At 33.8% G+C, this 144179-nt stretch overlaps 1 pseudogene; it reads right to left on the bottom strand.

Annotated features, from left to right (window-relative positions):
• Positions 1-76810: 76810 nt before the first annotated feature.
• Positions 76811-77900, bottom strand: LOC113251132 (cyclin-dependent kinase 2-like; annotated as a pseudogene).
• Between the last annotated feature and the right edge of the window lie 66279 nt (positions 77901-144179).

The raw sequence follows: 144179 nt of genomic DNA on the forward strand, positions 1-144179 counted from the left end.
TCGTTAAGCATCTGCCTTCGGCTCAGGGCCTGATCCCAGGGTCCTGGTATCGAGCCCCACATCGGGCTCTCTGCTCCGCTGGGAGCCTGCTTCTTCCTCTCCTACTCCCTCTGCTTGTGTTCCCTCTCTCGTTGGCTGCCTCTCTCTCTGTCAAATAAATAAAATCTTAAAAAGAAAAGAAAATACACCTAAAAATCCAAAAAAGGATAAATATCCATTGCTTTGATGGAGCTTTCTAGCTTCAAGTCAGTTTACAACATTAGAAAAAGTAATCTATGCTAGATCTTTCTGAATTAAAACCACTAGAACTGCAGTAATGAGTTTAAAAGATACTAGAAATTGCTTGATTTTAACCTTAAGACTTTTTTCCACATTCTCTGACTTAATAGCAGTGACTTATCTTTTTAAATGCTGGGGGAGGGGAGCAGGGAGAAAAAAAGAAAAGAATCATACAGGTTTAGAGCTCTGATGGGTTATCTGGTCCAACTGCATTCTTTTAGACAACCAAGTAACTATCATCCACTTTGTGCGAGGGTATACAATAAGCTAACGGAGAAGTGGATCTAAAGCCAAACAGAACATCTTCAGTTTCAGCATAATCAATGTGTTCATATGCCTCAGCTACCATGGGAGCAGTGTTAATTCAAGGAAGATAGCAATTTTGTTCAGTGGATGTTTATTCCACTTTCCTACTTTCAGAAGTCAAATGAACAATGTCATAGAGCAAAATGGTGAATTGTGTAAATATTTTGGATACTGCTATATATATATATATATATATATATATATATATATATATAATATTTGCCTTTCTTCAATCATTCACTTGTTTCTGAGGAAATTTGATGAAAAAAATTATCTTACTTTTTAAAATATTAAAATCAAGTAGAAAATAATGATTTAGCAGTAACTACTTTCACATAATCCTTCACTTTTACCCCTTCTTTCTTTTGTTTTCTTCTGCAAAATAACTGCTTTTTTTTAAGTTTTTATTTAAATTCCAGTTAGTTAACATAGTGTGATACTAATTTCAAGTGTACAATATAGTGATTCAACAATTCCATAAAACAGCCAGTGCTCATCACAAGTGGCCTCCTTAACGAACGCCTCTTTCCAAGTCTCCTTTTCTTATACTTTTCTCATGTATCTCTCTCTCGTCTCCCTATTTTTTTTTTTTTCTGCTACAACCTCTTTCTATTTATTGACTTGTCTCTTCCTTTCTTTTCAGTGTTTTTTCATACAGTGAGGGGGTGGGGATGCGAAAGCTGAAACTACTTATTTTTTACAAGTCTAAGCTGTAGAAAGAGAAATAAAGAGGAAGGGAAATTTAAGTTCAGTTGGTTTCTGTAATCTGATTGAGTGGCACAACTTTTAATGATAACTTATTTTATTGAAAAATACTTACTTTTTGAATGTGTTTCTTAGCAAAGTGTCCCTAGTAAAGTGTCCCCTATCAATAGTCATTCTTCAATTTGTAAAAATGAATTAAAAGACTGCAGAGCATAGAACGGGTTTAAAATACTGACCCTTACATCTTGGATGCTAAAGATGATCTCATTTCTGCAAATCTGTCAAAATCAGAAGAAATATTAAGACTCTTTTCAAGTGTAAGCATATATATATATATATATATATATATGTGTGTGTGTATATGTTTTTTTTAATTTGGATCTCACAACTCCATTCTCTGTTTCTGTGTCTCATTAATTTTCTTCCCTTTTAGTCACACACTAATAAAAACAACTTCTTGGTCTTGGCCTCTCAATATTAGCTGTTTAATATGTTTGCTAGTAAGTCTGAAGTCTGATTTTGACCATTATTGTCTACATTTTAGGACTCAGAGAAGTTTACCAGAGGATTTGAAGTCAAAGCTGTTAACTGAAGGGAAATTTCCACTATTTAGTTAACATAAACAGAATTAGAAATATAGGAAGAAGGGCAAGTGTGTGGAAAAAGAGACAGCTGATGACAGAGGACATGGGAACAAACCAGAAAAGAGAGTGTGAAGTACGAATTGGAAAAAAAATGAAAGTCATTCTGGCCATAAAATTGTTGGATGCTACATTAAGTAGATTAAATTTATTTTTAGAACAAGGAAGCATTGTTGAAGATTTTTAAGCATGGGAGTCTTTAAAAATATTTATTTAGAATGGTGTTGGGAAAATTGGACAGCCACATGCGGAAGAATGAAACTGGACCATTTCCTTACACCATACACAAAAATAGACTAAAAATGGATGAATGACCTAAATGTGAGACAGGAATCCATCAAAATCCTTGAGGAGAACACAGGCAGCAACCTCTTCAACCTCAGCCACAGCAACTTCTTGCTAGACACATGTCCAAAGGCAAGGGAAACAAAGGCAAAAATGAACCATTGGGACTTCATCAAGATAAAAAGCTTTTGTACAGCAAAGGAAACAGTCGACAAAACCAAAAGACAACCGACAGAATGGGCGAAGATATTTGCAAATGACATATCAGATAAAGGGCTAGTATCAAAAATGTATAAAGAACTTATCAACCTCAACACCCAAAAAACAAATAATCCAATTAAGAAATGGGTAGAAGATGTTTCTCCAAAGAAGACATCCAAATGGCCAACAGACCCATGAAAAAGTGCTTAACATCACTGGACATCAGGGAAGCCAAATCAAAACCACAGTGAGATACCAACACACATCAGTCAGAATGGCTAAAATTAACAAGTCAGGAAATGACAGATGTTGACGAGGATGCAGAGAAAGGAGAACCCTCTTATACTGTTGGTGGGAATGCAAGCTGGTACAGCCACTCAGGAAAACAGTATGGAGGTTCCTCAAAAAGTTGAAAATAGAGCTACCCTATGACCCAGCAATTGCACTAATGGGTATTTACCCCCAAGATACAAACGTGGTGATCTGAAGGGACACCTGCACCCCAATGTTTATAGCAGCAGTGTCCGCAATAGCCAAACTATGGAAAAAGCCCAGATGCCGACCGACAGATGACTGGATAAAGAAGATGTGGTACACACACACACACACACACACACACACACACACACACACACCATAGAATATCATGCAGCCATCAAAAATGAAATCTTGCCATTTGAAATGTTCGGGATGGAACTAGAGGGTATTATGCTAACTGAAAGAAGTCAATCAGAGAAAGACAATTATCATATGATCTCACTGATATGTGGAATTTAAGAAACAAAACAGAGGATTATAGGGGAAGAGAGAAAAAAGATAAAACAAGACAAAATCAGAGAGGGAGACAAACCATAAGAGACTCTTAATCATAGGAAACAAACTGAGGATTGCTGGAGAGAAAGGAGATGGAAGGATGGGGTAACTGGGTGATGGACATTAAGGAGGGAATGTGATGTAATGATCACTGGGTATTATATAAGACTGATGAATCACAGACCTGTACCTCTGAAACCAATAACACATTATATGTTAATTAATTGAATTAAAATAAAAATTTAAAAAACCAAATATAACCCTAGTTGTGTTGCCATAGGAGTTAAGAATGCCAGCAACATGGAGAACTCAGAAAAATAATAACGTTGATAAACTTAGTGGACAAGGTCAGGAGATATAAACTGCATAGATTGGGCCAAGTGATTAATCCCAAGTGTCAATGATGAAAATGGGTTGACCTGTGGTTATCCCAAAGATTTCTAGCTGATAACAGTATCTAGATAGTGTCTTAATTTACCAAAAGAAATAAAACAAAAGGAGCTGATATCATGGGGGAAAATTGTGGAGGCAGTTTAGATTTTTTTTTTTTTTTTCAAAGTTGCCTAATAGAGGACAGCCCCTTTTTAAATCTATTTCAAGGACAAAATTAAGAAAAATGATGTTATTGTTGTTCTTGTTGGTTTGGTTTTTTGTCCCAGCCTGACTTATACTCAAGTTAAGTCTATATGCTATCTTATGAGATAGCAGGTATGTAAAAGAACATATCAAATACACATAATTATAAGAAACTATTTAGAAGTCGTAATTGACTAATTGGAACACGTTTTATCCATTTTTACTATTTGACATTTGGTATATATCCACAAGAAATATTATTGCTTTCGTTTTAATAAAATGTTAACTATATTAAAATATGAGATTGTATTCATCAAATTTGAAGTTACATATTTAATTTTATTTCATATTTCAAATTGAGATAGAAAAAAATAGCTAGTTTAAAATAGCAAAGGCTTCTAATGTCATAGATAGAATTAAAATGCAAATGATCATCCCTATATACCATTGTTTAAACTTCAACTGTCTTATTAAAATCATCATTATATTTTCCATTGAGTACTTCAAAGGAATTTTAAAATGAGTGGCTGTAATTAAAGAAGACAGACAAAATTTATAGAGAAAAAGCTGCATTTTAGTTTCAAAGAGTCACTGATGATTAAACGTTTAAAAATATTTATATATGTGCATACACACATATACATATATATGCATTATAAATAATGATATTCATAGAGATACTTTTACATATGGGCACTGAGGAGATCAAGGTGAGCATTAAGGCCTGTAACAACAGGAGCATAATAACTTTGCACAAAAGAGTCTTGATAATGCAGAGCCTGGTTTATCAGAAAAATAATCTTTCTTTTAAATATGTATGAAGCTGTAAGCAGACAATTTTCTATAATTTATCTCCCTACTGCATGCTATCATTACATCTTCCTGGATAAAGAGATCATAATGAATTATGTAAATTCTTGATTGTGTTATCAAGCACTCTTGTACCTTGATAATCATTGCTTGATTCTTTGCAATTTGGAAATAATGACCTCCAGAATGCTCACAGCCCATTTGTAATCTGTTCCAGGAATCAATACAAAGATTGCTTTATATGATTAAGAGTATCCTCCAATTAAAAGCATGACAACAATACGTTCAGAAGCAAAAATAACTCATTGTGTTTTGTACAAATTACTTTTTGAAAGAATGAACATTTTTTGAAATAAATTTGAATATAACAAACTGCCTAACATTATCTGAATTAGCCATACCATTATTTTTATTGATCTTGGTAAAGAACAAGCATTATTTAAACACATCATATATGCAATGAAGTTATAGAACGTGTACTCCTATTCTATCAACTAAAAATCAATCTATACAAAATATAATACATCAGAGCACGATAGGTGAAACTTCATAAATTATACAAACTTCCTTGAAAGCATATACTTTCTCTTCTTTATGTTTATGTTTGGCTATTACAATCATACTTTGACAGTTATGACTTTCATTCTTTCACTTTTTTGTAATAAACACATCACTAAATCCATTAATATTCTCTCCATATTTCTTTAAATACAACGTTTCTGAAAACCTGTAAAGCTCCTATTGAGTGCTACCACCACATTGTACTTACATTAATTAATACTCTTGGTAGCTACTTTAAAATAACAATCAAAAAAATAAAAAATAAAATAACAAACCATGCTCCAAATGAAACAAAAGCTCAATTTTCTCCTAAACCTCCATTGTATCACCTGTCATTTTATTTTATTTTTTTTTCATCTGTCATTTTAAACTAATACAATGAATGTATTACCCTCTAAATTTTCTTGAATTGAAAAGCAAATCACAATTTTCCATATAGGCAAATATAGTATTGCAAAGCTTATACAAAATATATTAAGTACCTATAATTAAAATTCTCAAATTGTTATATATATTTTTCTTATAAATAAAGTTGATCTTAAAGTAATTTGAAACAAATTTTAAAAAAAAGATCGAAGACTGTAAGCCTTTGTGATTTAAAAGTTATTGGAAATAGGGAAACAAAAGCAAAAATGAACTATTAGACTTCATCAAGGTAAAAAGCTTTGGCACAGCAAAGGAAATAATAAACAAAACAAAAAGGCAACCTTTGCGATGGGAGAAGATATTTAGAAATGACATGTCTGATAAAGGGTTATCCAAAATTCATAAAGAACTTATCAAAGTCAACACCCCCAAAACAAATAATCTGGTTAAGAAATTGGTAGAAGACATGAATAGACATTTTTCCAAAGAAGACATACAGATGGCCAACAGACACATGAGAAGATGCTCAACATCTCTCATCATCAGGGAAATGTAAATCAAAACCACGATGAGATACCACCTCACACCTGTCAGAATGGCTAAAATCAACAACACGGTAAACAACAGAAATTGGCGAGGGTGTGGAAAAAGGGGAATCCTTTTGCACTGTTGGTGGGAATGCAAACTGGCGCAGCCACTCTGGACAACAGTATGGAGCTTCCTCAAAAAGTTAAAAAAGAGAAGTACCCTATGACTCTGCAATTGCACTACTAGGTATTTAACCAAAGGATACAGAAATATTGATGGAAAGGGGTACATGCACCCTGATGTTTGTAGTAGCATTATCAATAACAACCAAATTGTGGAGAGAGCCCAGATGTCCATCAACTGATGAAAGGATAAAGAAAAGTGGTATACATATACACAATAGAATATTATACAGCCATTTGCAATGACATAGATGGAGCTAGAAAATATTATGCTAAGCAAAATAAGTCAAAGAAAGGCAAATACCATATGATTTCACTGATATATACAATTTAAGAGCAAATGAACATGGGGGGAAAAGAGGCAACTATAAGAGACTTAACTACAGAGAACAAACTGAGGGTTGCTGGAGGGAAGGTGGAAGGGGGGATGGGTTAAATGAGTGATAAATATTAAGGAGGGCCCTTGTGATGAGCAGTGGGTGTTGTATGTAGGTGATAAATCACTAAATTCTATACCTGAAACTAATAGTGTATGTTAACTATACATACATACATACATACATACATACATACATACAACATAAAATAAAAGTCATTTGAACTAAATAAGAAAAGGTTAAAAAAAAAACCTCATATTGAAACTTTTTAGACAATGTGTAATAAAGGCTCAAAGCTTAACTTGTTCATTCACTTGAATTTGGTCTGTTACCTGAACTTCATTTTCATTTTAAAGGTCACAAAATAAGGTTTATTAGTAGATAAATATGAAGGATCTATGAAAAACAGAAAAATCAAAGTGAAAGAGAAAGAATGAGAGGTTGACTGAGGGACAGAGGACACAGGCAATTAAAAAGATTAAGCGAGGACAAGTAATAGCATTGCAATAGTGGTCTATGTTGTAAATAAGAAAATGTGTAAATGAAAGCGTAGGCTGTGTTTGACATAACAAACAATACCAAAATATTTGTGTCTCCTACATTTGTTAGACTCACAAGTTCTGATAGCATTTCTGTAGACTTAGTACAATTTTCTATGTAGAAAATTTTTACTTTTACTTTTTTCCTGGTGACTTATTTATTTTTCTAGGTTTTTTACACTGGCTACAACCACAAAATAAGTAGTAAGAGTCAACATCCTTGGCTTGTTCCTCATCTTAGGGAGAAAGCACTCAGTCTTTTACCATTAAGGAAGATGTTATCTGTAGGTAGGTTTTACATAGATGTCTTTTTTGAGATAGAGGAGATCCCCTTTTACTCAGAAGTTGCTAAGAGTTTTTAGAGAGAATGGATTTTTTGATTTTAGCAAATTTTTTTTCTACATCCATTGAGATGCTCATTTTTTTTTTCATTATAGTAAAATGAATTGTATGAAAGAGAGAATGAGAGAGAGAGAGAGAGAGAGAGGGAACCAAGAAAGGGCACTTAACTATAGATAACAGAGATGGTTGTCGGAGGGGAGCTGGACGGGGGATGCGTGAAATAGGTGAAGGGGATTAGAAGTGCACTTGTCTTGATGAGGACTGAGTAATGCATGGAACTGCTGAATCACTATATTGTACACCTGAAACTAATACAGCACTGTACGTTAACTATACTGAAAATAAAATAAAATACCTCCCCAAAGCAAACAAACAAAACCTTATTTGTATTAAAAACAAAATTAACATGTCTGGGTTCATTCCAAATTTAAATTCAATCTTTATAAATTAAGAATTTGGCACCTTCCATTTCTGAGCATCTCTTTTGGAAAAATTGCCTTATTTCCTATGGCTTCCTTCCCAGATCTTGTCAGCTTAGATTGCATCTTTCTCTCGTGTCAGATAACTTTGCATATCTACTTCCTAGCTTCTAAAATTCTCATGACACCTCTTCTGCTACCTTCTACTAACCTATTTGTCTTTGTGTGTTCTTGACCTTTCATTCCAACTGGTTACTACAGTAACTTTCTCTGATGGAAAAGATAAATGCCTATATCTAACCCACTATAATTTAACTGTTTATCTGCCTCAGACTTTTACCTGACTTTTAAGGACCAAATGCATAAACAAATTATTCATTGTCAGTTATATAGGCAATATTCTTGGATCATTTCATAACTGAGGCCTTATTGAAAATAGGAATCAAAATTATTATAGAGACAAAGAAAAAGTGAATTGAAATAAAACACTCAGTTAAGCAGAACAATCTGTTCTGTTTTCTTAGATTCTGTATTTGTATATTTGGTATTCATTAATAACAAGGCCAAACTAACAACCAAAGCATTGGGCATCTCCCCTGATAACCAGAGCCCCTAATCTGAAACACCCTCCTACCTAACTCTCATATTCCAAGCCAATGTTTCTCCTGCTCTAAATCACCCAGGATCATCTACTAGACCACTAGAGAACAACTCTATAGCCCAGAGCCCACACACATTATTCAAACTACCAGTCCTAACCTGTTTCTCATGCCCTCCTTTGAGATTCCTACAGAAACTTGAATAAAAACTCTAGCTTAAGCTTCACCTCACTTCTCCTTTCTACTTCTTGCCCAAACCTCATGGTTCCCCATGTGTCCCTGCATGGCATAATGTGCTCCCTTCTCTTGAGAAATGTAAGAAAAATCTCTTTTCAAAGGCTTAACCCTCTCCATGTCATTGCTCATCACCTCTATAAATTAATATCTCAGGGATACAATTACTACACTGTTGTAACAAAATTGTCGGTGAGTATTCTATTTCAAACAACAAGTTTTCAAAAACTGGGGACTTCAATAAAACAAAATTTGTATATACTTGTTCTCATCCATATGAAAGAAAAAATAATACAAAGACCTTGAAATCAAGTATTGCTCCATAAAATATAATGCAGAACCATTTGTCAATATCTAATATAGAAACGTGGTTTAGAATAAAGGTGTTAAAACTCTAAAATATCAGTGCTTCCAGTGATTTTTATAACCTCAGTAGAAATTAGTTGAAGTAACTGATATGCTATATAATGAAGAAATATTTGCATACATTTTGGAAATCTTTCTGCTTATCTCTTCCTAAATGCAAATATATTCAATATATAAACTTTTAAATACATACATATAATTATTTCATTCTTTAAAAACCTTCTTCCCTTCACCATTTTCCCTCCTTTTATCTTCTTTTATTTATATAGATTTCTTGAATGTTACTTGTTGAATGATATCACTGGTGACTTCTAGAGTACTGGTTTGCCCTGATTTATTTATTTATTTATTTACTTATGTTTTTGATATTTTATCTTTTCTTGATAATTTTTATAAGCCTGAACTTCTTATTAAAAAGTAAATTAATTATATTAACACAAACAAAAAAAGACAAATATCTTCTACAAGGTAGTCTTTGGATTTGGAAACAAGAGAGTAATGGAAATAAAAATGAGTTTAGTACATTTACAAAATAATATGGAAGATGAATAATTAAATGGGATGACATTAACCATTAATGTAAGAGTTTTTCACAGACAAATAAATATCATCAGGATTCATCATGATGACTTAGTAACAGATATGCCCTTAACTCCATGTTAACTGCTGAATTTCTTTTGCACTAGAGTTAAGGCAAGTCTAAGAACTTGGCTGCATGCCCACAATTAATGCCCAGAGATTTGGAGCAATATTTATTATGGCTGACGTTCATGTGGTAGAGAGATTACTAACAAGCCCAGCCCCATCAAAAGATACCCTGTTAGGAAGCACAGAATGAGTTTAACATTATTTATCTTGACCTCACCCCATCTTTTCTCTCCCTCTCCAATTCTAGGCTCTCCTACTTGGAAACATATGACTGACCTTCTATGTAAAACTTAAATTCTAATGCAAGAAATCTATACCACTTCACCTCCCTGTGACTAACACTCACAAAGCTCAGACAGTGTTGTTCTATATAGACATTCTCCAAAAACAAAGTAGAAGCATATTTGTGTGACCAAAGGTGTACATTTTTGCAGAAAAAAAATTCTCATCAAAAAAGAAGCTCTGACAATTTGAATAACTGCAATCTTATACCATGTTTTCTTCATTTTTTTACATTTCCCAATGTGCAAAGGACATTACTTAATATTGCTGATTATGGAACTTTTTTTACTAATCCATGAGACACAAGCATTTGTGGAATTTATTTGCTGGATATGTGTAATTTTATGCATATTCATGAAATCATAAATACAAAGTATCTTTCATAGAATAGCTGGGTCCTTTAAGATACATTCTCATATTTCATTTTTGAAGAAGACTTGTAATTGCTCATTAAAGCATAAGTACATAGAATGAGTCTTCAGTAATTCCTGGAGAATCCAATCAGTTACCAGTTACTTTGAATAGCCTGAAGTCTCTTATTTCTGATCCCATAGTCTGGCGTTATATAAATATCTTGCCCAAAGGACAATACAAAACCCACTGCATAAGCCTGATCATTCTAATTGGGATATTGGACTAAAAGCTAAATCATGTGGTATTTTCCAAATGTTCACACTTAAAGTCTCTAGTATGGATATCTTATTTATTGTGGCTCTCATTCATGATTTGGAAAACAAAAGTGACTTTAAAGAAATATATTTTACTTTTGGGGCGCCTGGGTGGCTTAGTCGTTAAGCATCTGCCTTTGGCTCAGGGCATGATCCCAGGGTCCTGGGATCAAGCCCCGGATCGGGTCCCTGCTCTGCTGGGAGCCTGCTTCTTCCTCTCCCACTCCCCCTGCTTGGGTTCCCTCTCTTGCTGTGTCTCTCTCTGTCCAATAAATAAATAAAATCTTAAAAAAAAAAAAGAAATATATTTTACTTTAAATTAAAACAAGAAACAATTGCTGAGTGATTTCACAGGGAAGACATCTGAGAGAAAGGCTATAATGATGAAGTCCTAGAAAAACAAAGGTAGAAAAACAAAGTTCTAGGAAAGAGACTTATGCTGTGACAGTTTTTAAGCCGCATACAAGTGGAGCAAGGTTTCAAATATGGAAGCATGAATCTCAACAGGAGCCCCTAGAGAATTCTCTGTATAACAGAAACATCGAGGAGAAAATTGAGCATAGTTGGCAGAGCAGTGCTTAGAAAGTGGCAGTTTTTTGGAGGAGTAGGCTGAAAGCTTTGAAGATATTTTATTAGTAAATGAGAAAGAGAGAATTTAAAAGATGCAAGAAACTGCAACAGTGAGAGAAAGAAATGGAAAGATTAAAAGTTTTGTTAAGAAAAGAAAATTCAGTTTTCCATGGGCAGAGGTCCAGTGTGACAGCTACATTTGTCAAAAATTGTAAGTTGGGTATGACATGTTCCATTATCCATTCCCCTTGTCCTGGTTATTTATTTATTTTTTTTAAATTGCTTCATTTACCTCCTCTCTTTCATGAATTTCTGGCATGTGGTCAATACCATTTGGAAATAACTGCTGCTGCTGAATTTCATTTAGAGAAGGTGACAACACACATCTATGACTATGACATTGAACCTACTAAATATAAAAGTAAAAGAGCATATTAACAAATGCCATCACCTACCTGGTGAAGACTGGCACAGGGTATATTGAGAATATCTGAAAACAAAATGTATTTTAAACCTGCAAATACAGAGGCCCTACAGGAAATTATATTTTATTTAGATGATAAGTTAGTCACTTTAAGTAAATAGTGATAAACACCATAAGTATTTTATGAATTTATAATTTTAGTTATTAATTCCTTAAGCTTTCATGCCACTATAGATTCTCTGATTTGTCAAATTATTTTAGAGTCCATTAGAATCATGCATTAACAAGTGGGGACAATGAGTAATTTACTTTTATTGATTTATGTCAGAGACTAAGTGCCATTATTTTGATGTCCATGGTGAAATAAAGCACTGGGAATCAACAAAACTTAATTCTTTTTCTGAGGTTTTAAATAATTGCTCATTGTGAATAAAATATACATGTACTTCAAATATCTCATGACTATCATGTAGAAGGAATGAATCATAGCCCCTGCCTCATGCATTAAGCTTTAGACACTCTTGCTAGGTAACTTTGTATATCTAAAGCCAATTTAAACCTTCTGTAGCCCAGGCTCATTGAACAATGGAATTTAGTGCTTTGTAATAAACTGGATTTTGAAAAGAAGAGAAAATTTGTATTATATGTGTATACAAAAGAAACAAACACGGAGTGATAATCACTTCCTTGCTTTCTGCTTCTTGACACACACCTTTGTAGTAGAAGATTCTCATAGATCAGGAATTCCCCTTCACAGGAGAGATATGACTTATACTGAAAGAGTTGTTTATTAAAAGCCTTTTATTGACCATCTCAGCTGTGCAAAACCCGATCCACCTTAATTAGATAGAGTCTAAGAAGTTTGTTTCTAATTGCATACTAATGTAATCAATGTAAAGCCCACCATAGCAGTCCATACCTATCTCTAGGTTCAGAATACCATACCTTCCTTTTCTCAGATTTTATTTTTATTTTTTTTTATTAATAATGATTTTTTATTATATTATGTTAGTCACCATACAGTACATCCCCGGTTTTCGATGTAAGGCTCGATGATTCATTAGTTGTGTATAACACCCAGTGCACCATGCAATATGTGCCCTCCTTACTACCCATCACCGGTCTATCCCATTCCCCCACCCCTCTCCCCTCTGTAGCCCTCAGTTTGTTTCTCATAGTCCATAGTCTCTCATGTTTCATTCCCCCTTCTGATTACCCCCCCTTTCTTTATCCCTTTCTTCCCCTACTGATTCAGATTTTAGCTATTTAATGTTAAAATAGCTTAGGAGAAGAAAGGAAGGATGAATATGATGGCTGTCATTGTCAAATTCCCTGCTTATATTCCAGGTAGAAAGAAAATCCTAATAATGATTTACTTAACTGCTTCCTATCACTTAATAACATATAATTAATAAAATATTACATAGTCTGATTTAATCTTCCTAAAATTTTAGTTAATCTTGTCAGGTCTGAAAGGAAATAGATGATACAATAAAATTTATTTAAAGATAATTTAATGAATTTGCTATTTGTCACGGTAGATGTAGAGTGGAACTAGAATGGATAGTGAAACCCCCGGGGACTAGCAATAACTAGAAGCTATTAGCCTACTTAACTTTGTAGGATAGAGACTACTTTTATCTGAGGTTAGTAAGAGTTACAGCCATGGAAATGGGGCCACCCAAATGTCACTATGGTCATAGAAAATGCAGCCATTGACAAAACAGTGGCCTAGCATGGACTGAACAGATGGAATATATACTAAGCTGTCTCTCTCACCCTACCTTTTGGCCAAAACTACAACCAATGAATAAAACATCTCACGGTCAGCTTTCTACAGCACAGAGGAGTCAAAAAAAGGCTGAAAATTAGTCTTCTAGAGCAAACTGAGTAAAGTCATCACCGGGATATACTAAAGTTAAAACATAGTCCATATCTAAATACACATATTTAAACTATTTTAGTTAAAATTTACTTCTCAGGGGAGCCTGGGTGGCTCAGTCGTTGAGTGTCTGCCTTTGGTTCAGGCCGTGATCCCAGGGTCCTGGGATCATGCCCCACATCAGGCTCCCTGCTCTGCTGGGAGCCTGCTTCTTCCTCTCCCACTCCCCCTGCTTGTGTTTCCTCTCTTGTTGACTGTTTCTCTGTCAAATAAATAAATAAAATCTTTTTAAAAAATTTACTTCTCAAGATTAAATTATTGCATAGAGAATTTTAAGAAGTATGCAATTTGATGTTCAAACAATTTAAGGATTTAATTTCAGTAACCAGTTGTCTAACATCAGAATAAGACAAACAGACTCATTGCTACCTCACAATCCACCTCAGATTCTATTCCTGTAAAGAGAATGGACAATGGTATATATTCCTGAATTTACTGTAGGAACTCTATGTGGTCATTAAGCAAAAGATTCAGTAAAGAAATGATATGGAATTTAAAATATGTGTTATCTAACATTGAGGTAGCCCTACTGCAAATTTACTTTAGGCAATATGTCAGACCAAATGCACCGGGGGAAGGGGGAAATCTCTTACTGCAAAATGACTGAGGCCTGATGAAACATAATAACTTCATGAAGTTAGATGACTCTGTATCTGAGAAGAACGGGCAGTAAGTAAGAAGATAATGTGGTTCTCTTGAAGGATGTAGGAAGTAGAAACAAGGAATGGTAAACACACACACACACACACACACACACACACACACTCCTCATATTCTATATTCAGAAGAAATACCCTTGAAGGATAAAGAAGAGATAAAGACTTTTCAGACAAACAGAAACTGAGGGAATTTATCATTCATGACACTGCCCTTCAGAAAATGTTAGAAGTTCTTCAGGGAGAAGTAAAGTGATATGAATCAAAAACTGGAGGGTCCATAAAGAAAGAATACTGGAGAAGGAATACATAGGTAAAATAAAATTAGTTTTTGAATTTTTAGGATAAAAACTATTTAAATGATAAATTGGGTATATGTAGCATATAGCTAAGTGAAATGAACGGCAGCAGTGCCATAAAAAACAGGAGAGATGAATTGGGAATACTTTTCAATACGGGCCCTACACTATGTAAGAAACAATAGAGTGTTGCTTGAAGGTACTCTTAATTAAAAACTGATAGACAAATTCTAGAACAACCACTTAAAAAAATACTGGAGGATGGGTTAATGTGAGTGGACATGATGTTTGCTAATCAAAGTTAGGCTCCTTCTTGCTAATAGAAACTGGGAGATAGGGGTGTTATTTTTCTTGATGATTCTTTAATGATAGTTACATTTCAAAGGATGGCACCCTGTCCCTCAAGAAATACATTTCTGGGTTAGAAAACTGGCAAGGGCTAGGAGAGATTTTACATTTCAAAGGAGGCAGAAAAAATAATATACACTTGCAAGTTTTCTAAAGGAAATCCTCTGAGAAATGGGAGTTCAGAGGCCAAAAGTCAAGAAGAAACTTACCCATTGTTTAATCAAACTGAGGGAAACAAATATTCAGGCCATCTCGGAAAAACTTATTCAGACGCATGAGAATTTGGGAGTTGATTGAGATTTATTTGCCAAGGAAACAAGGGACCAGAAAGATATGGCACTTTTCCTTGCCTTACTTGTACATTTTACCATGACTTGTTTCAGTCAGACGAGGCAGGTTGAAGTTAGGGGCTCAATATGAGGCCTGATATTTGTGAAGACATTTAAGATTTCTTTTGCCATCATGTGTAATCTTATGAAAGCTGTGGATTATATTTTGGTCAAGAAACTGAGAAGAGACCTAGTGGAAGGCCATCTGGGTATCTCAAAAGTCCACCATTGTGGATAAAGTATAAACCTGTGTCCATTGCCTATCAGCCTCAGGTGGTTGTGCCTTGACTTTCTTAGAATGTCTCATAATAGCTAGTTAAATAAGCATCGTTTTAGATATGGCATACCACGCCTGCGTTTTGCTGCTTAATAAATTATTTCATCTATAAGCTATTTAAAAAGAGCACAGATTCTTATTAAACCTATACAAATAACCATGTTACTATGGAAATAAGAATACTCAACAAGAGGTTCCTGAATTCTGGAGGGGTCAGGCAGGAAGAAAAAAAAATGTTTCACCTCTACTTACAAAAGCATAGTCTACTACTGTTATGAGTTGTGGACAGTTCAAGAGAAAAGAGAGAGGTGCCACCTTAGATTGAGAAAATAAAATGTTAAGACATCAATAATATTTTTCAAAAAGCTGCAATCATCCTCCATCAGTTCATTCTTCTGCATATCCTGATTCAATCCATTAATATGTTCTCAAAATTAGTTAAGTAATGAGATAAGAAGCTATACCCAGAACTACCTGGCATATTCCTTTTCCACAGGACTCTTCTTTGTTGAAGATGCACCCTGGCACGTAGCTGATTTACAAACATTTTCAGGAAACCATCAGTATAAGACAAAACAAAAACAAAACAAACAAACAAAAGCCTATCTGGAAATACATAACAAAGACTTAAAATAGCTATAATTAAATTATGATTAATGATTTTTAAAAGTAAATAATCTGATGAGAATACATGACAAGAATAATGCAACTGAAAAGGAAATTTCTTTTTTTCTGTGCCATGCAAGAAAGTCAATCTAAACAAGTTCGGACAAAATATCTATAAAAATGATATTTTCATTTTCAAAGAAGATTGGATATTATGTCTAATAATGAAAATGGATAAACATAATCCTTACAGAGAAAAAAAATTCTTAAATGTAAAATATAGTAATCCTGACAACACTATACCAAGAATATATGATATAGATAGAATATCTCAAGAATATATCATTAACGAGTAGAAAGATTGAGTATGCCCGAAGTAGGTCTTACACAGATAACTGAATATTAATAAAACTTCATAGGTAAGTGGGATGAATTGAGATAAGGTTAATATTTAAAAAGTAACTGCCTTTATAACTGATACTATAACGTTGTTATCTAACATAAGGCAAGGCAGACCAGGATCCTGATAAATAGAAACATGTCATTGAAAATGAGGAATTGACGTAACTCTAGGAATTTCCCATATGCATACAATTCCCGAAGCATTTATGCTAATAACATTTTACTCATATACACTTAACCTAAGAAAGGCTGAGCAACAGATCTGAATTCATGATGCTTCTCAAGAAACCTATCAATAGTAACTTGTCAAATAAAACGAATTATTTTTAGCATCTTTCTTTTTTAAAAGTGAAAAAAAACTAATCCTTTGTGATGTTTCTGGAGCCCTCTGGGAAATTGTAAAAACAGTTTTTTTTTTCCAAAAGGTATCATTTAGGATGTTATTTTTAAAAGGCAAAATATTAATATTTGTCAGGAGACTTGAACATTAGGTTAATAAGATTCTGGCTTATTAAGAAAAAATACTTGATGATCTATTCAACTAGAGAGACAAAAAATATATATTAAAAGCCAATATAGCAGGTAACATGATTGTAACTCCTTCAAAAGTGTGATCAAGAACATGGTCAAGTCAATGTAAACACGGAAGACTAAAGGATAGTCTGATAGGACATGGAATCTTTGTCTTTAATGCAGATTACTAGGAAGGTAAAGAAAACCCTTTTGTAACCATTTATTAAAAGCAGACCAATAGCCCAAGACAGTTTTTAAAATTTTAACAGAAAAAAAATAAAATTCTAACGTTTTATTAGGATAATATTTGATACTAAAGTTCTTTTTGGCAATCTTATAAATAAACTCACCAAATCCTAACCAGCTTTGACCAGGAAAAATAAAATTCCATCTCCATGAATTTTCTACAACTTTATATATCCACTCACATTTTGTCTGGTACTTTCCTCTCATTCTGGAACAACCAATCATTTCTCTTTAGGACAAAACTACTAACTATTCCTTAGGAAATTCACACCCTGTTTACTTTGCATATAAAGTGTTTCTCTCTATAAGAAACAACAGGTGCTGGTAAGGATATGGAGAAAGGGGAAACTTCTTCCACTGTTGGTGGGAATGAAAACTGGTGCAGCCGAAGTTAAAAATAGAATGACCTAGCAATTGAACTACTAGGGATTTACCCAAAGGATACAAAAATACCAATTCAAAGGGATACATGTACCGCAATGTTTATAGCAAATTATCTACAACAGCCACATTATGGCAACAGCCTAAATGTCCATTTACTAATGAATGGATAAAGAAAGTGGTGTGTGTATACACACACACACACACACACACACACACACACACACACAGAGGAATATTACTTGGTCCTAAAAAAGAATGAAATCTCGCCCTTTGCGATGCCATAGATGGAGCTAGAGAGTATTATGCTAGGCAAAATAAGTCAGTAAGAGAAAGCCAGACACCATATCGTTTCACTCCTATGTGGAATTTTAGAAACAAAACAAGCAACAGGAAAAAAAAGGGGGGGGGAGAGAGAGGCAAACCAAGAAACAGATTCTTAAGTATAGAGAACAAACCTATGGTTACCAGAGGGGAGGTGGGTGGGGACATGAGTTAAACAGGTGATGGGTATTAAAAAGTGCACTTCTTGTGATAAGCACTGGGTGTTGTATGGAGATGTTGAATCACTATATTGTACACCTGAAACTAATAATACACTGTATGTTAACTAACTGGAATTTAAATAAAAACCTTAAAAGATGCCCCAAAACAAAAGATTAAGTGTAATGTGGTATCCTAGATAGGATCCTGGAGGAGAAAAAGACATTAGGTAAAAACTAAGGAAATTTGAATAAAGTAGGGACTTTAGTTGATAATAACATATCAATATATATTCATTAATTGCAGCAAATTTGCCATACCAATGCAAAATTTTAGTAATAGAGGAAATTGTGTATAGAGTTGGAAGGTGTATAGAAGGAACTTTAATTTTTCATAAATTTAAAACTGTTCAAAAGTGAAAGTTGTTATTAATGAAAATAATATAATAATAACAATAGTAAAAAAAAAAAAAAAAACAACCCACAAAATGTTTCTCTCCGCCACTAATAAGCCCATTCACATATATTGGTTATTACTTAACCATAGTAACTTTTCTTTCAGAGAGAAAACGAAGGGATGGATCTTTGTGAACTGTCATATATTTTGTCAGCATTTTGAAGCAGATTAGAAGAGCTTATGAATATACATTTCACAGGTTTTGGTGTGAAATATGTGTCCTTATATTACAACTGCTTTAAGTGCCAAAATTGAACAAGGACATAAACAGACCTAAATGTATGTACGCTGTAAAAACAAGAGGCAAAAGTATATCATTTTAAAAAATATGACAAAATTTGCAAACAGATGGTGCTTACATGTAATTATATATTTCATTTTTATAAATGAATTTATAATTTAATAAAGGAATATTCAAAGCAATAATTTTTCTTTGTAAATTTAGCATCATGTTTTTAAATTCAGTTAATGTAAGTTTCCAGAGGCAATTAGGGTGTAAATTGTGTTTAATACTTTGGTTTATGGGCTTTTTCTTCCTTTTCTTTAAGCAATGATATTTTTGCAAAGCCACATATAATTGCCACACACTATAAGCCAAATTTTTGAAAATGACTTCAGTATGAAAGAAAAAACAACAATTAACGACCAACTGCTTCATGTTATCTTATCTACAAGATTTCTGTTTCTATATTAAAAAAAAAACATAAGAACCCTGCAAAATCTGTAAATATATTATAATTTTACCACTTTTTAAAACAAGCCTATGCCTTTGTTTCTTTTTTTTTTTAAAGAGAATTTCACAAATTTATATTGTCAATAAAGTACAAATGAATCTCAAAGGAAATATTAGAATTAATTTTTGCAAGTTTACAGCTGAGATATTCACAAGCCATAGCTAATAGCCTATCTTGGGAATAATTACTGGTAATGGGTATCCAAGGGAAATTATTGCCTGCTGCTGTGAATTAGGAGTGCCACAGGTGGCGTTCATCAATTGGAATTGGTTGGAGGCGAGTAGCAGTCTGAGCCAAGACTCCTTAAGCTTGATTTGTGGAACCATTGTTTCTGGATGCTTCAAACACAAATTGATTACTTATAACAATGACCTACAATTTTTTTTCAAGCAAAGCAAAATGGTGTATGTATAAAACAAAACACAGATTTAGCATCATGTCTTTAATGTGTAACAGTGAAATGCCTTCATGGTGGGAAGAAATGCAGTTTAAAGCAGATTTTTTTCTCTTTCTTTCTATCCTTCTTTCTTTCTTTCTAAAGATTATTTATTTATTTGAGAGAGAGAGCGAGAGAGTGAGAGCATGAGTGTGGGGGGGGGGGACCAAAGGGAGAGGGAGAAGCAGACTCCCTGCTGAGCAGGGAGCCAGATGTGGGGCTGGATCCCAGCACCCTGAGATCATGACCTGAGCTGAAGGCAGATGCTTAACCAACTGAGCCACCTCATCGCCTGTAAGGCAGATTTCTGAGTAAATATAAACTTTACTAAATTCAGGTTAACAATGGATAGTACAAGTTGCTTTGGTTTATTTTTGCATGAACTTAAAATAATTATTAGCAAATTGCATTAATTAGTTATTTTATGGTATATGTTTCTAGACATTTCAGGTGTCCAGTGAATATATAAACAGCACAATTAATTCCATTACTGTAGTTATTTATCATACTATTTTATGGAAATTTATGATATATCACCAGGAAATTGCCTTCATGTGTTCTGTAGCTCAAAATAAATAAGCACATGGATGCTGTTTAGTTGGTTCTTCTTTATAACATAAAAATAACTGAATTTAATCTGAATAAATGTAGTTTATTTAAAAATAGATAACAGACATTTGAATAATGTCAAGTTATTTGGGTGATTATTTCAAATATTCCTCAATTCATTTTTTCCTATAGTTCCATGATTATAAAAGTCCTTGAGAGAAAATATTTTAGACAAATAACAGGTCATTCTCCTAATTAAATCAAATTTAAAAATGCCAACTACATTATGACTATGACTGCTAATTTTACTTTAAATATAAATTTGAATTACAGGACACATGTAAATACACATACTTTATGAGAACTCAAAAATAAATTGAAATACTAGCAGACTAAAAAAACAAACAAAACAAAACAGAAAGTGGAAGGTCCAATTGGGATAAGATGTTGATTCCTATTTACCTCTGCCATTATAACCAGTCAAACATGTCACGTTAATGTAAAACTAATTAAATTTTGTTTTGAGGTCTAAGAAACTTGTGGACTGCTTTCCAAAACCAACCAAGTAAATTGTGAAAGGAAACTATCTCAAACTAGGATATAAAATAAAAGAGAAAAAATGAGAATGTTAAAGCAAATTCAGAGAGCTAAGCAAAAGTTTAAAATAGAGTAGGAAAATTGTTAAAATCCCACAAGCTCAAGAAAATTGTTTTGCATGCTATTTGCTAAGGTTGATTCATGAGTCATCTATATGGTCTAGTTGCAAGCTGGAAAAATTAAAATACCATTCTTGCCATTCCAATAGTTTGCTTTAAAAAAAGCAGACAGTTTGAAATTTATCTGAATTGTATGAAGTCAAATAGATATAATTAAAACAAAATGCACTAAGATATTCCTGTAAGAAAAGAAACCAACTTATTGAGACAATATATTCTCATAGGGTGGTTAATACAGTCTCTCAGAAGTGCTTAAAGTACTACCACAGCTATAACATGATTTAGTCAACAGTAGTGAATGATCTTGAATTAGGAAGTAGAAACTTCCAGAAAGCTCTGATTATAGAAAGTGGAATTTACTCACAGCAACCCTGGGGTCTAATGGTGGTGCTCCCATGAAATAATTATAGTGCTTCCATAACAATAAATTATAAAAGAATATTAGACAATTTTAGATAAACACTAATTTTTCAGTTAGAGTTGAGTCAGGAAAGAAACCTCTCTGGATATTTAAAGGAGACAAAATTTAATGCATTGGTTATTGATGTGGTGGTTGAGAATCTGAATTAATGTTTGTGAATCAATCCAGTCTAGTAGTAATATGCTTATTCTATTCCTAGGGTAGAGGGACAAATGGAAGATGCAGTGTTACAGGAACCCAGAGGCCAGAGTCACTTGCAGAACCTGGATCATGACAGGCCTATCTGGCAGGAACTGTGCTATACACTGAATGTTTGCGCCTCCCATCCCTCCTCATATGTTGAAGCCTAATCCCCAATATGGTAGTATCTGGAAGTGGGGCATTGGGAGATTATTAGGTCATGAGAGTGGAGCCCTCATGAATGGGATTAGTGCCTTTACAAAAGAGAACTCAGTGCCACAGGTGGTGTTCATCAATTGGAATTGGTCGGAGGCGAGTAGCAGCTTGGCTACTTTGGCTTTTTTTGTGAGAACACAATGAGAAAATAGCCATCTATGAACCAGGAAGTGGGCTCTCACTAGACACTGATTCTGCTGGTACCTTGATTTCAGACTTGCCAGGCTTCAGAACCGTGAGAAGTAACTGCTGTTGAAGTCATCCAGTCTATAGTATTTTTGTTATAGAGGACCCAACAAAAACAAACCACAACCACAGAACTACATAGCCCCTGCTAGAGATGCAACCAAAGGTAAAGAAGGAGGAAATTAATGCACTCCACCTTCTTCACACCCCTTCCCAACTTCCCACACTTACCTCCCATTGATCAAATGCTGCTGGATGCCCACTGAAATGGGAGGCGATTCATGCTGAGATACAGTGCAGAGCAGGAGGACAAAACTACTACTGAGGGAATAGAGGAAAAGTCCCAGAAGAGATATAAGAAACACACAATATATGGAAAGGTGGAGAGAAATTTTAGACAAGGTAGTAAGGGAAAGCCTTTCTGTGTAAAAGAGATGAAGGTGATTCTTTTGTGGTTTTCCAAATTTTGCTTAATTATTCTTTCATTGTTGGATTGGTTCAAGGTTCTGTTCTCAGAAACTGAACGGCAGATGAACCAAATTTTAGTTTGTTTCATCAATTCCTTCCTGACAGAATAACTGGGTCAATATTTTAAGGATCTTCACATATATTTCATGAAAGCATTTCCAAAAGGTGATTAATCAATTCAAATTCCAATAATAATGTAAAAATTTTTCAAATGTCTAAACCTTAAGTGACATGGTATTTTCATCACTGATTTAAATATATACAATTGAGAGTCAAACCCCACTCTAGGAATACAAAATATACATAGATAGTATTCCTGTAAAGAATTGAAGACACTAGAAAAATCAAAGAAATATTGAGAAAACTGGAAGCTCTACCTGTTTCAAGGTTCTAGAATAAGTTGTAGATATGATATTTATCCAGTTCTGAAGATACAATTCTCCGTAAATAAAAATGTCAAGGAGCAGTCCTCTATAAAATGACATTCCCAAGCTTTAGCTCTGAATTACTTCTAAAATCCACTATAGTATAGGAGAACTCTTTGGGATAGGGTACAGAAGAATTCTCTAGAGTCAAAGAACAATGCTACTCAAACTTACCCACTATTTCAATAAAGAGACAATTAATAGAATGTTATTAGTAATTTCCATTAAGCCTAATAGTTTTGAATTCTTTCTTATTAGAGGTAGGTGAAGGTTTTGGTGAGAAACACATTTCTTTCCTTCAGTAGTGACAGTTTTTTGATTTGCTGGCTCCTGCAGATATAACCAATAACCACAGTTGACCTTTATCTCAATGTATAGCTCACTGTTCATCCATAGTGAAATGTACCATGTTGGTAATCATTTTCTTTTGAAATCATTTTAGCTTGTCAAAAGGGCAGGTTTTATAAAGCAGGAACAAATCCCCTTAGGAATACTTAGAGGCTGTATAGACTGTCTTTCATACTATTCAACCTTTTACTTACAAAGGGCTCTTTTAAACTCCAAGTCTCACGCCAACTGCATCAAAGAAAGTCTGAAACAATGCCTTCTGTCAGTCACTTCCTTGCAATGGTTGAAGGGACCCCCTATTATGAGCTGCATGTTTGAAAATAAACCTGCAGAGAGAATGTGACTTATGTAGGTCCCAAAAAGGAACTTCCTAATAAATTGAAATTTGTATCATTTGGGTGACATTTATGCCCAAATTGGTGAAGCCACATGATATATTTATTAATAGGGAAAAAAATATGGTAAAAATCCAAAGGACATTTATTGCTCCAATTTTCTAATTCAAAACTCTTTTTGTCTTAACCTTAAATAATCCATGTAAGTCTGTAGTTCCATTTGCATTTCTTGGTTACCACCTCAAACCTTTTCTATTCTACAAATTTGAGATTTTTTTATCCTATTTTATGTAGATACAAAGTTTATTCTGTCTGTAAAAATAAAGGCAATTACTTGTGGGGGGGAATCTCACTATTAGGAAAGAAAGTGATGGTAGATAAAACTCTCTTTGGGTTAGGGAAAGCTACTAGATACTGTCTCTTTTAAATTGATAAAGCACAGCAAAAAAAAAAAAAAAAAAAAGAGAGAGATGGAAATATAAAAGCCATCCCTCAGATATTGTGTTCTTCCTCGTGTTCACCTAGAACAACACCAATTTTACTTGTTTTAATTAACTTACTTGTCAGATTAAGGAGAGTCTGAAGTACCTCCAAGCTATGATTGAGGATTCTTTCTTGTACCTAGCAGGATCATGACTGAGATGGACTTTCAGTTGGAAGCAGATTAATATGTACAAATCAAGTTATGAAGTCAGAATGATTAAGGCAAGTGTGGGGAGTGGAGTCAGGGGGACAGTTTAGGATAGAATACAAAAGGATTATGACATGGGCAAAGCAGAAAGTGACCTATGTGAACTTTTAGACTTGAGCCCAATGACTGAGATCAGATTTAGCTCAATAGTTTGTGTGAATTACAACCATTAAAAGCTTTGCAGTGAGGTATACAATGTGTTGCTAGGGATCCATAAATGTGACATATGAACAGATCAGAATTATTATATTTGGAAATTTGACTAAACTTTTTGAAAAGAACTTTTGAAATTACTATAGCCAGAAACAGAAAACTGCTTTACGATTAATGTATGGAATCAGACCATTTTAATGGAGTTTATAAGTCAATAGTAGCTTTGTTTGAGGTGAAGTACAATCACCCAAGGCTAGAGTTTGTCCATAAAGATCATATAAGATTAAGGCACTTAATCTATCTATCTCTACAACTGACTACAGTCAACATAGAAAAGAGAAAAACCTACATAGAAAAGAAAAAATCTAATATCTTTCAACAACTGCTATATAAAAAGTATATGTAAAAGCATAGTTGCCAAGACCCTAACCCTATTTTGATCAGGCATTCTCAAAGAACATTTGAGCACCCAGTAGTTTATTCCCTCTATATTCATCCAATATAGGTCAAATTGCAACAGAACACTAGAAATTATTTTCTGAGCTTTCTAACCAATCCCACTCAGATGTGGCACTACATTAATCCAGATTATACTGGATTTTATTTTTAATTCATCATGCTTAAATGAACCATCACTGTCATATTTCAAAATATTTAGATGTAATCAGCAAACTTATTTATATGTAGATGTTTTAGTTGTGAATAAATTATCCTGATGGAAAAAATATAAATCCTATGTATATGATACTAATTATATTTCTGCATAGTAATTATTCGTTTATTTTTTTTTCATTCATATATTTATAAATTCATTCCAAAATATTTATTAGGCAGCTATAACATTACAAACACTCTCCATAAGCTAGTACAAAAGAGAAATTGTCCTTGACTCCTATGGAATTTATGTATAAAGTGCATAACACAGACAAAAATGGATGTGTACAAAAAGCACTTTTTGAAACAGCTGTATTAAAAAATGCACTTTCATGCAAGTGACAATGGAAAATATTCTCTCAAAAATATCTATCCATTGTTCCTAAAATGTCTTGGCTTTGGGTAAATTACCCATGAATATGCTGTTCTGAGTAATATGTCCAAAGAAGCTGAGATCATATCCATTCAATTTCACCATGCACTATTAAATTAAGGGAAATATCAGTAGGACTACAAGAAATAGGATGAGGCCACCCTACAATATGAACTCCAACTTTATGCCTCATGTAGAGTTGCTAAATTTAGCAAATAAAAATACAGTATATCCAGCTAATTTGAATTTGACATAAACAGTTGTGTAATATAAGTATGTCCCACACATTACATAGGGAACACCTATGTGAAAAATATTATTTATTGTTTATCTGATATTCAAAATTTAAATGAGTGTCCTGTATTTTATCTAGCTAGCTTACCCTCCAGCATCTCCAAACTAAACCAGCTGAACAAATCACATACCATCTGGATCTACTTTAGAAATCCAAGTGGCCTTTTTTTTTTTTTTAATTTAAGGTTTTGTATTGATCTTTACCTTGGTCCAAGGCATTAATCCAGATACAGAAGGATATATTAGCAATGCATGGGCTTTCCTTGGGCCACAAAGAAATCTAGGGAAATCCTACCATCCATTACAATCACTGAACAGAGAACTGAGATTAACCTGAATGACTTCCATGGTCAAGGTGAGATCATTAATCACTTCAGCCAAAGAAAGGAACACATTTCTTACCACATTTTTTTTTTTTAACAGAAATCACTCCCATGGTAGGAATAACTGCCAGCAGAATGCACATTAAAAAAAAAAAAAAAAAAAGTCAGTTATCTTTCTAGGAAGCTTCCTAGAGTAACTAAAAGCAGTACCACTTTGAAGCGATCTCCATATTTATCTGATATTCTACTGTATTGTTTTTTTCAACACTTAAGGTCTCTTACGACCACTCCTAAGGTGAAAGTTATCACGTTTTGAGGAAGGAGAGAAGTTTGCCTGTTTCCATATAAGAAATATGGGCCCAGCAGTATTCATGCTACCTCGGAAATGAGAGAGTCAGTCTCAATTTTGAGAACCCCCGAAGTGTTAACTAATCATTCAGGGATCACAGATCATCCAAAGCAAACTTCTAGAAAGATGGTAGGCTTTAGGGTTCCCAGTTTAGTTTTAATAATTGAGTCTAGTTCTTGGTTTTAAAAGGAATGTACAACCCATCTTGTTTTTCCATGTACTCAGGCAGGTGATATTTGTTTGCCCAAGGGGTGATATACAGAAGATGTATTTGACAAATGTTTGGGTAGAGGAGTAAGAACTGGAGCCATCATTTTTTCTTTCTAAATGTCTTCTTGGGAAGATCAGGGGAACAGTGATCAAGTGCTGATCAGAGCTGTCTGGCAAACGATAGGAAACTTAGTGCCATTTAAATTTAAGGTTCAGGAAGCATATTGGAGAAATTGTTCCAGTATATTTTCCTTAATGAGGAAGAGGCAACACTGAAATGCAAAGAACACAATGGTCTCTCTCCCCTATAGCTCCCAGGCTCTGAGGGATTGTTTTCCCACTGACAAGATTGTTGTTCTCACTCTATAATCATGAAATTGATTTGTCTCATTCAAATAGCTAAAACTTTACCTTTTCCCCCAATCATCCCCTACTTGCATCTAGACCTTTAGTTTGGATGGATCAATTGCAATTATTTGGAAGGGCATTTTTATAAAACTATAGAGATCCATCATGGCCAGCGTAGGAGAAGGATATGGTAAGAAGTACATTCAAACAAAATGTTTATGTCCTAAATCCATGTCAATCCAATAAAACAATCAAGGGGCAGAATCAGAATCATGTTTGGATCTTCTAAGTCCCTTTTTGGCCAGGCTACCACCAGTAAGATGCAGCACCCAGGCAAGTTTGGGGTTAGTGTTAAGGGAAAGATAAATTATGCCTTGGCTGACCATGGTGAAATCCCAAATTTTCAAAATTGGTTTACATAACTCATCTACTCTTATTCTGATAATTATCTAGGAAGACGCCTAGAAATTATTTATTTCTGTGCACATCTAAATTAAATGACTAAACAGCATTATTTGGATGTGTAGACAATGAAAGAAATAAAAGAGTCCAAATCAGAAATCTTTTTAGTTGACTTGAGATTGTGAAAGCATGACAGAGTCTTTGAAAACCATGACTACCAGTCCATTGTTGAGTAGCTTTTGCAATGACAGACATAGCCTTGTGAGACTGAAAATCGCAGTGATTGCTGAAAACATATGACTCATTAGTTTCAAGAGCTATAATGATGTGTTGGAGTTGGCTGGCCAGACTAGAACCATAACATTATAACTTAAAAATGGGTCTACATCAGGGGAAGATGGCAGAGTAGGAAGGTCCTAAGATTACCCTGTCCCAGGAATACAACTAGATAACATCCACATCAGTGTAAATAACCTAGAAAATGACCCCAAAACTGGCAGAACAGACTCTCCACAGATAAATATAGAGAAGAGGGTAGAAAGATAAGACACAGTTGGGGGTTAAGCAGACATGTGGGAATGTGTTCAGGAGGGATACAACGGGTAACAAACAGACCCTCACACCAAGCACTCCAGGCACAGGGAATCCACACAGGGAGTGAATCCACATAACACTTGATTTTGAGAAGCAGAGGGGCTTAATGTCATGAGTTCTTACAATTAGTGGGTCTTGACACCTGGCATTTTAAAAGTCAGTGAGCTCTGCTCTGGAAGAACCAAGAGGGTGATAAGAAACTGAGTCCCTGCCGTTAAGGAGACAGTACAACAAACAGCCCATGATGGAGTTACAGCATGGAGGCAGCAGTTTGAAAATATCTGGGATGTACTGGAGAGAGATTTTTTTACTAATCTCAGAGTCTGTCCTGGAGGGGCAGGAATCTTTGAAGACTTCTGCAATGACAAAAATGCTGGTGTGCACCATTTCTCTTCCCTACTCCCCCCACCCCCCCACCTAAACACAGTAACACCTGCTGGAACCAACACAACATGAGCTCCCTAATTTGCCAACAGTGCACCTCATCCCTGTTTTCTCCTGTGGACATAACTCCTCCATCCAGGTCTCAGCTCCAGCTCTCCTTCAGTAGCAGATCTGAATGGACTTTGCTGGCACCATGTGTCCCACCCCTGCATTCTCCTGCAGACTGACTCCCTCCAGTACTGCTACAGGAGTTCTCTAATGCAGCTGCCCTCTCACAGCAGACCTGTATAAACCCTGCTAATGCTACCCGTGTGTTCTCTTGCAGACCTGCCCCCTCTAATACGCCTTCACTAGAGCCCATACAAAGCAGTGCTGCAAGCCTTGCAATGTGAAAACTACTCCAACAGGGACCACAACCAGTCTAAAGTAACTCCTGCCCCAGGGAGAGGGGAAGATAATTACAAACACTAGTGGTAGACACATGGTCTTTCTGCAGGCTCCATCCACCAATAAAAGCTTCTCAGGGGACAACACAGGGAAAGTGCCCTATAGTTCTGTGTTACTGCATCTCTGGCAAATACCTGGTGTGATTCAACTCAAGCAAAAAGTGGCCCCAGACTGGCCCATTAACAACACAGGGACCAATCCCTGAAGACAACAGGCAAAGAGAATCATTGCTGATGACTGGACTGAAAACAAAAGCAGCTCAGCCACATCAATAGGGTGCACACAACACAGATAGAAGACAACCCTAAAGCACTAAGTTCTGATGAACAGGGGACACTGCACTGCAGGGCACTACAGGACCACTTCTTCATAAGGCCACTACATTCAAGAGCAGGAGTAGCTGACTTTTCTAACATTTAGAATAGACACAGAGAGTTAGACAATGTGAGAAGACAGAGGAATATGTCCCAAATGAAAGAACAGAACAAAATCCCAAGAGAGCTAAATGAAATGGAGATAAGTAATATGCCTCATAGAGAAGTTAAAGTAATAGTCATAAAGATATAGACTTGACTTGAGAAAAGAGTGTAGGACCTCAGTTGAGACCCTTAACAAGGATATAGCAAACATAAAAAAGAACCAATCAGAATGCCTGGGTGGTTCAGTCAGTTAAGCATTTGTCTCTGGCTTAGGTCATGATCGAGTCCCACATCGGGCTCCCTGCTCAGCGAGAGTCTGCTTCTCCCTCTGCCTCTGCTCTCTCTCTTTTCCTCTTTCTCACTCTGTTCTCTCTCTCTCTCTCAAATAAATAAATAAGACCACGAGCAAGAGAAAAAAGGAACAGAGATGAACTAAAAAAAAAAAAATCATAAAACAAACTATCAATAATTTCTTTCTTTCTTTCTTTCTTTCTTTCTTTCTTTCTTTCTTTCTTTCCTTCTTTCTTTTTAAGTAGTCTCCATATCCAGTGTGGAGAGAGCATGAGCAAGGGGGAGGGGCAGAAGCAGTCTCCCCACTGAGCAGGGAGCCTGAAATGGGGCTTGATCTCAGGACCCTGAGATCATGACCAGAGCCAAACACAGATGCTTAACCAACTCAGCCACCCATGCATCCTGTAAGAGGGAATTTGATAGCAATTGCAGATCTACTTCAGGAAAGAAGAAAAATCTCAAATAAACAACCTAACCTGACACCTAAAAGAACTAGTAGGGGCACCTGAGTGGCTCGGTCATTAAGCGTCTGCCTTCAGCTCAGGGCATGGTCCCAGAGTCCTGGGATTGAGCCCCATATCAGGCTCCCTGCTCTGCTGGGAGCCTGCTTCTTCCTCTCTCACTCCCCCTGTTTGTGTTCCCTCTCTCGCTGGTTGTCTCTCTCTGTCAATTAAATAAATTTTAAAAATTAAAAAAAAAAAAAGAACTAGTAAACAAGAACAAACAAAACCCCAAACCAGTAGAAGAAATAAAGACTCTAGAAGAAATTAAAAAAAAAAAAAAAAAAAAAAGGAAACAAACAAAAAGAGCAATAGAATAGATCAACAAAACTAGGAGTTGGTTCTTTGAAAAGATCTACAAAATTGATAAACCTTTACCCAGATTCATCAAAAGCGAGAGAGACAGAGAACTCAAAAAAAAACAAAAAACAAAAAACAAAAAACAAAAAACAAAATCTGAAACGAAAGAGAGAAATTACAACAACCCCACAAAAATACAAAGGATTATGAGAATACTATGAGAAATCATATGCCAAAAATTCGGACAATCTAGAAGAAATGCATAGATTCCTCAAAACATAATCTCCCAAAACTCAAGCAGAAAGAAATGGAATTATTTTAATTAATTAATTTATTTTTTAGAGAGAGAAGGAGAGGAAGTGGTAGGAGAGGCAGAGGGAAAGGGAGAGACTCTTGAGCACACTTCCCACTGAACACAGAGCCTGATGTGACCCTGAGATCAGACCTGAGCGGAAATCAAGAGTCAGACACCCAACCAACTGAGCCATTCAGGTGCCCAGGAAGCAAGAGAAAATTTAAACAGAGTGTTTACCAGCAATGAAATTGTATCAGTAATCCAAAATGTCCCAAAAAAACAAAAGTCCAGAGGCTTCACAGGTAAATTCTACCAAACATTTAAAGAAGGATTAATACCTCTTCTTCTCAAAATTTTCCAAAAAGTAGAAGAAAAAGGAAATCTTCCAAATTCATTCTATGAGGTCAGCTTTACTCCGATACCAAAACCCGGTAAAGACACTACAAAAAAGTGAACTACATATCTCTGATAAACATGGATGCAAAAATCCTCAATAAAATATTAGCAAGTTGAATTTGACAATATATTAAAAAAATCATTCATCATGATCAAGTGGGACGCAAGTGTGGTTCAACATTCACAAATCAATTAACAGGATACATCACACCAACAAGAGAAAGGATAAAAACCATATGATCATTTCAATAGATGCAGAGAAAGCATTTGACAAAATATGACATCCATTCATGATAAAAATCCTCTCAAAGTAGGCTTAGAAGAAACATATTTCAACATAATAAAGGCCATATATGAAAAACCGACAGCTAACATCATACTCAATGATGCAAAACTGAGAAATTTTTTCCTTAAATCAGGAACATGACAAGGATGTCTACTCTCACTACTTTAATTCAATATAGTACTGGAAGTCCTAGCCACAGGAGTTAAACAGGAAAAATAAACAAAAGGTATACAAATTGGTAAAGAAGTAAAACTTTCACTATTTGCAGATGTCATGATACCTTACATAAAAAGACTCCACCAAAAAACTACTAGAACTGACAAATGAATTTAGTAAAGTCACAGGATGCCCAGGAAATAGTAGTGTTTCCATATAGTAACAACAAATTCACAGAAAGTGAAATTAAAAAAAAAAAATCATTTACAATTGCACCCAAAATAATAAAATACCTGGAAATAAACTTAACCAAAGAGGTGAAAGATCTGTACTCTACATTGATAAAAGAAAGTGAAGATGACACAGACAAATGGAGATATTCAATGCTCTTGGATTGGAAGAACAAACATTATTAAAATATTTTAATATTTTAATTTTGATCCTCCATCAAAATACAAACGGCATTTTTTCACAGAAGTAGAACAAATAATCCTAAAATTTGTATAGAACCACAAAAGACCCTGAATTGCCAAAGCAATCTTGAAAAAGAAAAAAACTGGAGGTGTTACAATCCAGGATTTCAAGATACACTACAAAGCAGTAGTAATTAAAACAGTATGGTACTGGCACAAAAACAGAAACATAGATCAATGTGAGAGACTGGGAAGCCAAGAAATATACCCACAATTATATATGGTCAATTAATCTTCAACACAGAAGTCAAGAATATGGAATGGGAAAAAGTCTCTTCAACAAATGGTGTTGGGAAAACTGGACAGCTATATGCAAAAGAATGATACTAAATAACTTCTTTACACCATACACAAAAGCAAACTCAAAATAACTTAAGGACCTAAATATGAGACCTGAAATAATAAAAATCCTAGAAGAGGGCATAGGCAGAGAAACAAAAGCAAAAAATAAACTATTGGGAGTACATCAAAATAAAAAGCTTCTGCACAGCAATGGAAACAATCAGCAACACTAAAAGACAACAGACTGAATAGAAGATATTTGCAAATGACATATCCAATAAAGTGTTAGTATCCAAAATATATAAAGAACTTATAAAACAAACAAAACAAACAAACAAAACAAAAAGACAATCCTACCAAAAAATGAGAAGGTTTGAAGATACGTTTCTCCAAAGAATGTATACCGACGGCCAACAGACATATGAAAAGATGCTCAACCTCACTCATTATTAGGGAAATGCAAATTAAAACCACAATGAAATATCACTTCATGCCTGTCAGAATGGTTGAAATAAAAAACACAAGACACAACAAGTGTTGGCAAGGATGTGGAGAAAAAGGAATTCTCATTCACCTTTGGTGGGAATGCCAATAGATGCAGCCACTGTGGAAAACGACACGGAGATTTCTCAAAAAATTAAAAAATAGAATTACTCTGTGATCCAGTAATTCCACTACTGGGAATTTACCCAAAGAATATGACAACACTAATTCAAAAAGATATATGCACCCATATGTTCACTGTGGCATTATTTACAATATTCAAATTAAGGAAGTGGCTTAAGTGTCCATCAATAGCTGAATGGATAAAGAAGTGTATATGTATAATTAAATATTACTCAACCATAAAAAAGAAAGAAATTTTGCCATTTGCAACAATATGGATGGATCTACAGAGTATAATGTTAAATAAAGTAAGTCAGTCAGAGAAAGACAAATATGGTGTGATTTCACTCATATGTAGAATTTAAGAAACAAAACAAATGAACAAAGAAAAAATGAGATAAACTAAAAACCAGATACTTAACGATAAAGAACAAACTGACGGTTACCAGAGCGGAGGAGGTAGGAGAATGGGTGAAATAGGTGAAAGGGATTAGCAGTGCACTTGTCTTAATGAGCACTAAGTAACATATGGAATTGTTGAATCACTTTATTTTACACCTGAAACTAACATAACACTGCATGTTAACTATACTGGAATTAAAATAAAACAATGACAACAAATGTGTCTACATCAATGATCTTCAAGAAGGGGTTGAGTTCTGATGAAGTTTATCTGCCATGAGTGGACAGAGGTCCTATTCCATACAATACGGCCTCCTGAATTTGTCTATACTTCCGAAAATTGGTAACCCACAGGAAAATGAGGAATTATTCAATGTTATCTAAATAATTCTTATAGTCAGCCCTCCACCCTGAAAAACTTAAGAAATATTTAACCAGATATAAAATTAAATATTATCATAACAATGTAGCAGCAAATGTGCCAGATTAAGTTGGAGTATTCAAACAAGTCAACTTCTGGCAGGAGCTCCAATTCTTGAATGCAATGGTAGATCCTTCATCAAAAATAGTCTTGTGTGTGTGTGTGTGTGCCCAATTTATGATTGTGGATCCGTTTCTATGTGTCATAAAATGGTGGATCGAAATAGTAATGTAGTCATCTAAGTAAAATAGGTTCAATCCTTAGCTTCTGACCAATGCGATAATAGAGAACGGGCTCTTGTTTTGGGATGGATAAGAGTAACACAGATGGTTATATTAGCAGCCACAACTTGTTTCTAGTTTGTGGTCCCAAACACAAGTAACTTGAATCTGCCAGGCAATCTGTAGCTTCCCAAGAGGCAGACCAAACAGTTAAGAAAGTATCTACAGGCCAAAAGTCAGTAAAAATATAACTAGTTTTTCAAGGGGGTAATTTTTAGAGCTATGAAAATGTTTTTGAGTTCTGCCCACCATGGAGAGCGATCATACTCATTTTATTCTCCATAGAACTGGCCCTGAGGTTAAATATCCACAGCAGCCTAGTGGACAAAATCAGGTTTCAATTTAAGCAAACTAGCAGTGCATCAGAGAGGCATTTAAGGAACTTCTGTGAATCAAGGGATCCTTTGATGAAACAGCTTTGCTCCCTGTAGTATAAAATTTTCCCCAAAGGGATAGCCATTTTTTTTTCATGTGAAGCCAATGCTACTGGGCTGTTCACTGTTCTACCAAATCAACTTTTGATGATTTCTGTCTATGGAAAAGTTTATATGAGGCAACAAGATAACTGACATGATTGTTTCAGTTTCAAGAGTCCCTTGACTGAACAGCTATAACATATTGCTCTCTCACGGGGGTTGTGGGTTTTGTGCCCTTTGGGTGACTTGGGATTGGATCACACAGTAATTTGAGGACACCACCTTATTCTGGGCCATTTGCTGCCACATTGTCATGACCACCTTTGTTAAATTTTCACTCGGTCATAATACACAAGGAATGTAAATTTTTAGGGTGAAGGGCTGACCTTAAGAATTATTTAGATTCTTTTGGATCAGTTTCTCATTCTCTTATGGGTCTCATTTTTGTCAGAAGTATAGACACAGTGCTTCGTCAGTGATTTCACACAAGTGTTTTTCTATCACAGGAAACTGTCCCTGAGAGGATCAAAGCTCTCTAGCAAGGACCCATTAAGATAGTCTGAGATTTTTTTTTTTACTGTCACTTCCAAATGCATCCAAATTTGGAATTTTAGACGGTAGAAAGCTTTGAACCAGAAAATGTCCCTGATGTTGCTATTTTTCTTTGTGATTTCACGCCATGTTAATCAAAATTTATTCTCACTTAATAAATAGAAAACAATTCAGCCTATGTTAAAAAAAGAAAAAAGTGATCTTCTAGGATATTAAACAAATTACAAAAATGATTTTCATTTTAGTAAAGCAGGACTCAGCTGAATCTTTAATGCACCTTAATCTGTAACTCCCACTTCTGGTTTTAAATTATGAATGCAGAAATCCTGACACACAAGCATAGATCAAGTGTCCCTCTACTTTTCTCAGAAATAAAAAGAGAGACAGAGAGGAAACATAGATGCCAGGCAAGCACCCCTTTACTTAATCAAGGATCCTTAAAGAAAGGCAGAAGAAATACTCTACACTGGGTGTTATATGCAAGTAATGAATCATGGAACATTGCATCAAGAACTGGGGATGTACTGTATGGTGACTAATATAACAAAATAAATATCATTAAAAAAAAGTAAAAAAAAAAAAGAAGAAATACTCCATTAGTGTCTATTACATTAACAGTAGTCTAATGTAGAGCAAATTAGAAAAAGAAGAAAAGCAAAAAATCTATATGATCAGAAGTATAATATGAAATAAACAGACAGGTACTTTTGAAGTAAGGGTTTCAGTTATCTCTCAGCTATTCCAAAAAAGACAGATTGTTTTAAAAGTGATATGTATTAGTAAAAGAAATATGTCTGCAAACTATATTCAAAGACCAGTATAGGTGATTAAATGACTATATATCCATGATCTTAGGATGCCCTCATGCTGCCACTGAACCAACTGCAATGTCTACATTTCTATTTCAGAAAAGAATATCCCAAATTTATGAACAAAGAACCAATTCACTTAAAATTATTTTGTGTCTTCATTGATGAATTTTATCTTTATTTTTAAAATTTCAATATATGTATCAGTATTCTTCTATGTCTACATAGACCTACAATAAGCATTGTTCTTCTTAACATTGGCCAAAATATTAATAAGTATTATACAAATATACTGTTATAATCCTTGTAAGAGACAACCAAATTGAATATTGATTCTGGGACTATACTACCTAAGTACAAATTGTTTTTCCTTCTTTTGCTAATATGTTTCTTTAGACAATATATTTTATCTCTTTGTGTCTGAGTTTCTTCATCTATAAACTAGGATAATAATGGTACCTATCTTAAAAGTGTATATTAGGTATTGATTTTGTTTCTTTAAAAGTTCATTATAAAGTAATTATTTTATTTCCTGAAGAACTTTGTCTAGTTTGTAATTATTAGAAATGGAATCAATTTTCTCCAACTGTGTGCATATCAGTAACTCTTTTTATTCTTTTTATTTAATCATGAGGATTAAAAATTGTAGTGTATAACTCTTGAGGTTCCTTGAGGAGAGATGTACTTATTTCGACTGATGATTGATTTAATCTACCAGAGGGCATAGCACAGCACTGGATTCATTTGTTGGATTTTAAGAAATCTTTGAAATTTACTTTACAGATCTTCCTCACCCTATGATGCAGTTACATCCCAATAAACCCATCGTAAGCTGAAAATATCATTGAGTCAAAAATGCATTTAATACACCCAACTTACTGAACACCATAGCTTGGCCTAGCCTGCCACAAACATGCTCAGAACACTTTTATTACGGTTGGGCAAAATCATCTGACACAAGGCCTATTTTATAATAAAGTATTGAATACCTCGTGTAATTTGTTGAATAATGTACTAAAAGTGAAAAACAGAATGGTTGTATGGGTATAGAATGGTTCTAAGTGTACCAGTTGTTTACCCTCACGATCACATGGCTGCCGGGGGCTTTGGTTTCCTGCTGCTGCCCAGCATCAGCAGAGAAAATATTGAGAGTATTGTACCATCTATTGCTAGCCCTAGAAAAGATCCAAATTGAAAATTCCAAGTACAATTTCTACCAAATCTGAATTGTTTTCATTCCATTGTAAAGTCAAAAACTCATAAGTGGAACCACTGTACATCAGGAAGCATCTGTACTATGTTATCAAGTGAAGCATTTACAAGGATATGGACATAGACATTCATAAACAAGTACTTGTGTGAGTACTTGCTTTTCAGTCCTTTTGGGTATATATCTAGAAGTGGGATTGCTGGGTCATATGGTAAAATTTTTAAGGAAACACAAAACCGCCTTCTGCAGCACTTGTATCATTTTACATTATCACCAACAATGTGTGAGGGTTCCAATGTCTCTGCACCCTCACCAATAACCGGTATTTTCATTGTTTTGATATAACCATCCTAGTGGGTGTTAAGTGGTGTCTCATTGTTTTTCACTAAATATTTATTTTTGAGCAACCACGTGGTCCTCTGAAAAGGGTAATGGCCCTCAAGTAAAAATAACCCTGCTTAGCAAATTTTCAGGATACAATTATCCCAGGGTAGGAAATAAATATGATTTCAAAGGTGACTCATCAGAAAATATGCAAAGGTAATTCTCTTCTATCTTAAGAAATTTTGTTATTTATTATGAATTATAATTTATCTGTACAGTTTTTGCTTTTATTGATTGGTTTTCACATATTAAGTATTTCACAATGGCTATAAACATTTCAGCCATTACAACTTACAGTTTTTTTTCAAGATGGTTGTGGTGTCTGTTGGGGAAAGATGCTGTACTCAAAAGGGAATTTGCATGGTGTCTTGCAAGCCCCGATTCCCTTTATCACCAGTGTGCTACCATAGGCAAATGTTTAGCATGCTTATTTTTGGCTTTAGGAAAGCAGCAGCAGAAAACACAGCTGTCCTGTTAAACTACCCCTTGCTACCATCATCCTTTCCTCTAAACATTTTTTTTTCACATCTACATTAAAAACCAAGCATTTTTTCATGAATATAATTTAAAATTTAGCATTGAAAAATAGAACTCAATGTTATTTTTTCACTGAAGACAGAGATGTTTAGATTTGATTTTTACATTAATATTATGAAATAAAATCATAAAATCAATCTTTTAAAAGGTGTGCTAATTTGTGTTCATTTAGATATTCCCAAGGCATATCTCTCCTGACTTAATTTCCCAATAAAAAGTTTCAACTTCAGTTGGCTAATAACAGAGAAAAAAAGCATTATTGAAGTGAGCTGATACCTATAAACCCTTAAATATAGCCTTAGAGTGATTTTTAAATGGGACTATGAATTTTAACATTACTTTTTTAATATCTAAGTTTTTGTCCATATAACATCAACAAAATTCCAGGCCAGAGTGAAGACAGACAATCTAGTTTCAAATCTTCATTGCTTCCAGACGTATGACTTAGAGCAATTTAGTAAACCTTTCTGGAGTTCAATTACTTCATCTGTGAAATGGTTATCTACTTCATAAAATTGTATGGCTTAAATTCATCAATTCATGTAAAACACTTGGAACAGTGACTGGTGAAGGGTAGCAGAATAAGTCACCCCAAAACATGCCACTGTAGTATATTGATTATTTTGAGCTATGGGCATTTAGAAAAGAGCAAATGCAAGGAGAGGGTTTTTCTGAACTCTCTATTTGTGGAAAGATAGATTCTCCAAAAGGAACTTAATTGTCATAGATCCCCTCCCCTGGAGTTTTGTCACCCAGGGAAGATTGACTCTTACCACAGGTAAGGAGACTAGAAGTCTACACTATACCTAGACAAACTTTCTCACAAGCTATCACACTTCCCATCTGTTCCAAAGGCCCATTCATCTTTCCTAAAATTTAGTTACTCTCCTCTGAGAGGCCTACATACCTCTCCTTTTCCCATCTTTTAAAAAATATGTTATTTATTTGAGATAGAACTAGACAGAGAGCATGAGCAGGGTGGAGGGACAGAGGGAGAAGGAGAAGCAGGTTCCCCGCTGAGTCGGAAGCCCCATGCAGGGCTCGATCCTGGGACCCTGGGATCATCACATGAGCTGAAGGCAGACGCTTAACCAACTGAGCCGCCCAAGTGCCCCTCTCCTTTTTCCTTATTAAGATGGTAATTAAGTCTGAATTCTAAGTCCACCATGGGGAGTTACTCATTTTTTCTTGGGCATCTCCCATGTATACATGAGGTACACATGTTAATAAACTTCTGTTTGCTTTTCTCTGGTCATTTATTACACAGGAGTCTCAGCTAAGAACTCAGAAAGGTAGAGAGAAAATTATTTTTCCTCCCTTACATTGGCATATATGCTTACATTCTTGCTGTCCACTCCCAATGTATTCCCCACACTTGTAGCCAGAGATACCGTAAGTCATATCTTTCCTTTCACTAAGAATCTCTAATAGCCTCTTATAAACCTAGAATTGAATATCTTCATTATATCCCTCAAAGTTCTAAATGATCTGGCATTAATCTTCCCTCTAACTTGATCTATGTGACCCTAAGGCTTGTGGCTCTTCTAGCCACATAAGCCGTCTTGTACATAAACTTGCCAGTTCTTTATCTGACTTAAGGCCTTTACATTAGTTAATCTCTTCCCTTCTCCTGTTAGAACTTCAAACGGCTCACTTTCATGTCATCTTTGCCAAAATCTCAGTGTCACTTCTTCAAGAGATCTTCAGTAATAACTCTATAAAATAGCATCCCGCCTCCACCAGACTCTGCTTTGTATTTTACTTGTATTTAGTAATAGTTCATATTATTCTGTTTGATACCTTGTTTCCCTATTTATGAGCTATGTCCTCCACCAAACCATACCTCATGTGAACAAGGCCTTTAGCTTATCATGCTATTGCTGGTACCTAAAAGAGTAACTGTCACATGGGAAGTAAATGATAATTGTTTTAAGAATAACTTATTTACCAATTTATTAAAAATCACTATTGAAATCTATGGCAATTTTTACAGTTAGAATACATTTTTTAACCAACTTTAATTGTAAGAAATAATGTACTTAAAATATAACATTACAGCAAAAAAAAGTTGGGGCTCTAGACGGCTCAGGGAAAAATACATGAAAATGGTTCTACAGTATATAGTATGCTTTTTCTCACTTATAATAAAAATAATGAAAATTAAAACTATATGATATACCATATCTTACCTATTGCCATGGCAAAAATCCAAATTTGACAACACCCACTTGATGAACTGTGAGGAATAAGAATATTCATACATCACTGCTAAAAATGCAAAATGGTTTAATCCTTATGAAAGGAAATCTGCCCATATTCAGCAAATTTGTTTAAGCTTAAACACTTTGATCTAGCAATCTCACTTCTAGAAAATCTATCTCAAAGATATAATGACAAAATTGTTAAATACTTATACAAATGTTTATTAGCATTGACTGTATTTGTAATGGCTACGGAACAGCAATACTTCATTAAAGGATGGGTCAAATGCCTGTGATACACTCCTCACAATAGAGTACAGACATAAAACAAGCAGGAATATTTATATACACTATTAAGGAACAAACAACAGACTATTTCATTAAATGATGAGAAGAAACACAAAGAAAATTTTATGGTGAGCTATCATTAATCTAAGAAAGGCTATAAATACAAATTGATTATATGTAAGAATATAGAAAGATAAATCATGAAATAAAGTGTAGTGAGTTGGGGCAAGGATACCATGATGGATGCTAGGCTTCTTTAGAGTTTTTTTTAAACATCTATAGTTTTGTTTTAACATTTTATACAAGTATAAAATGAAATTAAGTTTAAAGTAAAATGACTAAAAATTGAACGCAGAATGCTACCCTACTGTATACCCAGTTGGGGATATAATGACATAGAGGAACACTTCCAAGCTATCCTAAAACATTGTAATTTGATTTTATACACCTAATTAAATATGTCCTAGGAACAAAATGAACTATAAAAACAATATTAACTATTTAGAATAGGCATATTTTTGCGGTTGTCTTGGAATCATTATTCTGATATTGGCAATGCATGCATTATTTATTAAAAAATGAGTAATTATGTTGCTGTCATTAACAGTTGAGATTATTTTTACATGAGAAAAGGAAGATACCCATGTACTATGTTATATAAATAAATGTTTCTTAAAGGTAAAATCTTTTTTTTTTTTTTTAAAGATTTTATTTATTTATTTGACAGAGTGAGACAGCCAGCGAGAGAGGGAAACAGCAGGGGGAGTGGGAGAGGAAGAAGCAGGCTCACAGCAGAGGAGCCCGATGTGGGACTCGTTCCCCCTATGCCGGGACCACGCCCTGAGCCGAAGGCAGACGCTTTAACGACTGCGCTACCCAGGCGCCCCCTTAAAGGTAAAATCTTAAAGAAAAAAAAAAGGATATCATAAACATTAGGCACCATACAAAGATATTAAGTCAACTCTCCTATAACTACCTAGTTTCATAAGATTAAATAAAGGCACTTAACACAGTACTACCTGAAATCCTGACACATTTAATTTTCATATGAATAATTTTTATTTTTGTAATAAATACATTGCGATTTAATACAAAGTCCTTTTCCAAAAGAAAACTGTTGTTTTGACAAAATGATGTGTAAGTTGCTGGCAACTTGCTGTTATGACTATGAAGTCTCCTCAGAAAAGTTACATAAAACTCTTAATCTTCTTGACAAATTTTAATTTGTATATTCATAAAATGCATTCCTATCTTTACACCACTACATTCATTGGGGATATTATTATATTTAAAACTCTAAATCATTTTATTCTATTTCCATGAATCTTCATTCAGCTTCAGTGTTCAACTGAATTTTTTATAATTTTTATAATTTTTGTAAATTATAGAATATTGCTTAAATTTCTATCAATAATGGTCTAAAAATACAATCTTCACTTTGAATATAGCCTCAATTCATATATCAAACATTATTACTTTACTTAATATAATTTGAACTTTAATTTTAGAACTACAGACAAACTGAACTGGAATAATGATGTAACCAACCTCCTGATTCACAGTTAATTTCTCATGTCATAAGCAAAGCAAGGTTTCAATGTTTTCTTTTTCTCTTATGGTTTATCTGTACTATTACCTGGTATATAACTACTTTCTGTTAGTATTTAACATTTTTTTAAGCTTAGCTATAAAACTTATTATTCTTTTGTTAACAGGTATTGTGATATAAACATATTCTGTGTGGAATATAACAAATAATTAATGGGGTAAAAGAATTATATGCATTTTAACAATATTTGCAAAATAATAAAACTTGATTACCTTTTGTGTTATGAAACACAAATAGTTAATATGTGGAAATGTTAATATAATAGGAAATATTGGCTCTACACATTAGTTTTGCACTTGAAAAACAAGAGAAGAAAATCTCATTTCACTGTAATATGTGATCTTTACTGACATTCAAAAAATAGGGAAATTTAACTTTGTATTATTTAATGCAGATAATTTCTTATTCTCATTTTAGAGATTTTTTTTCAGTATATGGAATAGAATTAGATTTAAGGACAATTGTTAGTAATTCTGTTAATATATAAAATATCTAGGGGCACCTGGATGGCTCAGTTGGTTAAGCATCTGCCTTCAGCTCAGGTCATGATCCCAGGGTCCTGGGATCGAGCCCTCCATTGGGCTCCTTGCTCAGCAAGGAACCTGCTTCTCCCTCTCCCTCTGCCTGCCACTCCCTCTGCTTGTACTCTTTCTCTCTCTTTCTGTTAAATAAATAAAATCTTTTTAAAATGTGTATATATATTTATATATATTTATATATATATTTATATATATATATATATATAATCATTGAATATTTCCTCATTACTGGTCTTTGATTGCTTGCTTTTGCTTACTTTGAAAAATTTATCATAACTAATCTGTAGGTATACTGTGTGTGTGTGTGCGTGTGTGTGTGTGTTTGAAGTCTGAAATATTGGGTCCCATGATTGTTGTTCATCAAAAAAGCATCCTTTTACTAGAAATCTAAGAGATCATTTTGCTGATTGTTCAACCTTTCATAATGCTTTTTTATTGATGAAGAATTTGAAATATGTATTTGTAACTTAAAAGTCATCATCTTTAAAAATTGATTTTAAAAATTAAGTAATGCTAAATATATTTTTTAATTTTAATAAAATCTAATATTTATGATTCTTTGAGATTGATTCCATAAACTTAAAAAATCACTTTTATACCTTATTTATAGGAAATTTTCTTTTTTTCAGACTAAAACAACTGTAGCTAATGGACAATTTTTGGTAGTATGAGGAGCTGAATTGAGCAATTATAAAATCATGTAAATAAACTGTTATTAAAGTCTGACAAACATATGGTGGAGACATTACTGAACTCAACGTCTTAAAATTTTTAAATCAAGTTATGTATAAATCATTCTATTAAAATTTGAGAGTAGGAAGGACCAGTTAAAATTTCCTATTTATTTTCTCTAAATATTTATTTCTTTATTTGACAGAGTGAGAGACAGAGAGAGCACAAGTAGGGGGAGCAGCAGGCAAAGGGAGAGGGAGAAGCAGTCTCCCCATTGAGCAGAGAGTCCTACCTGGAGCTTGATCCCAGGACCCTGGGATCTGACCTGAACCAAAGGCAGACACTTAACGGATTAAGCCATCCAGGCACCCCTAAAATCCCCTATTTAATCCCAATGAAATGTGTTAGGCCTTGGAGTTCCTCCCAATAAGAAATTTATGATCTACTAGGATAACAATAATTTACATAAAGCTGTTACAAAAATAAAGCATAATGAATTTAAGGTCCCAAAGTATTATATTGGACTGATGAATTTTGTGTTTGTCTATTTAAGATAAATAAAATAAGACAAAATCAATTATTATTAATTAATTAATATAATTATAATTTATAAAGAAGGTGGATATTGAGTTGAGGATAAAAACTGCTTCACATATCTCTGGGAATATATATAGTGAGAAGAATTCTGGCAAAAGAACAAATGAAAGAATGAAATGAAAAGAGGATGAACAAAGGATTAAAGACAGGAATATCCAAGTTATAGTAATTTGATACTGGTTACACTGGAATGAAGAGAGATGCTAGGACCACCGCAATGAGAAAGGGAATTAAGTTCAGATTTGGAAATTTTTTTTTTCTTAATACCAGGGGCAGGGATTTTATTTAATACAAGCAATGGGATCACAATGGATCTCTTTATTTTTGGAGCAAGGAAATGGAGTAAGTAAACGTATTCTGGAAAAAAAAATGTGTGTGATGTATAGTAGACACTGGAATTTAGTAGGGTATTGCAAAATTTAAGTCATAGCTAACAATGAAAGTTAGAGGTAATGTTGATTACTTATGAAGTTTCAAGTATTGTTTTCGTATGTGCATAAATTATCTTATTTAAGTTTCAGAATGGTATTATTAATAATTACAGTATAGTATTATTCCTATTTTACAGATCAGCAAGTAAATAAAATTAAGAAATTTCTCTAAAAATACTCAGTGAGAGTTAACCTGGGATTGAATCCAAGCAGTTTAAATCAAGAATAGATGGGGTTATCAAAATTAATGCCCAAGGTAGAGAGAATGACAATGAAAATTTAAAGGAAGGAAAGGTTGAGAAAACTGTTGAAGACAGAGAAAACAATCAACAGATTTGGCAAGCATTTCTTGAAGATAATGATATCCCTTGGTCACTTAAAAGGTCTTCCCATCTTGAAGGTAGGGACCTGGAGAAGATGACATTATACTCATTGTTCTTCAATTAACTTTTGAGGCCTGGTATTTAATAACTGAAGACATAATTGGAGTCCATGGTTACTAAACAAAAGCTGAGGCTATCACATATCTCTGTTCTCTTTTGAACTGTAAGCCCAGTGAAGGTAAGGTGCAGATCTATCTTTCTCTCCACTCTTTTCATTGGTTTACATACTCTGTTACATAGCATGAGTGTAAGAACAACTTTGGATAAATGTATGCATCAAATACCCAGGTGTAGAATAATACTAATATGTATGCACACAAGTATTTGTTTCTATGCATGTATATAGTGGATATAGTAAGACTTTTTATGATGTATGCGATAATAGAGTGTCAAGATGAGTTATTGTTACAGTTTAATTGAATACTGAGATGACATTTTACAGGTCAGATCTGATCAAGAGAAGTTCATATTGGTTGAGAAGATGAAAGCATTCGTCCCTCTCCCGTGTCCAATAGAGAAGTAGAATAAACAGAGAAAGTCATCCAGTATGTGTTAAGGCTGTAATGGTGAACACTTTCACTCTGGACAAAGCCAGTCACAAACCACTTCCTGAACTTCCAATTCACGTATCATCCCGTCTTCCCTTTTTCTAAATCATAAAACAGCCAGGTAACCCCATTTATTATTTGATCATAAATTGTGTTGATTCTGTCCTGGGAACATTTTCTTTCCTGGCAAGTGAATAGAACCTACAATGCAAACTGTAACATTATGATTTCCCTCCTAAACTGTTTTTCAAGGTGATCTATGAGTGTGAATTTATGATAGCAGCAGTCCACTTTTGTGTTTTGCTCTCCCTAACTTAGGTTCTGGATTTTCCATGCTTGGGTCCATTGCTCATGGAGAACTTCCCATTTTTTGAGGTGTGTGTTGAAAGCAAACAGTGTCAAAAAATTGGGCACATGAGGAAATGAGCTTCCTAAACATGCAACTTTTTTCATGTTTTCTGTGTTTGAGTTCTAAAGGGTGAATTCTGAAATCAGACTTCCTAAGATCAAATTATGCATTCATTGACACATCGGGGCCTGTTGCTTAATTTTTCTCTAATTCAATTTCCTTGACATTCAAATGGGTATATGAATAATATTTATCTTACAGATGTGATGTATTATGCAATACAATATATAAAATTTAGTACACACTAGTACTAACTAGTGCTTAGTACTGAGTATATACCCAGTGAATGTTAGCTTTTGTTAGGGGACCTTAAACCACACTAAACAGACACACACACACACACACACACACACACACACAAAAACACCACACTTATTTTTAAGCAGCTTGGATTAGTGATTAATGACAATGGAAACAGAACATATCTGGAATGGAAGAAGAAGAAAATAATAAACACTGATTTTAATTCATGATTTGGGGCTAATAAAATGGAAATAATAAAGAGTATCAATTATAACAACAAAGGTCTGAAATTGAAAGTTTTTGGTAATCAATCTATTAAAAGCTCCTACAGGTACTAACAATCACATATATGCAAATTAAAACCAAAGAAAATGATTCACTCAAGGAAATTTTTAACATCTTGGCAATATTCTAAGTGGTAATGAGGGTGTAAATCAATGAGAACTCGTTTGCACTGTTGAAGGAAATAAAAACTGGCACAACTAAGTTGCAGAGCCATTTGATAATATATAGTAATGAAGGTTAGAACATGTCATCAAACAATGATTTCATTCCTAAGCAAGTCCAAAGAGAACGCTCCCACATCTACATGGGAAGATATATGTAAAAACATTTGTATAACTATTACTTATAAAAGGAAAATTTCAAAAATGAACAATAGGTAAGCAAAATCTTACTCTTGATGATATATACAAGTGTGGTAAAAACTATAAGGAGATGCTTGTATATTGTGAAAACCAAATGCAGGACGGAATTCTCTATGGGAAGTAGGTGCCAAAGGTGGGAATGTGACCAGAGAGTAGTACTCACAGAAAACGTGAATTGTATTATCGTGATTTAATTTCTTCACCTGGGCGTTGGTCACATAGGTATTTGTTGTACTGTTAATAGGTGCATGTAGTCTTTCATTCTGTACTACATCTTAATGAAAATAAAGGAACAAGATATTCTGAAAGGAAATAGATAAGGAGTATAAAACATAACCTATGAATATTTAGGAGCTATTAAATTTAACAAGAGGAAAAAAGAAACACCAAAAATACAGCATAAAGAATTTCCCATGGTTGTTAAAATGCCACAGCTTGAGGGTAACAGTATGTGTTATACTGAAATCTGAAATTAAAATTTTTTTCTTTCACACTCCTTTTTTTTTTTTAATCTCATAGAGAAAAAAAAAAGAGGATGATTTGGGCTTTCATTGAAAAGAAAGCTGTCCTAATACTCACCAAATATAAGCTACATATGACTCGCTCATTAAACTGTTTGGAAATAGTAAGAGAGGCTTATGATTCTTGATGAAGGCTCACAATAAAACAAAAAGATCGATTCTGGGAGCATAGGGAGGCTCTGCTTATGTGAGTGGACCTCAGAGGTTATTTCAGTGGGAAGCTAAGCTTGACTGTTAAAAAACACCCTAAAAATGTACTGCTTCCTTGTGTGCATGTCCATTGTGAGTTGGCAGGGGGTTCTTGTTATCATTATTAATCAAGTCTATTGGCTAATGGCCACTATCAGTGGTCATGGTGATCCTGATTGCAGTGACTGAAAAGATATCCTAGTGAATTACAATGTTACTCTTTTTACAATATTACTCTTAAACCTAGAAATGACAAGATAATCTTTGCTAACAATTCATTCATAAGTACGCAAACACACACAGCACAAGAAATAAAAAACATATGACCACAAATTTCAAATCAGAACACAAAAATACAACCCCACCATATGCCTGGAGCAAGAGAGGCAACATCTGTGAAAACCCTCAAGATACCACAGGGGTAATAAATTGATCTTCAGATATAAGAGTTGCAGGTAAATATCTGCTTACCTCCCACATTTTGATATACAGTGTACTGTCTAAAATTTATTTGATCTTTTAAGACACGTAAAAATAAATAAAAATGGAAGATTTATTTAGGCAGTTTACACTGTTAGCTTAGTGTGGGCCATTTTATTCTTGCCTCAATTTCCTTTTCCAAATCTTTTATTCCTATTCAGACAAAGATATAACAGCTCAGTGATAGGACTCAAAGCTCCTGAAGGACCCTTGAAAATTTCTAGTTCTTTAAGCATGGAGGGATAATGAGAAGAGAGCCTTAGGGAATAACAATCTATCATAAAAGGCAAGTATTAGGAAAATGTAGGCTGAGAAATAAGAAACTACATGAAGAGACATTCTAGCAATCTCTAAAACAAAAAATCATTTGTATATTATAAAGTTATAGTTATTTTTGTTAATTAATCCAGCAAATATATAATGGTTAAAATCATAGATTTGTTATGGAATATAAAAAAATATACATGAACAAACAAAATAACCTATAATTCCTTCAAAAATCACTAAATAGCTTCAACATTTGATATCATTTTCTGTGCATATATTTCAATGCATATATTCTTAAAATAATTTAATTATATGAGACACATAAATTATAAAATTTTATTCTAAAATATCCATTATTTTACTCTTTAGATGTAACAAGAATGTCAATATTCAATTAGAGAGAATATTAGAATGGAAATAAAATAATAAATTACATGAAATGCCTTTAAATGTCTCTATGCCTATTACATATATAATTGTACAAATTGGGGCACCTGAGTGGCTCAGTTGGTTAAGCGTCTGCCTTCGGCTCAGGTCATGATCCAGGGTCCTGTGATCTAGTCCCGCATCAGGCTCCCTGCTCAGCAGGGATCATGCCTTTCCCTCTCCCTCTCCCACTCCCCTTGCTTGTGCTCTCTCTCTCTCTGTCAAATAAATAAATACTTAAAAAAGTAAATAAAAAATGTAATTGTACAAACCATACAATAAAATACTACTATCCAGGCATTAAACAAATTAAGGCTATTCTGTTTGGCTTTTACCTAGAATGACAAATTTTTGTAAATCTTTGTAGTCAAGCATTAGTTACTATTACATGCAGGAATCATAGTGAAGCCAGTAAACCTTTTTACCAGATGTTTGAACTGAAGGTCACAGAAACTAGAGAGGAGTAAATATTGTCCAAGTAATTAGATTACTTGAATATAAAATGTATTATTAATTTTAAGATATTCAATATTCAAGATCATAGTTTTGTTTATTTTTAGTATTGTGCTTAGTGAAGCCTATAAAGATACAAATATGATAATCTTTTTTAAAAAAAGATTTTATCTATTTATTTGGGGCGCCTGAGTGGCTCAATTGTTAAGTGTCTGCCTTTGGCTCAGGGCGTGATCCCAGCGTTATGGGATCGAGCCCCACATCAGGCTCCTCCACTGGGAGCCTGCTTCTTCCTCTCCTACTCCCCCTGCTTGTGTTCCCTCTCTCGCTGGCTATCTCTCTCTCTGTCTCAAATAAATAAATAAAATCTTAAAAAAAAAGATTTTATTTATTTGAGACACAGAGAGAGAGAGAGAGAGCACAAGCAGGGGGAGCTGCAGAGGGAGAAGCACACTCCCCACTGAGCAGGGAACCCGACATGGGGCTCAGTCCCAGGACCTCGAGATCACGTCCCCAGCTCAAGGCAGACACTTAACCCACTGAGCCACCCAAGTGCCCCCAAATATGATAATCTTAATGACTATCTCCTCACCCTGGTAGTAATTACTGTATTAATCACAACTGGTCAGGAAACAGTAACAATTATTTCAACAGAATATTAGAGAATTGTATGTCAAAAGAGGAAGCACTGATATCAGAGAGGTAGTGTCTGCAGAAAACAGCTATCATTACTAAGGCTGGGTCAATAATGGGAACAGACTGAAATTCTAAAATTTGATTTTGGAAGACGGTCTCCATTCAGATGATGCTCAGACTTTTGAGGAAGAGATATTACTTAGCAAATACACAAAGAACTTGAAAAAGTTTCTGTACAAAACTAGTACCCAGACCTCTGAGGAAGGTTAGCAGCTGAGACTGAGACCTCTGGAGACCAGCACTGAAAGACAGATGCTGTTCAGAGCTCAGAGATGGTGACCTGCAGGGCTGGCACTCAGGCCCCTGTGGAGAGGGCGCCGAGAGAAGGGTTCCATTAAAGACAGAAAGTCTGCCAGCTGGAACCCACTGCTGCTACTGGATAAAGAACTTCAGCTGAAATAACATGAGCAAAAAAAAAAGAAAGTAAATAGGACAAATTTCCTTCTTCCTCGTCCAGCTTTCTAGCCTGCTTCTAGCTACTCCTAATGACAAAAACTAAAAGGAAGCCAGTTGGCAAAGGAAAAATATGACGTGCTACATCCCAGCCTGAGAATCAGGTGACACAACATAGAAGTGTGACTTAGAAAATGAGAAACCATACAGTTTGCAAATTCCTTTCTAATAAATTTGCATATTTGACAATGAAAATTTTGTAATTACAACTTACAAGTTAAGGAGAGTAAATATTATATGTAATGAATGAAATTTCAAACTTGGGAATGCTAATTGGTAATTTTCTAAGACATACAAAGTATATGTAGTCAAGACAGACCACAAATTCAAGTAAAGAAAACTTGGAGTCAGTATTCATTCAAACATGTTATACAACACTTAAAACTAGAACAAGTTCATCAATTTCTCTAATGCGTAAAAAGCTCAAGATAGTATCTGTCAATTTTTAAGTGAGCATACATATTTTACATGCTAATATATGTCAAGAGTACAGTAAGAATTTTAATTATGAAAATAGAATAAATTAGGTTCATTTTAAAATTCAAAAACTTCAAAATTTTTGCTAACCTAGCATGAAACTTATCTATGAACAAAAATCTTGTCCCAAATCAGAAATCCATTGACTCACCCAGATTTCATTCTTTAATGTATAGTATAATTTATGTTAGAATATCTCACAATCACATTGTAAGATACTTTTATAGAAACAGAATATGAGTATTGCATTTAATATGGGTTTAGATATTGAATTTTACAATAATCTTCTGTGATCCTTTACTACTTTTAAGTAATCAAATTTCTCCATGAATGATGGAACTTTGGGTGACTTTACTTGTCAGCCAGCAGTTAAGTCATCAACAGGCTATTGAGAAGTAAAATTAGCTGTGTAGTTTCAGAATATGAGTTACTGAGTTTGAAAAGAATAAGAGTATTTAATTTTTTCCCTACTTTTCAGCTTATACAGAAAATCTTAATTGATAAATGTCAGATGAAAGGCAAAGATAAATCTTATATGAGGTTGGGGAAATGAGATTTTTACATTCATCCTGGTACGTATGCAAGCTGACCTAATAACATTTGAAAGGATTATTAATTATCATATAATGGGTTTTTTCCTAATTATTCCCCATTGTGTCTTATTGTTTTGAATATATCCCTGTTAAGGAAATTTACACTTTACATGATTATTTCTAATAAAATTCTAGTTAAACTGGTTGACTAATAATAAGGTGAATAATGTAGATAAAATAAGTAGGAATTTTGAGAAACAGGCCTAGAGTTGAGCATTTGTTTTTGGAAACATTGCCTAGTTCTTAGGACTCAAAATCATATAAAGAAATCTCTTGAATTTAAGAATAATTTTACTTCATGACTTCAGGGATCACCTATATATCTGCGAATCTGAGTTTAATAATAATAAGTAGTTTAATCTCTTATGAGAAGACATAATATTTGGTTTGTTAACCAGAATAACTTTACTACCTAAAATGGTCTTTTTTCATAAAATTAATTCTGAATAAATATCTAATAGGTTAATAAACAAATAGATCAGTAGTAGTAAATTGCAAGAGTTAAAGGACAATATCTCTTCAGTACTGGAAAGCAAATAAAAAGCTATCAGTAACACAGTTTAATTCATTATTACAAGTTTGCATTCCTATAATTCACGTTCTTTAGTTTTTGCAATTTTTAACTACTCAGAGATGGATGGATAAACTGGTAAGCAATCATGATTTAAAATAATGCATTAAATTAAGACTTAAATACCTTTTTTGAATAAGTTACAGTAACCATAGAATACAACTAGAACATGGAATTTATTGCTACATATACACTGAGGCCTCATATTTAACAATGACCTGGAAAAGAAATCCAATTAGGTCTTTAACTATCTAATCCATTAACCTTCAGAATTACACATGGTATTTAATTGTATATATATATAACTCTATACTAATTGTAGGGGGGAAAATCCAGCAGTTTTGAGTAACAGACTTTCCTAGGCAGAACTTTCCCATTATTGGGTACAATCTCTGCAACCATGAAAGAGAAATCTACTTTTCCTTATCTTCAAAGTCAAGAATGTCAAAAGAGGGTGCAAATATCAGCTACCAAGATAATTTTGGGGCAGAAGTCAATCTTATTGCCTACCATAATACAAAAATTTTGTGCAGAAGCCACTAATAAACATGCTTACCAACAGGCCGATCAGATTCAGTCAATAATTTGAACTATTGATTCCATTGCACAGTGGTTGATGATTTGGGACCCACACATACACACATTTAAAAATTAGAACTATTTTTTTTAAAAAGTCATTATAAAATTACTAAATTTAAATATATAAGGCCAAGTTATTCATATTTTTAAAGTTTATTTTATTTCTGCACCACTTTAAATGGTATTCATTTAGAGAGAAATTGGATAATTTAACAAAAAGCATAGGGAATTACTATTGTTACAAAAACTTGTAAACTGTTTCTGGAAAGAAGTACTATTTATAAATGTATCTGAAAGTAAATTTTTTGCTCCTTAACTTTTGTTTAACCAAGCATGTCATGATAAAAAGCATTATTCTGCTCAGACTTTACTTTTTTTTTGGTTTTAAATTTGTGACAACTTATGAATCTTATTCCATAATATTCAACACACAATTTTCTAGTTAAGTATCATTCATTCTCAGAATTCTGCAGTGCAAAACCTCACCATGAATTCGTAATTAAATGATTCTAATAATGCACAGATGACAAATTAATGTAGCATCTGTCCATCTTTATGGCAGCCATTAAGTGACAGTTTAATTGTTGGCTAGTTTCCTTATTCATTAAGGATAATTTCTGAAAGATTTTTACAACCAAGATTATCATGAGCAGAATGCGCAGATCATATAAAGCTAGTTTTTCCTCTCCATAATAGCTAAATAATTTGTGTTCTCAAAACCATTAATTTCTGTATTGCTGAGCTTGAAGAAAATAACACTTTTCTATCTACCTACCTACCTACCTAGAGATAAACATATCAGGAAATATATCTGTAATTTTACACACTCACAGAATTGTGCCAACATTAATATTCTGATTTGTGAAGAGATATTTGTCTTTGTTCATATGGCTATAAGAAAACAAAACAGACTGGGAAGTTTATAAACAACAGAAATTTATTTCTCACATTGGTAGAGCCTGGGAAGTCCAAAATGACTTGTATGATTATCAGATTCTGGTAAAGGCCTTCTTCCTGGTTCATAGGCTGCACCTTCTTCCTGTATCCTCACACAATGCAAGAGCCATCGATCTCTGTGGGGCCTTTCTTTTAAGAAAACTAATCTCATTCATAAGAGCTTGATATTCATGACCAAATTGCCTCCCAAGGCCCCATCTTTTAATATTAGTACATTAGGCATTAGAATTTCAACATACTGTTTTTTGGGGGGGGGGGGGTGAGGGGGGATAGGGGAGGCTGGTGAATTCATACAAATATTCAAAACAAAGCACATATAAAAGTAAGGATTTAAGAGCACCTGGATACCTCAGTTGCTTAAGTGTCCAACTCTTGATTTTGGCTCAGGTCATGCTCTCAGGGCCGGGGTCAGCCCTGCCTCATGGTTTATGATATGAAACAAACAATATAGAAGCTATGAAGAATAACATAAAACTTTTAAAATCTAAAGCTAACTATAATATTCAAAGTATAAGAAATAAATACCTCAATGCAAAAATACATGAGAAAACTTTAAGATTGTAACTGTTGTTTTTGTAGCCTAGCACATCCACTCAAATGGCCTTTGGGAGGGGTTCTAACCATTAAAAAGATAAATAACGAATCAAATACAGAGTCGAGCATTAAGAGAGATCACAGAAATGCAAAGCAGGCTGAACCTATGAAACATGGAAATCAGTATCATGGAATGAATTAATTATGCACCAAAACTTTTGAGAAATAGGAAGACTCCTAGAAAATTATAGTAGGGTTAGGGAGAACATCTTGAAAAGAACAATAAAATAATTAAAGTGTTATCATATACCAATGGTTCAGAATCATCATGCTTTTGATAGTGAAGCTACACAGTAAACAAGACTTGATTAACTTTGCTCTAGAACAAAAGCACTGAAATGCGAAGTAAACAAAATTAATTTTTTAAAAGATATAGTGTGGAGTTAAAATCTAATATGTATTTTGCTATGATGTTGCTATTTTTATATCATATATATATATACACATATATGTATGTACATATTGGTGTGATATATTACTACTGTATATATACACATATATGTATGTGTGTATGTGTTATGTACATACATGCATGTATGTGTATATATATATAGGTGTGTGTGTATATGTTGCTATGAATGAAAAGTGGAAGACACATAAAATTACTTCTCCACCGTAGGTCAAGCAATGAAAGATAGAGGATAAGATTCTCTCAATGTATTTTATGTGAGCAGAGGAACCTGAGTAAGTTCATTAATTGGAAATCTCATGGTGCTTTGATCCACCTTCAGTCAAGGATCTACCTCCACTTGATTGGCCACATGAACAGCTGAAAACATTGTTTCGATTTTTAGATTATGGTAAACTTCAGGTTTCAAGGGAACAGAGTTAGATGTGGAGTTAAGGTACATGGTGGCATTGTCCCTAAACACATGAACTACCATAGGGTAGCAAATCCACATGAACATCCTGTTATTTAGTTTTGATCTGTGGGGCCATGTAGCTAGTAGAAGTTCCATAGATGATGTTTTTAAGTCCTCCTCATTAGGTTTAAAAAGGTGGGTCTCGAATAGTGTGTTCACAGCATTCTGACAACTTCCTCTCTCTCTACAGTATTTTACTTCTGAATGAACTGTTAAACTTGAGTTTGATTACCAAAATTGGAAAAAAAAGTTTGATGCTGTAATTTTGATAAGTCTATGTGGACTGTCCAGAACTGTCAAAGAGATCTTTATGTGGTGATGGCGGTATTTTATATCCACACCACCAGGAGTTGACACTTGCCACATGTGGCTAGTGCAACTGAGGAATCAAATCTGTACTTTAATTTTCATTTATTCGGATTTAAATTAAAATCCACACATTGGCTAATGGCAGCCATATCACATAATGCAGAACTAGAAACTAATATTCAAATAATGTGGTAGGTATGCTTTGTAACTTCAGTCCAATATACATGATGTTAAAATGTATCTCAGGTCTTCAACTGCAGTAATTAATTTGTACATCATATCAGACCAATCTTTACACTAAGAGAAGCCACAAAAAAAAAAAAAAATACATGTAACAACTGTCAGAAGTCATTGAAGAATAACTGGGATAGGCAGGTTGAAGATCCAAAATGCCTGAGGTAAGAGTGGCGCACAAATGAGAGCTGCATATTTTCTTCTCCTCCTCCTTCTCCTCCTTCTCCTTCTTTTTGGTTGATTCATTGTTTCATGGGTAAAGGAAATGTAGAAGGAGCCAAAAAGAGCAACAGGGAGTTTGCCGCATCTCTATGAGGTGAGGATACAGAATAAGGGGTTCCCTGTTTCCATGGAGACTGGGATTTGAGGAGGAGAAAAATATCTTAGGAAAGGTTCCCTAAAATACTGAGTGTTATTTTCTGTCAAGGCTTTTTCCAAATCTTAAGATAAAGAGCGTGAATCTCCTAGACATCAACAGATTGATGTCAAACAAAACAAAACAAATGCAAAAAGAAAACTCCTAAGACTCAAAACTAAAATGTTCATATAGAGCTTATCACTAAAAAAATCATACATAGAGTGAGGGTATGCAAAACAGCCAAAGTCTGCCTCCAACTAAAAGGGTAAGATAAAGCCAGGTGCAAATTTCTAGCTCCCTTTGTACAAACCATGCTGAAAGAGTTTTCTCTCTTGGATGGAGAACTACTGACACTGATGGAACAACTTAGAACCAGAGAGTACAAAACAGAGTCTCATCCAGAATTCCTAACATCCTGCTGGTCTAGAAGGCATATTCTTACTATGTAATGAGACTTCAATGGCAGAGCCCTATGGAGTTCTCACTGAGGACAGGTGCAAATCATCAATCTCACTGTTACCATAAAAATACTGACAAGCTGGTACAAACCACTTCATATATCTTCAGACCCATGGTTACAAAACACACTATTAATCAGTAAACTGTATGTCTTCACCAAGGGTCAGTGGCACAGAGATACATATCACATTTTAATAAAACAGCTCAGCCTAATTCTAGGCCAGCTGGATTTAAACCTTACAACACACTGGAAAAATAAGAAGCTGAGCAAAGATTCCAGCAGTCTTAGGTTCAGGATATGGAAAAATGGCAAAACCCTGAAATGTAACAGTGTTTCATTTGTGACCCCACAGACTTCTGTTTCTTGCTAAGATGGAGTAGCAGAACTCACATTTACTCTGCCTCTTATAACAACCAAAAATAACAAAGAAGAGCCCTGATCCTAAAGACACAGGAAGCAAACAAGGTGAGACCCATTCTCATGCAAACTTACTGCCTTGAGAGGACTTACTGAATGCAGATCAGTGAAGAATATTCAGGTAAAATCCTGTGGACACCTTGAGTAGAGAAGATGGAGATGATAATCTGAACAGGACAAGGCATCTAGAATTTATAGGACAGAATAATGGAGAAAAAAAGATGCATGGAAAGAGAAATCCAACCACCTTCAGAGAGTCTTCTTTTGTTATTCTTTAGAACATACCTGTGAGAAAATTACTTGAGTCTAGGGAAGAACCGCCCAAACCAATTAGAAATAACATTTCCAAGAATCCACATAGGTCTGGATATGCTGCCTGTTTCCACTAGCCAAAAACCTCAAAAACCTCCAAGTACAAGAAATATGAATATAAGTAACACAAAGTCACACCATAATCACATTGCTCAAAACCAGTGATAAAGAGAAAAATCTTAAAAGTGGCCTAAGTAAAAAGACTCATTTCACACAGAAGAACAAATATAAAGAGACGACCTTGCATTTAGCATCCTTTGGGCTAATTCAGCGTTCCACTGCTTCTTCTACGTGAGAATGTATAATAATTGATGTGCTGTATAGTTGTAATTCTTCATCCCATAAATGCTAGAGCAAATATATTGATTAGGAAGTGGTGCATATAGAGAACTGCATATCTACTGACTCCTGTGATCTTCAAATCTATGAGACTGATGATTTTCTTAATTGGAACTTCTAAGAGAGGCAGCCTCCTCCCAGGCTTCCTTTGGGGTTTGGGCTCTTAGCCTCGCTGATATGACTCAGCTATTAGCGTGTAAATGGAGTCTTTTAAAAATCGGGATGCCAGACCCTCAGAGGACCTGATGATTCTCTGGCCTAGTGTTCAAATTTTTGTGTGAGAATGGGGACAGTTCGCAACAATTTGACTTTTTAGCATAGAAGCATCATTCTAACCATGTTCACTTTGAAAGAAAAGGGTCTGTCCAGCGTAAACCGAGTTGGTATTGTCATCCTACTTAGAAGTGATCCTCCAACGTGACCAAGACAATGGACCCATGAAAATGTGAGTATGTTGAAATTTCTCTGAATATTCATGAAATTTACTTTTACTCCCTGACTTGAATTTATCATTGTAGATTATCCAGGATATCTAATAGACATCTGGGTAACAACAAATCCTTTTCACCAGTACCAGTTATCAATTTAGAAGTCCAGTATGTTGCTATAGGGTATACCAAGACAATCAAAATTTCTATGGAATGTAATATGGCAGATAGCAGGATAGTTAAAGATAATCTAGAGGCTAGACAGTGATGTGCTGCTGCCTTTTTTATTCCACTGGAAGATAAACTGCTTTTGATTCTCCCTGCTGAGTATTCAAAAGAATACCTTCATAGAATCAATAGCTGCATATCATGTTCATTGATTTGTTCCAGTGAAGACAACACATCCTGCAGAGTAGAGCAGTAAGGACAAGACCTTGTTGTGTTTACAATAAACACCATCATCTGCCTTGACCCATCTGGCTTTCACAGAGAGCAGACAGGTGAAGACATGGGAATGCACTGGTGGGAGAAGAACCAGCATCAATAAATAGCTCAGTGGTGACTACCTCTTGTCGACAAGGGCTGATAAGAAGAGATGCTGTTGCAGAATTGGGTTCCCTGATAGTAATAGGCATGGTAAGAGCCAAAAAAAAAAAAAAAAAAAAAATGGAGGCCAGGTGGTAGTACTTAATCAAATGAAGCCAGGTGAATCCAATTATTGTAATGAACTGAGATCTAAAATTGGCAGTTAGGAAGGCTTGACCCATGGAGAGCTATGAAGATACTTTATAGCACATGGACTTCTCAGGGATAAGAATCATGGGCATTCAGAAAAGATATTGCCCTATATACAACATAAAATAAATCCAGGATGGATAATCAGGAGGCAGCAGGCAGCACCACTGATGAATTGGCATAATCCCTCAACCCATTTTCAAATTTGAACCATTTCTTAGCCAAGAAACTTCTTGACTGAAGGGAAGGCTGGCTCTCTATAAGGAGAAATGGTGGAACACTATAGCAAACATATAATAATAATTTCTCCATTCTTCCCACAAAGTGGTCTATGGCCATTTAGTCAGGTAAACATATACCAGGAAAAAGGAAATACTAAAACATATTTTAGAAATGGCTGAACACAATTTCCTACTGAACATTAATACCTAAGGACTCAGCATTGACCTTTGCAACATTTTTCTTGATATGTTTCCTGAAGCAAAAGAGACAAAAGCAAAATCAAACTATTGGGACTACACCAAAAGGAAAAGCTTTTGCAAAGTGAAGAAAACCATCAACAAAACAAAAAGGCAACCTACTAAATGGAAGATATTTGCAAATGGTATATCTAATAAGGGGTTAATATCCAAAATATGTGAAGAACTTATAAAACCCAAAACCAAAAAAAAATTTTTTGATTTAAAATGGGTAGAGGACTTGAATAGATATTTTTCCAAGGCAGACATACAGACGGCCAACAGATACATGAAAAGATGTTCAACATCACTCACCATCAAGGAAATGCAAATCAAAACCACAATGAGGTATCATCTCACACCTGTCAGAATGGCTAAAATAAAAAACACAGGAAATAACAAGTGTTGGTAAGGATATAGAGAAAAAGGGACACTGGTGCACCATTGGTGGGAATGTAAATTGATATAGCCACTGTGGAAAATAGTATGAAGTTTCTCCCCAAATTATAAACAGAAATACCATATGATCCAGTAATTCTACTATTTGGTATTTACACAAAGAAAATGAAAATACTCATTTGAAAAGATATATGCAGCCCTATGTTTATTGCACCATTATTTACAACAGCCAAGATATAGAAGCAACCTAAGTGTCCATCAATAGACAAATGGATAAGGACAGTGTACACACACACACAAATGTACAATAGAATATTGTGCCACCATAAAAAAGGATGAGATCATGCCATTTGAGACAATGTGGATGGACCTAGAGGTATTATGCCAAGTCAAATAAGTCAGGCTGAGTTAGACAAATACCAGAGGATTCCACTCATAAGTGGAATCTAAAAAAAAAAAAAAACAAAAATAAAAACAAAACAAAAAAAGAATAAAAAAAACAGAAAGCAGAATCAGACCTATAAATACAGAGAACAAACTCATTGTTGCTAGAGGGGAGGAGGGTGAATGGTTGGGCAAAATGGGTGAAGGGGAGTGGGAGATACAGGCTTCCAGTTATGGAATGAATAAGTCAAGGGAAAAAAAAGGCACAACATAAGGAATATGGTCAGTGATATTGCAATGGCTATATAACTGGGCAGAAGATAGCTACACTTCTAGTAAACATAGCATAATGTGTAAACTTGTCATTAAGTTGTACACCTGAAACTAATGTAACATTGCGGGTCAACTATACTCAAAAAATGTCTCTCTCTCTCTCTCTCTCTCTCTCCCTCCCTCTCTCTCTCTCTATATATATAAATGTCCATTTTATATATAAATATATATAAATGCCTATTTCATATACATACACACACACATATACATATCCCCCTGGATATTTGAGTCATAAGAGATGCTGAAAAAGTCTTTATTATACAAAGCTATCGTTATATTATAGGACATCTAATATGTCTGGCTTCTGCCCAGTAAATGCCAACACACAATTATTGTGTCAACTAAACCATCCCCAAATGCCCTCTTTTTGGGTGTACTACCCATTTGAAAACCTCTGCTCTCTCATTCTGTTCTAGGATTGTCCAAAAACTGAAACATTTTTGAAAGTATATTGCTGTCACTCTGTATCCTCATGACACTGCATGACACCTAACCTGTGGCTGAATCTCAATAAATGTGTATTAAATGATAATAATTTAAGAGAAGCAGCTGTACAACTGTTAGCCAGGGTCATCTAAAAGATCAGATAATATTTTGATCTCAGGATTCTTCAGGTCTACATTGACTAGATTTGATTCGGAGTCTGTGGGAGTTGGCATCCAATAACTTTCTCTTTTCCCAGAAGACATTACCTAGTTTTCATGTTGTTTCCTGACTTTCAAGTTAAGGAAATAAACTTACAGCAAAGTCCAATTTGCTTCATTTAAATATTCTTTAATGAATTTTTCAAGATAATGTCACCAGTTGTACCAGAAAAATGCCTGAGGTGATTGTTTCTGCATTTTCTCCTTCACCCCCAAAGACTTCAGAAAAAAAAAAAAATAACATTTGTAATTATCACATGTAGTATGTGTTGTGTATGATACACAATTTAAAATTTCTAGTTAAAGATCTTGTATACATAGGAAAATCTTATCATAATATTTCCTTAATTGCAGTTACAAAAACTTGTCTAGCTATGAAAATAATTTGGGGTCATCTAGATCTAGTACAGGAAGCAATTACACTTAGGAAAACTTCTCTTTGTAAAATCTATATATAATGTGCCAAGTGATAGATGGAGAAAAAATATGGACACTCCAATTCAAATATGTCAAATGAAATTTACTGGAATTACTAATCAAATTACACTTTGAAACTTTCTAGAATGAGATCTCTGCTTTATTTCTTTCTGTCTTACCAACACTGAGCACAATGATACTTTATTCACATTCTGTGATCAATAAGTTAGTGAATAAAATATATTATGATAGATGTGAAGCAAAATGGCCCTAATGTCACAATGAATTTCTTCTGACAGCTGATAAAGACATAACTAATCCAGCTCAGGAACATTTTGCCACATGTTTTCAGACTATAATGCATATGCTAAAAATTGAAATGAGGTTGTTGTGAAGGTTAATAAAATGTCTTTTAAAGGAAGTTTGTAGAATTCTCTCATCTCTGTAACCTAGGTTATTAAAGTTGTAAGTAAACAAAGGTTTCACAGAGGCACTGCCTGCTGCTGTATATCATCCTGGAAATGAGGATCAGTTAAGGCTTCATTGTGACAGTTCCTGAATGCCATAGCTGGGATATCAGTGGCAGTACGGGACCGCTCAGCTCTCCCTGGTGCAGCCAGCTCCAACTGATTCTGGTAGATGTAGATAGAGCATATCTCTTTTACACTGTCTTTGCCTGTCATTGCTACTCTCTTATCTAGTTTAATTTCCTATTTTTATATTTGTGTGTTACAGTGATTGTATCTCCAAGAGGAAAAAGTTTAAAATATAATAAGGGTATGTTCACTGTCTGGGTGAGGTTATACTGGCCACTCCGATGCAAATTTGAACCATTTCAATATTTGCCAGTGTATTGCCAGTCTCACTACAAATTTGTATCATTCACAATTAATCAGAAAAATATTTTACCCATGGGAGAAAATGTAGATAAGGGCAAATTTATCTTAATGTATAAGGTATTTATGTAGCACTGTTTATAATATAAGCTGTCAGTATACTGAGTGACTATTAGGGGTGTGTAAGTGGTTATTAATATTTAGTCCTTTTATTTCTAGTTTTGTATACTACCAACTCTGATAAAAACATTCCTGCAAGTAAATCTTCACTCTTCTGCTGGCATGGGATGAATATTGTTTGGCCTGCCTGTCAAGATGGAAGAAAGAAAAACCTGAGAGTTCTAACTGCTTCTTATCTATATAAATTATAACCAATATATAATATAACCTATATAATATAAATGACTTGTAAAACACTTACAATGTTTTATAGTCTGAAAACTTTGGAAGGCACATATGATTTTATTTCCTTAATAAATAAAATAAATAAAATAATAGTTCCTTGAACTATCTGGGCTGAAGTATAGAAAACAGTGATTATTTTCTAAACTACAGTATTTTAAATTCCCTTTATACCTCCCACCATCCATAAATTCTTTAATGAAATAATGTGATTCTTCAAAATGAACTTTGGGCCAACAAAGCAAAAAAAAATTACATAATTATGGCTTTAGGATGGATCATTAGCCTTAAATAGAAATTATTAACTATACCATATTTAAAATATTAAGATAATTACATAATGGTTAAACCATATTTACAAAGTATATTTGAAACAATATTACTTAATATTTGAAGAGTTATAAATTTTTCAGACCAATAACACTAGGAAATACGGAAAGAATTTGAAGAATAGTTCATATTAAGTGAAATTACAATTAACAATTTAAATATATGTCTCATTTTCTTACAATTAAAGAAATATGAATAAAAACAATAATACAAAATAAATTTTTAACCTATCAGCTTGGCAATGACAAAGTTTTAAAATAAAAAGAGTTTTGCAGAAGTAGACACTAGATACTTTGAGAAACTCATTGTAAGTAATTGCTGTCTTTTTTACATGCTCATCCTCTATATTTATCTAAATTAAAACTTCACATGCACTTGCACCAGAAGTTCCATTCTGTGTTTTTAATCCTATTGATATATTCTACTTCTGCTTCCCATCCAAAAACAAAGATAGAAGAGTGTTAATATGTGTATTGCAACTTTGCAATATTGTTCTTACTTCCCAAGTGAAGGCAGTAAACTAAAAGTCCATCAATAAGGTCTGACTAAAAATTATATTTTATTTAATCTAAGACACTATTGCAAATTGCATCATTACTTTATGCACTACTTATAAAAAAAGAAACCAATTATATCGGAAAGACTATCATTATATTATTATAAGACACAACTTAGCTTCAGAGATATTTAAAATAAAAGAAGGTATTCTTAAAATCAGTGAAATATGATATACAGTAAAAGGACAAAGGATATTATGAAAACATTAAAATAGCATAAACACAACAAAGTGAAAGACAATCAAAACCTTCAGTAAAAGAAAAGTGAGTGGAGAATATTGTAGATAATTGTTCTTATATACATAATTTTTGAAGTAAATGGAAAAATCTAGTTAGAGCTTGCCTTTGGAAAAGTCATTTTACTTTTCAGTAGGTGACTGAATGAAGGAAAATTTATTTTATTAAAAGTAGTATGCAGTATTGCATATGTTGTTATATTTTAACATAAAATTGTTTTAAAAGACTCATAAAATAAAACAAGTTTTCTCATCTGTCGACCTCTAATTCTTAACCCTTACACAGACAACCACTTTCAATTACTTCGGTAATTTCTTTTTTAAAAAATATACTTCCATATTTTTAACTGACATGTGTTTGGAATGTTTGTGGCCCCCAAAATTCTTACGTTGAAAACTACTGCCCAAGATGAGGTTATTAGAAGGTGGGTCCTTTGGGAAACAATGAGGTCATTAGGGTGGAGCTTCTGCAAATGAGAAATTCACATCAGTGTCTGTGGTTTATAATCCTTACCCCTAGAAGCAACTCTCCCCAGGGAAATAAGTGTTGCTGTCAGTATACTGAGTGCCTATTAGGGGGTGTGTAAGTGGTTATTAATATTTAGTCCTTCTATTTCTAGTTTTGTATACTACCAACTCTGATAAAAAACATTCCTGCAAGTAAATCTTCACTCTTCTGCTGGCATGGGATGAATATTGTTTGGCCTGCCTCTCAAGATGGAAGAAAGAAAAATCTGAGAGTTCTAACTGCTTCTTATCTATATAAATTATAACCAATAATTTGATTTTATAGTTATCTCTATTTTCTTTTTCAGGGATATCTGGCACTCAAATTTTTGAGGATTTTGGGATTCAGGTAATATAACTTGTCTTGGGCTGTCCTAAATAGGGGCACATTTCTGTTTCCTCTAACAAACTTAATCAATTAACACTGCTCCCTTTGTTCCTGAGGTTGTGTTTTTTGTGTGTCTTGTCTCCTCTTCTTCTTCTTCTTTTTTTTTTTTTTTTAAGATTTTATTTATTTATTTGAGAGAGAAAGTGAGTGAGCACGGGGTGGGGTGGTGATGGGGGTAGTGGTAGGGGTAGAGGGAGAGGGAGAAGCAGACTCCCCACTGAACAGGAAGCCTGATGTGGGGCTCCATCCGAGGACCCCAAGATCATGAGTTTAGCCAAAGCCAGACACTTAACCGACTGAGCCACCCAGCTGCCCCTGTGTTGTCTCTTCCTGATTTATTTGTTTTTTTGCTGTTCATAGTATTTCATCTTTCCATGTATCCCTGTATTTTCATTTTACTACTTCTTAAAGCTATCAGAGGTAAAGTGTACTTTAATTCCTTCATATTTAACTGAAAACTATACATATCATTTAAATATATAAATATATATTGATAGTATATCTACTGACACATTTAAATATATTAATACAAAGTAAAGTAGATGAAGTGGGAGAAACAACTGAATTACAAAGCATGGATCAACGAAAAATAGTAATTTCTATATAATTCATTATATACAAACTAAATTTGAAAAATACATGCAATACATGAAAATAAAATAGAATTTAGATAAGGATAATTTTTGAACAACATGTTTTACAATTTTCAATACTTAGCAATGTCTCTTCTCAATATATTCTCATATTGGTCACTTTAGATTCATAAAATACACAAAATTAATCTGGTTTAATAATGAAGGAGTTGAGACAGAGAAATCTTTATAGTTCAGCTTAAATATATTTATTGAGTTCCTACCAGGGATTCAATTATTGACTAGGCTCTCAAAGAATAAAATTTATAAAGATTTTCCTTTCTCCTGAGGAGGTCATTCAGTGGGCAGCCAAACAAATACAACATGTCAAGTAATAAGATAAATACATAAACAGAGGAGATGAAAAACAGATATCACAAAATTTCTCACAGTAAATGCTTAAATATTTAATGCATATTATGCGACTTAGTAAAATATGTCATTTTCTAACGTATAAGAAAAATTTGAATGCTTGCACGTAGTTATAATTCAATGATTGCGTGCTCATAGGGTAGATATTTTCTGTATGCATCTGAAACCCACTCTATTCTTTCCATCATGCTCTGTGTCCCTGAAAGGATGATCTCTAATGACTGCTTGAACTTCAGGAACATTGGATTCCTTTGTCCTTTAGTTTCAAGTTGCATTACTTCCAAAAGATGCACCAACTGAAGAATAGGTGGTTCACTCTAGGGTTCATTTCTTAAGGATTCATGGTTTAGGCACTGGCTCTGTTCCTCCACAGAAGACCACAGCTGTTGCTAGACATCTCCTCACTCCAGCTACAGTTTTACTGAACTCCAGTAACAGTTAGCATCACCCCATCATTATCCCTTAAAGAGAGAGATAATGGCTTCCTACCTTTCTTGATCTTGCAGTGCTTTACTATTTCTAATGGTTCTCTGGCCTTGTCTATATCTTTGTAAAAAATTCCCTTCATTAAATACAATGATCCATTTTGTGTATGTCACCTCTTTGGGGAGTGGGAGAAGGCTGTCACTTTGCCTTAAAACGAAATTTATATGAAAAGTTTTCCTGTGAAATACAGACCACAAATTGAATCATAGAATCACATAGCTCACAATTTTTATAAAAAACATTAAAATATTCTTTCTGAGGAAACAAAAATGAGACACTGCAGTCATTGGAGTAACAATTGGAGTAGTCATTGGAGTAACAATTATCCATGCTAGCACATGATAAAGGGCAAATAGAGCAGAGTTGGTGAGATATTTTGTAAATACTATACATTTTCAGCAGAACAACACTTGTGATAATAAACATTGTGACATAGCCTGGCTGCCTCTTTTGATCCTAGAGTGGGTAGTGAAGAAAAGAATGAATTTATGGCTTTAAATACCCAACTCAAGGTTATGTCTTGCTGTCAGAGAGGGATATTACCAATAAACAAGAAAGGAAGGCTAGAATGAATCACATTATATCAGACTTGAGCTGGAGATAACATAAACTCATGTGTAATTTAATATACACATAACATGGATTGATGCAAGACTGTAGAACAGAGACTGTTACAAATGTATGTATATATGGTTAGTATAAACACATATTTCCTATTTCTGTTGACTGAGAATGCCTAGAAGTATTGAAACTCTCGGAGACATGAGAACATTAAGCATGGAGATCTGGGTTTCCAAATACCATTCTCCAATAAAAGAAACCAGAGTTACTTGGTAAAAATGGTTGACTCTTTGAGCAAGGCAGGGAGAAGTACAAGATGGATTTAGGATATCTCGAAGTACCAAAAAGTAACGAAATGCTCAAAAACCCCCAAATGGTAGCAAGCCAAAGTGACACAGAAGTCAAACTGAAAGGGTTCCCAATGGTCAAAACTGAAACAACTTGAGAAACAAAATAAATAACACAGTATTTGACTACAATGAAAAGTATAGAATACACATAGTTGAGCCCATAGCAATATGACTAAGTTATTGAATAAATCAAATAAATGGAGAGGATAAGACAAATCTTTTGTACAGAAGAAACCCAAAGAACATTTGTGGATACCTCTCCTTCCAAGAGGTGGAGTTTCATTCCTGGCCCTCATCCTCTTGGCAGTGAGTTAGTTTTAGTGAATCACTTTCTAAGAGTAGAATAGGAAAGAAAAAGAATAGCAAATATACAGTTGACAAAACTGGCAAACACTACTGAACAGATCAATACAACCAATAACGTCTTGTGCCACCTGATATGATGTGACAGGAAGACCACTTCACTTCTTTCGTATATTTGCAGTCTGATCATGAGAAAAACAGTCATTCTGCAGAATATCTGACCACTGTTTTTCAGAATTGCGAAGATGATGAAAAAGAAAGACTGGGAAGCTGTCACAGACCAGACAGGACTGGAAAAAATATGGTGACTAAATGCAATGTGGTAGCCTGGATTGGATGTTGGAATAGGAAGAAGATATTAATGGAAAACTGCTGAAACCCACATAAAGTCTGGGTTTTGTTTAATAATATTATACAAATATCATCAGTTTAATCATATTAGAAATGCACCATAATAATGTAAAATGTAACAATAAGTAAAACTGAATGAAGTGTATCTGGAAACTTCCTGTACAGTATGTTCAACTTTTCTGTACATTTAAATAGTCTTACAATTAAACAAAAAATATATATCCAACATTCTAATTATATTAGATTCTGGAAAACAACAAAGAATTGACAAGAAAGTGATGTGACAGTAGATATGAATCATTGATAGCACCAGACAATGAAATACTATCCTCAGCTACAAATTGTGGAGATACACTTACCTGTTTTTGGCCTTTGCATTGAAGAGGAGATATTATTATTATTATTATTATTATTATTATTATTATTTTGTCAATTCCTAACAACAAATCTGCTCTCACATAGGTTTGGTATAAAAAAAGATCTGCCTGTGGTTATTTGGGGTTTGTTTGTTACTTAGTCACTTGGACAGAGCAAATGAAAAATTAAAATCACTGCTGGAGAAAAAAATCTTCAAATTCAGACCACAAACAATACAATAATATTTTAAGACTGCCAGCAAATTAGGCCAAATGCTGAATCAATGTATACAACTTCTTACTTTTTATAAAATTATACGAAGCCTTATAAGATAAGGAATGTATTTACGTATTTAATCTTGAGTCTTTTGCTTAGAAAAATTTCTGCAGGATAACAAATCGAATGTTTATAAATACATGTAAAAGTAAATCTGAACTAATTTAGTCATTGCCCACCGCACTGCTCTTCATTGTTTCTTTCTTTCTTTTAAGTTTTATTTATTTACTTGAGAGAGAGAGAGAGAACATGCCCAGGTTGGGGAGAGGGACAGAGGGAAAGGAAGAGACACCCCAAGAAAACTCCCTGCTGAGCATGGAGTCCTTCCTGGGGCTCAATCCTAGGACTCTGAGATCATGACCTGAGGTGAAATCAAGAGCCAGTCACCCAACCGAGCCACCCAGACGCCCCCATTGTCTCGTTCTTAACCAAAATATTTATGCCTTATATAGCCTAAACTCAAAAGATTTAAAATATTTAGGTTTGGCAAGTCAAGAGGTATAGAAATTGTTTGAATATATGTTTAAATCTATCATTTAAATAGTTTAATATAGTTGATTATATTTATATATATATGCTTATATATTTATATATATAAAATAGTTTAATATATTTCACAACTGATTTTTCAATATACATCAAACGAAGTAAAAGTTTTATATGTAAGAATTACAGTTAAATAGTAAGTCATTGAGTTCTCATGTTTTGATTTTTTTCCAATCTGCCAATGGTGGCTTTCCTATAAATCTTTATAAAGAAGACATAGGAGCCTTTTATTGTTTTCAACTGACGCCTTGTTAACAGTATACGAAAAAGCATGCAAATCACAACACTTTTAAAAAATAAAAATATATGTTAAGTTTAAAATGCTGAAAGGCATATAATAATGCTAAAATATTGATAGGTAAAATTTCCTCCTAACCATCAAAGCTAAATAATATTAAAATAAAAGATCATTTTGTTAGAAGAAATGGTCTAAATGGGGGATTAAAAAAAAAGAGAGTATAATCTCTAGTTAAATATATTTCATGTTTCAGAATTTACCATATTCACAGATTAAAAGAATTTTAAACATTTTTATTTCTAAGGCATCTGTAACTAAATTAGTTACAGCAGAGAACTATTTTGTAAAAGATTTTTATTTATTTATTTATTTATTTATTTAGAGCATGCACATGCATGGGAGAGGACGGAGGGGCAGAGGGAGAGGGAGGAAGAGTCTCAAGCAGGCTCCATGCTGAGCATGGAGCCTGACTGGGGACTCGATTCCTCCACCCTGAGATCATGACCTGAGCCAAAATCAAAAGTCCCAACACTCAACTGACTGAGCCATCCTGGTGCCCCAGAGATTTGTTTTTAAGGATCAACTGAAAGCAGTAATTTTTCTGTAAGTTGAAAAATAAACATCTCATTAGGAATATTAGACTGTCAATCTTATTTTCACTAACATGGTATTAATATCAGTATGTTGCAGGTCTCTGATAGTGGTAATTGGTTCTACACTTAAAATTAAGGTTACAGAAATCTATAAAATATTTCATCTTTGTGGTACACATAAAGAATATAAGATAAATACAGTGGGGAATGGCATCTGGCATCAGAGTCCTTTGTGAATTATTCCCGTCACTAGAGGATAGAAGCAATATTTTATACATATTGAATTTTTATAGCCTACAAAAATAATTACTTTTGAGTTCTATGTTTATAAAAATTTTAATATATATCCAGGTGGTTATGGATCTTATGATTTTTCAAAATCAAATAAATAGCTAATTTTAAATTAAAAATGAGTCTTTTCAAACATATGATTTTTGGGGTGCCTGGGTGGTTCAATCAGTTGAGTGTCCAACTCTTGATTTCTGCCAGGTTGGTGATCTCAGGGTCTTGGGATCCAGCCTCATGTCGATCTCCCCACTCAGTGAGGAGTCTGCTCTCTCTCTCTCTCTCAAATAAATAAATAAATAAATAAAACTTTAAAAAATACACAATTTTTTTAAAAATCGGTAAAAACTGTTTTAAATTTTGAACTCAATTAACATATTGTAACTGTAAAGTCATGAACAGATTGTTCATGCCATACCATTAATGAATTGCTCTATAATTTGTAGCTGGGTATTTTATATAAACATATTTTTGGCCAGTAGGTAAGTAAACAGAAACTGTTTAGGCCATGTGGTAAAACAAGATATATGACTGAGGTAAAATAAAGTTCTTAAAAGTCTGCAGCTTTTCATCACTTAAGGGAACTGACTTCATTTTTCACAGAATATCAAATCTATGAATTAGGTAACTGTCACCTATTAATATAAAGTCAGGCAACTGATGAGAAAACAGCAATATTTAAGAATCATATATGAATTTTTAGAATAGATGATAGATGGCACAAATATAGAAATTTATGCTTATTTTATATAATAAGTATATTAAGAACAATTCAAATATAATCCTCTTCCCAAATATAAATAAAACAAAAATTTAAATGTTAATACATTGGGTCATTTCTTGTTTTTATTCCCACCTTGTAGAGAAAATGTCCCCTTTTGTATCTCATTCTTCTTATCTCTTATTTTTAAATTTAAATTCCACTCTAAATAATTAGTCTTCTTGAATCAGTAGTCAGAGATGGGTGTCTATTTTCAGCAGATGTTGAAATGCAAAGACGCTCACCACTGCATCATTACATAATAGGGAGCGATTTTTGCCAGGGTATGGAAGTTTAATTTTGTCCTCTTACCCCCAGCTCCAATAGGTGTAGAAAGGTATGCACAGAAATAATAGCTTCTTTCCAATGAGAATTTAGCCAAAATGTCATGCAAAGTCCTTTCCTTTTGTTATTCTACTAGGTATAATTTTGTGACTCAGTAGTACGTAGATGGTGATCTGAATCTGGAAGTGCAAAGCAGCAGGTGCCATCACTTTGAGGATTACTTTCTGGAATGTTGTTCATACAACTCTCCAAAACTCTAGTTAGAGAACTGACATATTAGATCCAATGACTCAAAGCAATGTACAGATATTTTCTGAATTATTTCATGACTGCTCCCAAAGTCTATCGATCTTTTCTTCCACTTCCCCAATCCTAGTGACAGACTTTCTCCTCATCAAATGATGTCTCATAATAAATATCTGGGCACTGTCATGATTACGTGTATATATGTCCCTGATATGGGCTTTTGTATTTAAAAACAAAACAAAACAAACAAAACAAGATGAGAAAAAAGTGTAGCCCAGCATTTCAGTTTTACAATAGTAGACATAAATGACAGCACAGTACAATTTTTAAAATAATCCCACGATATTTTATTTTCTATTCATTTTTATCAAAAGACATTTTCTGGTAGATTCCCCATTGTATCACTTCACAAAATATTACTTTCTGCTCGACTTTTCCAAACCAGCTTTTTTTGTTTGTATACACAAGGGAATCTCCTGGCATTCCTGGTTTCCAATTTGAAAACTCAGTATATAATTTGCATTTTTATTGTGGGTATCCTATAGTTTACATTTAACTGAAAAAATCCTTTGGGTTATTTTCTGCTGCTAGAAGGACTGCTGTGACTTGCATTGACTGGCAGTGATTTTCCACAGGCAAACACCTGCATGGGAAACACCTGCAGTTACCTGCCTTTGGGAAGTAACACTTTTAAGCAGAAACTCTAGGGGTAAACCTGAGCATTTCCAAACTGCCTATGACTAATCAAAGGGGAAAGGAACTTTAAAAAATATAACACCTATTATATATTTATTTGGCTACCCAGAAGTAGACAGTGAATTATTTGGTATAATACTAGTAATAAAGGCACAAAAGAGCAAATATAGTAACATACACTTAAGGTAATAATTTTGAAAAATATTTAGAAAATATTAATATAAATTAAGTCTTTGAAAAATATATATTATGGACAAGTGTTTTCATCTTTCAATCATATCTAGATCACTGGGCTTTTTACATATTCATAATTTTTATTTATTATTATTTCTACAAATTTGAAGCTGGAGAAAACACTACATATTATAAACTGATTATTTTGTAAAACCATTAACGTAGTTTGAGGTAACACTTTTCGAATCCGGCACATACATTATAAGAAATAAATCACTTCTTGAGTTTAGGGGGGAAAACTATTTTAAGATAGAAGAAGGAATTTTGTAGATTTCAAAACAGAGATGAAATATTACCTTTATTATACCCTGATTAAATGCCTTACTAATTTTGAGATAATGGAAGAATACCACTAAAGAAATATATTGAGTTCATTTGTCATAAGAATAAAAATGCTACCAATTTTAATATACATGGCATAAACTTAATCTATATGCAGTAAACTTGGCTCTTTTCTCTAAATACAATAGACTAGAACAAACCTCATATACACTCTGTAAAGTTAAAAAAAAAAATGTGTGTCTGACCGTTAATATCAGCAAAATAGTTTTCCAAAAAGATTAATTCCAGGGAAACCTTCTGAAGTAGGGAAGCTGAAGGGATTCCATTTTAGAAATACTCAGTCTATGCCATTTTTCTGCTAGGTCCCATTTACTTAATGTTCAATATTTTGCCTCTTGAATAAGCCACAGAAGCTATGTTCCCACTTCACGGGGGAAGCAAGACAGTTATTCATTCTCTGAGTTTTGTCCTAATACCACCTGATACCTGATACAGCCTAAGAAAAGCCAGATCCCAAACATGTTCCAGAACATTAGCTTCAAACAAATCTTGGCTGACGCTGGCAGTAATTGCCCTATTTTTGGCAAGTTATGGAATAATACCTATTGTTCACCTGCCACTTGTCTTTGATTGGACTCTACCTTGGATTCCTGGAGTAACACATACCCTGGACCCTTTTCTAATATAAGCCCGTAGCCCCAAGCAATGATGAATCTCATTTTCCTTTCCTTTCTGAGTCTCCCAGACACTCCATCTACTATTCTTTGTCACTCACACTATTCAATAAACTCTGTTTTCACTTTCTCAGGTCACATTTGATTTCTATCCTACATGAAGTCAAGGACCCTCCTGGTTGGTCCAGTGGGACCCTCCCCTGGGTTATCCAAACCAGGCTGCCTGCCTCACTTCCTTCTGTAGGTTGATATAATCTGTGACACTGAAATATAATTTACATATTAATTTATTAATTAGATCTGCTTCAAAATTCCAAGCATATTATACAGAAAATTGAAAAAAAATAATGTATTCTTCTTTTAAAATAGAAAACCACAAACTGAAGTCCTACTCTGAACATAGGGTTAGAATTCTAATAATCAATATATGAATTAACTAAAAAAATTTTAGAATAAAACATAATGTGGGCCACCATCATTGTGCTGTACTATAATATATAGTATACATATAGTATATGGTTTATAGCACATTGTAATACACAGTGTAGTATATGTGATATACTTTTATATACTCTATAATCTTGGTTTTATGGTCCAGCAGCACAAGCATCATGTGGGAGCCTTTAGAGATGCAGAATCTTAGCCCAACCTCAGACCTATGCATCTTAACAGAATATGCTGTTACGGTAATGAATGTGCTTAATAAAATTTGAGAAGCATGGGTATAGACCGTGCCAAAAAAAAAAAAAAAAAAAAAAAATCTTGAACCTGAAAAATATATATTATTCCTCAAAAGCAAAGATAGATTGCTTTTTCACTGTAGTGGTCTGGATAGGAGTGGATGACATCAAAAGATGTGAAAGGACATTTTAAATATGTGTGCAATCTTTACAATACACTTATTCAAATGAACAGTTTCTGGGTTCTTTTGGTCAGAGAGGAAAGAGAGAGGGCAAATTTTTATCTATGCCTGTTATTATTATAATTGGAGTGTGGGAGAGGCAAGATATGACAAAATTTTAGTTGATAGAAAAAAAGCTTGAGACTCCTAGTTCAGAAGACATTTTATGTTTCTCCTTCACTCAAGAGAGCAAAATGATGTGAGACAATGAATGCAGCTAGAGAATAAAAACTCTAAATCACCTACACTCCATACAAAAGACCAGACACAATTACTTTTGATATTTTGTGCAACTTCATGTTTTGTTTGTTAGCTACTGAAATGACTGTATTTGTCTTAGTTTGATACACTTGAATAAATCTCCATTAACTGTACTGGAGATTGGCAAACTATGGATCATGGGCCAATAATGGACAGTTACCTCTTTTAGTAAATAAAGTTTTATTGGAACAAAGAAATGATAATTTTATATGTATTTTCTATGGCTGCTTTTGAACTACAAAAACAAATCTGAGTCATTGAGAAACAGACTATATAATCTGCATTGTCTAAAATATGTACCATCTGTTCCCTTACAGAAAAAGTTTGCTGACCTATATGATGAAGGCTAACTATACGGTTTGTTTTAAGATTTCCTTTTCACTATGCTTTTGGTATCCATATATCTTTCTAGTGTGCCAGTAAAGGAAACCTCACTAAAGTGGACTTGAGATGTTAGAAAGGGAGGCTGGAAGAGGGAGCTGTACTACTCAGTGTCAGTTATAGGAAAAAATGATCAATTCCAGGCCCCGACAAAAAAAAAAAGGGTATATAGCACTTCCTACAATGAATTGACTACCCAGCAAATGAGAGCTGTCAATTCAACCAATAAGGAACTGTCATCACCCTACACCCTCACTTTTTATCTATTAACTTTTGTTCAAAACAACCCCTCCCAGCATTCCCCTCTTCTCCATAAAATAACATTCCTCTCCTTTCTTTGTTGGACTTGCCTATGGTTTTGCCATAGCTTGCTTGCCCCAAATTGCAATTCTTAGTTATTCCTGAATAAATCCACTTTTTACTGGTAAAATAACTGACTTGTTTTAGTTTTAAGTTTAACACCAGCATCTGGAGTATTGCTTAAGAATACAGGATCTTGGATTTACACCATTTTTATCTCTAAAACTATCCAATTGTATATGTGGCTTTTAAAGGATTACAGGCAAAAATCAATTTAAATATATAAAAGTTTAAATGTAAATTATGTTTTAAAACTTATTATTGCTCTCTGAGCAGGCAGAAGTAAATCAGTGCCAGCTAAAATTTTCTTTCAGTTACTGTGGGTAAAAAGAAACAAGTTCAAGTATTATTATTTTGTAATTTCATGTGTGAATATACGCTATATACATAATATAGTTTCTGTGTGCAGTGTTCTAAGACATAAATTATATTCATATATATATAAGTTATAAAGATATGTACTGATACATATATGTGTGTGTAACTATTTCGGAATACATTACTGTTTTGTCATGCTTGCTGACTACCCTGGTTCCTGTAATGCACTCATGTCATAATGGTTATTTCCCAGACTGGAGGGTCACTGCTAATGCCAGTTATAACAGGATTGAGAAAGACACATTTTCTGTATTGTAGAATTCACAGACAGAAACAACTGTATACTGTGTGAATCTATTTGTATAAAAAGCAATATAGAGAATCAAAGAAGCAAATTGGTGATTATCTGGAGTGTGTCTCACACAGAGGAACAGATTTTAAAGAGAAGTGGGAAATCTTTTGCAGATGATGGAAATACTCTCTACCTTGTTTGAGGTGGTATTTTCACTCATGTAAAAAGCTGGCAAAAACCCAGATAATAGTCCATGTGAAAGGATACAGTTTATTTTATATAATTATTTTCTTCATAAAGTTAAGGAGAAAAAATGAATTTCACTATATGTTTCATATGCATTTCAAAGTAATGTATATTATTCTACAGTTTCTGACTGCTGTGTTCTAAATATATAAATTACATTTGTTTTTTAGGTAGTCCTGGTGCAGCATAATATGCCTTTTGTTTTGTTTTTCTCTTTATTCTATGTTGCTGTGTTTAAATTCATGTTTATAATTGGGATGTGTGACCTGTACTTTTATTTCTGTTACAAACACACACATTATTAGTATTTAATAGTAGCAGATATTCCTAGTGTATTGTCTTTATGTCATTACCCATTGTTACCTAAATTGAATATTATTTCCTTAATTCTGTAGTGCCAGGTGTTAGCATAGCATCATGCAAGTTTTAACACTCTTTTATTTCACCATCTCTGTTCTTTCCTATATCATTATATTTTAGTGGTATCTATTTTAAGAAATATATGATTAGATTTTTTTAATACACCAAATCAAAAATTTTGTCTTTTAAGTTGAATATTTGTTTTTTTTAAGCTAAGAACTTCTGTTTTTAATGAATTACAAACTAAATTACAAATAATGTTAATAGCAAGAACACTCGAAGACAAGCGGTGGGAGAGGAGAAACGAAATCATTAAAAAAAAATACTTTTAACATTTGCATTATGAAACCCCAAGGTGTACATGGCAACAAAGTCACCCATTTTCACCTAAAAAACTACTATAACCTGAAATGTAAATATAATTGTTCATCCTTCTTTTAAAGAAAAACATTCTCCCAATGCCCTCACTCACAGCCCTATAAAAAGGGTCAGCATTCTCGAAACGTTGTCTAAACCCTAACTTCCACTCCTATGGGGTGACCTTCAGAAGAAGATGGGACCTGGCACATGAAAAACTAAGATTGTTAAAAGGAAAAGAAAAATTCACATAACTTTTACTTGCCTCACTTGTAAAGCCATGATGAAGCACAAACCTGGTCCTAGAGCCACCCAGGCACCTCCTGCCCATGGGAGGGAAGAAAGGGGACTGGGGGCAATCATTTCTCCTGCAGTCTGGAGTCTCCCGGACTGTTAGGTGAGGTGAAACACGGAAACTAGCGTATAAACTGGGTGCATCTACTTTTTAACCTAATTCTTTAAAACAGGCCCCTCCCTATGTTTTTGTCTTGCTTGATTTTCAAAAGTTCCAAGGTAGGTCCTAGCACATCTCATACTGAAGCTTCTTTTCATTTTCACCTATTTCTCTGTGCCACCCCTTACATTCCCAGAGTTGGCTGGCTAAGAAGAGGAAGTGAGTATTAAGGCAGCCAGACAAGATGAGAGGGCAAACAGCCCAGGGCCAAGCCAGATCAGGTTCCCACTGGAGGAGAGGGTGAGACAGGGTGTAGGGGTTAGGGGAAGGACATTAGAGCAGAAGGTGGGGTACTGGCTTGGTCACATTCTGGAAGAAAGGGGGAGTCAGAAAGAGAAAGCCAGAACTGCCTTGTGGAAATCTGCTTGTTGGGTTCATAGTGCAGCATTTGAAATAGGAAGCACCATCCATCCTCGTCCAAGGGAGGAGCAACTTTGCTAAAATCTTGCCGGGACCACTTGGGGAAATGCAGCTTATAATCAGGCATAGAAGGAACTCCTAACCAGACCACTTCATCCGAGGTCCCCAGAATCCGAAAGATTCGGAAGAGTTGGTCGATTTCAGAATCTCCAGGAATATAGAGCCCGGTGGGTCACTATCTCAGTAAAGATGCATGCAGCCCAGGCTCCAGTTATCTACAGCTGTGGAGTAATACTTGGAGCCCAGAAGAATTTCAGGTGCTCGGTTCCACAGGGTCACCACCTCATGAGTGTAAGTACAAGGGTATACTCCAAAGGCTCTGGCTAGTCCAAAGTTGACTAGCTTCATGGCCCTTTCTGCTTTGATAAGCAGATTTTGAGGTCTGAGGTCTTGATGCAGAATCAGAGGAGCATGGCAGAAAACTAGACCCTGGAGCAGCTAGAACAGACAACTCGTGATGAGGGCAAGAGGAATGCCTGTCAAAGCAGAGACATCCAAGAATTTCTTCAGATCCTGGTGCAAAAACTCAAAAAGCAGGTAGAGTTCGTTTTCTGTTTGCATGACATCCAGCAGCGTGACAATGTGAAGGAGGTTAAGCTCCTTAAACAGAGAGATCTCTCTCCTACAGCAGTACTGGTACACCGTTTGTCTCAGTGTCCAGACGGATTTTTTTAATCGCCACCACTCTCCCGTCACCTTGTTTTTGGCTTTGTACACATCTCCGTATGGCCCTCTCTGATCTTGTCCACTTTTTTTTTTTTTAAGATTTTATCCATTTATTTGAGAGAGCGAGATAGCTAGAGAGCTAGAGAGAGCACGACAGGGAGGGAGAGGCCATTCGATTTCAGGACCCCGGGAACATGACTGAGATCATGACTTGAGCGAAAGGCAGATGCTTAAGCACCCAGGCGCCCCTCCTTTCTACTTTTTGGAAATTCTCCATGAATCGCTAGTAAGTCAGGTCCGCCCAACCCTGCAGCCAGGGCCTGGGAACTCTGCAAAAGGCACAGGATTTCTTGGTGGGGGAAGGGGGCTGAGGGCTTGGGGGGTGGGGAGTGGGAACAGGGCTCAGCCGGCCCCAGTTTGGGATCGAGTATTAGGTTTTGTTTGTTTGTTTGTTTAACATTCATTCTAAGTATTTGCTTAAGGTCAGGAACACTACAAAGATGTCCACTATCACCACTGCTGTTCAACATAGAACTAGAAGTCTTAGCTTCAGCAGTCAAACAACAAAATGAAATAAAAGGCAAATTGATAAAGAAGAACTCAAACTTTCACTCTTCACAGATGACATGATGCTCTATGTGGAAAACCCAAAAGACTCCACCCAAAAATTGCTAGATAAATACCTAGTAGTGCAATTGCTGAATCGTAGGGTAGCTCTATTTTTAACTTTTTGAGGAACCTCCATACTGTTTTCCAGAGTGGCTGAACCAGTTTGCATTCCCACCAGCAGTGTGAGAGGGTTCCCCTTTCTCTGCACCTTCGACAACATCTGTTGTTTCCCAAGCTGTTAATTTTAGCCATTCTGACAGGTGTAAGGTGGTATCCCATTGTGATTTTGATTTGTATTTCCCTGATGCTGAGTGATGTTGAGTATTTTTTCATATGTCTGTTGGTCATTTGTGTGTCTTTTTTGAAGAAATATCTGTTCATGTCTTCTGCCCATTTCGTGATTGCATTATTTGTTTTTTGGGTGTTAAGTTTGGTAAGTTCTTTAAAGATCTTGGATATTAGCCCTTTATTTGATATGCCATTTGCAAACATCTTCTCCCATTCTGTTGCTTGTCTTTTCGTTTTGTAGACTGTTTCCTTTGTTCCCCTTGCCTTTGGAGACGTGTCTAGCAAGAAGTTGCTGTGGCCAAGGTCAAAGAGTTTGCTGCCTGTATTCTCCTCTAGCATTTTGATGATTTCCTGTCTCACATTTAGGTCTTCCAACCATTTTGAGTTTATTTGTGTATGGTATAAGAAAATGGTCCAGTTTCATTCTTCTGCATGTGGCTGTCCAATTCATACAACACCATTTGTCGAAAAGACTGTCTTTTTTCCGTTGGATATTATTTCCTGCTTTGTTGAAATATGATTGAGTGTCCATTTCTGGGTTCTCTATTCTGTTCCATGGATCTATGTATGTGTCTGTTTTTATGCAGTATCATACTGTCTTCATTACTACAGCTTTATAATACAGATTGAAGTGTGCAATTGTGATGCCACCAGCTTTGCTTTTCTTTTTCAAGTTTGCTTTGGCTATCTGGGGTCTTTTATGGTTCCATATTTTAGACTTATTTGTTCCAGCTCTGTGAAAAATGTTGATGATCATCTTTATAAATTCTCTTCTGCTGGTGGATTTAGGCTTTATTTGCTGTTTTTTTCTCCAGCTCCTTTAGGTGTAAGGTTAGGTTGTGTATTTGAGACTTTTTTTGTTTCTTGAGGAAGGTTTGTATTGTTATATTAACTTCCCTCTTAGGACTGCCTTTGCTACATCCCAAAGGTTCTGAAAACTGTTGTATTTTTATTTTCATTTGCTTCCATGAATTTTTTAAATTCTTTTTAAATATCCCAGTTGACCCATTCATTCTTTAGTGGGATGCTCTTTAACCTCCATGTATTTGTGTTCCTTCCAAATTTTTTTTTCTTGTGACTGAGTTCAAGTTTTAAAGAACTGTGGTCTGACAATATTGCAGGGAATAATTCTAATCTTTTGGTACTAGTTGAGACCTGATTTGTGACCCAGTATGTGATCTATTCTGGAGAATGTTCTGTGTGCACACAAGAATGTGTATTCTGTTGCTTTGGATGAAATGCTGAATGTATCTGTGAAGTCCATCTGGTCCAGTGTGTCATTCAAAGCTTTTGTTTCCTTGTTGATCTTCTGCTTAGATGATCTGTCCATTGCTCTGAATGGGGTGTTAAAGTCCCTACTATTATTGCATTATTATCAACGTGTTTTTAAATTTTGTGATTAATTGGTTTATATAATTGGCTGCTTTCAAGTTAGGGACATAAATATTTATAATTGTTAGATCTTCTTGTTGGATAGACCCTTTAATTATGATACAGTGTCCCTACTCATCTCTTATTACAGTCTTTGGTTTAAAATCTAATTTGTCTGTAACCTTTATTTTTAACTTAGTACAGTATTCTAGGTTGGTTGTTATAGAAATATTCTTTGAAGATATGACTTCAGTATCTTCTGGATTTCATTTTACTCTGTTGACCAATAAAGTGACCTGTCAGTCTCAATGGTGAAAGTACTTGAAAGCTACATATGGTTACCACTTAGAGTTTATTTTTATCTTTACGTTTTCACATATTTTCCAGTTGGTGCTTTGTAATTTTTAAGATTTTTTTTCTTTTCAGTTTTGTCGTGGTTCTTGAAACTATAACTTATCGTCGTTTCTGATTTTAGAATATTATCAGCCACTATCTCCTCCACGGTGTTTTCTGCCTCATTATTTCTACCCTCCTTCTGGGATTTAAATCACATGTGTGTTAGACGTTTCACTATGCTTTCTTTAAAATTTTCTGTATTGTGTATATTTTGTCTCTTTTGTGTTTGTACCTGGATTCTTCCTTTTTAAATGTATGCTTTCACTGATTAGGTCTTCAACTGTGCTTTATCTGCCATTAATGCCATTTGCTCAGTTGTTAACTTAAATATTTGTATTTTCAGTTATACAATTTACATTTGTTTCCATTACATAGTTTTCAGCTCTCTGCTGTAATTGTCTATTGTGTTATTTAATTTCTTATCATATTAATCATAGTTATTTTAATTTGTTTGATTGACAACTCCAATATTTGGAGCTCTTATGCAATTGTTCTTTTTGTTTTTTTCTCTTTAAAAATTAATTCTTACTTCTACTATATTCTTTCCCTTTTAAATTTGTTTATACTTTCTTTTTTAAAAACAGAATTCCAGACAATATGAATTAAAGATTCAAAGGAATATAAGGTTCTATATTATATTAATTTTCCCAAATGGATTTACTTTTACTTCTAGAAGCTAGCTAGAATAAATGCAGATATCCTTAATAGGCTCAGATATTAAGACAATTTGACACTGGGTTTCAATTATTACATAAAGTCTATTTTCTCATCTCTGTTACTAATAAGGTAACACTCTTAAATTCCAAAAGCATGATTTATCAGAGCTCTTCAAATGAGTGATACAGATGAAAGCTCTATTCATATTCTCATCTTCTCAGTTTATATTTTTTCTTCTGAATGGACAATTGCCTGGAGGGAAATGTAGCCCTCCACTCCAGAGTAAGTTGTTTTAACTTTCTTCCTCTTCCAAATAAATACACAAAATTTCTTAATGCCCTCAATCTTTCTGAAACCTGAAAAAGGAAAATATCTATATTTTTTCTACCTTTTTGAATTGTTCTTTGTGGGAATCTTGGTCTGAAAAAGAATTACCTATATATTGCCACATACAAAACTCCTTCAAATTTAATCCTATTTGTAACCTATCATCCAGCTGAGTAAATGTATTGATTATTGGCTTAATGACCTGTGTTGTAATTTTTTAATCTTATTATGTCTTTATTTTTCATCTTATTATAAACATTGAAGAAATGGCATTAATTAAAGAGCATTAAATGCTTACCAGATTTATACACAATGGAATATTTTTCAGCCATAAAAGGAATGAAATCTTGCCATTTGTGACAACATGAATGGGCCTAGAGGGTAGTATGATAATTAAAAAAAAAGTCAGAGAAAAGCAATATCATATGATTTCAATTATATGTGGAGTCCACAAAACAAAACAAATGAACACACAAAACAGAGACTCATAAAAGCAGAGAACAAATGTGATTGCCAGGGATGGGGGGAGGAAAGGAGAAGCAAAATAGATGAAAGAGATTAAGAGGTATAAATTTCACGTTATAAAAAATGTCATGGGGACATAAAGTATAGCATAGGGAATATTGTCAATGATATTGTAATAACTTTGTATGATGATAGATGGTAACTACGCTAATTTTGGTGATCATTTCATAATTTTTATAAATGTTGAATAACTATGTTGTATACTTGAAACTAATATAATATTGTATGTCAGCTACATTTCAATTAAAAAAAATAAAAATTAAGAGCATTTAAGTAAAAGCAGTTTGTCTCACAATTTCATGTTAAATGAGACTTGAATTCCAATTCAATAGGTCTTTTAAAGAAAGGATTTGCCAGTTATATTATTCCATTTCCTATTTTCCTCATAGGATTATTATAATGATCAATTGTGATGTATTCTTAGCACAAAACTTGAAACATAGACTCAAAATATCACCATTATAAATATAATTGTATAATATTAGTTTCACACCATAGTGTCTTTACATATAATGAGAAACATTTATCGAGGGCAGAAGTTTGCAAACTCCACTAATTGCTTTGTTGGAATCTATAGTTACAAAGAATGGAGGTAAATGCAATTTTATTTCACTTGTGAATCATGATTATCTAAGACACTCTTGGTAGATTGCTAAGTTTCTTTGAAATAGTAGAAAACTCAATAAAAATGAGAAGGGAACACTATTAAGTATTACACAGTTCTTCCTACATTCTCTGATTAGGTCCGTAACACTGAAAGAGCTTTGGCCCTCACAGACAGTATCCAGGATGTAACATCTGTCAGACATCATTATGGAAGCTAGTGAATTTGTTATCAAACAAAACAATGTTGAACAATGATATATTTATATCCTATTTGATGTGATAATAAAAATTCCTAGTGTTCTAGGAAAAGAACAATTTTTTTTTTCCTAGCCAAGATAAAACATAACCACTGGAACTAGTTTATATTCATTTCATAAATCAATGACAATTCACTTCAGTGAATGCTTCTGGAAGTCAGCCAATAAGTAACAGCAACAATCCATTAAATATACTTCTACAGATAAAGGTCAACCATTTCTAAACACTTCCATTTCTGAAAGTCTGCCAATTCCTGAACTTCATTCATACTTCTTTAAACCCTACATAAGATCAGCACCTTTTGCTGTGCTCAAGGAAGCTGCGATTTACAAGGGAACCTCATAAACAAGCCATGAATTTTACTTCTGTTTCAGGAACTACAGCACTGACCGTTGAAGGCTTCAATGATATTTTGTTTGATTTTTGTTTTGAAGACCATCTTTTCTGGTTTTCCTCTCGGGGAAAAAAAGTTGCCCACTAGTGTCTTTGTGTCCTGACAGTCCTTTAGATTTGCTGCCAGATAATTCCTTAAACGACAGTTTAAGTTCCGATTGAGATTTTCTTTCTTAATTCGCTTAGTTATCCTGGAATTTGTAAGCAAATAGGTCTTTGTATAAATTAATTAGATCCTTGACTCGGAAGAACATTATTTTTTAAGTATTCTTGACATTAAATTGCTTATTCTTTTATCGATTTATTTATTCTCGATTTTTAAAATAAATTTTTATATTATAATAGTTTTAGATTCACAAAAAAATGCAAAGATAGTATGGAGAGTTTCCATATACTCCACATTCAATTTTCTCATCTTACATTAGTATCACACATTTGTTACATATATTCATATTTTATTGTTAACTAAGTCCATAATTGACTCAAATGTCCTTAGTTTTTACCTAATATTTATATTCTGTTCTAGGATCCCATCTGAAATACTGTATTATATTTAGTCCCCATGCATTCTTAGGCTTTTCTTGGCTGTGACAGTCAATGCTGTTTTTCGTTTGTCTAGTTATACAAAATCTCATCTCATTTGATTGTTTTGTCTCTGTAGAGTTTGTGAGGGAGTACTCCATAAGGAATGGATGAAGCATAATTCTAATAAGTCTCAAATCTAAGCTGGTACAAAAGACTAATATTTTAGCTGCATTCATCTAATGACTAATTCATACAAAGACAATTGCTCAGGGTGCCTGGGTGGCTCAGTCGGTTAAGTGTCAGACTCTTGGTTCTGGCTCTTGGTTTTGGCTCAGGTCATGATCTAAGGGTCATGAGATTGAGGACCTTCAGGCTCTGTGCTCAGCGCACAGTCCGCTTGTCCCTCTCACTCCCCCTCTGTCTCTCCCCTGTAATGTGTTCTCATTCTCTCCCTCTCAAATAAATATATAAATGAAATCTTTATTAAAAAAAAAAAAGACACTTGCTCAAACTTTGTCTTAGATCCCTCATTAGAAACTTCAGAACATTCGCTGGCATGAAAAAGGACAAAAGAGGGTTATTTTGCTTATTTTGTATTCCAGATCAATGGTAGTTGAGATGTAAATTCTATTACCAATTTTTACCTCTGCTTAGTTTGGAAATAGAGACTCCTTTTATAAGCGTACATGTTAGCATTGTAGTGGCTTCTTTCTTACGTGCCGTGATTTCATCTAAAAGAAAGTTGCAGTCTCCTCCTGGGGAGCACTCCCCCTGCTAGTGTGCTCCCTTGCTCTCTTGCTCTTTCTCTCTGGCATTCACTCTCTCAAATTAAGTAAATAATCTTTAAAAACAAAACAAACGAACAAACAAAAAAAAACAACTCTAGAAAGGGGAGAAAATCAGATCAATCAATAGTTCATTTTCTTTGATTTATATCCTGAGGCCTCAAAATTAAAGATATCGTCTCTTCAGAACTCTCTAGTGATATCCTATTTTAAAAACTAACAGAAGTCATGGAAAATGATTCACACTCAAACCATTTTAAACCTAAACTTCTTAAAACCTGCCTCTCTCTATTTTTTTTTTTTTATTCTACCATCCACTTAAATTTCTCCTTTTGCCTGCCCCTTCTTCTGGTTGGTATAAATGAACTACTCTTTCATTAGTTTTTGTTCTAAGGGGAAGAACAATCTTATTGCATATATTCCATTAAGATTTCTGGACCAAATGCTAGATCTATACAAGTTGCATTTAAACCCTGATCTACAGCCAAGACAAGGTCAATAATTAAAGATTTTCTTAAATCAGGAAGACAGGCAGAATTTGCTTCTGAATTAAGGATTTTGTTAATACTTATTTAATCCAATAGTTCATTTAATTGTTAACACCTTAGAGAGAAATGTTAAAAGCAGCAGAGTACAAAAAGCTGGTACAACATTTAAATAGTATAGCTGTTCATAATTCAAATAAATGTGCTTGAAAAGTACGATATGAACCACATAAAGCTATTCCAGAAAACTTTCCATTAAGACTAGACTGAGCAGAGATTCCAAATTGCAAATGAAATAAAGCTGAATCAATAAATCATTTTAAAAATTGATTTTAGAAAATTTTCAAAATATTCTGAGAAAACAGAAGGTAAAAGAAAGGGAAGTTTCTCCCCATTTTGCTAAGTATCTCAACCTCAAATAGGTCTTAGCAAGGAAAAAAAAAAAAAAGAATTGGAAACTGACATTCAAAACATATGGCTTGGGGCACTTGGGTGGCTCAGTTGGTTAAGTGGCTGCCTTCAGCTCAGGTCGTGATCCCATGGTCCTGGGATCCAGCCCTGCATTGGGCTCCCTGTTCAGTGGGGAGTCTGCTTCTCCCTCTCCCACTTGTGCTTGTGCTCTTCTCTCAAGTAAATAAATAAAATCTTACAAAAAAACAAAAAACAAAACATATGGCTTAACAGTTTTAAAGAGCTGTGAATCCAAGTGTATCCACACTAAGTCATCTTTCATTTAAGTGTGTTTAATAAATCATCTTCCTAAATGGCAATAAATAAATAAATAGCAACAGAAATTAAACATTCTGGAAATTACAACTTTGTGGCTCACCAGATGAAATAATTGGTATCCAAATAACAGAAGACAGAGAGGTTCTCTCTTATCAATGCATTGTGACCTTATTAATAGAGACCCCTTATAGGGGCGCCTGGGTGGCACAGCGGTTAATCATCTGCCTTTGGCTCAGGGCGTGATCCCAGCGTTATGGGATCGAGTCCCACATCAGGCTCCTCCGCTATGAGCCTGCTTCTTCCTCTCCCACTCCCCCTGCTTGTGTTCCCTCTCTCGCTGGCTGTCTCTCTCTGTCGAATAAATAAATAAAATCTTAAAAAAAAAAAAAAATAGAGACCCCTTATAATACTCAAGCAAAAGATCCATTAAAAGAACCACTATCCCATATTGGCTAAGAAACAAGAGGACCACTATTAAAAATAAATCAAACCACGCTGTTGTTAGAAGAGCTAATAATACTCCCTGATTTCTTGTCCAACTCCCATGGATCATTATCTGCAGATTTAAATGAACAACAAGAGACCACCAAGCTCAAAGAGCCCCCTCCTGATTTTGAGTTCATCACGCCCCCCCCCCCCCCCCCCCCCCCCGCCAATCTCAGCCTTTGACTTGGACATGGTGAAGCTGACAGCTCAGTTTATGGCCAGCAATGGCCGCCAGTTCTGACCCAGCTGATGCAGAAAGAGCAGCAGTCTGACTAGGCTCTTGAATCACCTGGAATCTGTAGCCATCATGTGTCCCTCCAGCATATAACACAAGAGTCCTTGGAGTACTAAAAGACCTAGTAGTGGAAATTTCTAAGAATTGGTAAGTCCTTTCCCATATCCCAAACTCTTAACTGTTGTAATGGCACCATTATCATTAGAATATTCCTTTCTTCTTTGTAGCATATTTTCAAAAAAAATCAAGTAAGAAGAAATCATATTTTCAAATGGAACTACCAGATTAAATAAACTTTATGTTCACATATGTCAGAAAATTATTCTATATGTACGATCAAATTACAACTGACCTATACATTAATATTCCTACATGAAAAATAATTTAATAAACAGTAAAAATTAGCTGTCATCCCTGAATCTATCTAAGAGCAAAAGATTCCTCATACATAATTAGAAAAGTTGGAGCCCAGAGTCCAGATTGTTGTATCTAAACTGTTTATCAAAGTTCCTCAATATTTTCTTAAAGCGGATCTTAGGATAATCAATTATAGCCATTTTGAGAGAGGAAGAAAAGAATTAATTAATAGCTCTTTTTTCCACGCTCTGTAATTCACCTGCTTTACTTTCTCAAAATCTAATAATGAAGGATATAAACTTGTCCAAATTCTGTAAGGAATTAGCAATTGCTCCACAGCAATGTCTAACAAAATCAGCTTGGATAAATTTGAAGACATTTTTAGTGTAACAGCTTTTCATTGAGCTTTCTTCAGTGTCCCAGTTGCTAAACATAGTCAAAATTAATTGCTTTCACCTGAATAGTTATCCATTAGAAATTTACTGTAGCTCCGTTCTTCTTCCAAATCTAAAACCAAAAACTTGATAAAATTCATAAATAACTGTTCAGTAAAATGAGTTCCTCTCTTACTGGGTAGAGATATGCTGGAATACCACAGGCAGTATTTTTATTTTAGGGATAAATAGAAGCACTCCTCTGTTGAAAAGCCACAGTACACATGGTGACCAAAGGGGGAAAAAAATCCTACCTGTAATATTCTAATTTATCTATCTGGTGATAGAAGAACTCCCTTTACTATATAATTAATTATTCATTAATTCTACAAGGTTTTATCACCTAGTCTCCTTATCACTCCAGTCATTTCTCGTAAGGTAGGATGGATAATGTGCAGATAACCTATGAATCTGAGGTTCTGAAAACTGGTGGATGGAAGTGGGTGTCACCATTTCCAGAACTGGGCATAAACGCCATTATGTGATCAATCATGGCCTTTTTTCCTCTTTCATGGAAAATAATGTGTTCTGTTGTTGGATGGCAACTTCTGTGAATGTCAATTAGGTCACAGTTTTGAAACTGTAGTTCAAATATTATACATCCTTATTGATTTTCTTTTTCTTTTTATTAATAATCAATGAAAAAGGTACTGAAACCTCCCTGTATAACTGTGGATCTATCTCTTTCTCCCAGTTGTTCTACCTGTTTTTGCTTCATGTGCTTTGAAAAACTCTTATTAGATGCATAAATAATTAGATCTTTGTGTTCTTTTAATGAATTGTTCACTTTATCATTATAAAATAACCTTTTTTACCACTGGTAATATTCTTTGTTCTATAATCTTCTTTGTCTAATTTAAATATAACCATTCCAACTTTCTTGTTATTAGTGTTAGTGTGATAAAATATATCCATTCTTTTAAATTTTAACTATGTGCACCTTTATATTTAAAATGAATAAAAAAATAAAATGAATAACTTGTAGGAAGCATATAGTTCAGCCTTGGTCTTTAATTCAAATCTGAGAACCTCTACCTTTTAACTGGGTCAATTACATTTTGTGATTATTGATATAATTGACTTTAAAATCAACATCATGTTATTTTGTGTTCATGCTGTTTCTTTCTTGATCTGTCTAGTTCCAGATTAATATAATATTTTCACAATTCTATTTTATTTCTTTTGTTGACTTATTAGTTATTACTCTTTACTATAATATAATATTGGTTGATTTAGTCCTGTGGTTGTTTAAATTGTGAATTTTTTCTCCCTAGAGGTCTTTTGACAATGTATCAAGACACACCGAAGGGTGTGACTAGCAGGTAGAGGCAAGGAATACTACTAAACTTCCTATGATGCAGAAGACAGACTTCCACAACATAGAATCACTCATCCAAAAATGTCAATGGTGCCAACTTAGAGAAACCCTGCTTTAACCTTCATAGTATATACCTTAACTTGTTACAGTCTGCTTTTAAGTGATTTTATACTATTTTGCATGTAGCATAAGAACCTTAATGTACTATGCTTCCATTTCTCCCTGATCAGGCTTTGTACTAGTTTTGTCATGTATTTTTCTACTAAAAAAATTATAACCACAAAAAACAATATTATTACTTTTGTTTTTAACAAATAATTATCTTTTATAATATTCAAGTAAAAGAAAATATATTTATATTATCTATGTAGTTATTTTTCTTCTCTTATGGGTCATATTTTCCTGTTTCTTTACATGCCTGGTGATTTTTCTGATTCCAAACATTGTCGAGTTTTACTTTGTATATTTGCATATTTCTACAAATATTCTTGAGCTTTCTTCTGTTTTAATGTAAAGTTTCTTAAAAACAATTGGTCCTTTTGTTCTTGGTTTTAAGCTTTGCTACATTCAACTACAGCAATGTTTATTATAGTTCTCAATCCAAGACTGAGATAAACCCTATGTCCTGTTATATCCATTGTCCTATGACTGTGGCTGATGAGGGCAGAAATATTGCCATCCCTGTATGTGCTCCTGGGATTGTTCTAATTCTTTCGTATGGTTCTTTTCTCAGCATAAAGTTTTATCTTCATATACATTCTTATAAATCAGTTTAAGACTCTCCAGGGGTCATCTGCAAATCTCCAGAGATCTCTGTCTCTGTGTAGCTTTCTCCTTTCTGGTATTCTGTCCTATGGACTCTGAATAGAGTCCTTGCTGCTCTCCCTGGCTTTCCATCCCTGTCCTCAATTTAGAGAAACTGCTGGGCTCTGCCTCCTTCTTTTTCCCTATACCACTGCCTGGAAAATTTACTAAAACAATCTGCTGGGATAATCATAAGGATCATTTCATTAATAAGCTTTTCCAGTAGCCTCTAGTCAGATTTCTCTTCAGTTGTCTTATGGACCTCCTCTCCTACTTTAATTTATGACTAATGCACAATATCCATACAGAAGAAAAAATAAAGGCAATTTTTAGGGTGTTCTGTTTGGACTTAAAGCCTTCCACTTGGTACACAATTTTTAGGTTAAGAATTAGAGTGGCTTTCTTGCCCCTGTGGCACCAATAACTGATTTTTTGTTGTTTTTTTTTTACTTGAAGTCTGGCTGAGGGTTAGCTAACCATGTTACTATTCAAAAACTTTAACTTCTGAAGATAAACTTAGATCTTATTTTAAATTTTTAAATAGCATCTGTACTCATTCAGGAAAGAAACTATAAACTTTAATTCCTTCTGTTTGTTTTTGTTATTTTTTTGTTTTCCTCTAAACCCAAGGTCTTTTTAGTCTCAATTATATCAAAAAGCTTCTGCACAGCAAAGGAAACAGTCAACAAAACAAAGAGGCAAACCATGGAATGGCAGAAGATATTTGCAAATGACACTTCAAATAAAGGGCTGGTATCCAAGATCTATAAAGAACTTCTCAAATTCAATGCCCAAAAAACAAATAATCGAATAAAAAATTGGCAGAAGATATGAACAGACACTTTCCCAATGAAGAAATATGAATGGCTAACAGGCACATGAAAAAATGTTCAACATCGTTAGCCATCAGGAAAATTCAAATCAAAACCACATTGAGATACCACCTTACACCAGTAAGAATGGCAAAAATTGACAAGTCAAGAAACAACAAATGTTGGAGAGGAAGTGGAGAAAGGGGAACCCTATTATACTGTTGGTGGGAATGCAAGTTGGTACAGCCACTTTGGAAAACAGTGTGGTGGTTTCTCAAGAAGTTAAAAATAGAGCTACCCTATGACCCAGCAATTGCATTACTGGGTATCTACCCCAACGATACAGATATAGTGAAAAGAAGGGCCACATGTACCCCAATGTTCAGAGCAGCAGTGTCCACAATAGCCAAACTGTAGAAGGAGCCGAGATGCCCTTCAACAGATGAATGGATAAAGAAGATGTGGTTCGTATATACAATGGAATATTACTCAGCCATCAAAAAGGATGACTACAAAACATTTGCATCAACATGGATAGAACTAGAGATTATGCTAAGTGAAATAAGTCAAGCAGCAAAAGACAATTATCATATGGTTTCACTTATCTGTGGAACATAAGGAATAGCAGAAAGATCATTAGGAGAAGGAAGGGAAAAATGAAGGGGGAGATGAACCATGAGAAACTATGGACTCCCGGAAACAAACTGAGGGTTTCAGAGGGGAGAGGGGTGGGGGGATGGGCTAGCCTGGTGAAGGGTATTAAGGAGGGCATGTATTGCATGGAACACTGGGTATTATACACAAACAATGAATCATGGAACACTACATCAAAAGCTAATGATGTTCTGTATGGTGACTAACAGCATAATAATAAAAAAAATTCTCAATTATATCAAAGTCTTTGGTATTTCAAGGTGAATGGGGCCTACAAATTTGCTCACTCTCAGTCTTCCTTTGGCAAAAGTAAATCCACTTCTTTTGGATTGTTCTTCATTTGGATTTATCTCTCTTATAAACATGGATTCTTTTTTTTTTTTTTTTTCTTTTCCAATCTCTTAGGGGCAGATTTGTTTTACTAAATCTATTTTAATGTTCTCCTGTGCTTTCTTATTGCTGCTGTAACAAATTCCTAAAACCAAAATGTTGACAGAGCTGCATTCTGAAGGCTCTAAGTAGAATCAATTTCATTAATTTTTCCAGTTTCTAGAGTATATCTGGATTCCTTGGCAAGTGGCTTCTTTCCATCTTCAAAGCCAGCCATAATAGCCAGTCAAGTCTTTCTCACGCTGCATCACTCTGATATTGTCTCTTCTATATTTTAAGAATGCTCGTTAAATAGTGAGCTTGTTCTAGTAATCCAGAACAACTTCTTAGAGTCAGTTGATTTGTAATTTTAATTCCCTTTTGCCAGGTAAACAATAGGTATTTGCAGGTTCCAGAGATAAGGCCTTAGGTATTGTAAGGGCTACTACATCTGGCTACCACATCTCAGCCAAGTCCCTGATTACCTACTGTAGCTTCACTGGGTCTGCACTAAACACACAAAGGTATGAAAAAAAGCCCTTGCTGTCTAGTTAGGTTAGACCCTTTCTGTTTTCTTTCATTCTGGCTCCCACACAAGGACAATCCTATATTTAGCTTTTCTCCTGGATTCAAAGTGTCAGAAATATGGGTACTCTATTAATTAGTCTAATAATATACCTTTCCCACTTTTAAATATATTTAATATACCTTCTATATATATTCATAAAGAAAAAGAGTAGGCCTCAGAAGTCTAATTTTTGTTTTCTGAGTTCAGACAACATAGAAATATGGTCAGAACCAAAATTCCAAACATATCTATACCATCTATTATGGACTGAATTGTGGTCTCCCCAACATTCATATACTGAATCCTAAACTTCAGTAGTTCAGAATGTGACTATGATTGAAGATAGTGTCTTTAAAGAGATAATTAAGTTTAAATGAGGTCATTGTGGTAACCCCAAATCCTATACAAGGGGTGTCCTTATAAGAAGAGGAAACTAGGACAGAGAGAGAGAAAGGGAAGATCATGTGAAGACACAAGAGGCAGATGGCCATGTCCAAGCAACAGAAAGAGACTTAGAAGAACCCAACCTTGCTAAGAACTTGATGTTGGACTACTAGCTTTCAGAATTGTGAGAAAATAAATTTCTGTTTTGCAAACCACATAGTCTGTGGTATTTTGTTATGTCAACCATAGCAAACTAGTACATCCTTTCTGTATTCCCCCCCCCCAATAAATACTTGGTCAAGATCTGGACTTCCTGCCATATTTCCTCTATATCAGTTAATGAATGACATGTTTAACTACACAAAATGATACTTGACTCATTAATGTTTTTCATTCTGTTAAAAAATGCATTTTCATTTGGAAGGTACCTATTCATTTAGGAGAATAATTCTGAGTCTGCCTCTAGGAAAGAACCTTTTCAACCCAATTATTTTACTCAAACAAAAGGCTGGATGAGTTACATAAAACAAAACATATTTATTACTTACAGTTTAAAAATTTGATAGAAAATCATAGCATATCAACTAATGTAAGTACTAGACCTTATTTTTCCCCTTTTATTCAGCAACTTTTTTCTCATTTGAATAGCTATATCATATATTGGTTCCTTAACATTTTAATATAATACATTTCATAATTTTATCATAATATTATCACTATTAGGGCAAATTGTACTTTTAAAATATATTTAAGATATGTCATAACTTTTATTAGTAGTCATTAGCTTAAGACTACAAATCACAGCTTTTACTCAAATGCATTTTGTGGTGAGAAATTAGCTGTGTCAGTCATAAACCATACCATCTTAGGCAAACAAACCCACATCTCTCTTTTTTAAATTCTTCATCTAAAAAGTTATAACAAAAATAGTACTCAAATTAGAGCTCAAACAATTCAACATTGGCAAAGGACTCCAAAGAGCATCTGTATGTATAATCAATCAATCAATCCATCCATCAATCATATTAATCACTAGCATAATCATCATCTTCAACACCATTATAAGTGTAAACAGTCACAGATTTTATTTCATTTATATTAAAAAATTATGTAGGCTATTCCTAAATCTTAAAATGAACTAATTTTCAATCTTATAACTTATTTTTCTTCACTTAATTTTATTTTGCAATAAATTTATTAACATTCACCACAACTTATTTTACAAACACACACACACAAATACACACACGTGCATATACAAGTTTACTGTTTTTTGAAGACGACTGACGAGTTTTAAAATCTGGTTTAGCACATTTCTTTTTGATTAAGTAATGACTTACCTATTATAAAAATAAATATAAATAAACTAAAAATTAATAAAAAACATTTTCATCCTTATGGGGGAGGGATTTTTGTGTAATATATAATATATAATATAAAGTATTGTGAAGAACTGACAGATGTAATTTGGATAATGGAACTACAGTCACACCCAGACTTTGGAACAGACCTGTCTCCATAAAGGGATGAAATAAGAATCCTAAAGCCAGAGCAGGGGTCAGTGCTCACTTGAAAAGATGACGACCGTCTTACATAATGCAATGCATGCCATTTTAGATTGGAGACAGAGAAAAAATGTAAGAGAGATATTCTCAGCCTTACAGCTAGTCCAAACTCACTATAAGTATTAAAGAAAAAATAATAAAACAATGAATGGTATTAATACTCTGTACTCTTCAAATTCCTGTCATTGATAAGGAACCTATTATTTTTATTACTTCTCTTTCAAAGTTGGAATGAGGTGAACACTTTTTGTTCTTTTATGTTGCAAGTAATATGAGTAGATAGAAAATGAAATAAAGACTGTGCTTCCAGTGACTCACAGAGATAAACTATTTTATCTAGGTCAAATCATCATTTTAATAATAATTATAATTAGAAAAGTCCCATGTAAGAAAAAGTCAATTATCAAGTAATTTCAAGTATGATTATTCTAATGTCTCATCCTCAGTATTTCTATTCCCATTTATCTTTTTTTATTATGTTTTTTCTTCTCTATTTTTTTAAACCTAAACTCAACTCTGACAAGAATTTTATACACTATTTTATAGGATATGCCTAGAAGTATTTTGAGGTGTAAGCAGTGTTACAGAATGAAATCTTTCTTGGTCCTGAGAGTGGGATGGCAGTCTCTGTTTTGCTGCAGTTTTTGCTAACTGCCTGAATGTCTGTCCCTGAAGAAATCAGGACTCAGGCATCGCGAGTGGAGGAAAGCCTCAAACCTGTCTCAAATGAGTTCATCATTTAAATCTTTTTATTAGGTCTCATAATGAGACACTCTGCCTAATTAAACCAGGATAAACTACTATCAAGATTCCAATGAGTTACTTCTGCATATCAAATACTCAGAAGTTACTAAAGATTCCAAACCTTTTTGTAGAACAGAGATGACTTCATAATTCAAGTTGATGACTTCTGGACGGATATCTGTGGCTGGGGAAAAAAATGGAAATTTTTAAAATGCATCCTTTTATTTTGAGACTGGCAGAGATATGTGGAGTCTCTTTCCTTTAATAGCAAAGTCAAAGGATATTAGATGTCATGGTCTCAGGGCAGCAGATACAGCTGTAAAGACAATGCACCCTGATTTGCAGATGAATTGTATTATTTTCTTTTAAAAGTGTTGGGACATTACTTCACTTTTTGAGCAGATTCCAAACAACTCCCACTGAACTGTGTTTTTAAAATTAAATAAACTATGGAATATGTCACAAAAGTTCAGATCTATATGGACGCCTGGGTAGCTCAGTCAGTTAAGTGTCTGACTTCAGCTCAGGTCATGATCTCAGGGTCCTCGGACTGGCCCTGCATCAGGCTTCCTGTTCAGCAGGGTGTCTGGTTGTCCCTTTCTTTCGGGCCCTCGGCTCCCCATTCCCCCTGCTTATGCTCTCTCTCTCCTCTCTCTCTCAAATAAACAAGTAAAATATTTTATAAAAAAGTTCAGATCTATAAGCTATATATATAGGCTATATATATAATTTATTAAAAGCCTTCCAGATAGGAGTGTCAAAAGTCTTCTGACTATTCAACAGACACACTCCTTACATGGCAGATATGGAGACCCAATCACACCCTATAAATGTAGTGCATAACTGGCCTTATCTGCAGATAACTGCAGTACAAAACAGTTGGAAAATACCACTTAGATGTCACTGGAATTTAACTTGTAGATTAGTAATTTGCACCTCCATCTGACCTGGGGGATACTTTTTATTAATTTCACTACTAAATAACCTGAGAGCACTACTTTACTTTGGCATTATCTCATTAGGTCAACCCTTATTTACCTTGGTACTAGTGTCTTTGTCTTTTCCTTTAAAGTAATCAAAACTCTAATTTCTATTTATAAATATAATGGTCACATGTGTGGTCTTTTCTTACAGAACACTGGGGTGTGGTATCTTTAAAAATTCCTCTTAATTATTTGTTATTTTGCTGTTATCATACCACCTTTCATTTTAGTAACAAATAACAAATTTAGGGTTTTTATTATGTTCATAAGATTTTTAGCTCACTAAATTAATGAAGATGTTAAGCAGCTTAAGTTCACTGTTTTCTTCTAATTGTGTATCTTAATGACAAGCAAGTACTGGACACATAATTGGAGCATGGCAGTATTACTTGTAAGAAGATAACCCAATTTACAAAAGATTGAGGAATTTTTAATGCTTCTAATCACAATTGCTACTAATTTTACTAAATACTAAAATACACCTTCCAAAATCAGTTTTAGATCACCAAAATTTAAAATATTGTCACATTATGGGTGTGTTTCATCTTGAAGATTAATGGATTCTTGGTTTAAATATTATATTTTTGTAATTTTTCAGAATTCAATGTATTTTCACATTGATTTTCATTATTTAGAAAAGAAAATACAATTCCTTCATCAACAGTACTCAACATGGCTTTAATGTTAGCAGACTTTCCCTTAAAATATTTTCATATATTCTGAGTAGAAAATGATTGAAAATTTAACTTTATTATTTGGGGCATCTGAGTGGCTCAGTCAGTTAAGTGACAGAATTGGTTTTGGCTCAGAACAGGATCTCAGGGTCCTGAGATCGAGCCCTGTGCTGGGCTCTGTGCTCTGGGGGAGTATACTTGAGATTCTCTCTCTCCCTCTGTCCCACACCCCCAATAAATAAATAAATGTATCTTTAAAAAATTTAACTTTGTTTTAACAATATAAAACATTTTAATATCCACTAACAAGTTATCTTGAAAATAATGATATCCTTTCAAACAGATTCTCATATGGTCTATATCCATAGTTTATTTTCTTAAAGTATCTTTAAATTCTTAAGGGATAATTGCAGGTTTCAAGGACAAATTTAAGGGCATATCTATTACAAATTTAATTTTGAGTAATATAATTATGCCAAAGAAATAACAGAATTATGTCAATGGAAATCAAAATTAGAGCGCATTTGAATTTAGTGAATGCATGCGCAAAGGACACTAGAATCTATACCTGTGCTTTTAAGAACCATCTGGTTCCATTTTAGTTTGCTCTCTTGATCCCTTACGTTGAGGGAATAATGGACAATGGAAGATTAATATACTGATTTCAAATGTCAAAAATGACTTATTTAATTAATCAAATCAATTTTGCACAGAAAATGCTAAGGTTTCTTGAATATATACTCCCACAAAATTGTACTCCAGGATACCAGGAGACTAAGAGTCATATTCAAAAGGCTTAACTCATAAATATACATTTTTATTGTAAATATACTCATATCTTTGGAAGAAAATACATAGAATATTCTAAGCTTACTTTCCTATGTTCTTTAATGCACTCATAAAACTTAGCAGTTATAAATATCGTTAATATGTGTATTAATATTTACATTTAATTTGTGTGTTATTTACTACATAATAAATCCACCAAAAGAATAACCTTGCATTTTTTCTTATCTATATAGTGCAGTACCTACGACATTATATTTTTGAATATATATTGAAATTATTTAATGAAGACACCCTTCATAGTGGCTTAAATATAAAATGATATAAATGCATTTAAATATATAAATACATGTGATGCTTTTAATGAATACATAAGTGAGAGTTAATTGGAATTTTAATTTCATGCAACTACATATAGATGTTTTATTTGATAGCTCTGTAAATATGTTGTTTAGTAAGTGAAATGTGTACAGATATTTGATCAATCCAATAGTAAGTTTTAAAAATAACCTATGCATTTATTTTCATACATTATATGCCAGATATCATTTGGACACCGAAGATGAAATGTAAAGAGATTCTATTTTCTATGTCAATTGGAGGTAGTTAAGACAGATATGTCCCTGGTATCATTGACTTTTTGTTTTCTAGTACGTATTAGTGTACTTTATCAGAATTTGCATATAAGTCATGGCTCAAGGGGTCATAGGGAAACAAAAGTCTACTACCTACCTGTATTAATCTATATAAATTTCATTAATGAAACTGTACACATTTTGATCCACCACAATATTGAATTGTGAGATTACTAGTATATTTAGTTGCTTTAGATTAGATACATTCCTTAGGTCATAGGTAGAAGAATTGAGTTAGTTATAGTTACATAGTAAGGCATATTTAGTATATTGTACTCAAATAAATGTAGAAAAAACATTGCTCTAGATTAATAAACTGTGTGATGGTCTTAAAAGACTATAAAATTTTTAACATATAAATAAATTATAAACAAAGTCAATATTAGAGTAAGATCTCTCAAAACAGTGAATCAATCAGATAAATTTTACTTATTTGCTGTATATTGAAACTTTGCAAATGTACAAGGCAATTAACTGGAAAACATGGAAAGATGTATTTTATTTGATATATTGTTTACATGAAGTGAACTGTATAAATCTTAAGTACACACTCAATAAATTATTACACCTATGTAGATAAAAAAACAATCAAGGTATAGAATATTTCTGCCACTATACTCGGGTTCTCTCCCACTCAAACCCTTCCCAAAGATGTAAGCTAAATTAAAAACTCTATCAGTTTGTATCAGTTTCAGTATTTTTATATTTCATATAAATTCCAGTTAGTTAACATACAGTGTAATATTAGTTTTAGGTGTACAATTTAGTGATTCAACATTTCCATGTAACAGTGAGTGCTCATCACAAGTGCCCTCCTTAATCCCTATTACCCATCCCCCTACCCACCTCCCCTCTGAGATAATACAGATTTTATAAACTTGGCATTGGTAACTATGGAATAATGGGAGTAAATACTGTTTCTATAATTTTAGAGGGAAATATATTATACTTCACTAACCAAATACCGGATGAGGCAAATTTATTTTCCTCCTCTCCTATACTCTTTTCTCAAGTATCCTGTGTCTCTCTGGCTTTTCTTTCTTTCCTTCTTTCTTTCCTTTCCTCCCTTCCTCCCTTCCTTCCTTCCTTCTGTCCCTCCTCCCCTCCCTCCCTCCCTTTCTCTCCTTCTTTCTTTTTCTTTCTTTCCTTTCTCTTTTTCTCCCTTTCTCTCCCCTTTCTTTCTTTCTTTCTTTCTTTCTTTCTTTCTTTCTCTTTCTTTCTTTCTTTCTCTAGTTTTCTTCTAAATAAAATTTTTTTTTAAGATTTTATTTATTTATTTGACAGAGCTAGAGACAGCCAGTGAGAGAGGGAACACAAGCAGGGAGGGTAGGAGAGGAAGAAGCAGGCTCATAGCAGAGGAGCCTGATGTGGGGCTCAATCCCATAATGCTGGGAGCATGCCCTGAGCCAAAGGCAGACACTTAACCGCTGTGCCACCCAGGCACCCCTCTTCTAAATAAATTTTTATTAAGTGAAACTCTCCCTCTAGTTTGGATCAAGATTTACATCCTGTTTCTCTCCTGCTAACTTCAAACCTGTCCCAATTCTGACCATTTTCCAGGACAGCTGTTATTTCAATTCAAGATTACCATTCTAGATTCTACCATCTTCCTGTTCATTTGTCTACTCTTTACTACAGTAATATTAGAGGATGTTCGTTATGTTTAATTCAACACTTTAGGTGTTTTGATTGGGGAAGAGTTTCATTTTATTGAGTAAAAAAAATTTCCATATCTATAAAGAAAATACATTTCTAATGTTATAATTTCAGGCATTTGAATTGTCATTGAGGGGGATATTTTTATGCAAAATCATGTTGAATGTGAAAATCTATAAAGCTGAAGACTAACAGTGTAAACTTTAGTCATACTTTTCTACGATAAGGAAAAAAAATTATTTCTAACCTATTTTTTTTGCTCTGATTGGCATTATATTACATTCTTAATGCTCTGTGGAAGCCAGCTAATGTTGGTGGGACATTATTCATATGTAAAATATCATTTCTTACTTGTTGGAAAAAAGAATTAGATATATTACCCCTTTAAATTTTCTAGCACTTGCTTTCACCATTGTATAGACTGAGAAATCTGGCTAGGTTAAGTAGCTTCCATAGAATTTAAATGCAAGCATTTTAAAAGAGCTGACAAGATTTCCATCACATTGTACCCTCTGTCCCTTAGTTTCTTCTTCATTGGAAATTTAAAATTTATTCCACCATTTCTGCATAATAGTGGCACCTGCACCTTATAAATTAAGAAATAGAGTCAAAAAGAAGTTAATTGCCTTGCTCAGGGACACACAGTAAATCAATGGTAGAATCAGTAATAAATGGATTCCTTGGTCACAAATAACCACTCTTTCCTACAAGAACATAAAGCTAATGTAAATTAAACTTTAGTCAGCCTAAATAATAAAAAAGCTCTCAAATCCAATGTATTTTAAAACAGCTGAGCCAAGTAGAAGAGGCTACTGCAACAAAAATATATTCTCCCTTTTATATTTTATTCCAGGAATATCTACAGGATTATTTCTCTGGAAAGCACTCCATTTCATTGTAGAAATAGAAGACAAGAAGTACATCTATTTTACCTGCTTAGCAGGGCTAAAAATTTAACTGATTTTAATAACCTCTGTGTAGTTTAAAAAATGTATCTTAATTTTAAAAAATCCTTCCCACTGAATTTAGTCAACAATTTTTTTAACTCTACACTGTGATATTTAAAATAAATATTATGTAATTATTGTTTAAGTATTTGTTTACCCTAGAATTATTTAAAATTATATTATTGTGTTTCCAATAGAAATGGATGCAGAAAGTACTACAACTCCAAATTGGGAGCAGAAATACTGGGTAGATGTATCAAGTTTATCAATTAATTACTTAGTAATGCTGCATTCTAACAAGTCTATATGAAGGAGACATGCCAAGAGAGACTATTTCTCTTTTTCTACATATTTGGTTTTAAACCTCCATGTAAGCAGCCTTTGTGAGTGGCATGGGTTAAGCCTTATTGGAATTGCAATGACTCTATTTACGTCATTGAAATAAGAACTTCATTAGCAATTTCTCAATTGCTTATATTATAAAGGGTGTATGTAGTAAGAATGCTTCTCTCAGAAGCCAAAGGGAGGCCCAACTACTTAGCAGGTGAATTGTTACCTACAATGATCTACAGAAGATAAGAGGGCATGGTCATTTCCATGAAGAGAAGACCACACCAGGAAAAACTTCCTCCCATACTGTGCTACCCTAATTACTAAAGTCTTATTCTGGAAGGATTTATGAATATCTGCATTATGCCAATAGGTGGGTCTCAGGGGTACAGATTCCTCCTCAGCTGTTGAGAAAGCTGCTAATGGGCAGATGTCATCCAATAAAATTCCTATAAATGCTCTCTATAACTAGGTGGAAGAAAAGGTTGGGTTTCCAAGAGAACCTGGAGATTTCCATGAGCCTTAAGTGTCAAGGAAAATGTAGCTGTTCATTTATCTCACTTGTTAATTGATCTTATTTTGAATAATTCATCTTTATCTTTAGTCTTTTATTTATTCTTTTTTTTTAAATATAGCTGGCTTATGCAGATATATTATAACCATTTAAAGATATCAGAAAATTCAGCCTTCAAAACTGGTGCAAAGTTTCTAGTCCAGTATTATTACATCTTTGAGTATGGGAGAAATATAACTATCTCTTTGTTAAAGATTCTCTTAGACATAATATCCTGGATAAGTGTTTGCATCCCTGAATCTTTCTACTTTAAACTTCTTCATGTCAAATTTGCCATAAATTGTCTTCTATATTACATTTTAAAAATTAATTATAAGTATTAATCCAGGTATTTTAAACATTTGAACTCTAATGTTTTAGTTATCTGAAGCATAATTATCTTATCTCTACTCTTTTATTTTTCAAAAGTTCTAAAAAGAACGAGAATGATTTTCCTGAAGTAGTATTTTGATTCTGTCAAGATATTCACTTCTCTGAACTCTCTCGTGGTCTTTAATTGCTCTTTCATGAAATCACAACTTTTAATCCAAGACAAAAAATGGCATTTTGTCTCATTATTTGCTAAACTATTTGTATTCCTATTTGTTGGTGGCTGTTTTTTTTTTTTTATTTAAATTCAATTAGCCACCACATACTACATCGTTTCAGATGTAGTGCCCAACAATTCATCAGTTGTGTAGAACACCCAGTGCTCATCACATCACTGGCCATATTTCTAATTTCATCTCAATAAATATTTCATTATTTAAGCACATTTTGTCTTTCCTACTAGATAGTTACAATGTTCAACTCTCTATTGAGGGCATTTTCAAATGTTCTTTAAATTTCACTTTATTCGAGAAACTTAAATCCTAACACAATCTTCCTGAAAGCATGCCTCTGTTCCAAAAATGTGCTACTTGTCTTTTGTCACCAAAACTAATTTATCTGGAATTGTATTTTTTCTCAATTCAGACACATTACATCTAGTTAATATTTTATTCTATGTAGCCCTTTATTTTATTCTCAAGTTCTCAATGTGTTTCAAGAGACAATGTGTGTAATTAGGGAACTCAAAGCTCTCTTACCAGTGACATCCTAGAATGAGTAAACACAATGTCATTTGTTCATGGCAAGCCTATTTGCCTTTTTGATTTTTATCTATTTCAGTGTTCTGTAGTATAAATATACTAAAACTGAAAATATGCCAATTTTTCTATATATTGTTGGCCATGTATCATGGTCAAAGTAGCAATTCATGTTATCTATGTGTCATTTATTCCTTCCTTGCCTGGTTTATTCCATCTTTTATTCATCTAAAATACAATCTGGGCCCAATCTTTGATTTCATAATGAGAATTTATTAAATGTTGCAAAGTAGAACTTTTTTATTATCCCTGAATATTTGTGATGCCAGTGAGGAGAGATGAACCTGGAGTTGTTGATATAATTGGGAGAAAACATTATAGTGTTCTTTTACTACTCAGATCCTCAAAAACTGATGGAGAATAGAGAATGCGAAAGGTGCAATTACCAGAACAGGAATACAAACCCATGTAAGGCCTCAAGTTATAATCACAGATACTGGTCAGTTAGCTAGTTATATCTAAGTCAGTGGGTTTAGGAACAGTTGACAGTTTATATGGTACTTTAACCCCACCAAGTAACTGAAATTTGCTAATATGTAGTGTGACCCATTTAGAGTATACTAAACAAGAAGAACCTTATATACTTTAAGCTAACATATGCCACAGAGAAGTAAGTTGCATATTTTGAATGTTTTTGAAAACAAGGAAATCATTGAGTAAATTGAAATTTCAGTTAACTACATAGATTAATACCTATGAAATGGATCATACTAGCTATACTGCCTTACATGGTAGGGAGAGGATAGTCTATTCAATAAAAGATGTTGGGAACACTGGACAGCCACATGCAAAAAAATGAGGCTGGACCCTTTACTTACAGTCTACATATAAATCAACTGAAATTGGATTAAAGAATTAAATGTAAGACTGGGAACCATAAAACTCCTTGAAGAAAACATAGAGAAAAATCTTGACATTCACCTTGACAATGATATCTTGGATATGACACTTAAAACAAGACAATAAAAGCAAAAATAGACAACTGGAACTACATCAAACTAAAAATCTAAACAGCAAAGAAAACAATCAACAAAGTGAAAAGAGAACTTATAGAAGATTCTTATAGACTTTACATTTGATAAAGAAGTACCTAAGTAACTCTAACAACTCAATAGCAAAAAAATAACTTGATCTAAAAATGAGCAAAAGAGTTAAATAGGTATTTTTCCAAAAAGACATAAAAATAGCCAGCAGATATATGAAAAGGTGATTAACATCACTAACCGTAAGGGAAATGCAACTCAAAACCATAATGAGATGCCACCTTACACTTGTTAGAATGGCAGTTCTCAAATAATAAAAGAGAAAACAAGATACGTGTCATTCAGAATACGGAGAAAAAGGGACCTTTGTACTGTTGGGAACGTACATTGGCATAGCCACTGCAAAAAAAATGGAAGTTCGTCAAAAAAAAAATTAAAAAAGGCACTATCATATCATCCAGCATTCCCATTTTTGAGTATATATCCAAAGAAATTGAAATCAGGATCTTTCACCTCCGTGTTTCTGCATTCCTGTGTTCACTGCAGCATTATTGACAATAGTAGCAACCTAAATGTCCATTGATGGATGATGGATGAATTTATAAACAAAATATGGTATATAAATATACACACATACATAATATAATTTGATGTTAATCTTAAAATAAAGGAAGCATCATCATCTGTGACAACATTGGATATAGCTAGAGGATATTAGGCTAAGATAAATATGCCAGCCGGAGAAGGACAAATATTACGTGATACCTCTTATATGAGTATTTTAAAATTGACAAATTCATAGAAGCTCCTGGTTGCCGGCAGCTGGGGGAAGGGGGAAATAGGAAATATTAGTCAAAGGGTATAAAGCTTCATTTATATAAGGTGAAAAAGCCCTAGAGCTGTACTAGACATCATAGTGCCTATAGTTACTAATTTATTGCATTTATAAAACTTGTTATATTTTTGTATTTATTTCCCGCACACTTAAAAATTTACTAACAGTGCAGGGGCACCTGGATGGCTCAGTCAGTAAGTGTCTGCCTTTGGCTCAAGTCATGATCCCAGCATTCTGGGATCAAGACCCACATCGGGCTCCCTGCTCAGCGGGAAGCCTGCTTCTCCCTCTCCCACTCCCCCTGCTTGTGTCCCCTCTCTCACTGCCTCTCTCTCTGTCAAATAAATAAATAAAGTCTTAAAAAATTTGCTTGTTAAAAAAAATTACTAACAGTGCAAATCTTATGTTAAATATTCTTATCACAAAAAATTTAAAAAAAAAGATGGTGGGAGGAAACTTTTGGAGGTGATAGTTTCATGGCTCTATAGTTAATCTCCAAACTCATCAAGTTGTATATATTAAATGTATACAGCTTTTGGTATTTCAATCATAATACCTCAATAAAAGGACTATAAAAAGACTAGTTGTGGGTTGCCTGGCTCTCACTAGTTGTAGTTAGCCTGGTCAACTAGCTCAGTCAGTTAGGCATCCAACTCTTGATTTCAGCTCAGATCTTCATCTCAGGGCTGTGAGTTCAAGTTCCGCATTGGGCTTCACACTGGATGTGGAATTTACTTAGATTAATCGTTTAGTAACCCTTCTGAGATCAGTTTCTTCATTTTTAATATTACAAAAATAATTGCTATGTAAAATCCCCAGCAACAGACTTCACTCTCTTATCCAAAGCTGCTTAATAGATATGTGGATAGTATATTTCGCTCTTTTTACGGTAATAGGTCATATATCTGTAAATTTTATATGTGACTCATCTCCAACTCATTTTATGTTCCCTATAATCTCAACCAGCATCTGAATTGTTTTGTTGTTTGAAAATACAGCAGTCCCCCTTTATCCACAGGGAATACTAAGATCCCCCATGGATGTCTGAAATTGGAGATAGTACCGGACCCTATATATGCTGTCTTTTCCTATACATATACAGCTATGATAAGGTTTAATTTATAAATTAGCCACAGTAGGAGATTAACAACAATAACCAATAATAAAATAGGACAATTATAACAATATACTGTAATAAAACTTATGTGAATATGGTATCTCTCTCTCCCTCTCAAAGTATCTTGTGTACTATATACACACCCGCCTCGTGATGGCATGATATGATAAAATATCTATGTGATGAGATGAAGTGAGGTGAATGCTATAGGCATTGTGAGCCTATATAAAAACATATATATATATATATACATATATACATATATCCTATATATATAGTATACTATATATATATACTATCACATATGTCTATGTAATATACATATATACATATATATGTACACATATGTGATATGTAATATACATGTATACTATATATATAGTATACTGTATACATATGTATACACTATATATACATATATGTACACATATGTGATATGTAATATACATATATACTATATATATAGTATACTATATCTATACTATCACATATGTATATGTAATATACATATATACATATATATGTACACATATGTGATATGTACACATATATGTGTACACATATATACTACATATATATCACATATGTATATGTAATATACATATATATACTAACACATATGTATATGTATATATACATATATGTGTGTGTATATATATTTAAGGTGTACTTTGTGATGTTTTGATACATGTATAAATTGTGAAATGATTACCATAATCAAACTCACTACATGTCCATCATCTCAAGTAGTTACCTGTGTGTGTGTGTGGTAACACTTGAAATTTGTATGTTCTTAGCAAATTTCTGTCACACTAAAGCTCACTTTTACAAACATAATTGTGCCAAAAGCTAGGAAAATAGCCATCACAGAAAAAATAAATTTCAGCATCTGTGATATAAACCATAAACCATTAGATTAGTCATTTTAGCAAATCTGGCAGATGTAAATGAGCATAGAAACTGTAGTTGACAATTACACAAAATATTTACATTTTGAAAATTTCAATAATATTTATAATTTTTTCATGTTATATAAAATTTATTTTACTGTTTTCAAAAGATAAGAACTTATAAAATAATTAAGTAATGGTAATGCAATATACACTTTGGTGATTATAGTTAATAATACTGTATTGTATATTTGAAAATTGCTAAGAGTAAACTGTAAAAGTCCTTATCACAAAAATTTTTTGTAACTCTGTATGATGACAGATGTTAGTCAAAATTATTGTGGTGATCATTTCACAATATATACAAATATTAAATCATGCTGCATACATGAAACTTAGATAATATATGCCAGTATATCTCAATAAAATAAGTAACAAAAAATATTTTATTTTGAAGTAGTAATACTCAGAGATTTCAATATCTAGTTGGCTCCAGCATAGTATTTTTCAAATTTGCACAAGTATAACATCCTAAAAATGATTGAAAAATACTTGAAAAATATTGGTCTAACAAAATCTATAATGACAGTTCAGTTTAAAACAATGTGGGTTTTCTCCAATTTAATTTTTTTGAAAACTTTCTATAATCAGTGATTATTATTATTTAAATCAAGGATCAGCACTCTTTATCTATACAAATGACAAATAATTTAGATTTTTTGGGACATATAGTTTCTATCACAACATTCAACAATAATGCCATAATGTGGAAGAAACCATAGATAATACATAAACAAATAAAGTGGCTATATTCCAATAACATTTTATTTATAAAAACAGGTGGTGGACCAGATTCGACTCATGGGCTCTAGCTTATAAACTCCTGATTTAGATTATACTATATATTATATTTTTATACAGCCAGTGGTTAAATTTCAGGAATTCTTTATAATCCTTCTTTTAGAAACTTGCAATACTAAGAATGTTTCCATTAAACCTTTTTACAATAATTTAGGAATGGACTACAAATGATTAAATAAATAAAATTATTTGTGTGACTGGACATTATCCAAGAGAATAAAATTATATTGAAAACAATGCAGAAAAGATGAGCTGAGGAATGTTATTAAATTAAAAATATTCTTCTTATTATTTTTAGAGAGAGACAGAGGGTGAGCAAGTGGGGAGGGGCAGAGGAGAGGGAGAGAGAGAATCTTAAGTAGACTCCATGCCCAGCACAGAGCCTGAGGCAGGGCTCGATCTCACGACCCTGAGATCATGACCTGAGCTGAAATCAAGAGTCAGACACTTAATCGACTGAGCCACCCAAGTGCCCCCCAAATTAAAGTATTTTTCTATCATAAACTAATTTACAAACAATAATAAATATAATATATATATTATGAAACGGGTATTTTTTTAATAGAAAACAAAATAAACATAGTCATATGAGACTTCTAATTTCCATTCTGACAGGTAAAGAGCTTGGAAGCCATCACCCTCATCCTCACAACAAGAAAAAAAACACAAGAAAAAAATTTCACAATGTGAAAAATCAACAACTTTTCTTAAATCCATCAGCTAATTAAGGTCACAGGTAAATTGCTGCCCTGAAATCTGGAGAGACAGGCAGAGACAGGGAATCACAGTTTCTCTGGAGCAGAAGCTAGAGCTACTATAACAGGAACTCTGGAAGCTGTAATTGCCAAATTATCAAAGTTCAGTGTAGACTAGTTTGAAAGGTAAAAATTCAGCTTTGTGAGTTTTATCTCTGGATGCCATACCAGGTTCTCAGGGTGAACACTGGAGACCTAAGCCAAATGGGAGCAAGTTACTTTGTGGATATCAATACACTTTTTCTAACATTTATATGAAAAGCAAGAGACCAAAATAGCCACTATAATATTTTTAAAAAATTCAGAGTTGGAGGACTGACACCACTTCAAACTACAGTGATGCAGGTAGAGTGGTATGGGCAGAAAAATAGACAAATAGATGAGTGGCACAGAAAAGACATAAATAGACATGCAGAAATATAATAAATTAATCTTTGAGAAAGCAGCAAAGGCAATCCAATGGAGAAAAAAATAGTCTTTTCATCAAATAGTGCTGGAACAATTGGGCAAAGGAAAATAAATAAATCTGATGCAAACTTTACATGTTTCATAAAATTTGCCATTAATTTTTAAAGCACAAAACTATAAAAATAGTAGAATATAACATCGGAGAAAATCCAGATGTCTTTGGATATGATGATGACTCTTTAGATAAAATATCAAAACATGATCTATGAAAGAAAAATTAATAAGTTGGACTTCATTAAAATGAAAATATTTTTTATGTCCAACAGACATAGTCCAGAGAATTAAAAAAAAAAAAAAAAACATAGTCTGGTAGAAAATACTTGAAAAACTCATATCTGATAAAGGATTGGTGCTCAAAATATATAAAGAACTCTTACAATCTGACAGTAAGAAAAGAAACAACCCAATTTAAAAGTGGGGAAAATATCTGAATGTCACAACAAGAAAGATAAATAGATTGAATATAAGTACATGAAAAGATGTTCAATATCATATGTTATTAAGGAATTGCAAATTAAAATGAGACACTAGTTACATCTATCAAAATGGCTAAAATTCAAAACACTAACACGACCAAATATTGATGAGGGTATGGACAACAGGGACTCTGATAGATTGCTGGTGGGAATGAATAAATGGTACAGCCACTTTGGAAGACAGTCTGACAGTTTCTTACAAAGCTGAATATAAGTCACACAATACGATCCAGGAATCATGTTCCTGGGTATTTACACAAATGAGTTGAAAACTTACGTGTATACAACCTCAACAAGAGTGTTTCTAGCATCTTTATTTATATCTGCCAACCAGAAATCAGTAAGAAAAAAAGTAAACAACTTAATAATCTATTGGTCAAAGAATAAGTTTCAGTGAAATCAAACAAGACATTAAACGGAATGAAAATAAATATAAAAATATCAAAGGCTATGTGTTACAGCTAAAGCAGTGTTGAGAGGGAATTCCTACTGAGGAAATGGGGGGGGGACAAAATAGATGCAAAGCAAGTAGAATGAAAAAAATATACAGACAAAAGCAGAAAAAATGAAATTGATAACAGAGAAAAACAGAGAAAGAATGAAACAAAATTGGTTCTCTGGGGTGCCTGGGTGGCTCAGTTGGTTAGGTGTCTGACTCTTGGTTTTGGCTGAGGTCGTGATCATAGGGTTGTGTGACTGAACTTTGTGTCTGGCTCCAGGCTCAGTGAGGAGTTTGAAGATTCTCACCATCTGCCCCACCCCCACTCATGCACACTCTCACTCTCTCTCTCTCTCTCTCTAGCTCGCTCTCTCAAATAAATCTTAAAAAAAAAGTTGGTTCTCTAAAAAAAGTCAAAAAGTTGACAAATGTCTAAGAAAGCTAACAAAGAAAAAGAAGAAAAAATTAATCATATGAGGAATAAAATAGGGGATATCATTATGAACTATACAGACATGAAGAGGGTAGTAAGCTAATGCTACAAACAACTCTACGCACCATAATAAACTTGACAATTATGTTAACAGGCATCAATTCTAAGATCAGTAAATACTGCAAGTCTTTCAGTATGAAATATTTGGAAAAGCCCTATAACTATTAGGGAAAGTAAATTTGTGGGGAAAAAAATCCCCCAAAATATTATCTTCAGAAGCAAAGAATTCCACCGAATGTTTGAAGAAGTAACACCAACTGCAAGTGGTGTAAGGAAAATGAAGCCACTTTCAATAAAACTGATGGTATATACCTGGGCATATATGTTAAGATACCAAAAAAAAAAAAAAAAAAAAAACCCAAAAAACAAAAAACAAACAAACAAAAAAAACCCAGGTATTTAAAAACCAAAATGATAAAAAACCTGCAAAAAAATCCTTGAGCATGCATGTACAATCTTAGGGGAGGAAATACATTCTTAACTTAAAAAATATAATCGACATTAATTAAAATGCAGACTTTTACTTAAGTTAAAGAAAAAAATCATAATAGCTAAAATAAATAAAATTAACAAAAAATATTGTTAAAGAAAAGCGTTTGCAATACAAAGACGAAGTACGTCACAAGAACAGGACAGAATCCCTAATAGAAATAGAAGGAGGAGTATGAAAATACAAGACACATTGCAACAAATTCAAACGACCAGCACCCATAAGAGAAGTTGCTGAACACTGTTAGCAGGAGAAAGGCAGGTGGAGGTAAGCATGAGGTATCACATTACACATAGCTGACCGACAAGATTAAAATGAGTGATAACATCTATTCTTAGCCGGAATGAAGGCAAAAAGTAACTCTCCTACATTGCTGGTAGAAATGTGAATTGTTAAAAAAAAAAAAAAAAAAATCTTAGAAAGCCATCTGGCAACCTCTACAAAAATTAAAAATATATTTACACTCTGTTCCAACAATTCCATTTCGATGAATCCATTCCTTCGTGTAAAAAATGCACTTGTGCATAAGAAGTTCGAAGATGTTTATTGCCATATACTTTGCAATAGCAAATAAATAAAAATAAATAAATAAATAAATAAATAATAAACAATCCATTGGTTAATGTTCTTTTTTTTTTTTTAAAGATTTTATTTATTTATGTGACAGAGAGACAGCCAGCGAGAGAGGGAACACACGCAGGGGGAGTGGGAGAGGAAGAAGCAGGCTCATAGCGGAGGAGCCTGATGTGGGACTCGATCCTACAACGCCAGGATCACGCCCTGAGCCGAAGGCAGACGCTTTAACGACTGCGCTACCCAGGCGCCCCCATTGGTTAATGTTCTTATAAAACCATTGAAAAGAATGAATTGGACTGATGTCAATTTATTTAAAAAAATAAACCTAGCTTTGAGTGATAAATTCAGAAAAATGTGCATGAGCACTGTGTAAGTTTTAATAAGGCTAATGATGACAAACAGTTCCGTATATATGACTAGACAAAAGCAAAATGAAGAGAAAGAACAAAAGCCACCTTAGTTAACATGTGTTAAGAGGATATTGGGTACGCTGAGGTGCATGGATGCTGCAGTAAAGAAGGGAGATCTAAGTAACAAATAAAGACAAAAATTGTATTATATATGTATGTCTACTTAAAAAAAATAAAGAAAACAACAAATTACAGATAGCTTGTAGAAGGCACTGTTTTACAGCTGAAAGAAACTATTTATTTTAGTAGACAAAGTGTCTGCTAACAACAGTCTGGCAGTAAACACATCTTAGAACAGCTTTCTTTTAGTGTCAGATTTCGGGTTCCCTTGGTGACTATAGCCTTTAAATAGAAAATAACTCTTGAGCAGAAGCTCAAGTCTTTGAACAAAGATTTAGTGGATTTTCACAAAAGCTTCTAAAGCTAAATCTTTCAGTCTATATCTGCATCATTTTCTTGTTGTTTCTATGATCTCTCCCCTAATCGCTATGTTCGGATATGCAGAGGAATTGTAGTTTAAGTGAAATGATATAAAGTTCATTAAAAATAAATAACTACAAAGAGATTTAGTAGAATTACATGTTTTCTTTAGTTGTATATTTAAATAGTATTTGTATATAATATTTATTTTTCTACTTGAAATAATTTAAGGCAAAACAATTATAAAGAAAATGCCTTAATTTTGTTCAGCTACATAGCTTTAGTTTCCTGGTTTAAGAAACTAAAAGGCATTGCTATTGTAAAAGTGGTACTTCAGAGAAAATCATCTATCTTCAATGGGAACATTAAGACTTTTGAATGTATGTGTTTAGAAGACACAAATGACCCAAGTAATAATCTATTCTGGAATTCTTAGCTGTCCTTTACAAAGAATGCATCTAATGTAATTTGCGGGTATATCAAAATCTCATTTTCTGAAGCACACTTTTGCAGCTCCCATAGTACAGCCTAGGAAAGGCAATAAGCAATACGGGCTTTAAGAAGGAGGCATTGTTACAAATGAGATTCCTATTAAAAATATATAACAAAATAACAACAAATATATATAGCACAAGCATAATCAAAAGAAACTGTGTGATATACGAGTTTTAAATTATATTTTTAGATAAACCAAATCAGGATTCATCTGCCAACACCTAAAAATTTAGAAAACAAAGAGAGTAACACAATATTCCACAATTTCTGAAATAAGGGATCTTATTCAGTAATCTGTTAGTCATAAGAATAAACTGATAATAATAAAGTGATAAAAATGCACATGTAAAATGCTGGGTAAGAAGTTTAGCTATAACAGAAGAAAATATAATATGCCAATCCACCCACCACTATGAATATCCAACTAAATGTGGGTGAAGTTTTCACTGTTCAAGGAAAGCTTGATTACTTTTTCCTGATTCATCTGAGACATTCCCACTGATACCTTTTTTTTTTTTTTTAATATCCATTCCTGAAACTATACTTTTGAGAGGTATAAATCTTGATATAGAGTGGTTGGATGGGGCTAAGTAGTGTATTCTGAATGTAAAATCATGAAGTAGTAAAGTTCACCATCTTCTGACATTGTGTAAATGAGGTAGTCTGAAGTTTGGAATATTTTATGCATTATTTACAATAATAAGATATATCAGCAATGTCTGTATATTTTATGAGCCCTCTACAGCAAGACATCAGAGTAGTAATCTATAGCGATAAGTTAGATGATTAAAGATGTTATCTGGCAAGAAGCAGATTGGGGGGTGTCTATTTTCTTTCTTTCCTTCCTTCCTTCCTTCCTTTCTAAAATGAGTGAATGACCTAAAGGAAAAAAATAAGTGAGGAAATAGTATTTTGTTGTATTTGAATGTAATATTATGGGTGGAAAAAAAAAACCCTATATAGTTAGCAAAAGTAAATACAATCATATAGCACATCTACTTTTGTTTCTCTATAAAATTCAAAGAAATGCATCCTTCTTCATACAAGCACTTCAATATGAGAAAATGATTGTGACAATAGAAAAAAAAGATGATGGAGGAAATGTTAATCAAGATGGATGGAAACTAAAAAGACAAATCTACAATCAAATCATTATTAGAAATAGTAGAGTAGGGGTTTTTGGTTGGCTCAATTAGAAGAGCATGCAACTCTTGATCTTGGGGTTGTAAGTTGGAGTCCCACCTTGGGTGCAGCAATTACCTAAAAATTAAATCTAAAAAAAAAAAAAGAAAAGAAAAGAAAAGAAATAGAGTAAAAGTGGTCCTACTGCCCTGCCAGGAGTGAGATAAAATAGAAATATATAAATAAAGATAATTATGTTATCAGAATAAAAATACCAGTAGAAAAATGAAACTCTCAGTAGACCAAACAGCAGAGAGAACTAGTGGATAGCAACAACAAAGTAAAGGGGTAAAGAATGTGATTAAGAAATTATAAAATACTGTAATTACAATGGGAAATTTAAAAATATGTGTAGTAAGAATTCCAGAAAATAGAATAAGATGAGGGAGAGGCGTTATTTGAAATTATTTTTAGAGTATTTTAAAGATTTTTTTTAAATAACCATAAATGAAAAAAAATAAAAAAATTTAAAAAAAAACATAAATGCATGGATTGAAAAAAATCAGAAAGAGTAAAGGAGTAGGATGGAAAGAGAGAAAAAAAGTAGACTATGATAGTGATATCACAGATTCTCAAATAAAAAACAAACTTAAAAACATACAACAGAGCAAACACAGATTACTCTGAAGATACATTCTGTATAATGGGACTAAAAGGTAACTTCTTATCATAACGTAGAATAATATATTTAAAATTCTAAAGAAAAATAATTTAATGTGGGATTTTGTACCTAGTTTCAATGTAATTTGTAAAACACAACAATACAAATGATAGATTGAGTTTCTGCCCAAAAGAACCACAATTAATATAAACTAAAGGATATTCTTGAACAGAAAAACAATAATAACAATCATAACATATCGTCTGAACTCAACAGGCAGAACTGCAATAATTTTGAATAACAACAACAAAAATAAAACTTTTTGGCAAAGCTAAGGAAGAATTTAAAGATATATTCATATGGGTTAGGAATCTATCTATTTTATTGCTGTAGAAACAAGTTGGAAAAAACAAACTAAATATGAAAGCCTGAGGGAAGGCATTCTTCCAAGACAATTTAAGGAGTGTAAAAAGTATTGCATCACTCAAAAGGAAATTGATATACCCAATATAACTAAACATATTTAATAAAATTATAGCAATTATCAATAAAAATAGAACCCCAAAAAGAAAAGGAAAGATGGATGACACACAGAATGTTTTTTAAAGGTTTATTTATTCAATTAATAAATAAACTAAGAGAGAGACTCTGAGAGAGAGAGAACATGAACAGGGGGAGGGACAGAAGGAGAAGGAGAGAGAGTCCCAAGCAGACTCCGTGATGGGCGTGGAGCCCGACATGTGGCTCTCACAACCCTGAGATCATGACCTGAGCTGAAACCAAGATTTGGATGCTTAACTGACTGCATCACCCAGGTGTCCCCCAAAACTTCTGAGTCTAACACAATAGGAGGGGAGAAAAAAATAGCATAATAAAACTTGATAAATAAAACTCCTTGTGAGTTAAACAAAAACACACAAATAATACAATGTACAATTACACATAAGTATTACGTAACTTAAGACATTAAAAAAAACTGAAGAAAAAGAAAAGGGAAAAGTACTGAAGATGATATGTATCTATAACCATATCTGGAATGTTTTTGATGTTGTTTGTAACAACTCTCTTTATTGAATGTAATTCACATATCTCCCTTTTGCCCTTTCAAAAACAACTCAATAGTTTTTAGTATATTCACACAGTTGTAAAATCATTATCATTATCTAATTTTAGAACATTTTTATCACCTCAGGAAGAAACCTCATACCCATCACCAGTTACTCTGCAGTGTCCTCTGCCTGCTAGACCCTGGGCAACTGTCTCCATGGTTTTCCCTATTCTGTATATTTCATATAAATGGAATCACATAAAATGCACCCTTTTGTGTCCAACTCCTTTGGTCCATCCATGCAAAAATGATTGACGTAATTAACATTTCTAAATTTTTGGTGGTGAGTTACTGTTTCTCATCTTAAAATAACAATTTTTAAGGAATTGTAAAAATTATGTCTATAAAATCTTAAGTGCAAAACTTACACAGTATTGTGTAGATATCATTTGTAACATAGATTACATGTTAAATGTAATGAAAATTTAATTCTTAATAACAAACAACAAATTTAAAATTTAATAGCATCTGGAATGTTAAATCCCAGGGAATGATAAATAATGGAAAAGGCTAAAGTCCTCTTGCATATACCTAGTCTTTATTTTCTATAGGGAGAGTTACTTGATATTGTTACCGGAATAACCCATGATATTAATAATTAGAAAAAATTATACATTAAAAAGAGTTTTAGCTTTCTTAGGTGAAAGGACATGTGTTCAATGTATATTAAATTGCATTGACTAATGACATATATTTCTGGAGAGGAGATAAAGAGTAAAATGAAGAAAAAAAATAAAGAAAATTAGAATAATGGGAAACATTAAATACTTAATTGGAAAAGGTAAAAGATTTCTGTAATCCTGCCAAACTTTTTCCATAATAAAATAAAATGTTTTCTGGATAAAATCAAAATATAAAAATTAAAAAGTCCACCAAAAAAATCCAACCCAAAGTCACCTAACATAATTTTTGTTTTGTCCAAACTGAACATCAATATCCATGTGTCAAAACTTGACTCATACTTGTCTTCCAAAATATGTTCTATCTGAATTAGTGAGAAGTTCCAGCTTTCGCCCTGTTACCAGCAAATCATTAGATTCGTTCTTGGTGTCATCTCACTATGTACTCCCCAGTTAATACATTGCCATGCCCTCCTTAAGATATCTCAGATTTGTCTATTGTTTCCATGTGCACATTTCCCAAATTTAGGCTCCCATCATCCGTCACCTGAAGTACTGCAAAGTGCCAATCAGTCTTTTTTTCCTTTGAGCTTCTTCCACTTTAAGCATTTCATCAAAGTAAGGTTGGTGAATTGAATCAAATTTAATAACTTCTCCTACTACATTAACTCATAATTCCCATTCCTTATTGATTTTATGTTGTTCCAAACTGTTAAAACAATTTGTAACAACATTTATTTGCTTTTTCAGCTGTTAGTCTCAACAGTGTCCCATAACACGTGCACATATACATATAGTTTTGTTTCCTCTTTTTCCCTCTCTTTTTCTTCTTGCATCAAGCTTAACTTTTTCACTCACCCCTGGTACTTCACACATTTTTCTTTTTCTCCCTCCCTCCCTCCCTCCCTCCCTCCCTCCCTTCTTTCCTTCCTTTTTTTCCCTTTTCTCTTTTTTTCTTTCTTTCTTTCTTTCTTTCTTTCTTTCTTTCTTTCTTTCTTTCTTTCTTTCTTTCTTTCAAATTAATGTATTTTTCTTACTACCGTAATGGATATTAGATATCTATCTATTAATATTATATTGAAACATAAGCATACAAACTCACAGTAAACAAACTCAAAACATTAGTTCCGACGTAATCTATTTTTCTTATTATATTCCTCTCACATCAGGGATTTGACAATGGTGTAATTGCTGCTTGTTAATCATAACACAATTTTTAATAAGACTTAATAGGAACATATATTAAAATACTTCTTAAAAAATGTAAACTCTTTCACAGAATATACTGTTTTAACTTAGAGCAAAAAAATGTAAAACTTACACCACAGTTTAATTTTATAAACATGAACTTTGTTTTATTTTCGTAACAGTCTAATCTGCATCAAACACTTGATTCCATTTGTATAAAGTATAATCACTTGAAGGCAGGACTCCGGAACATTATTTAATATCTGCATCACTTGGGGCAAGTATTATATTTCTGCTTATGATCAGAGAGATTTTGTATGGGGTGTCTGGCACATATAACAGTACAAATCCTGACAGAGGCTCATCTTAACAGCTATCCCTTGATTTAAAAGTAGAGATAGACCACTTTAATCCCTGTCGTCAGTTGTTGTATTGCTAAATTTGCTATCTCTACCTCAAAATGTGCATCTCTTATGTTGGAATTTTATATCAGGAAAAGCTTTTAATTCTTAGATATTATGAATTATAAAACATTCCCTAAACTTGAAATATAAGATGAAATATAGCTACAGTAGGATAACATAGTGTTAAAAGATCATAGTTTTAAAAATTATGTTCATGGGGCGCCTGGGTGGCACAGCGGTTAAGCGTCTGCCTTGGGCTCAGGGCGTGATCCTGGCGTTCTGGGATCGAGCCCCACGTCAGGCTCTTCCGCTATGAGCCTGCTTCTTCCTCTCCCACTCCCTCTGCTTGTGTTCCCTCTCTCGCTGGCTGTCTCTATCTCTGTCGAATAAATAAATAAAATTTTTTAAAAAAATAAATAAAATAAATAAATAAAATTATGTTCATGAATTTGAATAAGGAAGCAGAGGCTCAGAGGAATGGCTAATAAGGGGTGAGTTATTAGTATTAAAAGTTTACAAACATGATACAATAGGGGGTAAATATGTTATATAGGTTAACATGTAATATAAAACATGTTTTCATTTCTAAGTAGTAGAATTAAGGAGATTATATTCCTCATGAAATATTTTTGGATAAAAATGGCAATGTGAATTGACAAATACAAGCACATCTCTTTTCGTAAGCATGCCCATTCTTGTATTATAAAAAATCTCAGAGTTCACCCTGCTTTGACAACCTTCAAAAAATCCACATCCTGAGAGCTGTTCTAGCAATGAAGAAGCCTTTCAGCATGGGGTTGTTATCTCAGCTCACACTGCTGATAGCTCTGCTTGCAATGAAAAGCTAGTGCTGGGAAAAATCATGAAGTGGTCTTGAGGCTTAAATCCCACAGGCAAATAGAGCCTATTTTGTGAGAAGGCATTGGGAGAAAAGGTTCCAGGCAAGGGGGTAGGAAATGTCTTACTGGCATACAAGTACATTTTACAGGGAAAACATTAAAAACAAAACAAAACAAAACAAAACAAACAAAAAAAAAACCCACACACACACAAAAAACAAAAACAAAAACTACAGTATATTGTTCTTTAGTTGCATCTTTGGATCAAAAGTCTTAACTAACCACATAAAATTATAACTTTAGTAGATTGACAATATTATAGTTTGAATATTCTGACAATATTTTTATGGCTACTTCTTCTGAGATGCACCCACAAACTAGCCAGGACTCCTTGCTGCTGATTAATGGCACACATTCTTATTAAGAGTTCCGAAGGAAGAAATTAAAAAGAATGTCAAATGATTCATCATCACATTATCAGCCAGCTGTCTATCACTTATGCTCAAGGGCACTATTTTTGTCTCCCAACATTAGAAACTTCAAAAAGAAAGCTGAAATTATGTTCCCGAGTGTGTAAAAGCACCTAAAAAAAAGACTTGTCATGTATTATCATCTATTCATTCTCTATGACCATTTTAATAAACCCACCAGTATTTATTGAGCACATATTTTGAGTCTAGTCTTGACCTAGCAACCATCAGAGACTCATAAAAAGCATACTATGTCCCTGATCTAAATAACTTAAATCTAATAATAAGCACAGTGTGAGTCACCAAGCAATAGAAGATAATATATAAATTCTAAGCTTTAGAATGTTTGAAATAGATACATCTAAGATGCAGGCCAACATCAAGGAAGACTGGAATAGTAACTTCAAGTGGTCAGCGATGAAGGGAAATGTGAGCATGTAATTGAAGAATGGATGAATATAAATAAGAATGTATCATATGTGTACATATTATAAGCTGGGAGAACATGAGAGGCTAGGAGTTTAGCATAAATGCAGGTAATAATTAACTACTTCTTGGGTGAATGCTATGCGCATGTTCTAAGATACAATACAAAGAAGCACGGGCCCTACGTATTGATAACCTAGTGGAAAACATGTCTTAATATAATAAATACTTTATAGTTCTTTGGTTATAATAAGTTAAATGTATTGTAAAACACCATATAGGAATTAATAGAGAGTGGGAAAGAAAAGGAAATCTTCTAGGAGTTTAAGACACAAGATGTAAGTTTTATATGATGAATAAATGTTCCCTCAAAAAAAAAAAAAATCCTTCGTGTCAGTCAATTCCAGGCAATAAACACAACTTCAAAGGTAGAATGATATGCCAGAGTGTGAGACATGGAGGCATTAATAAGGCAAGACTAGATCTTCGACTATTATAGGTGTCAGAGTAATGAAGTACTCAGTAAAGGCTAAGAGCTAGAGACCAGGTGATAAAATTATTTACTGTTATTCTAAAGGATTTGAGTTTGAATGTGAACACACTTGAGAGCCCCTCAAGGATTTTTTATGAGGGGTGATATTTTCACATTGGAGAGAAATAACTCTTTCTTCTTTTGCATCTCTATTCTGAGAATTATTTTCTCATACTCTAATAACACATATTGCCTAATAGATATAGATATCTAATTGGCATTGTAAAATTATTCTTTGGTTATATCTGACAATGCTGATTACAAAGTGAGTAGGAAGGAGGGATATTAACTTTTTTTTTTGAAAAGTAGCAACCAATTAGAGAAAATAAAATACACAAAGGAAGCACTGAAGAATTTTTAAGATGATTTCGAATAAAGATGAGACATTGTCCCGTAGATTGTGAAATAAAAATGTTAAAAAAAAATGACATAAAAAGATGGAGGTAAATACTTAGAATGGTTATTTCTTCACAAATTTCACTAGAGTCTACCCAATTCAAAAGTTAACTATTAAAAATGAGCCTATTAGCAACTATATTCATATGATTCTTTTTTACCCTGTGCATAAACTTTCATCAAGGAAAACCCATTTGGGGAACATATGTAAATCAGTACTGTATTTTCTTTAGCGATAAATTATGCCAAAAAACAATCAGCACTTATTTTGGTGCAGGTGTTAGAGTTTCCCAGTTGTTGACAATAATTTACAGTGCTTAATACTATTTTTTTTTTTTGAGAGAAAGTTTAAGTTTACCATGAGTTTAGTTTTGATATTTCTCCAAAAATGTTTTTATCTGTTTTTCAACAATTCTGACTTCGATATTTCAGCCCATAATTTTCCTGGGTTCTGAAGCAATGTAAATAAGAAACTGAGGAAAAAGTTGACGCAAACACTGTAAAAATCACTGGTTACCAGGTACCCATTTACTTCTTATAGTAATTTCTAGAAAGTGAACCGGAGCTGGTGCACAAGATAGGGCACATGTCCATGTTGCTTCAGGGAAGTAAAAAGATTTGGCAAAAGAATACATTGAAGCAAATGATATGTAAATTAGCACTGGCTTTTCACATACTTTGTACTTACTAGTAGAGATAAGAAATTGAATCTGGGCATGCAGAAGTAGAGATTTCATGTCAAGATAACTGCAGAAGGAAAAACAAAACATAGGGTTTTTGTTTATCTATGTTCTCCCTGCAAGATCCAGACTGCCAACAATGAGCCTCATGGGCTAGTTAGCTGGGTAAATGATAATAGTTTTATAATTAAACATACCAATACATAGTGTTAGATCTATTGTCATCCTTGCTTCTCATCAGAAAAGATAATGGAATATTTATTCCCTTAACTTATTGGGAATTATTATTATTTTAAAAATTATTAAAATATATTTTTTAGAATTTTTTATTTAGAAAACAGAAGCTGAATTAATAACTACATATTTCTGTATATAGATGCATATTTAGAAATAATGAATGGTTACTTTAAAATATTTCAGGATAATGTTTTAGGGAACTTATTTCAATTATGGAAAATTAAGTGGTATAAAAACTAATAAGTAGAAAAGTACCTGGAATATATTATAGAGTAAGATAAAATTTTAACAATAGAGATTTACCATCTGTAATTCCCATATATCGAAGATGATATATAAAGCTTTTTTCTCTATTTTGTAGAATTCAATTCATTTACATCGAAACATATTTTTCATTTGAAAGTAAACATCTCCCTCTTCAGGAATTTTTATTAAATTCAGGAATCTGAAGATTTCACTGAAAAGGCTAAACAATTTCATTTTACCATGTGGATATATATGACAACTTAGCAATATGTTTTAAATATAGCTCATCATGGCTTTGAGATTCTATGCAATACAGATCTAATTAATTTTACATTTTGTGTCCATTACTTATAATTTTATTGTTTTAATATTAGAATATATTTAAAATGAGCAATCACAATATTTGCTAATAAGTAGAAATATATATTGATGATTAATACACATTTATTTTATTTTTATATCTAGTATTTCATGTGCATTTTTAAAGTTTGTTTACTTTCATGGTTTTCATTGTGTTCCCAAGTTTTCCTAGTTATATTTATTTAGATAAAGCTCATCCATTTCCACAGTACTCTTCACTAAGATTCAAGTCAAAATGAAAAACAAATGTAGAAGTAATGTTTTAAGTAAACTCTGTACAAAGTAATTAAAATACTAAGAACCTTCATTCTCCAACCCAAAACTTCAAAACATCTAAAAAATAATATATAAAAATAGTGGCTTTCAGACCTCAGTTTTTCGTAATTTGCAGGTAGACTATTTTTTTCTTAACCAAAAGGTACATGTGTTAACATGAACAAATAAACCTTTTAAAAATAAAAATCTACAAAATCATACTTAGGACCTTACAAAATTGTTTCTGATACATATGCCGTTTAGATCATTTAAAAAAATGTATTTGTTAATAAAATCCCAAATAAAGTTTAAAAATTTAAAAACACATTTTAGAAAAAATATTGGTTGCTTCCATATCAGCAATGCCATATGATGATTTGAATCAAAATCATAGGTTTTGTAAAAATTTACATTTATTTTTATTTATTTATTAAAGATTTTATTTATTTGAGAGAGAGAGAAAGCCAGAGAGAGAACAGGAGCGGGGAGTGGGGGAGGGACAGTGGAAGAGGGAGAAGCAGACTCCCAGCTGACCAGGGTGCTTGACTGGGGGTGGGGCAGGCTCTATCCCAAGACCACAGGATCATGACCTGAGCCAAACACAGATGCTTAACCTACTGAGCTGTCCAGGAGCCCCAGTATACATTTAGTTTTAATCTATAGAACACTGGCATATGAACTTGAAAATAGAGGTTATCCAAGGTGATACAAACGTTCTCAATGTTGTAGAAACTTGAAAATATTTCTATTCATAAAGCAGAAGTGAAATAAGACATATCTGATTTTTTAGAAAATTTGATTCAGAAACATTGATAAATTATTTGTAGTAATTCTTAATTTTCCTTAATACTACATGAAAAGATAACAATTTTCTTCAGCAAAAGAAAAAAAAAACCTCAATAAACTACAGGTTAAGTCTTCACATACTAAAATCAAGAGCAGTAACACAGAATTGGCTGTGTTCATAAGTTCTTAGTCTGAAGCTCTTAGGCTCCCTTACCGATGGAACAATTTTAGCAGGAGACAGACATTGTGTATCTTTTTATCCTGTTTTCTCAAAGTTTATGCCACTCTTCTATAACAGATAGCAATGAGAAAGCTCTTGCAGTATGTGAAATAAGACTGTAACTATGTTCTAGACAAAGTGTTTATCTGTCTTTCATCCAAGTTTCTCACTGTAATTCCTAAAGAGGTGTCAAATCATACCTATCACAGAATTGCTTAAGAAAAAATGGCTTAAAGAAAGAGTTGAGAAGAGTCTCCTCTTGCAGTTGTATCACAGATAAATATGGGGAATCGTCTTTGCCACAGATGGAGAATTTGTGGGAAAGTAAACACCAATCTTAGGATGAGAATAAGTTGTTTTTTTTTTTTTTTAATTTTATTTATTCATTTGAGAGAGAAAGACAGCCAGCGAGAGAGGGAACACAAGCAGGGGGAGTGGGAGAGGAAGAAGCAGGCTCCCAGGGGAGGAGTCTGACGTGGGGCTCGATCCCATAACACTGGGATCACGCCCTGAGCCAAAGGCAGACGCTTAACGACTGAGCCACCCAGGTGCCCCTGAAAATAAGTTTTATCATCAAGCTGATCCAGAACCAAAATCATCAAATGGTCAATGTACACTAAAGCAGAATATGTGATTTTTTTTTTTTTTTAATGTGAGCATTATCTGCCAAATGACATTTATATTTTGGAAATGCTTCAAGACAGAATTCTGTAATACTCTGGTTGTAGAAATCCATGGACTTAACTGTGCTCCATTTGCTGGGAACCTCTCTCCCTTCCCCAACAGAGAAGCTTGTATTAGATTCCCACTTTCTAGTGTTCCTTCCACATTTTTTTGAGTTTGAAGTGAAGAAACACTTCAGAGATATTCTTCTTTGCTTGGATGTTTTAAAAAATCCCCTCTTAGAAGGTACAGAAGCAGCAAACTGATGTTGGTGCCCAATAGAAGCTGCAATGGAGGCCACCCCAAGAAAGGGTGCACCTGGTGCAGCCTGCTGGGGCCTGCTCCCCACTTCACAGACCACAGTTGGAGAACCAGCCATTTTTCATGAGGTTCACTCTAGTTTTAATATGCAATATACATAAAAACACCTGATATGCCAGTAAAAGAGAGTACAAATGTCTAAACATTCATTGCCCAAGTTAAGAAATAAAACTTTACCAGCTTTGAATCTCTTTATGTATTCCCTTTCTAATTTTTAAAATGTCTATACAACACAAAGCTACAGATCTAATGCGATCTCTATCAAAATACCAATAATGTTCTTCACAGAACTAGAACAACTCTAAGATTTGTACGAAAACACAAAAGACCCTGAATAGCCAAAGCAATCTTGAAAAAGAAAAGCAAAGCTGGAGGTTATCACAATTATAGACTTCAAGTTATATTAGAAAGCTGTAGTAATCAAAACAGTATGGTGTTGGTATAAAAATGAAACATACATCAATGTGACAGAATAGAAAGCCCCCAAATAAACCCACAGTTGTATGTCAATTAATCTTTGACAAAAGAAGCAAGAATATGCAATGGGAAAAAGACAGGCTCTTCAAAAACAGTGTTGGAAAACTGGACAGCTACATGCAAAAGAATGAAACTGGACCACTTTTTTATACCATAAAGAAATAAACTCAAAATGGATTAAAGATAGAAATATGAGAAGTGAAACCAAAAAAATCCTGGAAGAGAGCACAGGCAGTAATTTCTCCAATACTGGCTGTAATAACATCTTTCTAGATATGCCTCCCTAAGCAAGGGAAATAAAAGCAAAAATAAACTATTGGGACAACATCAAAATAAAAAACTTCTGCCCAAGAAAGGAAACAACAAACAAAACTAAAAGACAATTAATTTGTATGGGAAATAATCACTTCATTTTATTTTTATGGCTTGCCATATTTATACTTAAGTGGTGAATCCTGGTAATATCAAGAACTGCTTTGTACTTTTAATTGACTCTGTTTTCTCAAAGTTAGAGAAGCCAATTCAACTTTTTTTTTTGCTTTTGAAATTAAAAAAAAAAAAAAAAAAGCAAGTGGACCAATAGAGAAACAGACTCTTTCCTCAATGGGATAAAAAATAAATAAATAAAATACTGGAAAAAATAAAGCTACAAGAAAAAATGTCTCTGGTCATTAAGTGGGACTCCTGTGGTACACATTCTGCTTGTGGGTGACACTGGTGAAATCTGCACTTGGAGTCTGGTAGGAAACAAGATTCAATGAAGATAGTTTTCATAATATTTCACTGTTAAACCTTGCACCAATCCAATAGTTAAGTGGTCATCTACATGGGTATGTACCATGTTAGAAATGGGATTTTGAGAAAGTTAGGAAACTTAATTTATTTTTCACATTTTTTTATTCCCTCAAGATATAGAAATAATTTTTTTCTTTTGATAGCCATGAATGAGATAGCCGAATTTTAATCATCAGTACTGTAAATTATAGAATTTTGGGATAAACTGACAACTTCGCTAATATTCTGCAATATTTTTAATTAACTTAAACATATGTAAACAAGTTCCCAAGAAATATCTGAGGGAAACTGCAACATACTTTGACTGAAAACATTAGGAAGATTTTTGTTTTGTCTTGTTTTGTTTGTCTGGTTTTTTGGGAAGATTTTATTATTTATTTAGAGAGTGGGTGGGGGTGGGGGAGAGGGAGAGAGAGAATCTTAAGCAGGCTCTACACTCAGAGCCCTTCATGGGGGTCTATCTCATGACCCTGAGATCATGACCTGAGTCAAAATCAAGATTCAAACGCTGAACCAACTAAGCCACCTAGGTGCCCCCATCTTGCTTTGTTTTTAATCATCTTATAATTCTCTTGCTATCAAGGACCAGAAAACGATTTTAATTAAAGCAATCTGATAACAGGAAGAAGCATCTTATTTACAGATGTACAACGCCAATGTGATGGAGATATGCTTTCTTGGAACTGAAGAACTTGATCAAAATAATACTGTTTCCGAAGCAAATTGTTTGCAGACTTTATAATTTTTATTTTTGCAAATCATAGTAGATATGTGTACACTGATTGACAAAAAAATTCTGAATGGAGATGTTATTTATTGTTACCATTTGTTACAATAAGGTTTAACTCCCTTTGTTCAGGTGAGATCACTTTCTGTGCTTTCATAGAAATCGTTGCCATTGGTCACAATTGATTTTCAGAATGTAGTTATTTAGGAGATGTCTGTATCTCTTGTTGGAGCAATGATTTCTTTAGAGTAAGAGACTTAGTTTTATCCATCTTACATCTCGATCACTTAACACAATGTATATCAGATTTTTGGAGATAAAAAATTAAATGAATTAATTTATCCCATCTTTATATATTACTCTTAAAAATGATGCATAAGCAAAGTGTAATTATTAAGATGAGGTTAGTCCATACACTAGTAAACAGAAGTCAAATGGTATATCCTATCTAATTTGCACTGTAATATTCCTGAGGGAATTTCCCCCAGAAAAGATTGCTGTAGACCTTTAATGATGAATCCCCCAAATTGAATCCATAATCTAAACAACACAAAATGTCAAAGTCAATGACTTTGGGAGTGGATTTTCCAGACCATAAAAACATTGCAAATTCAGTGCTATGGTGATTATTTGACCACTGGATTCTTCTCACTGGCCATGCTTCCAAGATGCATGTTCATCTGGGTGGCTGCAGCTCCAGATGGTAGGGTCCACCTTGACCCAAGGCTAAAGATTTCCCATTTTGAATCCAGTGCACAAGTCCACTGATGTCCTACCCCCAAGGTCTTCAGTTCCACAGTGGGGGACACACCTCATCCTGGAACCACTCTCATCTCACCTTCCTGAACCCCATATAAATACTGCTCTACTTCCTACTCTCTGGGAACCCATCTAATTGCTCCTGGTGATAGGTATCTCATAAAATAAAACAGATACATTTGATTTAAATATATATATAAACATTAAATAAATAAAGGCAGAATACAGTACAGGCTAATCGTGTCCTATCTATTCAAAAATATGTTTATTTTATAAGTGCACGTAACATATTAGAATAGTGTTATGCTTCATGTAAGAAACCATACTTTCCATAAAATTATAAAGCACTTGATGTAGAATGTAGACATGAACCAGAGAGGAATTTTTTACAAATTCTAATCAATTGGTCTCATAACTTGGCTTCTCTTATTAATCCAATTCCATTGTACGTACGTTTTTGAAAACATCACACAACTCACACTCTCCGTAGTTTTACTCATTTGTCTATGCCATCATGAAGCAAATTTTTGTTGCTAATGCGCTTATCTAAGTTATCCTACTTTTGCAGAATACCTCAAATAGTATTTTTTGACATATTCTGTGTATAATAATAAAATTATCTGACATGGCATCAAAAATAAAATTTTAAACTAGACATAATCTCAATTTCAGTGGCTTATAATTCAGGTTTCTAGAGAATCTGGACTATAACTGTTATCTAATCTTCAGCCATTTCTTAAATCATTTCCAAGTTTTGCTTATATTTCATACCAGCAAATGCTACTTTTATTGTTACTTATTTTACATAATTTTCCCATTCTCTACAGAGTTTCCCAAGAGAAAAGAAGTTATCTAAAGTATTTTGTGCCCCTCAATTGAAAATCACAGCAAAGAACTTGCCATAAATGGCACTAGCTGGGCAAGCCATAATTTGTGTTAACTCTATAGAAATTGTTTTAATTAGAGAAAAACTATTACACAAATATTCAGACTAAGAAAATATGATTTATTGAGCCATTAACTCAGAATTGTAATATATGTTTTAAGGGAAGGATTGTATTTCTGTATGAATTATTCTTTTATTTTTTAATTGTTTCATTTGATTTAGATTTTAATGGTTTGAACTAAAAGACAAGGCAAATAGGAATTTTTCAATAATGGTTTAAAATGATGTATCAGGCAAAGCAAAAGTAAATATAGGAAAAACTAATACATTATACAAAATTAGCCTCTCAGCTTTAGCTTATATGAAATTTCTGGGTCTCTAATACCTCCCTTCAAAAAATAAAGGAAGTAAAAAAAAAAGCAAATAAATAAAGGAGGTAATACAACATTTCTAAAGTCAAATACATGTCTAATATTTACGTATCCAACACTTAAAGTTTTATTTGTTTTTAATATTCATTTCTGATAACTCCACTAATATTTAAGGACATAATAATTTCTTGGGAGAAAGTTTTGCTAGACTAATTCAAAATTTAAAACAAATAATTATATGCAAATAATGAATCATGGAACATTGCATCAAAAACTGGGGATGTACTGTATGGTGACTAATATAACAAAATAAAAATTATAAAAAAATGAAATAAAATTAAAACAAATAATTAGCAAGAAATATCAAAGAATGTTTATGGGGATTTTGTAAGTATATTGTTATTAAGGTATTGCAATTAAGATTGCTTATTTTAGCAATGGGAATAAATAGCTACAGAAACATAAGTATGCCCTTTAAATCAGGAAGACTATGGATTTTAGAAAATGATTATAATTTTGATAAATAGATTGATCCAGAGTATTAATCATTTCCTAAAACATTTTTATATTCACTATAAACCAAAACAGATACATTAAAGTGATGCTGAGACACAATGCCATTTAAGTGTTTAAAAAAAATAAATTAGAAATTGTTTCTTTGCACTATCTTAAAATTTATTCCTGTACAAAGAACCTGTCTACCTCCTTTGGTGGTAGTTATTTTCTATAATTATCGTACAGTGAGTCTGCTCTTATAAGCAAATGTTTACTTTTAAAATAACAGTGAAATCTAAAGTATTAAATACAAAGAATTTTGCTATGTGAGGGGGTAAGATTTTAAAACTGACATATAACTAAAGGTACTTTTCAGACACTCTTTACCAGAGTGAAACAATATCTTGAACTTCATGTGTAGACTGACCAACCACTTATAGATTTTGATGACAAACTACTTAAAATTGGTTACAATTTGAGAAAAATCAGTATATCTAATAATTATCAGTTAGTGACACTGTGTAGAAATATGAACGTTCATTTGCCATTTGTCTCCTCTAATTCTTCAGTGTCAAGAAGAGAGGAGGTGGAGTCTTAAAACAGTTTCTTTTTCAGCTCCCCTTTTTGATATATGAAAAAAATCACAGCCCAATGAGTAACAGCAGATTCCATAAATGGCTCATTTTAATTTCCCATGCCAACAGCAAAAAAGAACCAAGGATGTACACAGAAGATCACGGTGTAAAACTTGTTCTAGATTAAATTGTATTGTTTTACTTTCAAGTGTCTATCTGTGCCCCTGTAGACCATTTGAATGTACCAAATGATATTGAATTAATATGTTAATAATTTTAAGTTTTTGTAATTAAGCATTTAATGTTCCACACATTTAATGAAATTAATCAATCTTAACAAGAACAAAATCTTAGAGAGTAAATAGTTATGACATAATCTGTTAATATCTATTCACAGATACATGTATTTAACATGTATGTGAAAATATCCAGACATGGAAATAACAATAAAATCATCACTATTACTATTTTGTTGATCTGACATATACAATACACTGTACTAATCTCATATAAAATATTATTTCTGTAGAAGTCTCATAGAATTGACCCCATTAATTGTTACACCATTCATGTTTGGGGATTCATGGATAATGTTAGCTCCTTGTGGATAATTATCAAGAGATTTGCTGTTCACATGAAATACTTTGTGCAGAATAACCAGAACTTGGTTAACTTAAATGCTAGCAAAAAAAATGTCAGGCTTGTAGCTAAAGTGAAGTATTTTTCTCTGTTTCTAAAATTAGAATTTATTTTTATGTTACTCAATTTTATTTTGTTTTATTTTATTTGGTACTTCAAAAAACAGTGAAATGTGTGTGGGGGTATGTGATTTGATGTGAGCACATAAGTAGAAGGAACTGGATTGGTCAATGGGGTGCATTATGGGGACTGAAGAGATATAAAAAGAATGATGGTCCATTATCCACTTGAAGAACTGAGTTGTATTTGGATGTTTTTCCTAGTCATAGGTACAGAAACAGGTTGTTTTGTTCTTCAAGAATAAAAGGTATAACACATACAGTTATGTAACTACTGGGTAAGGCTCTAGCCCAATCACTGATAGAATATGTTAAATGGATGAGTCACTTAAATTTTCTGAGTTCAATTCCTTCATCAGTACACTGAAATTATTTGTTTCAGGGTTCTGGAAATAACACCATGGACTAATCCTCTCAGTATGCCTCAGGTTACATACAATTGGATCCTATAATTGGTATTCCTATAAGATTCAATAAGCACTTTGAAAAAAAAAAAGATTTTATAGAGGCCACAGATTTTCATATAAGAACAAAAGAGGACAAAAAATGAATAGTGCTAGCTATAGGTATCAATAACAAATTCATAAAAAGAAGTGGCATTAAAATTAGTTTTGCAGATTATATAGAAATTTAAAACTAAAGAAAAAGAAAAAGGAAAACAAATGAGACCATAATGAAGAAAGAAACTATGTTCTGACAAACCAGGTGTTAAGGACAGAACATCACTGAGATAATCTGCAGTTGGAGGCAGCAGGTACATTAAGATGGGGGGCATCTCCGACTAGAGAGAAGGTGATGTGTCAGAGACGGTACAGCATCAGGCAGTGCTGTATCTGATGGTAGCAATGACTCTGTATCAAAAAGCTATGGGTAGTTGTTCCCAAACCAGTGTAAAACACCAGAGAGAACTCAGAATAACCTTGCAGAAGAGACCTCAAGAAGTAAGAATTAAAAGGTTCCCAAAAGAAAGAGTGTGCTGTCTAATTATGAGCACCAAAGGTGATTAAAAAGATTAGCACACAGAGGTGCCTGGGTGGTTCAGGCAGTTAAGTGTCTTCCTTTGGCTCTCAGAGTCCTGGGATCAAGCCCCACATCAGGCTCCCTGCTCAGCTGGGAACCTGCCTCTCCCTCTCCCCCTGCCCCTCCCCCTGCTCATTCTCTCTCTCTCAAATAAATAAATAAATAAATAAATAAATAAATAAAATCTTTAAAAAAAAAGATTGGCACACAGTCAATAGTCATTACATATTTAAGGAACGCGTACATAAGGAAATTTATCAGAGCAAGTAGAAGGAAAAGGAAATCTTTGGAATAAGCATTACCATTATCATCAAGAGAGTTTCAAGCGAATGTCTATAAAAGAGGAATCAAAAACAGTCTTGGCAGTTAATAACATGATTACTGAAATCAAAACAATTTAAACAAATTAGAAGAAACATAGAATAAATTGAAATATAATTTTATATACATTATTTAATAACTTTGATTAAATTAATAGTTCTCAAGGAACAGTAAATATTCAAATTATATTCCAGAAGTGACAGAAAACACAAATAAACCAAGAAACATGAAAATTGAAAATGGATTAAAAAATCTTCTCAAAAAATGACAAGGTTTAGATTGTTTTACAAACAGATTTTACCAACTACTCATGGAATAAATTTTTCTAAATGTATACATTTAATCATATGAGAGGGGAGGAGTAGGAGAAGGACCTGAAGCTTGCCTCCTCTCTCCAACACAGCTAAATAATTATCAAATCATTCTGAACACCCAGGAAATTGATCTGAGGACTGAGGGAACAAACTGCGGAAGGGGAAGAAAGGAAGAGGAAGGCACATCACGGAAGGTAGGTGTGGTGAGTTGATTTGGAGGAGAAAAGATTCATGGGTCCTGCAAAGGGGAGGGAGCCCTGATCACCTAGAGGGAGAGAGAGAGAGAAAGAGAGAGGAAGCAGCACACAGGGGATTGCACAAGAAAAACACTTCCCCAAAACCATTCACTGGGAAAATGAGAGAGGAAATTGAAGAGGACACAAAGAAATGGAAAAGCATGCCATGCGCATGGATTAGAAGAACAAATATTGGTAAAATATCTATATTGCCCAAAGCAATCTACATATTTAATAGCAATCCCTATCAAAATACCACCAGCATTTTTCACAGAGCTGTAACAAACAATCCTAAAATTTGTATGGAACCAGAAAAGACCCCAAATAGTCAAAGCAATCTTCAAAAAGAAAAGCAAAACTGGAGGCACCACAATTCTAGACTTCAAGAAATATTACAAAGCTGTAGTAATGAAGACAGTGTGGTACTGGCACAAAAACAGACACATAGATCAATGGAACAGAACAGGAAATGCAGAAATGGACCTGCAACTATATGGTCAACTAATCTTTGACAAAGCAGGAAAGAATATCCAATGGGAAAAAGACAGTTTCTTCAACAAATGTTATTGGGAAAACTGGACAGCCACACACAGAAGAATGAAACTGGACCACTTGCTTATACCATACACAAGAGTAAGTTCAAAATGATTGAAAGACCTAAGTGTGAGACAAGAATCCATCAAAATCCTAGAGGAGAACACAGGCAGCAAATGACCTCAGCCACAGCAACATCTTACTAGGCAAGGGAAACAAAAGCAGAAATGAACTACTGGGACTTTGCCAAGATAAAAAGTTCTGCACAGTGAAGTAAACAATCAACAAAACTAAAAGACAGCCTACAGAGTGGGAGATGATATTTGCACATAACGTATCTTATAAAGAAAGCATTAGTATCCAAAATTCATGAAGAACTTAAACTCAACATCCAAAAAACAAATAATCCAGTTAAGAAATGGGGAGAAGACATGAATAGACATTTTTCCAAAGAAGACATCCAGATGGCCGACAGACACATGAAAAGATGCTCAACATCACTCATCATCAGGGAAAAGCAAATCAAACCCATGATGAGATACCACCTCACACCTGCCAGAATGGCTGAAATTAACAACACAAGAAACAAAAGATGTTGGCCAGCCTGTGGAGAAAGGGTAACACTTTTGTACTTTGGGTGGGACTGCAAGCTAGTGCAGCCACTGTAGAAAACAGTATGGAGGTTCCTCAAAAAGTTAAAAAGAGAACTACCTTATGGCACAGCAATTGCACTATTAGGTACCTAAACCAAAGGATACAAAAGTACTGATCTGAAAGGACACATGCACCCTGATGATTATTGCATCATTATCAACAATAGCCAAACTATGGAAAGAGCCCAGATGTACATCCACTGACAAATGGATAAAGAAGGAGTGGTGTATGTATATATAATGGAATATTACTCAGCATCAAAAAGAATGAAATCTTGCCATTTGCAGTGATGGGGGTGGAGCTAGAGTGTATTTTGCTAAGTAAAATAAGTCAGTCAGAGATTGACAAATACCATATGATTTCACTCACATATGGAATTTAAGAAACAAAACAGATGAACATAGGGGAAGAGGAAAAAAAAGAGAGAAAAGCAAACCATAAGAGACTCTTAACTATAGAGAATAAACTGAGGGTTGATGGAGGGTAGGTGGGCAGTGGATGGGCTAAATGGGTGATGGGTATTAAGGAAGGCACTTGTGTTGAACACTGGGTGTTATATGTAGTGATGAGTAACTAAACTCTACTCCTGAAAATAATATTATTCTATATGTTAACTAGAATTTAAATAAAAAATTGAAAAAAATAATCATATGAATACTAAGTCTACACAACTCACTTTCCAAGGTAACCATGACTATTCTAACCTTTTCCCAACCATACAGGATGTGTTAGTCTACCCTGTCTTCCATAATAAAGCATGGCTTAAACAGCAAAAATTTATTTCTTTGCTATTCTGGAAGCTGAAAGTCTGAGATAAGGGTGACAGCTTGGTCAGTTCCTGTTAAGAGCTCTCTTCCTGGTTTATAGATATTTCCATCTGCATGTGTCCTAACACTGCAGGGAGAGAAAGAGGAAACAACAATCTTTGGCTCTTCTTATAAGGTCACTAATCCCATCATGAGGACTCCATCCTCTTGACCTCATCCTACCCTAATTACCTCCATGAAGGCTTACTTTCAAATACCATCAAGTTAGGGGTTAGGGCTGCAATATTGAATATGGGGGAGGAGCACAAACATTTAGTCCATATTGTAGGGATTTGACTCTACTGTAGGTGCTTTGAAGAATGTATATATGTATAGTTTTTTTCTTTAAATTTTTAAGCATATTTCAGGTAATGCAATGTAAGTCTATATAATTTATGAGCACTTGTGTAAATTTTTAGGCAAAATAATAAAAATTAAAATCTAGCATCTAATAAAAAGTAGTAAACTATGACCAAGTTAGATTTACCAATAAAACCCAAAGTTAGATAACAATAATTATATCAATTAAATCTTACTGTATTAAAATATTAAATGATAAAAATATAATGATAAACTCAAAAGAATTTACCAGCTTACTTTTCTAATTCTCTGAAAAATTCTGACCTTCCTTGCCTACATCTTGACTGAACAGCTGGTTCCACGTCTTGATATTGGGATTAGGCAAATACTAGGCAGTTCATGACTGGAGCTTGAATCGGGGCCCTTGGCTTCTACAATCTGTGATTTAGATATCTTTCTTCTTTTCTTTTTTTTTTTAAGGATTTTATTTATTTATTTGATAGAGAGAGAGACAGCGAGAGGGCAGCACAAGCAGGGGGAGTGGGAGAGGGAGAAGCAGGCTTCCTGCTGTCAGGGAGCCAAATGCAGAGCTTGATCCCAGGACCCTGGGATCATGACCTGAGCAGAAGGCAGACGCTTAAGGACTGAGCCACCCAGGCGTTCTGTGATTTAAATTTCTGTCTTTTTATCTACACTGACATAATCTACTCCCCAGCCTATCTTTTCCTTTTTATTCCCCACCTTTATTGAGGTATAATTGACAAATAAATGTGTACATAAAGTGTACAGCATGATTTGATACATAGTGAAATATCTTCCATAGTCAAGTTAATTAACACATCCATAACTTTACATAATTCCTTTTTTATGGGTGGACAAGATGTGTTTTATATGTGCTTAAGATCTACTCTATTAGCAAATTTCAAGTGTAAAATAAAGTGTTACACACTATTGTCACCATGCTGTACATTAGTTCCTTAGAATGTATTTAGCTTATAACTGACAATTTTTACCTTTTGACCAATATCTTTCCATTTCCCACACCTCCTAGCACCTTAGTTCAACTTTTCTTTTTTTTTTCTAGGTTCCACATGTAAGTGATACTATACAGTATTTGTGTTTCTTTGTCTTATTTCATTTAGCATCATGTCCTCCATTTCATTGATGCAGTCACAAACGTCAGGATTTCCTTCTTTTTAATTGCGTGTTTGTGTGTGTGTGTGATTCATATTTCAGTTAGTTTCCAATTTCATTTTGAATTGCTCATTTAAAAAAAATCACTGACTCTGACATTTAGGATTAAAAAAAAATTCATGGTCATATTTTCCCCCTTATTAATGTCAGCTTTGTTTAGCACATTCAAAGTTGACTTAATTTTACCCTGACACTTATGTGGCCAAATCAGAGGGAAAAAATATTTCTAAATAGCCCAACATTGTTTCTTTAATTTCTCCTACCTCTATCTAAAACTCATTTTCTAACCTTATCTGTGACACAGTAATGTTCTATTGACTTACTTGTTAGCATGTGCTGCTATCAGCTACACATGAGCACCCCAAGTTTGAGAGTATTTGGGAATAGTGCTTGGTTTATACAGGATTTCAGCACTGCTCTATGTTCATGACCTCACCTCCTAGATTTTTTTCAATTTAGCTAAAGAAAAAAGTCTCTCCATTTTTGCCAGTGAAGGCAAAATGTTTAACATGAGTATATATCCTATCTTTGTTACAGACTGGATTTATGTGTATTCTCTATTTTTTTTATTTCTTATTTAATTTTTAAATTGTGTGTCAGAAGAATGAAGTGTGTTTATAATTACAAGCCTTCAATTTTACTGGATATTATTAATATAAATCTAGTCCCTCCTTTTGTTGCCTACTTGAACTCTGGAAAACATTTTATGGTTGAACATGTTTAAATAAATATTGAGAAATACTAATCAACCCATCTTTGGTATCACCAACAGTGTAACATGTAAAATCAAACTGAATTTCTAAGGACACTGATATACACAACTTTATGCATAAATAATAAAGTCGTATATAAAAATCAACAATCTCCTTTGAGGTACAGGTTAACAGAAAACAATCCAGTATAGCAAAACTCACTAAAAAAATTAAAGTTACAGTAAATTAAAACTAGAAACTTGTGACTATTATATAATGCATATACATACTTTTGTGCATAATCAATACAATTAAAACTAACGAGGGGATATAGCAGGTAAAGTATTCTGGGGCTGAGTTCCTATACAATAACGCAAAATAACGTTCTGTTGGATTTTTTGAGTTGTACCCAGTTCAAAACTTATTACTAGTGTCCCAGCAGAAACAGATGAATCATTGACAAATATGTGAATATTTTAATGTTTCTGAATAATTTGAGGAACAATTAATAAAAAGACCACTTACAAAAATGTGGACATTCTACAGTGCATTATTGTTGTGCATGTCTGATGTTATGGTTTGGTGAACCAGATGAGAGCTGCTCCGTGATACAGATATCTGGGAGCATAGTCACTTTGTGCCTCATGGTCATGATTTCGATATCTTACAAAGCTTAGTAGCAAAGCAGGTAAAACTTTTAAAGTTTAGAATATTTAGCGGCAGAGGAGAGCACAACCTTTCTCTTAAAACCACAAGTTTCCCTGTGATTTTCCTATGGGCTTTGCAGAATGCCTATATACATCTCTATCTGCCTATAAGCATTTTCAATACCACTAGATGTGTCTCTCAAAATTCACACATTGAAACCCAATCCTCAATATGATGGCATTTGGATGTGGGGCCTTTAGAAGGTGATTAGGTCATGAGAGTGGAACCCAAATGCATGGGATTAGTGTCCTTATAAGAGAGATCCCAGAGAGCTCCTTCATCCTTTCAGCCATGTGAGGAGACAGCAAGAAGACAGCCATTGCCATCTGTGAACCAGGAAGATACAAGATCTTCCAGCTCCTTACTTTTGGATTTCCCTGCCTCAAGAACTGTGAGAAACAAATTTCTATTGTTTATAAGTCACTGGTCTATGGTGTTCTTGTTATAGCAGCCATGACAGGCTAAGACAGGATCTCAGTGTGTACGTATGCAATTACAATATTTCACACATGGGATGGCATACAAGCTTGAAAGTAAAACAAGGCTGCAAAGCCTTATAAAGAACAATAGAAAGTATACCAGGCTAGTGGTTTTCTTCCCATCTCAACAAAAAGGTGAAAGAAGGCTGAAAGAAGGTAAATGAGATGGAAAACTTGGGGATAGAATTATTTATTTATTTGATCCCACTGACTGACTTAGATTATTTTTCTTAAAATGCTAAATCCTTTTTGATATTGAGCAATAAGCTTTTAGAAATTGACATGTCATTTCAAGATGCTAACCAGAAATAGCACCTGTCAGATTTCATTTCCAGAGTGATTATACTTCACCCAGCAATTGGGAACAGGTCTCTATATTCTAACTCTCTAATTACTTTGTGACACTGTTATATTCAAATATTTGAAAATTTAAGGAAACAAAATAACAAACTGAGTTAATTAATCACACATTAACTCTGGTGTTTTGACTGCTTTTGTCACTAAAGTAACACTTTCAGCATGGTACACAAAGGACTAGATGAAATGATTCAATTAACATTAATGTCAACTTCACAAGAGGCATTTCCTATCAAATAAAACTGGGTTGTATATGTAATAAAGTACACAAAAGGGAAAAAATAACACTCAGATTTAAATGAGCTTAAAATATATACTAATCAATTTTATAATGAAATAAAAATCAATTCGTATTATCAGAGAATTAGCTGATTAAATAATTAAATTTCTCAATTAATTGAACCTCACTAGTCATTACTAACAATAGCGACCATTGTTGTAATGATTTGTCATATGAGGACATTGAGAACTTGGTATTGTCACCATGATCAGATTGGAAATGTCAGGCATGATTTTAATCCAAGCCGAGCAGAGATAGAAAGGAAATGCTATTATTGCTTTTGCTGATGAAATTCCTCTTCTACACATTTCAGTCTCAAATCCCTTGTATATAAGCTTACATGTTTATAAGTAAATAGAATTTAATATTTTTCTGTAATTTATGAGGAAAATTCATGTTGTTTTTACAGTAGGTGAGATGTATGATAGATTCTAATATTTGCCTACTTTAAACTGAAGGCAAATACTTGAAACTAATTTTATATGCTATTAAACCAATAAAATATAGCTTGCTTTTCAGAAGTAATCTTTTAAGTCACCCCATCACTCTACTAAAACACTGAACTGATGAAATATACAATATTCTGTTTTGATTCCATCAGTTGTCACAATGTATCTTATCTCTAATACAGAGAACTCTGAAAATTTAGGTATTTAACTTTTACCTATGAATTAGTTCCGTGATCCAATATCTGACCTTGAGCCTTTACTGCTACAGTGATGTATTTAGAACTACTCAAAGGGAAAACAAAATGTAGTCTATAAAAATATTTCAAACATAACACACTGGGAGAAACAGTGGAATAAATTTGATCATGAGAAGAGACATGTAAGTATATATACTAAAAAATTAAATAGGAAAGTGTTTACTTCAAGAATATTCCTCTTATTACTATTATTTGCAGGATTATTTTGAAATTATTACTGTAATAAAGTTTGGAGTTATCACATTGGATCATATACTCCTTAATACACTATCTTATAAGGTGACTCCTGAAATCATCCTTACTTATGGAAAACAAACAAACAAACCCTGAATTATAGTATACTTTTTAACTGTAAAAACCATACATAAGATGCTATTATCAACTCAGAGAATTTAGATATTATAGTACAATATGGAGAATTTTGCATCAAAAGATAAGCTCTATTACGTTTTAAAAAGCACAATTAGCCTAATTTTTCAGGATCATTTTGATATCTCCTTTATATTTTCCCCTGTGATATGGGTCATTAAAAAGTCCCACTGGCAGGAATAAAATTCATACATGAAAATATTTTATTTTATTTTAAATATTTATTCATTTATTTATTTTAGAGAGAGAGGACGAGAGCATGAGTGGGAGGGGCAGAGGGAAAGGAAGAGAGAATCTCAAGCAGAGTCCACCCCTGAGCATGGAGCCTGATTCAGGGCTCCCTCTCATGACCCTGAGGTCATGACCTGAGCCGAAACCAAGAGTTGGTCGCTTAACCAAGTCTGCCACCCAGGCATCCCATATATGAAAATATTTTAAATTATTATAACATAGCAATGTATGCTTACTGCATGCTGTTACTTCATTAAGTAACAGCATTTGAGAAAACTGAGGGAAAAAGAAAATTACTTTTCTATTCTAAACTACAATTCTCTCATGTCCTTATCTCATTTATTAGCATCCTTACTTTGACAGATTAAATTTTGGAGTTGAAAAGAAATTAGAAAAGTTAATGCTTATAAAAAATACCAAAAAAATAAAAGACATACTCTTTTTTAGCTTTTTAATCTTGCCCCAATTATTATTTTTTTCTTTCTCCACTGTCATTTGTTTGATGCATGTCCTTCCATAAAAGTAAGCGCAATGTCTCTAGACTAGAAAGCCATGGGCATAATCCAGGACAACAGGAAGGCATGTGGGTGCATGATGGGAGGATAAAACAGTGGAATTTTTGGTCACAGTGACACCCAGAGACCACATTATTTAAAATTGCACTATGAGTACACCAGTTGTTCAATAAATATTTATTAACTTCCTGCGAGGCCCTCTACTACGAACCAGAGTTCCTCAGACAGAAAAGAAAAAAATCTCTGCCTTTCTGAATCTTGCTTTCAAATCACTTTGAGGAAAGGCTGTATCACTATAGTTTGTGTGGACAACAGAAGAGGAAGGGCAAGAGTGAGGCTGGGAGACTTATCAGTCACTATTGGAGTAGTTTTGGTGAGAGATGATGATAAATGATACAACCGTGGAGGTAGTTATGCAACATGCAGTCATGAAAATTGGTTAGATATGGACTCCACTTGAGGAGCTACTGAAATACGCAAGCTCATAAATATAAGTGTAAATAGTAAAGGTATAACTTGTAAGAGATGATGTATTTATTAAATCGGTGGAAACCAACATTACTAAAGGAATCCATTGTTAAAATTTTTACACAGTCATTTATTTGAATTTTTCTGAAGAGCTGTATATATTTGCAATGGTTTGAAATATATTGGCATTAACTTTTTCTTATCATTAACATTTAAAAAAAACTTTATTGTAGATTTCTTTTTTTTTTTTTTTTGGCATTTAAACAATTACATAACCTGAATATTTTCCTGTATAAAACACCTAGCAACAATAGAAAAATATAACTTATTTTGTAACATAAAATTAAATTCCTTGAATGTAATCAATTACTGCAAGAACAAACAAAAAGCTTTCTTAAATCCAGATAATCCTGAGTTGAAGCAATAGCTCATTTATGTAGACAGAGAAAGGATATTCCTAGGAGTATTTATAAAAACAAAAACCCACATGCAAAACCCCCATAAATTCTAAAGCCTAACTGGGGGTAAAAGACCTCAGCTTTTCAGGAAGAAACTGAGACACCCAGATAATACATATGGTTCAAGAATTATACCCTCAAATACAAGGATATTTAAAAAGAGAGAAAAAGAAGAAAAACAGTTAAAAAATACTTGAATGACAGCATCTTGTCAGAGAGGATAAGTCTTCAGGATTTCTTTTCAGAGAAGTATGTACATAAAAATAATATCCTAAGAATACTAATATAAAGTACTCTCCAACCTTTAGTAGGGAAATAAATCAAACATAAATAATGGAAAGCAAGAGATTTTTGAAAAATGAAAAATAGAAACTAGAGGTTTACTATCAAACACAAAATGAAATGCTAGAAATAAACCTAAATATAAAAGATTCACAGAACTAGCTCCTGAGCTAGATTGCTTTAGTGTAAATTCCCCTTATTCCACATACCTCAAGTTTACTTAAAATTCCATAAAATTCTCAAAAAAATCTCAGTAAAATTCTCTGTTTCTCAATATATAAAGTTATATTGAAAGGAGTACACACCTCACCTCAAGGGGTTTGTTTAAAACAGTGCCAAACTCTAATAACAGATATAAGATAAATAAATGTATTATAATATTTTATTTATTTCTTTTTAAGATTTTATTTATTCATTTGAAAAAGAGCACCAGCAGAGGGGAGAGGCAGAAGGAGAGGGAGAAGCAGACTCCCCACTGAGCAGGGAGCCTGACATGGGGCTCCATCCCAGGACCCTGAGATCGAGACCTGATCCAAAGGTAGATGCTTAACCATCTGAGCCATCTGAGCCACCCAGGCACCCCTTACTATATTTTTAGTGTTAGTCTATCAGTATGGGTTTAATCTGGAAAGAGTAAGTGCACAGTAATTTAAACATGGAAAGTATAAAAATAAATTAACTATATCAGGAAATTAGAGTAACAAGGGATTGGCTAATAAGAGTAAGTAGAACACTAAAAAATGAAGGAACAGAAGGTATAAGCAGTAGCCACTACATTACAGGGCTGAGATAAGCACTGAAGAGAGACGTCTTTGACTCCCCCTTCCCAAAACTGAAATTCAGATATTTGTGGAGAAGGCGTGGCCTTGAATCACTGAATGCTGAGGAAACACTGTGTTAGTAGAACCTGTTACTAACCCGTCCTGTCCTCCAGAACCGGCCTGAAAACCATCCTATAGGCAAGAGTAGAGAGTTGACTTCATCAGAAAACCACTCAAGGGCTGCCATTAGAAGCTACTGATTGCCAGGCAATATAAGAGCCAGGGACAGGAAAAGCAGTGAGCCCAAGTAACCTGGGACTGGAGGAGGTACATTCACCACAGAAGGCAGGAGCTGGGGAAGTCACACACTGACGGAACCTGCTGACCAAGCACATTGGAGCCAGGAAACAAAACCCTGACCTCCTTCCAGGTTTCTCTAGTGCTTTCTATTGATAAAGGAAAAATATTTAACGGACTTGATCCATTTTCACAGAATAGTTGGAAGAGTGAATTTGCAGTTGGGAGGCAATAAATTGATAACTGATGATGTTAAGTTGGGTAAAAATGTCATCAAATGGAGCTTATCAAATATCTTTAAGAATTCAAGTTATAGGGGAACCTGGGGAGCTCAGTCGGTTAAGCATCCAACTGTTGGTTTTGGCTCAGGTCATGATTCCATGGTTGTGAGATGGAGCCCTGAGTTGGGCTTCAGGCCCAGTGAGAGTCTGCTCAGAATTCTTTCCCTTTCCTTTCCCCACCCTCCTCTGTCCCTCTCCCTGTTTGCTCTCTCTCTCTCTCTCTCTCAAATAAATAAATAAATATCTTAAAAACAAAAAAAGAATTCCAGTTATATGTTATTAAAAAGACATCTCCAAATTATACCACATCTAAAATGTGGTGAGCAGAATCCTAAAAGTACTTCCCAAGATTTCTCAACATAATCCCCAGGACGATGAACTTGATGAAATAGCATGTCTGTGATTATATTTAATGAAAAATAAGATTTTTACAGATACCATCAAGGTTACTACTCAGTTGACTTTGACTTAATTAAAATAGAGTTTATCAACATGGAACTAATCTAATCACATGAAGCTGACAGTTACAGCCAGTACAGAGGACAGAGATTTAAAACATGAGAAGGCCTTATACCCGGTGAGGATGAAGAGGACATATGAATAGGAATTCCAGAAGCCTCTCAATCTCCTAATAGTCAGCAAAGAACCAGGCAGTTTTTATGTTATAAAAACTTGTGACTAATTGTAGCATCAACCTGAATGAGTTTGGAAATGGATTATTTCCCAAAACCTCTAAATAAGAACCCAGACTGGCCAACACCTTGATTGTGGACTTCTGAGAACTTGAACAGAGAACCCAGTACAGTGCATTTGTTCTTTTTTAAAAAATAGACTTTATTTTTAGGGGTGCCTGGGTGGCTATGTCAGTTAAGCATCTGACCCTTGATTTCAGCTCAGGTCATGATTTCAGAGTTGTGAGATTGAGTGCACCCCCCCCCCCCCGCAGGTCAGGCTCCAGACTCAGCAAGGAGTCTGCTTGAGATTATCTCTCTCTCCCTCTGTCCCACCCCTCCTTTCTCTCTTTCAAATAAATAAAATAAATCTTTTTTAAAATATGCTTTATTTTGAGAGCAGTTTTAGGTTAACAAAATATTGAATAGAAAGCACAGAGATTTCCCATATACCTACTGCCTCCACATGCGTATATAGCCACCTTCACTATCAAAATCCCCCACTCAGGTTGTACTTTTGTTAGAATTGATGAGTCCACATTAACATAGTATTATCACCCAAAGTCCATAGTTTACATTAGGGTTCACTCTTGATGTACATTCTATAGGTTTGGACTAGTTTATAATGACATATATCCACCATTATCGTAACATAGTAACTTCACAAAAGACAGTGTCTTCTGCAGAGAAAAAAAATTTCATCTTAGTGAAGTACAGCTGATTAATTCTTTAATTAATGGATTGTAGCTTCGGTGTTGTAGTTATGAAGTTATCACCAAACAAAAGGTCATCTAGATTTTCTCTGTGTTATCCTCTAGGAGTTTTATACTTTAGTGTTTTATATTTAAGTTTGTGGTCCACTTTGAGTTAATTTCTATGAAGGATGTAAGGGCTGTGTCTAGGGTTTTGTTTTGTTTTGGCTTTGAATATTCAGTAGTTCTAGCATAATTTGTTAAAGAGACCCTCTTTGCTCCATTGCAATGACTTTGCTCCTCATCAAAGATCAGTTGACTATCTTTACATGAATCTGTTTCTGAGCGCTATCTTCTATTCTATTGATCTGCTTGTCTATTCTTATACCAATGTCGCACTGACTTTATTACTTTAACTTTTTATTTAGTCTTGAAGTTGAGTAGTGTCAGTCCCCCCACTCTGTTCTTTAATATTGTGTTAGTTATTCTGGGTCTTTTATCTCTCTATATAAATCTTGGTGTCAGTTTATTGATATCAGCAACTTTTTTGCTAAGATTATTATTGCAGTTACATTGAATCTATAGATCAAGTTGGGAAAAGCTGACATCTTGACAATATTGAGTCTTCCTATCCAAGAACATGAAATATCTCTCCATTTATTTAGTTCTTTGATTTTGTTCATCAGTCTTTTAGGTTTTCTTTATATAGATCTTGTACATATTTTGTTAGATTTATATCTAAGTACTTTATTTTGGGGGGTGCTAAAGTAAATGGTTGTGCTGTTTTTTTTTTTTTTTTTAAGATTTTATTTATTTATTCGACAGAGATAGAGACAGCCAGTGAGAGAGGGAACACAAGCAGGGGGAATGGGAGAGGAGGAAGCAGGCTCATAGTGGAGGAGCCTGATGTGGGACTCGATCCCGGAACGCCGGGATCACACCCTGAGCCGAAGGCAGACGCTTAACCACTGTGCCACCCAGGCGCCCCTGTTGTTGTTTTTTTTTAATATTCTTTTTTTTTTTAAAGACTTTATTTATTTATTTGACAAAGAAAGAGACAGCCAGCAAGAGAGGGAACACAAGCAGGGGGAGTGGGAGAGGAAGAAGCAGGCTCCCAGCAGAACTGGGAGCCAAATGCGGGGCTTGATCCCAGGACCCTGGATCATGACCTGAGCCAAAGGCAGATGCTTAATGACTGAGTCACCCAGGCGCCCCAAATGATTGTGTTTTAATTTCAAATTCTACTTGTTCATTGTTCGGATATAGGAAAACATTTCATGTGTGGATAATTATGTATTCTGCAACCTTGTTATAATTGCTTATTTAATTTAGGTCGTTCTGTGGATTTTTTCAGGTTTTCTATATAGATAACCATGTCTTCTATGTAAAAACACAGTTTTTATCTTTCTTCCCAATCTGTATACCTTTTATTTTCTTTGTGTGATTCCA

The sequence above is a fragment of the Ursus arctos genome, unplaced genomic scaffold (genome assembly GCF_023065955.2).
Source record: "Ursus arctos isolate Adak ecotype North America unplaced genomic scaffold, UrsArc2.0 scaffold_10, whole genome shotgun sequence".
Lineage (NCBI taxonomy): Eukaryota > Metazoa > Chordata > Mammalia > Carnivora > Ursidae > Ursus > Ursus arctos.